Raw genomic sequence first — 125303 nt, 5'->3', positions numbered from 1 at the left:
TTTCCCTGAGCATCTACAGCAACCGGAAAAGCCTGGAGAAAACGGCCCAGGCCTCCTGGGTCCTCTCTTTTGACTTGATGCCAAAGGTCTTCCTGGAATGTCCCAGGGGACGTCTGGACCCATTGCAGACAGCTACATAGCTGATGGCAGGGTCTCTGGTGGGCATGATAATCTGGCGGGTCGGGAGGTAGAGCCGTAGGTCTTATACGGGGTGGCCCTGGGATCCCGTACTCGCTTTCATTGACCCATTTACTCTGAGAAATCCTGCGTTGCAGCTCATTTATGGCCTCAGAGTAGGGCCCTCTCAACTGCGTGTGTGTGACTTCCCCTCTTTCGGTGGTGTCTGCATCCGCCATTTTGTATACTTCTCCTTCCTCCCCCTCATTATCTGACGAGTCTGGGTTGGGTGGGGTCACCTCGCCTGCGGCACTGGACTCACGAGATTGCTCACGGGAGGATTTTGCCTGATGGTAATCAAGCGCCATGGCGCCAGCCCTTATATAGTCACGACAAGAGGTGTCTGCAAGGCAGCTTCTCACTAAGGCCCAAAGGGGTCTGACTCCTGGCTCCAGGAGGCCATTTTCTGCTGCAAAGTCAAGATCTCTCCCTAATTTATCCCAGCTGGGGATGGTAACAGACCCCGTGGGACCAAACCAAGGTGCTACCTTATCGACCTGATCGAGGAAGTTTTGAATTTGTTCTCGTTTCATTTGTAATCCCTTTTCTCTCAGTAAGTCACTTAAGGCGACTGACAGTGGCTGAGTAGCCGTGTTACCCATGTTAACCAGAATTTCAAGAGTTTCTTTTTATTTATTTTATTTTTTCTTTTTCCTTTTTTTTTTTTTTTTTTTTAAACAGGGACAGCTTAGTCCCCGCGCCCCTTTACGGCGCCCCCAAAACCTGCCTCTTTACGGCACCGGGAACTCTCTTTACGAGTTCCTCGACCCTTGCGACGCGTCCGCCCAAGGTTGCCCGATAGCCCCCCGCTATCCGGCCCTGTTGCGTAGCACCCGCTACCAACGTTGAGCAGTTTAACCTGTCAGCCCCCGCCCGCCAAGTAGCCCCCGCTATTGGCGCTTGACGGTTTTACCTGTTGACGTCTCTGTTCCGTTGGAGAGAGAGGTTCGTTCCCCGTACTGTCGGAGAGAGGGTCTCAGCATTCCGGGCTCCCCGTACGGGCCACCAGTTGACCGGCGCAGCCCCAATGAAACAGGAGACAGGAGACGCTTTTGTGGACGACAGTTAACTGCTAGTTTATTTACGCGGGCTCTGGTTTATATATTTGGCCGTGACCAATCACAGGCTGCCACAAGGAAGCAGGGCGGGAATGGGATGCAGGCTCTGGCTACTATATCCAGCTGTGGCCAATCAGGAGTTGCCACAGAGTACGAAGTGAGCGCGGGGTGCGCACAGGTTGGCTAATTTAAAGAGGGACGTAGCGCATTGCGGAAGCTGGCGTGGTCCTTAGTCCCGGGTGGGGTATGGTATGTTGAGCGTCTGCGCCCAACAATACCTTCACATACAATAATATCACACATAACAAAATAGTATAAAACCATTCAAGAGAATGAAAGTATTACAGGGCACTCAGAACCAAAAATCAGAAAATGAACAATGGCTACTATAATATCTCATTTTCCATAAAAATTTGTTTATACTATCACACATATTAAAATCCAGTAAGACACAACATGATAGAACCAATAGCATTGTAGGACTTCAAAGTAAGATGATATTAAATCAGCAATGGCTGCCATAATGTCTTGTCTTTTTTTTTTTTTTTTTTTTGTCTTTTTCGTTTTTATTGGTACCAGGGATCAAACTCACGACTGCCTGCTTGGAATAGCTGGGTTAAATCGGACTTCCAATCCCAGCGTTTTTTGAGGAATCTCCACGCTGACCTCCACAGTGGTTACACCAGTCTACACTCCCACCAACAGTGCAGAAGAGTTCCTTTTCCCCAACAGCCTCTCCAGGATTTGTTGTTGGTAGTTTTCTTGATCCTGGCCATTCTTTCTGGAATGAGATGGAATCTCAGTGTTGTTTTAATTTCCATTTCTCTAATGACTACTGATGATGAACATTTTTTCATGTATTTATTTGCCATTTGTATTTCTTCATCTGAGAACTGTGTATTCATCTCAGATGCCCATTTTTGGATTGGGTCTTTGAATTTTGGGGGTCTGATTTTTAAAAACTCTTTATATGTTCTGGACCCAAGTCTTTTATCTGAGGGACAGTTTACTAAGATTTTTTTTCCCAGTTTGTGGGTTTTCTTTTCACTATGCTGGAAATTTCTTTCAGCATACAGAAACTGTTTAATAAAATATGATCCCAGTTATTGATTCTAAGAAGTATTTCCTGTACAGTTTGATTCTTGTTCATGAATTCTCTACCTACACCTATGTTTTCAAGATTTTTACCTACTTTGTCTTCCAACAGATTTAGTACTTCTTTTTTAATATTCAGATCTTTGATCCATTTAGATTTTAGTTTAATACATGGTGATAGGCATGGGTCTAGTTTTAGTTTTCGGCATATGGAGAGCCACTTTTTCCAGTACCATTTATTAAAGAGACTTTCTTCCAGTGAACATGTTTGACCCCTTTATCAAAGATAAGGTGATTGAGTGTATTTGTATCTTCTAATCTATTAAATTGATCTTCAGATCTGTTTTTATTCCAGTACCATGTTGATTTTTATTACAGTAGCTTTGTAGTATAAATTCAAGTTAGGGATTGTGATGCCTCCTGCCTTGCCTTTGATGCTTAGAATTGCCTTTGCTATTCTAGGTCTCTTCTGGTTTTAAGAATTTTAGAAGAGATTTTAGGAGTGATTTCTATAGATCTATGAGGTATGCTAGTGGTATTTTGATTGGGATCGCATTGAATCTGTATAACAATTTTGGGAGAATGGCCATTTTCATAATATTTATTCTTCCTATCCATGAACAAGGGATAAGGGATGTCTTTCCATTTTCTGAGGTCCTCTTTGATTTCTTTTTTCAGAGTATTATAATTTTCCCTGTATAGATCTTTTATTTCTTTCATTAGATTAATTTCTAAGTATTTCATTTTTTTGGATGCTAGTATAAAGGGTGTGGGTTCTCTTATTTCTCTCTCAGTGATTTTATTGTTAGTATATAGGAGTGCTATTCATTTTTGAGTATTGACTTTATATCCAACTACATTGTTGAATTTATTTATTATATCTAGGAGTCTTTCAATGGAGTTTTGGGGGTCTTTTATGAAGAGCATCATGTCGTCTGCAAATGATAATTTAACTTCCTGTTTTCCTATCTTTACCCCTTTTATTTCTCTCTCTTGCCTAATTGCTCTGGCTAGTATTTCCAATACTATGTTGAATAGGAGTGGTGATACAGGACAACCTTGTGCCTGATTTTAAGGTAAAAGCTTTCAGTTTTTGCCCATTTAATATGATGCTGACTGTTGGTTTGTCGTAGATGGCCTTTATCATATTGAGGTAAAGACCATCTATTCCAATTCTCTATAAAGTTCTTATCATGAATGAGTGTTGGAACTTATCAAAAGTTTTTTTTTTTGCATCTATAGAAATGATCATGTGATTCTTAGTTTTGGCTCTATTGATGTGGTAGATTACATTTATTGATTAATGTATGTTGAACCATCCCTGCATACCTGGGATGAATTCCTCTTGGTAATGGTATATAATCTTCTTGATGATTTGCTGCATCCTGTTTGCCAATATTTTATTGAGAATTTTTGCATCTATGTTCATTAGGGAGGTTGGCATGTAGTTTTCTTTTCTAGTTGGGTCTTTCTCAGGTTTTGGTACTAGAGTAATATTTGCTTCCAGGAATGATTTAGGAAGGATTGCTTCCCTTTCAATTTCATTGAAAAGTTTGAGGAGTGTTGGCATTAAATCTTCTTTGTATTTCTTGTAGAATTCCACAGTGAATCCCTCTGGGCGTAGGCTCTTCTTTGTTGGTAAGGACTTTATTACATTTTCAATTTCATTAATAGAAATTGGGTTATTCAACATTTTTACATCTTCTTGACCCTGTGGTAGTTCATATATTTTTAGGAATCTGTCCATTTCTTCTGTGTTATCAAAACTATGAGAGTAGAGGTTTTTGAAATAGGTGTTGATGATCTCCTATATTTCCACAGAGTCTGTAGTGATTTCACCCTTTTCATTCCTTATTGCATGAATATGAGTTTTTTTCTTTCCTTTTTTTGATAAGGTTGACTAGGGGCTTATCAGTTTTATTTATTCTTTCAAAGAACCAACTCTTTGATTCATTGATTCTTTGGATTGTTTTCTTAGTCTCTATTGCATTAGTTTCTGCTCTCTTTGATCCATTGATTCTTTGGATTGTTTTCTTAGTCTCTATTGCATTAATTTCTGCTCTGATCCTTATAATTTCATCCCTTATTTTGGCTTTTGGCTTGACTTGCTCTTCTTTTTCTAGATGTTTGAGGTATAGCATCAGGTTGTTTATTTGTGTTCATTCTGTTTTTCTGATGTGGGAACTCAGTGCATTAAATTTTCCTCTGAGGACCATTTTCATTGCAACCCACAGATTCTGGTAAGTTGTATTTGTATTTTTGTTTGCTTGTTGATATTTAATTTCTTCTTTAATTTTCTCTGCAACCCACTAATTGCTCAAAAGTGTATTATTAAATTTCCACGTGTTTGTGAGGTTTTGCAGTTTCTTTTATCATTAGTTTCTAGTTTCATGGTGGTATGGTCCAGTAACATGCACGAGATAATTTCAATTCTTTTGCATTTACTTAAATATGTTCTGTGGGCTAGTATATGGTCTATTTTAGAGAATGTCCCATGTATTTCTGAGAAGAATGTATATTCTGATGTTGTTGGATGGAACACTCTGTATACGTCTATCAAGTCCATTTATTCATAGGTGTGATTCAGTTCTGCTATTTCTTTGCTGATTTTCTGTCTGGTTGATCTGTCCCTTTGTGACAATGGTGTGTTAAGGTCACACCTTGTTGTAATTGTATTATTGCTTATTTGATTTTTCATTTCTGTTAATACTTGCTTTGTATAGCTGGGTGCTCTGGCTTTTGGTGAATATATATTTAAAAGTTTTATCTCTTCTTTTTGAAGTTTTCCCCTAATTAGTATGTAGTGACCCTTTTTATCTCTTCAGATCATTCTTGGTTTGAAGTTCACATTGTCTGTAAACAGAATAGCTACCCCTGCTCTTTTGGGGATTCCTGTTGCATGAAGTATTGTTTTCCATCCTTTGACTTTCAGTCTATGAGTTTCCTTTTGGGTTAGATGGGTTTCTTGTAGACAGCATATGGTTGAATGTTGTTTCCTGATCCATTCTGCCAGTCTGTTTCTTTTAATTGGTGCATTGAGACCATTTACATTAATGGTTATAACTGTTATAAGTTGGTTTATTGTTGACATGTAATCTTTCTGCCGTTGTATCTTTACCTTTCCATTTTGTTTAATTGTCGCCTTGCTTAGTGGTTTTTTCCTATGTGTATCTAGAATGTTTTTCAGTATTCTTTGCAGGGTTGGTTTAGTGATCATGAAGTTCTTCAGCTGTTCTTTGTCATGGAAGCATCTTATTTCTCCATCCATTTTGAAGGACAGTTTTCAGGGTACATCAGCCTGGGTTGCAAGTCATTTTCCTTTAGGATCTAAAATACTTCACTCCATGCTTTTTTTTACTTCATTGTTTGTGTTGAGAAGTCTGCTGTGATTCTGATAGGTTTTCCTTTATAGGTGATCTGTCTTTTCTCATAGCTTTTAATATTCTGTTCTTATGTTGGATTTCTGGGATGGTGATTATTATATGTCTCTGTGTAGTTTTATTTTGGTTATGGCTATTTGGAGTTGTACATGCTTCACTAATCTGAATGTCAGTTTCCATTTTCATGTTTGGGAAATTTTCAGCTATTATTTCTGTAAATTGCCTCTTGATATCATTTGTGTTGTCCTCTTCTTTTTCATTTATCCCTATCAATCTTATGTTGTTTTTCTTTGCATCATCTTGCAGCTGTTGAATTGTTATTTTCTGATTCCTTGTTATGTTTAAAAGATCTTTCCTTTCCTGTTCACTAGTTGCAATCTTGTCTTCGAGGTCTGAAATTCTACTTCACTTTCGTTGAGGTGGTTTTGGCAACTTTCAATGGAATTTTTTATTTCCTGTATATCTCTTTGAATCTGCTTCATGCATTCTGTTTGTTTCTTATACTGTTCATTCAAGGAGTCTATCTTTTTGCATTGTTGCTCTAATTTTTTAACTGTATCTTCCTTTTTTTTTTTTTTTTTTTTTTTTGTCTTTTTGAGTCAGGGTCTCTCTATACAGTTCAGGCTGGCCTTGAGCTCATTTTGTAGCCTAGGCTGGCCTCAAACTCGCAATGATCCTTCTGCCTCAGCCTCCCAAATACTGGGAGCCACTATGTCCAGTAATGTCTTCTTTAGATATGTTCAGCATTGCTTTCATTACTTTTATCATTTCTTCTTTTACCTGGGAGATTATTTCTGATTTGAAGTCCTTTATAGCTTACTGGAATTGCTTCTTTATTACAGTTGATATTATTTCAGGCATTCAGGTGTATGGCTTGTATTTTCTTCTATATACATGGCTCCTAGGCTTTCTTGGGATGGGCTGGAGGTTTGAGATTGCATTTTGGTCTTTTGTCTTGTCATTTTCCTGTATTTCCGTGTTTTGAGCAATGTTCCAAAGCTTCCCCTGATCATGTTGGAAATTACTTCCTGTGCCCTCAGCTCCTGGGACTGAATGGAGGTTGCTGAGCATGGCTCAGTCAGGCCTGCAGGATCTCCTGCGCCACCTCTGGTGTTCCAGTTAGCTGGTTGGGTTCCTAACCACTGGGGGTGATGGTCCAAAGCTCTCCCTCGGCTAGCGCCGATGCGCTGGAAGTCACCTCAAGTGCCCTCAGCTCCCTGGATTGAAAGGTTACTGGATGTGGTCTAGTCAGGCCCTCAAAACCTCTGGAGTCTAGTGTTTCAGAAAGTTGGATGGGCACTTAACTGCTCAGAGCAATGATCTTAAACTCTCCCTGGGCTAGTGCTGGCACGCTGGAATTCACCTCGTGCGGCCTCAGCTCCACAGATCCTGAATTTTTTTTTTTTTTTTTTTTTGGTCTGTTTGAGATAGGGTCTCTCTATGCAGTTCAGGCTGGCCTTTAGCTCACTTTGTAGCCCACACTGGTCTTGAACTGGCAAGGATCCCCCTGCCTCAGCCTCCAGAGGGTTGGGATTAGAGGCCAGGCTTGTTTTTTTTTTTTCCCCCCTGTCTTTTTCATTTTTATCTGTACCGGGGATCGAACTCACAACCGCCTGCTTGCAAGGCAGATGCTTAAGCCGCTGAGCTAAATCCCTAGCCCTGCCCCCAGGCTTGTTTTTGAATTAAATCTTTCTTTCTTTCTTCGACCTCTTCCTCCTCCTCCTCCTTCTTTTTTTTTTTTTTTTTTTTTTTTTTGGTATTGGGGATCAAACTCATGACCTTGTGCTTGCCAGGCAGGTGCTTAGGGCGCTAAGCTAAATCCTTGGCCCTGAATCAAATGTTTCTTTTGTGCAGCATATTGTTGGATTTTGCTTCTTGATCCATTCTCATAGTTTTGACTGGTAAATTGAGACCATTTATTAATTTATGGTTATAACTGATATGTATTGACTTATTCTTGTCATGTTATTTTCCTGTTGTTGGCTGTCCTCTTTTTTCCCTCTTTCTAATTGTTTACCTTCCCTGGTGGGTTCCTTCTGTTGGGGGTCGTGGAGCTTTAGTCCTTCTTATCTCTTTCTAGAATGTTCTTCAGAACATTTTGGAATGCTGGTCATAAATTTCCTCAGATGTTGTTTGTCATGGAAGTATCTTATTTCTCCATCAATTCTGAAAGATGGTTTTGTGGGGTACATCAATTTGGGTTGAAAGTTGTTATCCTTTAGAACTTGTAGTATTTGTACTCTTGTTGACTTGTAGTACTTGTAGTACTCTTGTTGACCTAAGAGTTTGTGCTGAGAAGTCAGCTATAATTCTGATGGGATTTCTTTTGTAGGTTATTTGGTTTTTTCTCTAACAGTTTTTAGGGTTCTATTCTTGTGTTGAATTTCTGGAATCTTAACTATGATACGCCTAGCTGAAGATTTTTTTTGATCATTGCTAGTTGAAGTTTAGATGCCTCATTTATCTGTATGTCAAGTTATTTTTCTCTACCAGGAAAGTTTTCTGTCATGATTTCACTGAACATTTCTTAAATGTCATTTGTGGTATCTCCTGCTTGTTCATTGACTCCAATTAATCTTAAGTTATTCTTTTTTTCTCATCTAGCAGCTACGGGATTGATTTCTCATGGTCCCTTGTTAGTTTTGAGAAATCTTTCTTTTTTTGGTCACTAACTGCAAGCCTGTCTTCGATATCTGAGATCCTACCCTCACACTGACCTCATCTTCTTTGAATACTTTCAATGGAGTTTTTATTCTCCTGGATATCTACTTGAATCTGCCTTATGGATTACATTTCTTTCCTATGCTGCACTTTTGTAATTTGCTTAAGCTCATCTATTTATTTTCTGTCTGTGTCTGCTCTAACATCGTTAAGCATGGTGTGTATTTTGGTAATCTCTGTAATTACCTGAGAAATTATTTCTGATTTCATTTTTCCCGGTTACTTTGTCATTTCTGCTTCAGAGCGACCTGGGGGTTTTTGGATTGTCCCACCTCATTGCCCCCTGGATTTGCCTTTGGTGAATTGAATATCTGAGGTTGCATTTTGCTTAAGTGTCCTCTCATTTTCTCTTTCTTTATTAGTTTAATTCCTGGGGTGATGCTTGTAAGTTGCCTATGGTGAGTTGCTTTATTGGTAGTATTTAGGATTCTTAGGTGATGATTACTCCTATGAGGAATCTTCCAAATGTAGCTGGGTTTTGGGTTTTGAGTCTGCTGGAAGATTTTACTTCTTCAATTTGTTGGTGATAAGAAGCTGTTGCTTGTTTGGCCCAGTTCTTGGATCTGTGGCACTGTGCCACCATATTTTCTGTGACCTTTAGTTAATCTCAGTCATGGATTATCAGGACCAACAGCATCAGAAAGTGTAGTCCTCCACATCCACCGCTGGCGCTACACTTCTGCATCTCTCTGCAGAAGCCTCTGGGTTTGCCAGTTGTCACTGTCACTGTCACCGTAACCATATATCCCCTCACCAGCTCACTTTAAAATTTTAGCCAGGCATGGTTCACATAAATCTGTAATCCCAGCACTTGAGAGGCTGAGGCAGGAGTATTGCCTTAAGTTTGAGGTCTCAAAAAACCAAAAACAAAACTGTGTAGAAGTCTGTACCAGCAAGTACATCAACACTACTGTGTGACCATCACCACTATCCATGTACAACATCCTTCCATCATCCCCAGTATCAACTCTGTACCCCTTCCCTCCTCTGGCTTCTGGAAACTGCTACTTCCTGTCTCTCTATGAATTTGCCTAGTTTAGTACTTCATATGAGTAGGCTCACATATTTGTCCTACTCCATTTGACTTGTTTCACTTAGCACAATATCCTCAAGGCTCACTGATGTAGCTTTTGTCAGAATTTTATTCCTTTTCTTTTTCTTTTTTTGTGCTGGGGTTTGAACTCATGACCTCATGCTTGCTAGGCAGGTGCTTATGCCGCTGAGCTAAACCTCTGGCTTCCTTTTATTTCTTTTTGGTTTTTTGAGACAGTTTCTTGCTATGCAGTTCAGGCTGGCCTTGAACTCACTATGTAGCACAGACTGGCCTCAAACTCATGGTGATCCTCCTGCATCAGCCTCCCAAGTAGTGGGGTTATAGGCATGGGCCACCATGACCTGTTTCTTTCCTTTTAAAGATGAAATAATACTCTCTGATATTCAAGGGCCACATTTTGTATAGCCATTTGCAAGGTTTTTGTTTTGTTTTGTTTTTGTACTGGGAATTGAACTTGGGACCTTGTGCTTGCCAGCTAGATGCTTGTGCTGCTGAGCCATATCCTGAGCCCTTTTTTTTTTTTTTGCCTTTTTAAGACAGGGTCTCTATGCAGTACATGCTGGCCATGAGCTCACTTTGTAACCTAGGCTGGTCTCAAACTCACAACGATCCTCCTGCCTCAGCCTCCTGAGTGCTAGGATTACAAGTGTGTGTGCACCATGCCTGGCTCCTATTTTTATTTGTATTAGTGCTGTACGTTTACAGTACATAATGATTGCATTCATTTTGGAGCACTGGTTAGTACACATAACACATCTGAACCCTTTTCACATCCCTCTCCTGTATATTCCGTGTATATTGGTCGGAGTCCTCCTGAGAAGCAGAACAGGAGGATACAAAGTGGGACCTGAAACCCTGGTTGGCACCAAACCTCTAGTTTCCCCTTGTGCCCTGCAGCCTGACCTCATCGCACCAGAGTTCATCTGTCCCTCCCTGCTCTGTTCCTGCCTGGGACCTCCTTTGCATCACTATTTTTGCACTTTCAGATCTGGAAATTAAGGCAGGGACAAAGGGACTAACTGGACGCAGGGTGATTCACATCCAGGGTAGATTTCTACTTAGAACATTATGCAACTGAAAGCTTGTGAGCTGATTCCTTCTGGAATCTTCCATTTTATATTTTCAGACCCTGGTTCACCATGGGTGGCTGAAGCAGTGAAAAGTAAGATCATGGGTAAGGGAGGACCACTGGGTAAAGATGGCCCCAACTTGTGATTTTTTTGAGATCATGATGACTTCAAATATGATTCTTGACTGGGCATGGTGGTGCATACCTGTAACCCCAGCACTTGGGAGGCTTAGGCAGAAAGACTGCTGTGAGTTCAAGGCCTGCCTGGGCTACATAGTGAATTCAGGACCAGCTTGAACTACACAATGTAAGACAAAATAGACCTTCCCTCCCCTAAGTTTGGGTGTTGGGTATTTTGTCTTAGCAATGAGAAAGTGACCAAGACAAAGGCTAAGAAGTCTCCCAATGTGCTACCAGCAAGCTGAAGTCTCCAGAACCTGGGTGACATGATTTTGTCTAGACTGAGTCCAAAGCCTGAGAATTTGAGGGAGAGGATACCTGAGAGCTGAAGATAGACATAATTCCAGCTCAAATAGGGAGAGATGCTGGGTGCAGTGGTGCTCACCTGTAATTCCAGCACTCTAGCAGGCTGAGGCAGGGGGATTATAAGTTCAAACCTAGTGTGGGCAATTTATCAATTTAGATTGTCTTTTTTTTTGTCTTTTTTGAGACAGGGTCTCACTATGCAATTCAGGCTGGCCTTCAGTTCACTTTGTAGCCCAGGCTGGTCTTGAACTTGCAATGATCCTCCCACCTCAGCCTCCCGAGTGCTGGGATTACAGGTGTGAGCCACCATGTCCGGCTAAAATTTAGACTTGAAATAAAAAATGAAGAAAGAGCTGGGAATATAGCTCAGTGCAAAGGCACTGTGTTAATCGCCAGTACACTGCAACCCCTCCTAAAAAAAGAAAGAATTCACCATCCTCACCTTTTTGTCCTATTTGGGTCCTTGGCAGATTAGATGACATCCCCATCCCACACATCTGTCCCAGAGAGGGCAGGTCCTTACTTAGTTTTCTGATTTGAATGCCAGTCTCTTTCAGGAAGACATCTGAAAGGTTCTTCCAGTTCCCTGGGCCCTTCGTTGGCTAGTTTGATATATGATATTAAACATCTTGTCATTTACTGTCATCAAGACACAGCTGGATTGTTTTCACTTCTGGCTCCTGTGAATAAGGTTGCTGTGAACACAGGAAAGGACATTCTGAACTTTGTGACTGATTGAAACCCATCAAATATGCCCAAATCTGTACATTAAGATAAAAAATATTGTCAGGTGTGGTGGCACATGCCTGCAATCCCAGCATGTAGGAGGCTGAAGCAAGAGGATCACCATGAGTTCAAGTCAGCCTGCACTAAGGAGTGAAATTCTGTCTCAGAAAACCAAAAAAAGATAAAAACTATATAAGTATCTATTCGAGTCCCTACTTTTAATTGTGCATATACCAACAAAGCAGAGCTGGGGGACCATGGGGTCATTTCATATTTATCTCTTTTTTTTCTCCACATCCTTACCAAGATCCTCTGTATTCTTGGTTTTCTGATAACATCACCCTGATGAGCATGAAGTGCTGTCTCGGTGTGGTTTTGTTGCCTGATAGCTAATGGTGTTGAACATCTTATCTTGTGGTATTGGCCACTTGTAAATCTCTTGGAGAAATGTCTTTCAAATTCTTTGTCCATTTTTAAAAATGATCTGGGTTTGGGGGAACTGGATTGTTGATCTTATTGAGCACTAGTTTTATATATGTTCTGGGTGTTGTCATCAGCTATGTGATTTGTAAATATATCTGTCAGGTGTATTTTTTACTTTATTGATAGTGTCCTTTTCTTACAAGTATAAAAAAAGTGCTTCTTACTTCACTTTTATGAAGTTCAATTTATTTATTTTCTTTATGTCATTTTCAAGAAACCATTGCCTTTGGGGGTGATGTACTAGTCTGTAATCCCAGCACTTAAGAGGCTGTGGCAGGAGCACTGCCTTGAGTTTAAGGCCATTCTGGACTACATAGTGAGTTCAAAGCAAACCTGAACTACATAGCGAGACCCTGTTTCAAATAATAACAAACCAAAAAAGTGGGCGTGGAGGAGGGAAGGGAAGAAAAATAAATCATTGCCAAATTCAAAGTCATAAAGTGTATGTGTGTGGGGGGGGGGGCTGGGGATTCAGCTCATCGACTTAAGCACTTGCTTGGCAAGCATGAGGTTGTTTTCAATCCTTGGTACCAAAAAAAAAAAAAAAAAAGTATGAGTGTGAGTGTGAGAAACTATACTCTCCAGCGATCTATCACTGACATGTAACCCATTCCTTTTTATTTCTGAGGTATTAATTTGCCAAGGCTGACCTTGAATTTGGATTCCTTTTGCCTCAGCCTCCTGGGTAGCTGAAATTACAGGCAGGTGCCATAATACCTGGCTTGTCAGAAAGCTTTTTATTTTTACTTTTTTGAGACAGGGTCTCCCTAGGTAGTCCAGGCTAGCCTGGAACTCATTATGTAGTTCAGGTTGGCCTCAAACTCGAAATGATCCTCCTGCCCCAGTTTCCTGAATACTGGGATTATAGGCATGCACCACCATACCTGACTTCCATAAAGGTTTTATCTAATGTTTTAAGAATTTTAGAAGTCATGGGCTAGGAGGAGAACCAAGAACCCATGCCCTCCCATGAGCCAATGGCAGTCATGCAGGCCAGGAGGACCAAGAAGTTAACCTACTGCTTTCAGTGAGCCAGAAGCAGGTATACAGGCTGGGAGAAGCCAAGCCATGCTCTCCTGTGAGCCAGTGGCAGCCATGTGTGCCTGAAGGAGAACCAAGAAGCCAAGCCGCATCTTCCCATGATCCAGCAGCAGTTGTGGGCTGGGAAGAGAACCAAGAAGCCAACCCATGCCCTCCTGTGAGCCAGCTGGTGAGTGGACCAGGAAACAAGAAGAGTGTTCCCTCACCTCCAAGCAATCTGCTAATTCAGAGGAACTCAGGCTGAGATGATAAGCAACTAAATTAAAAAGCAACTTAATGCTTGAATTGATTGATTGACTTTGCAGGCCTAAAGCTGGTAGTCTGAGCATCTATCTATTCACAGGATAACCATATGCAATACAGCAACTTTGGGGGATTTCCTTCTATCTTGCTTTTTTAAATCCAATATTGTTCTCACTGTTTTGTTTTGTTCCCTTTTATTATTTTACTCCCTTTAAAACAAATTTTAAAAATTTTAAAAAGTTTTATGGATTTAAGTTTTTTTTAAATTTTATTTTGAAAGTAGTAAAATACAACAGAACAAGACAGAATAAAGCTAACTAAGATCGTACAGTGAAATTGGTACAGAACTTCACAGCAGGTTACTGGGATAACAGTAATAGGTATCACAGTATATCACAGTATATTTTGTTATCTTTACAATAGTTGTTCTTCTTCTTCTTCTTTTTTTTTTTGTCTTTTTCATTTTTATCGGTACCAGGGATCGAACTCACAACTGCCTGCTTGCAACACAGGTGCTTATGCCGCTGAGCTAAATCCCCAGCCCCAATAGTTGTTCTTTTAATCACGTATATCAAAATAAAATGAAATACAGAACATTATAGAACTTATCAAAACAATATTGAATAGAGCAGTATCATTAATCAGAATAGAGCAAAACAGTAGTAAAAATATTTGCCTTCAAAGAGATGGTAGAAAGAAATCCCCCTTATTCGCTATGGTCCACCTCCCAAGAGATGCTCAGATTTCTGGTTCCCATTTGCTAACAGGGGGTACAGGAGAAGGCGGGGTGGGGAAGTGGGATGTTTGACTCTAGGCCATACACCAATAGGTTCACTATTGCTTAGCAGGAAGGCAGGCTGGTTGCTTGGTTACCCAGCTTCATAAGTTCCAACATGGTGTGGATCTCAGGAGACACTGGTGGTTCTCCCCCTGGAAGGGCCACAGTCTACCACATTGATGCCACTTACCAGGGAGGCAAGCTTCTTGCTTGGTTTCCCAGTGTCCTAAGTTCCAAGATGGCACAGATCTCAGAGGCTGCTGGTGATTCTCCCACTGGAAAGGCCGCAGTCAGCCACACTGCAGCCACTTACCAGGGAGGGGAGGTAGGATTTAGGTTTTATATCTTATATCTTTGATATGTTTTGAATTAATTTTGTATGTGATCTTAGGTAGTAGTTGACTTCATTTTTTTAAGATGAATAACCAATTTTCCTTGCATTGTTCGTGGAAAATCATTTGTCATGTATGTAAGAGGATTTTTCCTGGACTCTCTTCTATACCAGTGACCATATATCTGTCTTTATGCTAGCATAACACTGTTTAGATTACTGAAATTTTGTAGTAAATTTTAAAAATAGATAAGATTGTTTGGGATATCTAGTCTCTTGAGTTTCATATGAACATAAAGATGAATTTTTCTATTTTTTCAAAAAAATCAAGATTTTTTTCAATTTTTATATTATTGTAATACACAACAAATACATTCATTATGGGGAAATTGGTACATATCTATCTATATTTTTTTTGTCTTTTTCTTTGTTATTGGTACCAGGGATCAAACTCATGACCATACACTTGCAAGGCAGGCGCTTATGCCGCTGAGCTAAATCCCCAGCCCTGGTACATATCTATATTGCAAAGTCAAGGCTTTTGACTCAGGAGAGACACATTAAAAATCACTGAGGAGCCAAGGATATAGCTCACAGGCACACCACCTGTCTGGCAAGTGCAAGATCCTGAGTTTGATTCCCAGTACCCACACACAAACAAAGATTACTCAAAAATGATTACACTAAGCGTGGTAGTGTACACCAGCACACTCATAATACCAGAACTTGTTTGAGGCCAGCCTGGGTTCCACAGTGAGTTCAAGACCAGCCCTAATTACATAGTAAGGCCCTGGTGGAGGTGACTGAAGCTACTTTAAAATCCTGTTGACAACTGGGCAAATGAATATGCCTGTGATCTAGCACTCTGGGAGGCTGAGGCAGGAAAACTGCAAGTTCAAGCCCATTCTGGGCAATTTAACTGAGACTGTGTATCAAAATTTAAAAATGGAAAGAAAAAAAGAGTGGCAATGTGGCTCTGTGTTGCAGAAAAACCAATATCAAACTGAATGCAAGAGTCTTTGTATCAAGGAGTGAGAAGGCAACTTTTATTATGCTAGTGGGCTGGTGGGAATCAGTTCCATATTACCAGCCATGAGTCAGCTTAGGGTTCAATTTAAATACAGTTTGCAAGCAGGAAATACAAAGCTAATGGCAGGTTATTACATGATTGGTTACATGAATTAAGTTGTATGTTGTCAAGCAAGCTAGTTCTAAGTAGATTTCTGCGAAAGAGGGGAAAGGGTTTGAGTGAAGTAAGTAAAGTTAAATGTGTCCTTGACTGGGCCAGTTGGTCCCAAACATGAAGTCCCTGAAGCAAGTTGGAAACAATATATATTCTTCTGAGTAGGGAAGAACACAAGCATTGCAGCTGGACATGGTCAGCTGGACCTAGTGGATTATCACGGAGAAGCAGCTGGATGCACACAATCAAGGCTAACTGAATTTAGCTGGCTCTGGGACAGGCAGCATGAGTAGAGTCTCAGGCCACTAATTGATTTTTAACTCTCGCTATAGAATGTCTAAGTTTGCTATTCTATAACTTTGCCTTACATTTGAAGACCCTGGGTTCAATCAACAGTACTGAAAATAAGTAAACAGAACCCTGTAGTCCTCCTGGGTGTGATGATGCACACCTGTAATTCCAGCACTCAGGAGGCTGAGGGTTGCTGGGAGTCTGAGATCAGCCCAGGCTGCACAATGAATGGCCAGCATGAACTATATAGCAAGACCCTGTCTCCAAAATTAATCCAAAAATAGGCTGGAGACGTAGCTCAGCAGCATAGCACCTGTCTGGCAAGTATAAGGCCCTGAGTTCAATTCTTGGTACCAAAAAACAAAACAAAACCCCCAAATAAATAAGTAAATAAATAAATAAGGGCTGGGGATGTAGATAAGTGGTAAAGCATTTAGGGAAGAGAGGAGCTTAACAAGAACCATCACCTATTGTCTCTCCCACCCTGAATTATGGGGAGGAATTCCTGTAATAATGTGAGACATAAAACCAAGTCCTTCAGCTATTTGTGTCTAGGCCACATGGGCCATCCTTCTTGTCAAGTGTGGTTAAGCACAGGGACTGTGGCTCCTACTCAAGGTGCTAACCCCACCCTAAACAGGGCTGTAACCTAAATTTCAAGTCTGAGAGACAGATCCTTGACCTTGCTAGGAAAACACCTCAGTCTTCAAGACTGTGTTCTGTTGGGGCATTCTCTTCTCTGTGCTTGCTTTTGTGCTTATGCAACAATGAGCCAAAACAAATTATCATAAAATAATGAGAGAAATGACTTGTATTTGTACTCATTCCCCAATGTTGCATTTTCCCTTCAAAATCCATTCCTTGCCAGGCATGGTGGCACACATCAGTAATTCCAGCATTCAGAGAGCTGAGGCAGGAGGATTGAAAGTTTTGACTCAGACTGGCAATTTAGCAGCCAGGTGAGAGATCCTGTCTCAAAATTTTTAAAATATAAGAAGGGATGAAGGTGAGGCTCAACATAAAAACCTTGGATTCCATCCTCAGTATGGGGGGAAAAAAGTTCCTTTATAAATTGCTTTGCATGTGATTGAATTAAAACAAACCAGAACATTTTTTGAAGTCAAATGTAGCCTGAGGAGAAATTTCATTCTCCTCAGTATTGTCAACTTTTCGCTGTGTGATTTTTTTTTCTGGAGATTATATATTGCAAAAATATGGGCTAGAACCTAATAAAATCCTCATTTTGCTGAAACTAAAATGCTGAATAACTTTATCCTAAGGTGTGTAATTTGTATAGAGAAAATTAACAAATGCACCTTGAAAAAGTCACAATTCGTAGAAGACTGTTAACATGTTTGTGTCTTGTTGATATCCTCAGTTAATTTTGAATTTTAGAAAGTTTTCCTTTTTTTTTTTTTTTTTTGTACCAGGGATCCAATTCATCACCTTGTACTTGCTGGGCAGGTTTATGGGTTGTTATGTATTATAAATGCTCTATATGAGAAAAAATCATTTGGAGATGTGTGGGAGGAGATTAAAAAAGAAGGAAATGCTTTTTTCCTTTATTTTTTTGGGATTTTTACCGGTACCAGGGATCCAGCTCACGACCACAGACTTGCAAAGCAGGCGCTTATGCCACTGAGCTAAATCCCCAGCCCCCAGAAACGCTTTTTGATCACTTTTGGAGTAGGAAACAAATTCACTGTTATGAAATTTGAGAAGCGAAAATGCAAGATTTGAATAAATCACTTTTCAGTATACACCGAGAGAAAACCCTGGCTTATGTGTGTGAGAGGCCATTCACAGGAAACGTTCGTGGGAACATTTGTTTTGTTCCTAAGAACGTTTTGTTTCTAAGAACAAAAACCTGGAAATCTCAAACGCCATCCTCAGGAGACTCAATGGCTTGAAAAACAGGTGAGGGCACCTCAGTGAAATGGGAATTCAAAGGGAAGCTTAGTGATATTTTGAGTGAAAAAGCAAACGACAAGGGAAAACAAGTATCCTCAATAAAAGTTCAAAATTAAGCAAAACCAAACATGTTATAAATACATGTCTATGTAACTTCTTTTCTTTAAAACACAGAACTCTAAGCTGGCCTCATATAAGGGAGCATACCAGAAATTCCAGCACTCTGGGAAGCTGAGGCAGGAGGTTCACAAGTTGGAGTATAGGCTGGGCAACTCACTGACTTAGACCCGGTTTCCAAAATTTATAAAATAACAAAGGGCTGTGAATACAGCTCAATGCAAAAGCCCTGGGTTCAGTCCCTAGTACAGGGATTTGGGGAAAGAGGACACCAAAATCAAACCAAACCAGAATTCAGGAAGGCAGTCACCTGGACAATGTGTGGACCAGGTGGGTAGATGTCAGTGACAATGGCAGTCTATCCATCCTCTGGCATACTGTGGTTCATGATATTAAAGTGACATAAGTATGTGTGAATTTTAAAGGGCCACACTGAGGTCAATGATGTGTGTCATCAACCAGAGATTACAAACCATTCTGTGGACCCCATGTTGGCCTCTCCAAAACTGATTTTCTAATCAGTGCTAGCCCGACAGTAACTGAAGTGAGTGGGAGGGGTGTTAACTATTTTCACTTTTCTCTTCCTGTTTTCTCAGAGCCTGGGAAAGCAAGTCAGAATTTCCAAGCGTTTCCAATTCCCACATGATTTCCTAATTTAGAATGAAGTCAGAGAAACCAAGTCCTTCTCCATCTGGAGAAGCCTCGGCCGCTCACCGTGGAAGAGGAGGCCCTAGGTGAGGGTGCTGAAACCCTGGCTCCCACCCTCGGCGCTGCTGACAGGTACACCATGCAGCCTGGGATCCCGGACCGTTAAGCACTGCACTCGAAGTCTAAACTCGAGCGCCAATAAGGAGGACTTGAGGAGATGCGCAAGGGGTGAGATACCCCGGGGGCCTGGAACTTTGAGATCCAGGGCACAGAGGCAGAGATAAGCCCGCAGTTTACTCCAGGCACGTCCTGCACTCGTCATCGAGAGCCGCAGGGTGGCTGCTCCTTAAACTCGCGTTTCAGCGGGCAGGTGACAGCTCTCGCCATCCAGCCGGCCGCAGCTGAGGTGCGCTGGGGCCTATTGAAGTCCACCATCCACGCTCCCTCCTCTGGATGCGTCCAGACGGGGACAGACAGAGAATTAAAATGCGTCGCGGGGCACCAGAGGCACCCTGGCTCGGGAACCGCGTGGAGCTCACGTCGCCCGACTTCTGCGGGCGCAGTAGGCCAGGGCCTTTCCCCGTGCCGGGCGGGCGGCCGCAGCCCAGCAGCCCCGGCAGTGCTCCAGGCCCGCCCCAGGGTGACATCACCAAACTCCTCCGACCGGCGGCGGGAGGGGGCGGGGGACCCGAAATCCCCTAAAAACAGAGTGAGTAATCAGAGGGCCCGCCCTCCAGGCGGAGCCGGAGCTCAGGAGCCAGTCGAGCTCCCCATCGCGCTAGCCCCAAGAGCGATCTCCAGGCCAGCAGCCTCTGCGTCCAGGCTCGGCGTTCCCTTGCTCCGGGCCCCCGGGGGAAGCGACTCTGCCCGGCCGGCGACCTCTCCGTGCCCTGTGCGGCGCGCGTTTGCTCCGGATCCCCGCGCGCGGCAGCTCAGCGCGCAGGCGCGGCCGGATTCCGGGCAGTGACGCGGCCGCGGGCGGGCGCGCGCGTCGCATTTCCGCCTCTGGCGAATGGCTCCGCTGTAGCGCGCGCCGCGGGCACCGCTGCGACCCCGGCCCCGCCTCCGGGACCCCGGCCATGGACGGTGAGGGCGCCCTCTGACCCCGTACTGAGGCCGTGCCTACGTTTTTGGGGCCGCGGTGGGGGCCCCGCGCCGCTCTCCGCCCCCTTCCTGCGCCACCGGGTGCTGCGCAGGGAGCGGCCGGCCGGAGGGTGGCGCGGCGCGGCTCGGCGCTGCTCGGCGCGGGGCGGGGTGGGCAAAGCGGGGTCTGACTCAGTTTCCCCTTGGATGGAAGAGGGTCTGTGACTCAGCATCCTTCCTGGATAGAGGTGCGCAGTGAGCCGTGACTCAGTTTCTCCCAGGGTCTCTGGGGACAATACTGGCTGTTTCCGTGTAGGGGAGGATGCAGCTCACTGTTTTCCTCCGAGGAGGAGGGGTAGGGAGTGACCTCCCTCCGTGTCGCTATGAAGGTACAACAGGCCCTGACTCGGTTTCCCTTGGCAGGGGAAGAAGTCCATACTGTTTTCCCTTATATAACAGGTGCTGCTGTTCTTTACCCCTACTGCTTGGTTTCAGGGGAGGTTATAGGGAATAGTCCTGACTTAGTTTCCCTGGGAGGAAGCCTGGTTCCGTCAGGCCCTCCTGACTAGGGGGTTAGCTTGTGCTGATGCCTGTCTTCTCCCCTTTCAGACTTGTTTCCCCTCATCTTCCCCCCAGGTAAGTGGACCATCCTTCTTCAGTGGTAGGGGAGGGACTGCCTGGGTTTAGGAGCCTTGAGGCAGCAGCTAAGTGAGCTGCCATGGTCCCCGTAGAGCCAGTCCAGGCTTCTGGCCCCTATGTGGAGATCATCGAGCAGCCCAAGCAGCGGGGCATGAGGTTCCGCTACAAGTGCGAGGGCCGCTCCGCAGGCAGCATCCCAGGCGAAAGGAGCACAGATACCACCAAGACCCATCCCACTATCAAGGTCAGCAGCGACCCCCAGGGGTAGGGGAGGAAGTCACAGGTGTGGCAGAAGGGACTGTGTAGCCCTAGCAGACTTGGTTCCCGGTAGTTCCATATTGCTGGTCCTTTAGAGTACTCTGTACTTTGGATAGATCAATGGCTACACAGGACCAGGGACCGTTCGCATCTCCCTGGTCACCAAGGACCCCCCTCACCGGCCTCACCCTCATGAGCTCGTGGGGAAGGACTGCCGGGATGGCTTCTATGAGGCTGAGCTCTGTCCGGACCGCTGCATCCACAGGTGAGCTCCTCAAAGGCCAGGGGATGATGGGAGAGCTGGGGAAACTATTCCAGGGTTACTGTTTTCTGGACACTAAGCAGAATTTCTCATTCATTGCTCTGTCCCTAGCTTTACAAGGTGGCTTTTTTTTTTTTTTTAATCAGTACCAGGGATCGAACTCACGACTGCGTATTTGCAAGGCACGTGCTTAGATGCCGCTGAGCTAAATCCCCAGCCCTGACTTCTTTTATCTTGCAATTTTCTATTGATGTCTGCTCTGTGTAGCAGATGGGAGTCCATGGGGTAGAGATGGCTCTCTAATCACCTCAGAGCCCCTCACCCCTCTGGAAGGGAGAGATCCTCAGTGTCATGGCTCTTATGTGAGAAAGAAAACCATTAAACTGACAGACTGTCCTGGAGCTTGCTTATCCAACAACAGAGACAGGCCACAAATAATTTTGAAAGTAAACTACGGTTAGAGATTAATCATTTCAGTGGTGAGAATAAAACAGTGTGATAGGTTGGTAGGACCCAGGGCAGGCAGGAGAGTTGCTCTCATCTCTCTGGATTGGGAGGTCAGGCCATGCCACGCCTCTTTGAGCTGAGATTTGAATGGTGAGGAAACACAGAGCCCCACAGGAAGGCAATGCATGCAAGACAGACCCATGCACAGCCTTCAGGGGGGCAAGAGTACAAGATTTGGGGGATAGAAAAGAGGCCCCATGCCTGAGGGTGGGGAGCCACTAGCAGGGCTGGCATTGGCCAGGCTTCACCAAAGCACAGGGGGAGCCCCTGAAGGGCTGCGCAGAGCAGTGATGGGTGGTGGACTGACTGGCTGAGCAACAGGAGGGGCCAGGGTCCCTTGAGACAGCAAGCTGATGCCTGGGGGATGCTCAGCTTCCAGAACCTGGGGATTCAGTGTGTGAAGAAGCGAGACCTGGAACAGGCGATCAACCAGCGCATCCAGACCAACAACAATCCCTTCCAAGGTGAGGGGCGGGGGAAGACCTGGTCTGCCCAGGGTGCTCCCACGCTTTGTCCCCCTGGCTTGCGTCTCCTGCACTGGTCAAGACTCACAGGTACATGGAATCTTGTTGCCCATTTAGTGTCCACTTCCATTTTCTTCTCAGGGAAGTGGAGCCCTGAGAGGGCACGTGACATTCCAGGCCAGTGCAGAGTCAGTGATAGGTCTAGAACTTTGTCTCCCCCTTTACTCAAATTCGGCCCCCAGCCCAGAGCTCCCTACCTGTCCTCCTTCATCTCCTCTTGTGTCTGTCCCTGCCGACTTTCCTGACATCTCTTTTTCTGGCAGTTCCCATAGAAGAGCAGCGAGGGGACTACGACCTGAATGCTGTGCGGCTCTGCTTCCAGGTGACAGTGCGGGACCAGTCAGGCAGGCCCCTCCGCCTGCCACCTGTCCTCTCTCATCCCATCTTTGACAACCGTAAGTGACCAGGGAACTTTGAGAAGGGGAATGGAGTGAGCCTGGGTAAGAGGAAGGGGCGAGGGTGACCTGTGAGACGAGCTCTGGCTTCATTAGTCAAGTTTGTTCATCGGGGCTGGGGATTTAGCTCAGCGGCATAAGCGCCTGCCTTGCAAGCAGGCGGTTGTGAGTTTGATCCCTGGTACCGATTAAAAAAAAAGTTTAAAAAAAAAGTGTGTTCATCATCTTTTCCGTGTCTGGCTAAGCTGGCTGGGGAGAGGGCAGAGAAGACTCAGCTGCCCTCCAGGTTCAGCTTTCAGGCTGGCAGGGAGAATTGATTGCCAATGGGCATTTTCCATGTTGTGTTTGAGAGGGGGTGGTGCATTGGAAAGTGTGCTGGTGTCTCTAGGAAGTGAAGTCTCAGGAGAAGACAATGCTGGACAGTAATAACTCAATGGTATGATGGCAGTTTATAGGAGGCTCACAGATCAACTAGGCTGATGTTGATCAGTTGCAGTCTCTCTGTTTCGTTTTGTTTTTTTTAAAGGCAGTCTCTCTGTGCCGTTCAGGCCAGCCTTGAACTGACTATATAGCCCAGGATGGCCTCAAACTTGCCATATTCCTCCTGCCTCAGCCTCCTGAGTGCTAGGATTACAGGCGTGTGCCACCAGTATACAGCAGGACAAATAAAAGGGTTCTGGGCCCCCAAACCAGTATGAATTGGGAGTCAGGAGGTGTTGGTTGCCAAAGTGTGTGTGAACCTTACCTTGAAGACATACCAGGTCGGGAGGAGAAAGAGAAGCTGTGATCAGATCATTTCCCACTACACCTCTAGCCCTGTGAGAGCCGAGAGATGTAGATTGTGTGCTGTTTTACTCTCTTTTTGCCTCAACCCACCGGTCATAGCTATGGGAGGGGCTGGGCTGAGGGGCTGGTGAGAATTGTGGCCACAGAGGTGTGGGCAGCGAGCTCTGGGCAGCCTTGGTGCTCAACCCAGCTGGGCTGGCTGTCGGGGATGTTGTGTCTCCTGCAGGTCACCTTGGGGACCTCTGGTGGTTCAGAGCTTCCTTCCTTATTGTCACACCCTAGGCGCCCCCAACACAGCTGAGCTCAAGATCTGCAGAGTGAACCGGAACTCTGGGAGCTGCCTTGGTGGGGATGAGATCTTCCTGCTTTGCGACAAAGTGCAGAAAGGTACATGCCAGGGTCAGAGTGGACTTTCTGGATTGAGAGGTGAGGGCAGGGCAGAGCAGAGGTAGCAGTGCTGCCTCCTTGCTTTTTCACCCTCCCCCCAAGGTGACGTTCAGGAGATAAGCATCACCCACTGGGGGTGTTCTGGGTCTCGGTCATGCATACCTGTAATCCCAGCCTACTCTGTAGGTAGAAGCGGGAGGTTTGCAAGTTTGAACCCAGCCTGAGCAACTTGACAAGATGGTGTCTGAAAATAAAATATTATCTAAAGAAAGAAAATAGGCTTAGGGCATAGTGGTGCAGCACCTGTCCAGCATGCAGGAAGCCCTGGGTTTGGTCTGAAGTACCACAAAAGAAGCCGTGTAGTAGCATAGTACTGTGGCTGGGCTGACAGGCTGTGTGTGGCGGGGCGAGACACACTGACCCATGTTGTTGTCCGTCTCCTGCAGAGGACATCGAAGTGTATTTCACGGGCCCAGGCTGGGAGGCCAGGGGCTCATTCTCTCAAGCTGACGTGCACCGGCAAGTGGCCATTGTGTTCCGGACGCCTCCCTATGCTGACCCCAGCCTACAGGCCCCTGTGCGCGTCTCCATGCAGCTGCGGCGGCCCTCTGACCGGGAGCTCAGCGAACCCATGGAGTTCCAGTACCTTCCAGACACAGGTACGAAGCAGGAGGGTGACAGGCTCCCGCCATGAATATGGCCCAGGTTGGCTATCCAGCTGCAGCACCTGGGATTTATTCAGTACGGCCACTGCCGCAGGGATGGAGCTCAGATACAGTGGTGTTGCCTTGAGAGTCCACAGCCAGTTTAATTTGTATAAGTGCTTTTATACTCACACGGTGGTGAAACAACTGTCACTGTCATGAAGTGCTCAGTTGGAAGGAGGCGGGGAGGTGCTAGGAATTCAAGGCCAGTCTGAATTACAGAGTAAGAACCTGTCTCAAAAACAGGAAATGAATTCCGATGGTAGTCTCAGAATGACACACAGAACTGAGGAGCGTGCAAAGTCTGGGAGCACAGGTGTAGGAGCTGGAGATACACACACAGGAGGTGGCGTTTACCTTGGGCATAGACTAAGCGCATTCTCCAGGCGCTGGGCCAGCACCAGAAGGGAACAGGGCTGGTGGTGTGCACCTGCAGAGGGCCCTCTTGGCCCAGAGCTGGTGCAGGGCAGTGAGTGGGACTGGCAGAAGTGCCCTGGGAGGTGCCAGCCTCCTGCAGTGGAGAGCCACCCCAGGTGTCTGAGCAGAGAGCCACCTGGACGGTCTGGGAGCTCATGCTGGCTGCTGTGTGTAGAGGATCGGAGAGGGAGTGGCGCCACCCAGCAGACCGCCCCGTAGTCCTAGAAGAACAGTTTGAGGCATGAGCCTTGCAGAAGGGGAAAATCACGCCCCTGTCCCTGCTGTCTTCTGTTACCCTTCAGCCCCACAGCCATTTTGCTGTGATGTGCCAAACTGGGTCCCACCTTGGACCTGTGCCCTGGCCATTGCCCTGCCTAGAACATGCAGGCCCCTAGTGGTTGTGTGAGTGGCTCATGCCAGGCCTTCCCGAAGCTCCACACAGCCTCCCCGCTGTGCTGCCAAGCTGCTGCATCCTGGTTCACGCACACGAGCTTCCTTGAATCTCTTTCCCAGAACTTTGTAAGATCTTCTTTGTGCATATGCACAAAGAATATGGCTGTGTCCCTGTCTCTGTCAGTAAGATGTCACCCTTTTGGAAATGAGTCCTTTGCATGCTTGCTCAGTGCCATATCCCAGTGCTAAGAAGGAGGCTGGCACATAGTAGGTGCTCATAAATTTGTGTCCAGTTCAGTTAGTGACAGGTATGGCTGGGGATGTAACTCAGTGGCACAAGTGTCTGCCTGGCAAGCACAAGGTCCTGAGTTTGAGTCCTGGTACTGGGGGAAAAAAAATGGTGGGACAGTTAGTGACTGGTGGGAAGCAAGAGATACAGGTGTTAAGGGTGCTACCAGGGTTTCTAGTTTTGGTGACAGAGAGATGGTGGTTAAGGGGCATAAAGGATAAAAGACCAGGTTTTTGAGTAAAGATAATGAAGCTGGCTTTAGACTGAAGAAACTGAGGCAGGACAGCAGAGCTGTCTCAGAAAGCTGTGGGAGTCAAAACTGCTGGATGTTGCTCACACATTCCTTCTCACTGGTTGGGAGAGAGGATCTTGGGAAAGCCTGGCTCCTTGTCCTCCTCCTGAGGCGCCTCTGCAGAGGCAGCAAGCTCCAGTTTCCCTGTTCCTTCCCCAGATGATCGTCACCGGATTGAGGAGAAGCGCAAAAGGACATATGAGACCTTCAAGAGCATCATGAAGAAGAGTCCTTTCAATGGTGAGATGGGGACTAGGCAGAGCCCATGGACCAGGGCAGGGACACCCTGGGAGCTGAGGACTGATCCTGCCTTTCCTTGTAGGACCCACTGATCCCCGGCCTCCTCCTCGACGCATTGCTGTGCCTTCTCGCAGCTCAGCTGCTGTGTCCAAGCCAGGTAAAGATTTTCCTTCGCTCCACGGGGTGACACTTCCCAATCTGATTCAGGCTGGCAGTTGTGACACCTGGCAGGGAGAGGAGCGGAAGCAGGTGTCTTGATGCCTGCATTCTGTGGGGCTAGTGCTTTCCAGGACTGAGGCCTGCTGACCTCCATCAGCGTCATCTGGGGAGCATGCCCTGTGGCTTCTTGTGCCCCTTTATGACCTCTGAGTTGGTAGCTTTGGTGGGGTGGCACAGGCACCAGTGACTTCCCAGGGATGCTAATGTACATGGAAGTCTGTATAGAAGAATTTAAAACTTCTTTTGGATGCCTTGGGATATAGATGTTAAAATGGACATTCTCTGCTTCTGTCAATTAGGAGCAAAACAAAACCCACGCCCAAAGTAGTATGATGTATGTGCTGATGTGTGACTCAAAAGGGGGCAACAAGTGCCTACTCTAGGCCGCTGCTTGCTGGTTGCTCCATGGGCTCATCCTGTTCCATTGTTTTTTCATCTGTACAAGCAGAGGTGTTTAGGCTGCAGGAGTCTGAGAACTCCAGAGAGGAGAAGTGGCTAGAATTGGACTGGCAGACCAGGTTGGACTAGCACAGGGGGAGCTTAGATGTTGGCAGTGGCTTCTAGGGAGGGGTTGGGGTGGGAGCATGGGCTGAGTCTCCAGGGCTTGCTCTGACCCCTGCCTCTCTTTCTCTCCTCCAGCCCCCCAGACCTATACCTTTCCACCATCCCTCAGTACCATCAACTTCGAAGAGTTTCCCCCGATGGTCTTACCTTCCGGGCAGATCCCAAGCCAGGCTTCAGCCTTACCAGCCCCTGCCTCTGTCCTATCCCAGAACCTGGTCCCTGCCCCAGCCGTGGCACCAGCTCTGGCCCAGACCCCAACCCCTGTTCCAGTCTTACCCCCATGCCCTCCCCAGGCTGTGGCCCCATCTGCCCCAAAGACCACTCAGACCGGGGAGGGCACACTTTCAGAGGCCCTGCTGCACCTCCAGTTCGATGCCGATGAAGACCTGGGGGCCCTGCTTGGCAACAGTGCGGACCCTGCTGTGTTCACAGACCTGGCGTCCGTTGACAACTCGGAATTTCAGCAGCTGCTGAACCAAGGTGTATCCATGCCCCCCCCCACCACCGAGCCCATGCTGATGGAGTACCCTGAGGCCATAACTCGCCTGGTGACAGGGTCCCAGCGGCCCCCTGACCCAGCTCCCAGCTCCCTGGGGGCTTCAGGGCTCTCCAATGGCCTCTCGGTGGATGAAGACTTCTCTTCCATTGCGGACATGGACTTCTCAGCCCTTCTCAGTCAGATCAGCTCTTAAGTGGGCGACACCAGCCTTGCCCAGAGCATCAGGTTGCAAGGGATTGAATCTCTCTCAAAGCACTTATGGATTCTGAGTGGCACGCTCCAGCTGTCCCCAACTTCCTTGGGTGATGTTTTTCTGGGGAGCACATTTTACTCTTTCATTGGCAGTATCTATGTCTCTTTTTGGAGGTGCTTAAGCGAAGCATTAACTTCTCTGGAAGTGGGGAGCTGGGAGGACTCAGACTCTTCTATCCTGATGCTCAGCTCCCTTCTCTGTAGGGATCTCTGGGTGCCCTCATCCCCTTTCTCCAGCTTCTAGCACTCTAGAGAGAGGGACAGGCTGGAACCATGGCCTCTGAGGCCAAAGCCTTACTATCAAGTGTCTTCCTTCTGTCACAGGTTAACATATACCTTGATATAAATCATGACCCTATGGCCAACCCCTCCATGGTGCTGCCACCTGTCACAAGATCTCTGCCAGCTTGCTCTTTGCTCAGCTGTGGCTGAAGGGAAGGTGTGGAATCAAACTGGCCCTCTCCATTCACCTGAGGGAATTTGGCCTGAACTTCCCTGCTCCCCCTTTTCTCAAGTGCCTTAATAGTGGAGTGAGTAGGTGGGAGAGGGCAGGCTGGACGCTCTCCAATTAAGAGGCACAGTTTTCAAAAGAGCTTGACTCTTGCTCTTTCCACTCTGAACTAATAAATGTGTTACAATCTGGCCAGAGATTTGCCTTCTTTCAACAAACAACTGAGCATACTTTGCTCATCATGTCAGGCTGGATGTGTGTGTGATACTGAGTTGAATGAATATGCATGTGGCTGGGAACCTGTGGTCTGAAGAAGCTCCTAGGGCTACTAGATGGTAACTAGACCATCTAGAGGGTGTAAAGAGGCAGCTAAGGCGGAAGTGCCTGCACAGGAAGCCCAGCAGAGCCCACTACTTGTGGGGATGGAGCAATTTCAAGCATCTATATATTTTTTTGGTACCAGGGATCGAACTCACAACCGCGCACTTGCAGAGCAGGCGCTTATACTGCTGAGCTAAATCCCCAGCCCCAATTTCAAGCATCTTCATGGAGATACTTCCATTAGCTCCAGGTCTTAGATTAGCTGAGAATGGATTCCACAGAGGGCCTAGCCAGTGTTTGGGGACCTGCTGGGTAAGTCAGATGGATGTTGGGGTCAGGCTGTAAACAAGTTTGTGCTAAACAGTTTGGGTTTAATCTCTTGGTAACCAATGGAGAATTTTCCTCTGTTGGGGAAAGGGCAGTGTCTGGAAAAGGGCTCCGCCTGCCCCACCAATGGTTTGATACTCTGTTTTGGGAGAAGCGATGATTCTAACAATCGGTTTAGGAGGCCTAACAAAGGCCAGGCCACAGATCCTGAGCTAGAGAGAAGCTACTTCCGGTCTGGTGGCGCATGCGCAATAATGGTAACGTCCGGGTTCCTTGGATGCGCATGCGCACAGATAGCCAAACGCTGAAGGGGCCAGGTCCAGCGCTCGGCTAAACTTGCTGCCTGAGGTCCCCGACGTCTGTTTGGGGCTTTGTACCATCGCAGCGAGGTGATGCCAGGAGCACGCGGATCAACGTGGGACACGCTGCAAAAGTTAGCGAGTGCCTCACGTACAGACTCCAATGGACGGCGGCTGTGAGAGAAAATACTAGATGGACGCGGAAAGTTGATGACTCGGAGATGTCTGAGGTGTAGAATTTGAGCCGAGCAAGGAGACGCACGCCTGTGACCCGAGTACTCTGGGAGGTTGAGGCCGGATCGCAAATTCCAACCCAGCTTAGCAGTTTAGCACTTGAGGAGACTGTCTCAAAAAGAGTGCGGGGAAGTGAGACTGGGGGTGTAGCTCAGTGCAAAGGTCCTGGGTTCCATCCTCAATACCGACCACAAATCGCGTCTCAGAGTGAGGAGGCGGTGCCTGAAGCAAGGGTGAGCCATTCAGGGAGCAAGCTGAGGTGAACACCCGCGCTGGAGGCGGGGCCCGAGCTAGCGTTGGCCCGGGCCCGGGGTCAGGACCCGGGCGAACCCGTCGCGGAACGCGACGAGGCGGGGCTGGCAGGACCCGCGGCAGTGGGGCTGGCGCGGCAGGTGCAGAGGCTTCTGACCCTGCGAAGCCGCCTACGTGCTCCCGGCTGAGGTCCAGGGAAGCGAGTGAGTTGCGATGCACCCGTCTAGGCAGTGTCTGGCTCTTCTTGGCTGTCCCAGTGCCCTGCAGTGACCTCCGGAAGTCTCTCGAGGCCCTTCCCACACTCCCTAAGTGACCTCTACATGCTCACGGCTCATCAGTCTTTGGTTTTATTTTAGCCAGGGCCTCGACATGTAGTTCAGCCTGGCCTTAAACTCACTGTGTAGCTTAGACTGAACTCATATGCACAGCGATCTTTATGCCTCAGCCTCTTGAGTGCTGGAGCATGTGTCACGTCTCCCTGCAGGCTCGTGAGTCTTTGTCTGCCTTCAGACAAGCAGCCCATTGGCTTCTCAAACCCTGTTCCCAGGGCCCTCGACCATTCCCAACCCACCTCTCTTCTTCCTCCCTGTCTCGCCACCCTGCCCGCCCTCAAGGAGGAACTGATGGGCCTCACTTCTCCCGGTTGTCACCATTGTCATCACTGTGTGCAAACCACCACCGTCTCCTTCCAGGACTGCTGCCTCAGTTTCCTTTCTCCTGGCCTCACTGCAGCTGCAGGCCTGTGACACCAGCTGTCATGGGTCACTCTGTAAACATCTATCAATTACATGACCAGGCTCCAGTTTTCTGCAAATGCACCCCCAGAGTAACCAGGGGTTTCCCTACATAGTGTCCATGAGGGCTGTGACTAGGAAAAACTGGGTCACACTGCTGGGAATTGCTGATGCAGGATCCCTAGACCCCTTCACTACCCTTTCTGGCCCAGCCATAGCCTCCCTAGCCCTGGATTCCTGTATGTGCCTGACTCCACTTTAGTAAGCCCAGCAGGGTCCTGCCAGATAGTTCTCATATCTCTACCTGGTGAATCCCTTCCTCTTTAGCCTTCAAAACTCAGCCCTAAAGTTCTTTTCTCCATGAAGCCTTCCCCATTCCCCTTGCCACTCGGAGCCCAGCTCATCCTGCCAGAGTCACCCTAACAGACTCAAGATGTAGGTCTCAGCAGAGTAAGCGTCAAGCGGGGCTGGACAGGCATTGTGGTGCTGGGCAAGTCACTGTCCTCGCCAGGCCCCAGCTTAGGGAACAGGGTCCAACAGGGTCTAAATTAGAATGTGCTGATGCCACTCGGGATAAAGCCCAGCTTCTTGCAGAAGAGCGGGTCTCATGGGCTGGTGAGCAGAGAAGTGGGTTGAAGGCAAGAGTCTTCGAGACATAGGTCCAAGAAACTGCCACCCCTGGAACTGGGCCCTTGTAAGATGTGGCCAGGCAGCCAAAAGAGTGCCAGGCTTGGGGGCTCAGTAATGACAGAAAGGAGAGTAGGGCTGCTGGGAAACAGGCTTGCCCTGACCCCTGGGCTCCAGACTCAGCTGACTTCTTCCTGCCATCATCTGAGCCCCAAGATGTGATTTCAGGCCTGAGACCTGGGCAGAGCAGGTGTGGAATATACCCATCTGCTTCCCAACAGAACCAGACAAATGTTTGTGGGACAGAAGCCAAAGGACGGGCTAGCCTCAAAGACAAAAAGACTCCTCATGTCAGTCCAACCTGGTGCCAGTGTTCAAGGGCCCATAATTCAAACCTATCCAGGGAGCTTCGTGTGGCCTCTGAAAACACTCCACCACAGCATGTCTTGTACATATGTACAGACAAATACAATGGCTTCTCAGCTGGGTGTGGTGGCACATACCTGTAATTTCAGCACTTAGGAGGCTGAGGCAGGAGAATTCATGAGTTCAGGTTTCCAAAAAACCAACAACAAAAAATTTCTCCACAGAATATTTACAAACGGACAAGTGGGGGCACCTTTGCCACCAGATGGGTTGGGGAGTAGGAACAGTGCTAAGATGCGCCTTGGCATGGGGAAGATCCTGAGGAGGGTCCTGGGCCATGAGACCCAGGTACGCCCTAAAGGCCCAGGCAGTTCCAAGCAGGTCCATAGGCTGCTGAGGCTGGACCACATAGCCTTAGGCCAGGTCAGTGGCAGCTGAGCCCAGCTGCTTGGAGGCCAGGAGCAGGCGAGTGGCTGCACTCTCTGACTCGGCCAGCAGCCTCTGGTTGTTGTGCCGAAGACTCCGTACCTCCTCCTCCAGGGCTGCCTTGTCTGCTTTCTCCTGGGAAGGGAGGATGGCATCAGCAGCTGACCCTTTCCTCATGGGACTCCTCAAGGGCCCCAGGCCACCCCCTCACCTTCTTCAGGTCCTCCTGCAGCTTCCTGAGCATAGCCTCCAGGTGAGAGACCTTCTCAGACAGGCTCCCAGGTTCTGGCCTGAGGACATGGGGTAAGAACTCAGCAGGACCAGGGCAGGGGCAATACCACATGCTGACCCCTAAAGGTCCCTGAATGAAGGCCCCATCCCCCTGTTGTCTGAGACCAGTGTCTGTGGATGTTGGGCCAGGGTAATGCTTAACTCCAGTGGGTGAGGACCAAGGTTGGGTACACAGGCGTGGAGAGGGGCTATACAGGACAGGCAGCCTTACTCAGCATCGGACTTTGGAGTTCCCTTGGGGTCTCCGCTCTCTGGGATGGGCTGGCCTACAGGACAAAGGGACCATGAGGGCTGGCCTGAGAGGTAGCAGGAATCCCATCCTAACTCTAACTCCTTCTCCTGGGGTCCTGGTGGCCTCACCCTCCCGGGATAGTGACTCCAGAATGGTGTTGCAGGTGGAGGCAATCTCTGAGATGGACTGCCACTCATCCTCCAGCGTGTCGCTGCCAGCTTCTGACATGACTGTGGGCAGCAGAAGGCAAGCTCAGCAGGGGAGCCCCAGGAACCCCTCTAACCCCCCTGGCTCCACACTCACTCTTGCTGATGGAGTTCCGAAGAGACAAAGTCCGTGGCAGGAAGGAGGCCCTCAGTTCTGGGGCCAGGTTGCCCTTGTCTTTGTGGTCACTGGGGCTGCCTGGCCGTTCCTGGGAGGCAAAAATGAAATGTCAGTGCAGTGACACCCACTGTCACCTCTGTCCTGTTGCACTCTGCAGCCTTGTTTCTGCTCACCTGGGAAGAAGGTGTCTCCCTGCCAGCACCAGGTGCTGCTGGCTTGGCCGTGGCGGCCAGGAGGAGATCCGGGGTGGTATTGGGCAGGACAGGGGCCTCATCAGACAGGGAGCTGGGGACAGCAGGGCTGGCTCAGAACCGGAAGCTGCTTTCTCTGGACCTTCCCTGTCCAGGCCCCACTGAGCTGGCTGGGGAAGGAAGATCAGGAGGGTGCACCTGTGGGGTGATGGTAGTGAGTTCTGGCTGTGCAGGAATTCAGTCCTCTCCTCAGCCAAATCCCCGGGCCCTGGAGGGCTGGCTCCATCTTGCAGGCACAGGCGCAGCAGCTGCCTTGTGATGGGTTGCAGGACCACCTCCTGGGTCTCATCCTGCACTGGCTCTGGGGGCCCCCGCCGGCTGGGCTCCTGCAGAGACCGCCTGTACAGCTCTGAAAAGCTCCTGGGAGAAGGCAGGGAAAGTGTCAGCAGGGCTCCCCAACCTGTATCCTGTGTCACCAGCCCCACCCCCAGCTGCTGCCAGAAGAACAATGCCAGGATGACAGCTCTCCCGCACACCCTGACAGCAGGGAAGAACGTGGGTCCGAAAACCAGGTTTTCAGACCTGGGTTCAAATCCAAGTATTGTCCTATATATTCTGGACAAATGACTGAAAGCTGACCTCATAGCAGGCTAGAAGAGCTCAAGCAAGAGATGAAATTAAGTCACTTGGCATCCAGAATCTCCTTGGAACAAAACCCAGCCTTTGTCTTTTCTTTATTTGTTTTGAGCATTTGTGCCTGTTTTTGTAACTCTTGCGAGCCAAGAATGGTCTTTAGATGTTTAAATAGTTGAAAGAAATAGTCAACTGAGTATTTCATGACTAGTGACAATTATATACAGTCCATCCAGACAGCATAGTTCTATTTGCAATTTTTGGACCTTAGCATGGTTTTATCATTAGTAACCTGTTCATCAAGTAGGGGATAAATACATATATGGACTGAACTGAGGCCTTCATACTGAGCTGCATCTTCAGTCCTATTTTTTTTATTTTTGAATTTTATATTTTTTATTTTGAGGCAGGGTCTCACTATGCAGTTCATGCTGGCCTTGAACTCACAGAAATCCTCCTGCCTCAGTCTCCTGAGTTCTGGGAATACAAGTGTGGGCCACTATGCCCAGCTAATTTTTTATTTTGAGACATTGTCTCATTAAATTGATATATTACCCAGGCTGGCCTCAAACTTGTTCTCCTCCTGCCTCAGCCTTCTAGAATGCTAGGATTACAAGCCTGCATCACCACACCTGGCTGAGGAACATCTATATTAAATCCAAATATTCCAATGTTGCTGGGGATATAGCTGAGTGACACAAGCATCTAACTGGCAAACATAAGATCCTAAGTTCAATTGCTAGTACCAAAAAGAAAGAAAACCCAAATATTCCAGTGTCTATAAAATTTTAGTAAAATTCAACCACACTCAATTCATTTACCTACAGCAAGAGCTGAGTAGCTGTAGCAGAGATAAGATAGCCTAAAATAGCCACTGTCTGGCCTTTACAAAGTTTGCTTATATCTGGCTTAGCACAGTAACTAATCAATGGTATGTGTGTTAATATTTTAAAAGTGAGGGTTAGCAGGGCAAGGTGGCATATGCTTGTAATCCTAGCACTTCAGAAGCTGAGGCAGGAGGATTGCTGCAAGTTGGAGGTCAGCCTGTGCTACATAGTGAATTCAAGGCCAGCCTGGACTACATAGCAAGACCCTGTCTCAAAAATAAGTAAATAAAAAAGTGGAGGATTATGTTTGTCTTAATCAGTAAGAATATTCTTTTAAAAAAATCTTAACTTTATAGATCTACATATACATATGTTGTTTGTTTCAGCTTCTCACACTAGTGAGACAAATCGACGAGAACAACATTCTTATCCAGTTCCACTCTATGAATGCAGTGCAGTTCAGAGAGGTCACGACAGAATTGTGAAAAGAGAAAAGGCATCTACACATGCAAATCTTGGCAGTTTACTGAAGGAGACCTGTGAGGCACAGGGCCCTCCTACGCCCCAGCCCCAGTCCCCGGCGCCCTGACCTGCGGGGTCGGCCGCTCTCCTCGGGGGGCAGGACGGTAATGCAGACCTTGGGTGCCAAGCGCAGCAGCTGGGCAGCGGCCTCAGGGCCGAGGCTGGGCAGTGTCCGACCGCACACGCGCAGCAGGCGTGCCCCAGGCCGCAGCCCCGCCTTCTCGGCGAAAGTGAAGCGCTCCACGTCTGTGATGAAGCCCTCGGCGTCCACTTCAAAGCCCAGGCGGCCCTGACCATCTCTGGGCGGCGCCAGCTCGCGGGTCTCGCAGCCCCGACTCACCAACTACCGGGCAGCAAGGGGGCGGGGCGTGGGTGAGGCCGGCCCAGCGCCACCCTCTGGGCAGCTCTCCGACAGGTCCAGCGACTGACCCAAACCCCGCGGGGGGACAAGAGGTCATTTGCCCGAGGCCCTGTGCCAAGGCTGGCTCCGCGGCCCCCATCCCACCCGAAACGCGGCGCACTGTTGCGGAGGTGGTGGCTGCAGCGCGGGCTCCGCCTCCGGTACACCAAGAGACCGCGGATGCCTTCGTCCACCCGGGCTCACCTGCAGGCGTGTGACAACCTCGCCCACCGCTTGGCCAGGCGCCCCGTCGAACCGCAGTGTGATCGCCTCCCCGCGACCGTGGTACAAGTCGAGTTGCTGCTCCGAGAAGGTCCAAGCCAGCACGTCGCGACAAGCACAATTGAAGACTACGCGGCCATCGCGCGGCGCCACCAGTACCAGTGTCTCTGCAGAGATGCCCAGCAGACAGGGCACCTCGGCACCCTCGGGGCCTCCCGCTTCGGCTCCCGCTGCGACCCGAGTCCCCGGGGCCGCGCGCACGCCCCAGGTCAGCGCACCCGCCGCCTGCAGCTCACAGCCCGGGCCCCGAGGGGTCGCCCGGCGCCTGCCGCCCAGGGAGGGCAGGCCAAAGCGCGAGGCAGAGTCCAGCGACGTGGTGGTCACTTCGTTAGTGGCTAGGTCCTGTAAGTACTGCTGGCGTGTGCGCGTGGCCATGGCATGGAACTGGCGTGCGTGCCCGGCTGCCTGCTCGCCGTTGAGCGCCTTGGCCAGCAGGAAGGCGCGGAAGTCAGCATTGGCTGCGAAGGGGCCTCCTCCGGGGGGCAGGGCTGGCCCGAAGGCCGGAGTGTCCTGAGTGCGGCTCACGGCCACCCTGCGTGGAAGAAGGCTGCATGAGGGACGGCAGGGCAGGTCAAGGACTCGGTGCCCACAGGAGACCTAGGGCTACCCTGGCCCTCACCTGTATGAGGTGTGCGGGGTGCAGGGTGCGTGGGCCCGCACCACTATGAATATGTGCTGGAAGTGGGAGCGGATGGTGGTGGGGCAGAAGGGCTTGCTGCCGGGCTCCTGGAACACGATGGTCACAATGTCATTGCCGATGTGGCGCTTCCTCAGGAGCTGCGGATTAGATGGTAAGGAGTGTTAGAGGGGCCGCGTGATCTCCCCAAATCCTCATTTGGGCAAGGGAAAACCTTGGCACCAGTGGCTTCCCCACCTGCCCCTGTAAAGCCCTGAGATGTTTGTCTTTGAGAAGCTGCCACAGGCCTGTTGGGGTCAGCAGACTAAGGTTCAAAGATTGCCACCCTTGCAGCACCCTCCAGGGGTCCCCAGAAGGCCTTGGCCATTCCCCAGCCCTGTCCTAGACCCCGAATACCTGCTGCTGGTTATTTGGGGTATAAGGCAGCATCGTGGAGACGTGAAACATGATCTCGTGGTCCTGGTAGGTGGTGTAGAGGGAGTGTGTACCTGTGGAATCCGCTGTGGCCAGCAAGTTGGGGACACAGAGAGACAGCTAAGGGAATCTTGAATCACCTGTCCCTGTTCCCACTCGGCAGCATCTGTGGCCCCACCAGCAGGTAGATGACCCCTTCATATTACCAGCCAAGGCCTAGGCCACCAAGTCCAAGCCTCAGCCTCTGCTGCTTAGGAGTGGGGACGTGGTAAGAATGGGCTCAGAGGAAGGCAGGAAGTAGGTGTCCCAGGGAAGGATGGGTGTTGGCATGAGCATGTGGGGCACACTGACAAGTGGAAGGCAGCTAGGTACTCTGGGGCCTAACATCCAGGGAGGCAGGGACACCTGCCCAGAGGCCAGGCTTCTGGAATGTGTCAGATTTAGGGGCTGTGCCCCTAAACACCCTGGCCACAGCTCAGGCAGTAGAACACCAGGTTCTTGGGGGACAATCCCAGTCCCACCACCAGGGTGCCTACCCAAAGAGCTCTCTAGCATTCAGCCCCAGCCTTTGGCCAATATGGACAAAGAAGTGTCAAAGTGGTTCATTTGCCCCTCACACGGGACTGCCCCCAACCCTCCAGTGCCCTGCACCTCACTTTTGGTGTCCAGCTGGGCCCGATAGCTGTCAAAGCCCTTGAGCCGCACCACGTCACCCAGCAAGGTGAGAAACTGCGTGAAGGCCACTCCCGCCTCCTCGTTGTTGTACATCTCCTCCTCCGTGCCCTGGCCTGAGCGACAGTACAGGATGCCCACCTTGCGCTGGAAGCTCAGCTGCGGGAAGGTCACAGACACCTCAGGCTTAGTCTCCCCTAGCCCCACCTCCACCGAGTCATGGGGAAACAGTCAGGACACTGGCCAACAGGTGGGCTGCCTCTGTGTGTCTCCCCAGCCACCTCGGAGTCCTTGACGATCACATGGGTACAGTCTGCCCTGCTCCCAGTGCTCAGGGGCCACTAGAGGAGTCACCAGAGGGACGGAATGGGGGGAGGTTAGTTTTCCAGTGACAATAGATGAAGGGAGTTGTAGAAAGAACCCCACACAGTGCATATGGTCTCAATAAATGTCCACGTTGGCATCCTCAGCTGGCGGCCACACTGTTGGCCGGGGCCTTCAAATTCTAGGTAGTTCTCCCTCACCTCCTGAGGGCTTGAGCCATCTCAGCCCCGCCCCGCTCCCTGTCTCTGCACACTGCTCTGGCCCCTTCTCCTCTGCACTGATCCCATTAAAGCTCTGATCCCATGGTCCCCCCACCTCCCATGTTCAGAAGCTTGGCAATGGGGCACTTGGCGGGCATGTGTGAGACCCTGAGTTCCAGCACCTGCACCACAAAATAAATAAATTTATGACAGGGGTAATGGTGCATGCCTGTCATTCCAGTACTCTGGGAAATTGAGGCAGGAAGATCAAAAGTTTGGGTCCCGCTAGACTAGAAAAAAAAAAAAAAAAAAAAAAAAGCCAGGGCTGTAACTCCGCACAAAGGCCCAGGGTTCACACCTCTGTACCACAGAAAATAACAACAACCTGACCACACAGGACAGCCCATGGCTGCTGCCTTCCTGGTCACAGTTTTTGGCACTGGGGCCAACTGGAACCTGACCTTGCCTGGATGGCTTCTCCCCCAAGTTTGTGCCCTCCATGGCTGCAGCAGCCACTTCTAGGGGACAACATTCTTGTCTCTGCCTGCAGCCCAGACCCTCCTCCCAGACTCCAGGCCCATTTCCCCAACCGCCTTGATGCCCTTCCAGCTCTGAAGCGTCTCACTGCCTTGCTGGGCTTCCCTGTCCCCCTGCCTCCTCCTAAGGTCCTTGGCCCCATAAAAACACACTGCCCTGGGCCATGAAGCCAGGGACACCAGCCGGGGATATAGTTCAGTGGCACAGTGCCTGCCCGGCAAGAGCAAGGTCCTGAGTTCCAGTACCAAGAAAAAAGAAGCCAAGGTCTCCGGAGTTCAGTCATTCCAAAGGGATATTCACTCTAGCCCTGGACTGTCACCTCTCTGTCACTACCATGTCTATCCGAGACAACAGCAACAGCCTTCAGTCTGGTCTCTGCCCCTCCAGCCTGGTCCATGCACTGTAGTCAGATGTGCTCAATCTTTCCGGGGCTCCCCAGGGCCCACAGGACCAAAAGCAGGCCTCTCCCCATCCCCTCCACTCCCTGAGGTACACGTGACATGCATCGTCTCCAGACTATCACACCAGCTGCTGCTTCAGCCAGAAAGGCTTGCTCAACCCTGTCCGCCCAGAAAACATGTTCTCATCCTGGCTTACGGAGCGCTTGCATTTCCTCCATGGGGTGAAACCTTCACCCAGGAAGGGCTGTCAGCACCACCTCTGGGCCCTACAAAGCCTTCACATCCCCTTCCTCTGCTCTCCTGGTCCTGTTTCCTCAGCTCTCCATGGATTCCCGTCCCACACCCAGCTGTGAGACATTCCACAAAACTTCTTGGTCTGCATTTGTCCCCAGAATCCAGTTAGGGCACTGCCACCAGGAGGATACGAGACATGTTTGTTGAATGACTGATGGATTGAGTGCCACAGAAGAGAGTCAAAGGCAGCAGGTGACTTTGGGAAGGAGTGAGCACCCCACGTTGAGAGGAGATGAAGCAAACTGGCGAGGAATGAGGGAACTGCGGAAGAGCTGGAATCAGTCAGACCTGGGCTTCGGGGTTGTGAGCTATATGGCAAAACTTCAGGGCCTTTAAAACGCAGCTCTGATTCAGTGGGTGGGCTGGAGCCTCAGCACGTGCATTTCTAGCAAACCTTCAGATGCTGTGGCCTGCAGACCTTGCTTCTGATGCTTGGCCTGAAACACTCTCTGAGACCACTCCCCTGGCCAGTGTCAGGACAGGGCTGGGGGCCCAGGTGCTGCTGCCAGGTTGAGTCCACACCACTCTTCCCTCCTGCCCACTTACCACTTGTTCATCCAGCGTAAGCAGCGTGCGTGGCACCTTGGGGGATGCTGAGCCCAGACGCAGGCATGACGGGCTCAGCCTGGGAGCCACATGTTCCAGGAGCTTCCTTGGCGACAGGCCACGGGTGGGTCCTGTGGGCAATGCGTCCTCTGAGATGGTGCCACGGAGGGTCCGGAGCTGAGGGAGAGGTGGAGCGGCACTTGGGATCCGTATGGTGTTCAGAGGAGGGAACCCCAGCCTCATCCTCAAGCCCTTGGCCCACCTGCGTGGTCCGTACGATGACACGGTAGCTGTGCAAGGTGCCCCCTCCGCTGCCCTCCTTCTCCTCCCTCTGCAGGCTCACTGCCACTGGGCCCAGTTCCTCATCTACCCCGAAGAAGTTCTGGTGTTCTGGGGAAGGCAGAGAGCTGGCTGTCAGCCTCAGTAGAGACCCCAGCTAAGTCCCATCCCTGCCGCCCCAGCCCAAGCACTTGCCCCAGGCCCAGGAGGCCAAGGAGGGAAGCTGCTGTCAAGCTTCGATGTTACCCAACCCTGCCGCACTAAGCACTGGTCCCATTCCAAGGCCCCAGGCCCTCTTCACTGTGATGGTGAGAACAAGATTTCTGAACACAGGGCTTTTGGGCCTGAGTTTTCACCTCTAGACAGGAAATCTTCTGTCTATGAGGATAAGCCATGAAGGAGGCAAGATGCCCAGTCCTGGCTGGGGGGAGCAGCCTGGGCTTGACCTTTAAGAGGGGGGGAGAGAGGGGGCCGGCAGTGCCCTGGCTCAGCTTCTTCCTATAGCTGGGGACCTTACAGGAAAAGGACAGCTTGTGGACTCTACTGTGTGCCCCACACGTGACAGGGACCTCTTCCCTGACCCCTTTTTGCCTCTCACCTTTGCCGTAGAAGTACTTGCGGTAGTAGCCGGCACCCAGGTCTGCGTGCTCCAGGCTGTAGGCTGCAGTCCGGGTCTGCGGCTCTTCCAGGATGGACACAGCCGCATTGGGAAGTGCAGGGGGCACAGGTGGGGACATGGGTCCCCCCAAGCCTAGCTCACCCTCACCCCCAAGCTCACTCACAAAGCCAGGCGCCCCAAGCAGCAGATCTGAGCTGGCAGCCTGGTCCTCAGCTGAGGTTGGAGTTGCAGGGCTGGCTTCTGTGTGTCCCCGAGTCCCCCGTGGTGGAGCCCAATCGAAGAGCAAGCTCTGCACGTCATAGTGAGCAAACCAGCGGGGCTCCAGCACTGGTGGGAAAGTAGGCTCGGGCTCCTCCGCAGGTAGCCCCAACAAAGCCAGGGGGTCGGTGAAGAGTCGGGTGGGGGCTGCAGCAGGACGGCTGGCATCCTCGTGGCTGTGGGCTCGGGCTCGGGGACTGGCTGGGGTGGGGGGCCGCGCCTCCCCTGCATCACTGCCACTTCGAAGAAGTGGGCTCCGGGCTGGCCTTGGCTCAAAGGTGTGTGGTGTCAGCGGGGGTCGGGCTGGCTGGCGCAGTTTACGGGCGAAGAGGTCATCGGTGGGCGCAGGGGCCATGCCCCGCCGCGGGCTCCCCACACCACCAGCCCACATGGGCACGCTCTGTGGGCCTGGCTCTCTGGAGGCCGGGCCGCATTGGCAGACACAGGTGTTTGGTGAGCAGCCGGCAGGCTGAGGTTGTGGCAGTGGTTCCTGCCCTGAAGGAGGAGGGGGCTGCTCAGAGGGACCTGAGGAGAAAACAGGAACCCAGGCCCCCAGCCTGGTCCTCCGCCACCCCGGTTGGCTTCCGGCCTCCTCTGAGACCATCAAAGCTGCTTCCGCTTTCCTGGCCACTTCCTTGTCTGCCTAGGGCTGAGGTTTCCAGCCCCTTCCCCGGCTTGGTTTCAGCAGGGTTAGGGCCTGAAGGTCATAGAGCCTGAGAAGCCCTGGGCCTGCCAGGATCCTCCAGGTCCCATTCTGACACCTCGGGCAAGTTTTGGGCCCAGAATGAGGGTCTTCACCAAAGCCTGGTCCAATCTTGCAGACAATTCTTTCTGGCTGCAATGGGAAACCTCTGGGACCACTGTTGTCTGGGTCCTGCCCCATTGACAAAGGGAGGACGTCCTGTCCCCAGAGACCTTCCTCCCTGCACTTCCCACTTCCTTCTGGGTCCCAGAGGAGCTGAGCACCCAGAGGCCTGCTGGCAACGCCCTGGGCTCCTATAGCTCCAATGTCACAGGCACACAGAGGCTCTCGGGGAGGCTGAGGGCAGTAGGAATGGAAAGAAGACTTCCTTTAACACAGGAAATGGCCCCAACTTGGCCCAGCCACCAGCCTAGCCCCCACATCCTGAGGTAGATGCTGGGGTCACAGGAACTCAGTCATGGGACCCAAGTCACCTGAGGCCTGAGGACAGACCTTGACCCCCCACTTGCAGGTTGCTATGCCAGGTCTGGGGAAGAAAGGGGGTTACGCTGACTGAGTCCCTCTGTTGGAACTGAGACCCATGGGGACTTCTGTCTACCTGGTCTCACTGATTTAAACAGAGACTACTGAACCCCTCATGACAGAAGGTCAGAGTGAGGTCCTAAAAGGTGAAGCTTTGGGCTGAAGGGATTCCACGTTAGAATTCCATGCTCTGAACCTGGTTCCATCAATCTCCAGGGCCTTAACAGAGCTGTGCACCTGCTCACTCTTGTCCCTGGCCACCCAGGGTGCGGAGGTGTGAGGGTGGCAGGGGGATGGGCTGAGGTTCCCCAACTCACAGGATGTAAGTCTCAGACACCCAAAGCCCCGGGGACCTGCTGAGTGCAGAAATGTGGCAAGACCAAGGGCAGGTGTAAAAGGTGGTGTGAGAACATGAGGGAGAATTACCCCAGGTGCCCCTCCACAGAGGTGGCAGAAAGGGCAGAGGCCTGGGAACGGTCCCTGGGGTGCAGGCAGCCACTGGTGGGTCTTGGCACATAGTGTGGGAGGAGGGGCTCCACACAGCCCTCAGCTGCGCTTCAGGAACCAAACAAGGGCATGCCTCCAAAGCTCAGGGGCCTCCTGTGTTGGTTCCTCCTAGGACGAGGTCTGACGTTGACCTTGAGCCTCTGTTTTCTCATCGCTAAAAAGGGATCACTCTAGTCTCCTTCCAGGGGTGCTGGGAGACTGAAGCTGACCATCTACGTACTATGTACATGGCACACATGGGCTTTCGGTGCCATGTTGTGGGCTTGCTCATGGGAGGGGCTGGGCTGGGGTTTGGGGGTAAGAGGAGGCAGGACGGAGGGACCCTGATCCACGTGGGCCAAACTCTGTATATGCATGAATGTGTGCCACCCAGCACATGGGCTCTGGCTGAGTGCCTGGCTCTGCGGTGGGGAGGCGTTCTTAGGCTCTGCCCCCCATTCCACAGCTTCACACAGGGTCCATTGAGGCCGGGACATTCCTTGCAGCCTATGTCACTGAGGGGGAAGGGGTGGCCCCGCCTTCACAGATCCGGAAGGCCTGGCTGCCCCAAGAGGAGGTGCTGGATGCTTCCCAGCACATCTGGAGGTCACGACCCTATTTCTGCTGCCAGGGGGCGCGACAGATGTTTCCTCCCAGTCCAGGCCTGAGACTGGGGGACGGTGTGCAAAGGCTGGGGAGGAGGCTGCCAGCGAAGAGGAACCCGGAATAGGGGGAGCCTATGCACTGGGCAGCAGGGGTACTTGCCAGAGCTAATGCGAGAGACTGGGAGCCCCCCCCCCCCACCTCGAGTCCACTCACTGGCTCGCAGGCCGGGGAGGCCGTCATGCAGAGGGAGTGGCAGGCATCACTACCACTCCTGGAGACAGAGAACTGGTCACGCTGACTCCCGGCTGAGCAGCAGCCCGAGGAAGACGAGTGTGCAGCAAGGCGCCAAGAAGTTCGTGCCCCCACCCACCTAGCCACCGTCCACGGCCAGGCCCCTTGTACCCTGTCTGTCCCACCCTGTGCCTCCCGTCCTCCGAACCCGCTAATACCTCGGGGGCTCCTGCCCAGCCGCTGCTGCCTCTTGTGCCCTCCGGTCCAGGTCGGCTGCCTGCTCTCCAGCCACCACTCCGGCGTCAGAGCCTCCTGGGGAGGGGCCGGCAAGGGGGCGGAGCAAGGCAGGACTTGGGGCGGGGCCGGCCAGGAGCAGTGGCGGCAACGGCGGCAAGCGAGCAGGCGGGAATCCCGGGCGGGCTGGCGGAGGTCAGCCCCGCAGCAGCTGGAGGGTAGACCCAGCCTGGATTCGCTGTCCTAGCTTCAGCCGCTCTTCTGACTCAGCCCACATGCGCGCTGAGTAATGGGAACACGCATCTCTGCCTTCCAGACAAACCAGGGGCACTACCGGAGGCCACCTAGTGTCCGGCTCCTGCTGGCGCACACCAGGTGCTCAGCACCCAGGACTGTATCACTGAGCCCTCCTTAAGCAGTAGGCCCTGGGAAATTGCGCTACACTTTTTTTTTAAAACTAGGAATTAAACCCAGAGCCCTCACACTGACGTATAGACAGGGGTCTTGTTAAGTCGCTGAGTTGCCCAGACTGGGCTCCAACTTCAGATCCTTCTGCCTCAGAGTGCTGGGGTTAGAGGCTTGTGCCGCTGAAACCAGCAATGAGACCTAACATAGGGCGCAAACTTCATTCACTTCTAGAACACCCCACATAGGTGTCATTGCCTTTTTAAGGCTTGGAGCGACTGAAGTTCAGAGAAAGGCTGAGCCAGACCAAAGATGATAAATGCAGGGATCTCTAGGGCTGAAAATTCTGAACCAGTGTTGGCAAACCCATAGCCCTTGTGCCACTGTGGCTGTTTGTATCATGGTGAGTCCTAAAAGGTTCTGAACTGTACATGTAGGAGTGGGAAACAGTGCTCCAACCCCCACACCCAGTTCTGACAAGGGGACAGACTTATAGGGAAGGGGCCCGCCCTTGATCTGATCTCTGCCCCACATCCTTCAACCTCATCACCACCTCACGCTCACCCATGCTGCTTGGCCACCTCCACTACCCTGTCACTCCCAGACAAAAGAAGCAACTGCCAACCAAAATCAAAAATAGTGTTATTAATTCTGGTGTCTTTGAAGCACAAAAGAAAAAAAAAAAAAGGAAGATAAAGAAAAGAAACAACCCTCACCACATTTTGAGCCCCAGGTCCAGGCCTGGGGACCAGCTCTGCAGGCAGTGCAGACCCAGGGGCTGAGTCAGTCCTGGCCACAGGCTCAAAGTGGGACCAGCCCATGGGATGGCTCTTAGGGCCTGGTTGGGAGGCTACCTGCCTCACTTTGGGGCACCCAGGCCATGTATCAGGAGTGAGAGACAAGGGATCAAGATCAGAGATGTGGGCCATTCAGTTCCGGTACTATGGCTGAGGCAGCCAGAAGTCAGGGTTCGCATAAGGAAGCCAAAGCCACTCAGGTCCACGGTCCAACAGAGGGCGAGAGGCAACCAGAGGGGTCCAAGTTACTGATCCTAAGGTGGAATTCAGGGGGCACCAGGCTGCTCAGTACTGGTGCTCCAACAAGGGCTGGGCAGCTGGGCTTTCTCGTTCCTCCACAGGGACAGGCCAGTCACCAGGAGCCCCCGCTGGCGTGCCACTCTCGGCAGCACTGCTGTCCAAGCAAGGAATGTCTTGGACTGTTCTGGGGGGTGAGGCCTCAGAGCTGCCATCGGGGCTGAGGCTGAGGTCTAGAGGCGCCTGAGGAGGACAGAGAGGTTTGCAGGCAAGCAGCCCCGAGCCGCCTGGGGCCCGACTTTCCCATAGGTGCCTTACCTGAGATTTAGGGGTGCCTCCTTTGGGACTCCCTGAGGCTGGCTCTCCATCATATCCTCCCAGCCCCTTTCGACCCCCCAGACTCCACTTCCCACTTGGCCCCTCCGAACTCAGAAGACCGGGGCCTGGGGTCCGGGAGGGCCTAGGGCCCTCCGTGGGAGCAGGTGAAGCAGGGGGTGGTCCTGGGAGCCGAGGGGGAGGCCACTGCAGCAGAGGAGGCGGCCGCCCATCACCAGAGCTGCTCAAGGAAGGTCGTGGCCCCCAGCCAGGGCCTGGTGGGAGAGGCTGGTCGCCACTGCCTGTAAAAGACAGATAAGACAGCAGAGATCTCAGCTAGGCTGTTGTCCCCACTAAGTCTGCTCTGCCTTGCCCACTCACCTGCTGTGTTTTCAGGCGTGGGGTGTGCCAACGGGGGGTTATTGCTGAGGGAGCTCAGGCCACCAGCCCCACCGCAGTCCGAGTCATCCACATTCCCGCCACTATTGCAGCCAGCGCCACAGCCCTTATGAAGCCTGGGGTAAGAAGGTGGAGAAGGGGTGCAGGTGTGGAGACAAGGCTGAGGATGTAGGCCTAATGGTCACAAGTTCCCAGGACAAGTTACTCAGCACCTCCGAGATCCAGGGTCCTCATCCCTAAGACATTTTGCCATCAATTGTGCTTAAAGACTAAAGGCCACTGTCAGCTCCAAGGCAAAAGGGGATACCTCTAGGGGCAGTCAGCTCTGGGAGAGACTCATCTCTCAGGGTTTGAGGCCAGTTTCCTCTCTTGCACCCCGGGGCTCCCTCTGGGAGCTCAGGATACTTGATGGGGCGTCTCCTGGCTAGAGTGGGCTTACCTCTCCCAGCTGCGCAGAAGCCAGTGGGCGATGGCACCCAGACTGACGGGGCCACCCCACAGCGCCCGCAGCTGGGGGTGGCTGCCAGCCAGTGAGGTGGTGAGCGGCGACACGTAGATGGGGTAGCCCAGAGGCTGGTCGCAGGAGGAGTTGATCATGTTGCGGAGTGCCTGCTTGGCGTTCTGGATGCTGCCGCGCTCAGGGTTGCGGTTGCGGAGGAAAACGAGCTCCTGCTGCTGCCCCGCCCACAGGCCGCGCACGCACTCACGGTTCACCTGCAGGGGGCGGCACTGAGGTCAGGGGCCAGCGCCGCAGGGGAGAGGTGCGGGCTGGAAGGCAGGCGGGGTGGTGGGGGCCGCTCCCTTTCTCACCTTGATGACGCGGAAGCTAAGGTGGCGCCGGTTGAGCATGATGACCTTGTACTCGTCGGAGGCATCATCCATGACGTGCCGCAGCGCCAGCAGCGAAGGTGTGTTGCTGAGGATGGCGCTCCGCCAGGCGGGGTCGCCCTCATGAGAAATGACAAGCCGCTCCTCGTTGGCTGCGATGGCGTCATACAGGGCTGCTGGTTCCTCATACTCATCTGGGGATGTGAAGTGGTCCTGGTGGGGAGATGGAAGAAGACAGGAGGGTTAGAGGCGCCCGCCCCACCCCAGGAAAAGGCTTCATGCCCACCTATGCACAGAGCCGGGCACACCACTCCCCACCTGGTGAAGCTTGAGGGCCATTCGAACCCCAGGTGCCACTACGTGGTGCAGCAGGTCCATGTCGGCAAAGACCCACTCGTCACGTGGGGATGTAATGCGGAAGTCCCCCTTGAAAAGGGCGTGCAGGCCGTAGAGGAAGGGCTCCAGGCTGGGCGGGAGGCAGCACAAGGCAGGTGAGCAAGGAGCCAGGGGTCTCAGGTCTCGGGACCCTTCCCCATGCTGGGCTCAGTCTCCTCCTCATGCCAAGGGGTCCAAGTCCCTCAGAGGAGTAAGGAACAGAATTGGGAAAGGTTTGTGCATAGTCACAGCATCAGAAAAACTAGATGCAATTCCTGACACACAGAGCTCTCCATGGTAGGGGAGATGGTGGGCGAGTGGGGAGCACACCCCCAGCAGGATGTGGGCACTCACCTGGCAGACATGCTGTGTGAGGCTGTCCCCAGGGCCCGGCGGCCTAGCACACACAGGCCAAAACATAGTGTGACCAGCGGCGAGTTCCAATCCTGATCCACGGGCTGTGGCACAAGGACCCCCATCCCCAGAGCCCAGTTCAGACCTAGGACTGGGAACCTGGGGTGGGATCAAGGGCCAGGCCATGAAAGTCTCAGGATAAGGGGATGGGGTGAAGAAAATAAGCCCATGTCCCTGGAACCCTGGTAGGGCGGCCCCAAGGCAGTGGTGGCCCAACCTGGCTGCGCCGAGAGGCACAGTACTGGATCCACTCAAGGTGCACGGCACAGAAGGAAGGCAGCGAAAGGCCCGAGAGGCGAAGGTCATAATCCTCATCCACACTCAGGGAGAAGGTAGGGTCTGAGTCAGCATAGCCGGGGGCCCGCACAGAGCGCAGAGCAGCCGCGATGCCTTCGTGGTTCAGCCAGGCCTCCAGCTTGGGAGAGCGGCTCACATAGTAGATGATGCTCTGGGAGAGGAGGGGCTGGTGTTGGGTACAGGGGAGCCAGCCTGCCCTGGCCCTTGGCACTGGGGCAGAAGGCAGCAGTGTCCCAACCTAAGGAGACCTATGAGAGCCACCTCTTGCAACTCAGCTCAGCTCCCAAGGCCAAATGGGCAGGTGGACTTCCCTCTCCTAAGCCAGAGAGGAGGAGTGAGACCCGGCAGGAAGGGCCCCCCTTACAGAGGAGCCCTGGAGAGTCCTGAACCTGCAGCTGGCAGGTGCTTGCAGGTAGCATCTGCCTGCTTCCTCCTGATGGCCTGGGAATCCGCCCCAGTTGTATGGGAAACAGATGACAGCTCTGCTTGACATCACACAGCAGGGTGTTCTGAGGTGAAGTCTCAGTGGGATCCAGATCGCAGGACCTGGGCAGTCAGGCTGAGGCAGAGGGGCAGCCTCTTACAGGTCAGGGGCCCTACATTCCCCTTAGGCAGTCAAAAGTCACAGTCTGAACAAAGCCAGCGGCACAACACCTTGTGCCCAAAGCAGGGGTCTCCTGCACCCCTTGTTAAGAGGTCTTGTTGCCCTCTAAGCAGGGCTTGAGCAAATGGAGAGTAGTGTTTGGAAGGCCAGGTAGCACAGCTGGGATAAAGTATAAAGTGAGGATGGCAGCCAGGGAGGTTTCGGGGATCCTCACACTACCCTGAGATGGGCAGACAGGTTCAGACCAGGTACAGGACTGGAAAGTGTGCACTGGGGAGAAAGAAGGATGCAGCTGGTGGAAAACCACGAAGATGTGTAAGTTCCAGCCCAGCTTGGGCAGTTTAGTGACTTAGAGAGACCCTACATTTTTCTTAAAAAGAGCTGGAAATGCAGCTCAGTACAAAGATCCCAGGTTTACCCCAAAGTTACACAAAAAAGAAGAAAATAAAGGCTGGGGAGACTGATGCTAGCACTGTCCTACCCTCCCATACACCCCAGCCCTTCCAAGCTTCACCCTGCACTCTACAATTTTTTTCTTTTTCTTTTTCTTTTTTTTTTTTTTTTTGAGACAGGGTGTCATGATATAGTCCAGGCGAGGCTTGAAACCCCTGTGTAACTGAGGTTAAGAAACTCACAATGCTCCTGCCTCGGCCTCATTGTGATTAGAGGTGTGCACCATCACTTCAGGGTCCTGCACATCTTAGCACAGCTTCCGTAAGCATCTCTGTCCAGCTTCTGGGCTGTGGTAAGTCAGCCTTGCTTTGCAGGGCTAGGTGCACCCCTGCCTGCTAGTCCATGCAGCCACCATGAGCAGGAGGCCACACATGATTTTGAGTGGGTTTTGTGGGAGACAGAACAGGAACCTGGACAAGGACACCACTCATGTGACGGCACAGGAAGGAGGACAGAACCTTGACCCCTGGACCTGGGACTGTTCCTGTCTGGACTTGACCTCCTCATGGATGAAAGTGGCAGGGAGCCTCAAAACTTCCCAGAAGAGTGGAAGGACAGAAGAAATGACAGAAAATCTCCAGTGTGTAACAGATGAGATGCTGATGGTAGGGGCAAAAGGACAGCTGGAATGCAAGGCCTGCACCAGAGGTTAACCTCAGGTGGGCAGTGTCACCTGGGCTCCAAGGCTCCCCATGGGCATGTAGTGACTATGGACCCACTCAATTCCCACTGTCTTTTTCATTTTTATCCGTACCAGGGATTGAACTCACGACCGCCTGCTTGCAAGGCAGGTGCTTATGCTGCTGAGCTAAATCCTCAGCCCCAATTCCCAGTGTCTTTAACCAACCACGAAGTCACATCACTCACAGGTCTGCAGTTCCACCCTTCCCTCAAGAGGTAAAGTAAGACAGTGCAAAGGAAGTAACATTTTAGGCTGCCGAGTACCCCTAGAACACCCCAAGAACCCCTAGAGCCCACCCCTCTGTTAAGTAGCACCTCTCGGTGGCCTCCCGAGTACCACTAGGACCATTGTTGCAGCCAGGTGGGCTCCAGGGCTGGTGATCTTAAGGGCAGACCTCAGCAGTGACCTCTACCAGCCCAGTACCCTGGAGATGAGATCCATAAATGTAATGCCCACCTGGCCACACACCCACAGCCCAAGGCTGGCCTTTCTGGGGGGACAGTAGGAAGCTCCCTGGCTAGACATCGTCAACAGCAGAGACACTGGGGCCTGCAGGGCCTGCTGTGGGAGGTGGCACTGTGGGGGAAGCTTGAATCTCGAGGCCTCCCTTCGTCAGAACAAGCTCCCTGCACCCAGCACACGGCACGCAGGGCCACTCTGGCTCAGTAAGTATTACCCAGCAGGGATCCTGCTGCCCAGCTGGGTGCCCCGGCCACTGTACCTTGACGTAGTAGGTGATGAGGATCTTGCGGAGGTCAAAGACCTGCAGCATGGAGGCGGCGTTGTTGTCACTGATGCTGTAACCCTCCAGTACGTACTTACTGGCAGTCACCTCCCAGGCCAGCCAGCGCTGCCCAAAGGCAGCATTGAAGGACAGCACTCGTGGCAGGTGGCCGGGCTCACAGCAGCAGCATCCCTCATCCTCCTCCACACCTTCGGTGATGGCCTCCACCTCACGCTGCTGGCAGTATGTACCTGCCGGGAGGGGGCCCAGTCAGCAGCCACCAAGATGAGCCATGCCTGCCTGCCTCCCTCCTCCGAGTGCCCGCAGGACACTTAAGGCCTGCTTCGACTCCCTCTACTGCAAGAGTGAAAGCTGCAGCACAGATGAGTACCAAGTAAGCCCCTGACTCCCAGCAGTGAGGGAAGGAGGAAGTACGGAAGTCAGGGTTTGGGTCCCTCATTCATACAGGCAAAGACAAACTCAGAGGAGAAGCAACTTGCTCAAGGAGGTGGCACTCGTGACTTTTGCTTAGAACCCTTTTTTGTTCTTATTTTTTAAGATAGGGTCTCACTGTGTGGTTCAGGCTGGCCTCAAACTCCTGGTGATCTTCCTGACTCAGCCTCCCAAGTGCTGGAACTACAGGCATGCACCACCATATCTGCCATCCCCCCTGCACCTTTGGGGCCTTCTCTGAAGCTGGCATCCAACACAGACATCAAGGGCAAGGAGCTGGCTCACTGACTACGGCTGTACATGGTGCTGCCTCAGCCTTGACCTGAGACAACAGACAGCTTGGGTGAGCTGGCAGGAGCCAGAGCTTCAGGCCCAGCTTGCATCACAGAGGTCTGGTCAGTTGCTGTGGACCCAAAGTCAAGGCAGAAACAAGGCCGGACCAGAAGAAACCCAACACCTCATAGCAATGAGCTGATGCCATCCATGACAACCTCACTGGGAAACACCAGGCTGAGAAGACTGCCTCAGCTGAGAATACCCAGCCAGGGGGGCTGTGCTAAACTGGGATGGAGCCCCATGCACTATCAAACAGAGTACCCGCCCCCAGCTCTGACTCACCCCGGAACTCAAGGCCACGCAGCTGGAAAGTGACAAGGCCATTGCCAACCTCGATAAGGTGCACCAGCGCATTGAGGTAGTCAGAGGCCAAGACGAAACAGTCGCCAGGGCCATAGTTGCCCCAGCGGCCCAGCACCAGGTCCCCACACAGTGTGTGCTGCAGTGAGCGTGTCAAGTGCTCGTAGAAAATGGAGTTGAGGTTGTTGTCATCAGCTCCTGGAACCCAGAGCAGAAAGATAAAGGGACAAAGTGACAGGAAAGAAGGCTCCCTCGGGAGGGCCCTACCCAACGCCCCTGGATGTCTGGGTACACACCAGGATTCCGGTCCAACTGTGTTACCAAGCGGGTGTTAGAATGATCCACACGTCTAGTGCTGCAAAGAGAGAATCAGCAGGGGTGAAGCTCACTGGGGACAGCTTCCTCCTCCCACCAGCATGTCCTCCTATCCAGGCATGAGTCCCCACTAAGCCCCCATCCCTAAGCTCTGAGTGAGTGGCTGCCACCCTTGAGGGCTCTACTGAGACTGTCAGAGCGGAGAAGACTGAGGCTCCGGGGACTCACCCACAATCATACCACTCACAGTGTCCCACCCAGAACTAATGGCTGGTTCTGCCCTCATCAATCTAGCACCTCAAGTGCCCCCTGGTACCCACACTCTCACGCCGCCTGCTGTTGGGTGTCATGCAGCCTGAACGCCAAGCCCTCCCCTCCTTCCTCCTGGGCACCTGCTGGCCCTCCCGTGACACTCACTTGTAGTCACGCTCCCAGAACTTGAGGGGCCTTGCGTATGACATGATGAAGACTGCACTTCCCAGCAGGGGGTTGAGTGGTGTTGAGAAAAGCCCCGAGAGAAGGGCCTGCACAAACAGCATGGCTGAATCTGGACATGAGTCAAGGAGGTGGTGGCAGGCACATGGAGCCTCCCAGCCTCCCTCTCCTGGTCCTGCAGCCCAGGCTGCAGCCCTCCCACCCAAACAGCAGGCGGCAGATACGGGGCACGGCAAAAGGCTGGGCAAAGGCGTGGAAGGCAGAGCCCCAGGTGATCTGCCAGGGCGCGATGTAGGTCAGCACAAAACGCAGCTTGTACAGCAGATCCCACAGCTGGCAGAGGAGCCAAGGGCAGATAAAAAACACTGGGTTACTCATGAAAGCAGGACCCACCATGACGCCAGCAGCAGGCCTCCTCCAGGGCCTCGGGGCCGCCCACTGGCAGCTCCATATTACTGCCAGCCTTCTCTCTCTGGACTCAGCTTGAGGCACCTGACATAACTGACTGAGCACAAGGTGGGATCAGCCACTGAATTCACATGACAACCCCAGCGCTTTCTACTGCAGTCTGCATTTCTCAGATGTTTGAGGCTGAAAGAAGGCAGAGATGGTGGCGACTTGCTCAGTTCATGCTACTGTCATGGCCTTGGACTAGTACTGAGTGGCACATGGTGTCCGAGGCCACCAACCTAGGCCAGGCCCCAAACAAGAATCAAATACACACTCAAGTCAGAAAACACAAATCAGAAAGGGGCTAAAGCCTGCACAGGGTCCCAGCCACCACACCAGGCTTCCAGTACAGTACTTCAGATGGCTCTTTATGCAAAGTGACCTGTCCCCAGCCCTGAAAGGGAATCCCACAGCTTGGTAGAGCACCTGCATACCCAGAACCCAGGGCTTCTGAAACTCAGCTCTGATCCAATCTCCCAGGCTGTGCCCGGCAGGGAGGCAGCGCTCGGAGAGTGGCTCTCATGCAGATGACAAGGCCAGATCCAAACTACACCAAATACTTCAGAGGAAGCTGACTGTGGGACAGGCCAGACTTGGGGTGACATGCTGGCTGACCACCAGTTCTCTGAAGGCTCTGAGCACTGGTGACTCCACCTCTTAAAGCCTCAGCTTCCTGTTTACAAGGGTAGGGCAGAGGTGACCCTTTTCTGCAGCCATCCCTGCAAAGGCCCATGGCCTTTTTCTCACCCAGGCAGAGGAGTGCTGGGTCACAGCCAAGGGCTCACCTTGCTGCAGAGCAGAGACATGATGAAGTAGTCGAGCAGGAAGCCCTGGGAGAGGCGCGGATAGTCGAAGTGGAAGAGTAGGACGGTGAAGGCCAAGGTCAGGTATTGCTGGGGTGGGCAGCAGAAGGCCGAGCGCAGCAGCTTCAGCCCAGCCACAGTCATCAGCAGTGCCCGACAGCTGTAGGTGGGGGCAGGCATCCAGTGCCCGACAGAGGCTCAGGGGCCATGGGCAGAGGGGCCCAACCCTCACCCACCCTGGGCCTCAGCTGTCTGCTGGCACAGCCCATTTAAAGGCAGGTATGGGGGGCACATCTGCTTCAGTGGGTAATGCTGGGGCTATGCGAGGCGCCTTAGATACCAGCCTTTTCCTCTATGGGCCTCAATTTCCCCAATGGGAATCAAACAGGAATATAGACAGGGGTCTGATGAGCAAGGCGGTCCTCACTAGAGGCAGAACTTGTCCGGGTGACTGACGACAGTGTGGGCGTCCACTGTGAGAGCATTGAGCACCACGGCGGGGTAGATGAGGTACTTCTCAACACACTGCAGGCCAGCGTACAGCTTCTCGAACCACATCACTTGGGCAGCACCTGTGACAAGAAGGTCGCCTGTTAGCCTGTAGATGCCCTAACTTCATTGGAGCCTAAAACACTGGGCACTGCAAGTACAGCAAGAACCTTGGGGGGTGACAAGCCAGGGACTGTGCTGGCTTGGGTCTGCAGAGACTCTGGCAGAGACTAATCTTCAGCAGCAAAAATGTAGGCTTAGGTTAGGTTTATTTTACTGTCTACCTTATTTTACTGTCTGTGGAAATAAGGCTGACAAGAAACTCTCAGATGTCTACTGAGAACAAGTAGAAATCCCTACAGACCAATGGTGGGGTGGATCCTAATCCACGGGCCCTTCTGAGATGCAAGACTCCTTGGCTCAAACCGCTAGAAGCCAAGCCGCAGTGGAATGTAATCCCAGCGCTCAGGGGGCTGAGGCAGGAAAACTACCTGGACTCCACAGAGAGTTTGAGCCTAGGCTGAACTACACATCAAGACTCTGCCTCAAAAAAACTTATAGCTGGGCATGGTGGCACAGATCTGTAATCCCAGCACTTGGGAGGTGGAGACAGCAGGAGGACTGCTTAGAGTTCAAGGCCAGCCTGAACTACATATTGAGAAAAACAGAAAAACTTTTAAAAAGCCACTGGTGACTAGCCTGCAATTCTGACTCCTTTAGCCCCCTAGAATTCTACTTTCAATTCCTCAGATATCAGAAAGAGGGTAAAGGAAGGTGGCATATACAGGAAATAAACTGGGCAGTGAGAAAGCGGTACACATAGAGCAGGAAAGGAGTAGAGGGCCAAAGCCAGCACAGAGGATAGTGTGGGCAGAGGCTGCCCCCTGCTGGCACCCTAGGCCAGAAAACCTCAGTTCTTGCCCACAGATGCCTAGGCTGGCAGTCCCAGGGCACTCACCCCGCACTTCGTACTGGCTGTACTCCAGCGGCTTCAGCACGGGCTGTGAGAGGCAGAACCACGGTAGCTGCTTGCGGAGCTGCGGCAGCAGGTAATGTGTGAAGAAGCCCACGACTCCAGCCAGTGCATACAGCACAAAGCCCAGCACCGACTGTGAGAGGGAGAGGCCAGCCGCTCAGTTCACCGAGTTGAGCAGGAGCCCTCGGGTCTAGCAGGCTCCCGCAGAGACAGAGAGAAGGGCGCCCTGTGCTGCACAAACCTTCAGGGCGATGAAGACAGTGCTGGCACTGATGGCAAAGGTGAGCACAGCAATCACCACACACATCACCAGGTCGGAATGGAGGACCTCACGCTGCAGGGCCAGAAAAATAGCTCACTACTTGTTGCCCTGGACCACATTCCCCTTCTGCCCCTGGACCTGCCACCACCTCCTCACTAGCGCCCACACTCATGCCTGCTCACCACTGACTGGCGCATCTTCTCTGGCAGCGGGTCTGGGGGCTCAGCACGGGCTGTTTCCAGGCTCCGCTCCTCCAGCTCAGGGAAGAACTTGCTCCGGACCAGAGACCTAGAGAAGGGAGAGTTGGGGGCCAGGGCTGAGTAGGCACCCCACTTTGCCTGGCCCCAGGACCACAGAAGGCCAGGGTCCATTTGTCATAGCCACATGCACTGACCCACAGGCCCTTGAACCCCTGTTGTGCAGACACAAACACACACACACAAGTGTGCACACAGACAGGAACATACAACACCTACCAGAGCACAGTGGGATCGCTGCTCTGTCGGCTCAGGTGGTAGGACAGTGCCACCAGGAGACCACAGAAGACAGAGAAGAGGACAGGGACATGCTGCTCCGGCCAAGGAGCCTGGGGGACAACACACGCTGGTCAGAGGATGTGTAAGGGCAAGGGTGTCCCCATGTAAGAAGCCACTGCTGAGCCCAATTCACAGCCCTGTCCCAGGCCTCTGCATGCTCCCACCCGGCAGGCCACACTCCTACCTTGATGGCCCCGAGGCAGAAGCCGTAAAGCAGGGCAGCAGCCAGTAGGCTGCGGGTGAGACTGAAGACTGCAGTAAGTGGGCTGGTGGCAGCTGTGTGGCAGGGAGGAGTAGGTAAAGGCCAGCTCTCACCTGCGGCATCCCTCACTCCTGCCCCCCATCTTCCAGAAGATGACTTCCTGGGACCCTGTTCCTGTTCTTTGCTCCCCTAGCCCAGAGGCCTTCAGCAACTTTGCCAGAGAAGGGGAGAGGCAAAGACAGGTTCCTGTGTCCATGACTTAGATGCAGAATAAGGCTCCACAAGGGCTGGGGACACAGACCTAATCCATGGGTCCTACTGGACCCTGTGCTCTCCTACACCCCTGGGCCACCAAGAGGCATCATACCTGTGCCCCCAAAGCCATGCATGTCTATTTGCTCCAGCAGGTACATGAGGCAGGTGTTGACCTGGGGCAGGAGGCCCAGCAGGAAGACAAATGGGAAGCACAAGGTGAACACTGGCCAGGAGGAGAAAAAAGGCCCCATCAGCCACTGGCCCCGCCTTGACCACCCACGGGCCACCCCCACCCTGCCCAGTCTTACCAGTGGCCACATCTCGGGCACAGAAGAAAAAAGAGGCAGAGAAGAGTGTGAGGCCATAAAGGGACACAGGTGGGAAGGGCTGAGCCGAGCCCAGGGTATCCAGCAGCCAGATGAGCAGACAGCAGATGCAGAAGTAGACAGGCCGGCTGTAGGCGATCACCCAGTTGTGGCCCTGCAGAGTCAGCCTGTGAGCAGCTGGGCTTTCCCTGCTGCCCACTTCACAGGTACAGGTATGTGCCTAACCCCACACAGCTCAGGCCTGGCCCTGGCTCCAAGCTAAAGAACTGGGCAGGGTGGGAGCAACTGTTGGGGGTTGAGGGAGCCCTGCCCTTTCCTTGCTGAGATCTCCTCCCATCTGTTCTCAGGGCCCCGGGGCCTCCTGGGTACTCACATGCATGGGAGATGCTGCATCAGGCTGCACACTCTGGAGGAGAAAGAGCTATGCTAGCAACAAGAGCCAGAGCCCACGGGCGCAGGAGGCCCAGGGACCTGCTCCGCACCAGCCCCAGCAGTGACGAGTGAGTGGCCAGGACAGGACTTTGAACTGTGTGGGCCTTGAAGCTCTCACCTGTCACATGGTACCTTAAGCACCTCATCTGCTTCCCAGCTCCCCCTCCCCCTGTAGTAGTGGGAAGGTGAAGGTCTGAAGGAGAAGGTGAGCTTTGGAAGGTGACCAGGAGCAAGGCCTGACCTTGAGAAGGGAGTATTGGCAGGAGGCAATGACCAGGCAGAACTGGAAAACCCAGATGTCAGTGAAGAAGCCCTTGAGCAGCAGCAGGTAGCCCAGGAAAGCAACCAGGCTGCTCAGGCCAACTCCAAAGATGTTCTCCATCACTCCTCGAGTCCTGTGGAGACAAGTACGTCACAGCATGGCCCTCCTGCCTCATCTCCTGATAGAAAGTGGAGAGACAGGGTTCTGTCCTCAAATACCACCTCCAGGCCTCTTCCCACACCAGTCTCTTGGCTTCTGAAGGGTACAACCTCAAAGGAGAGGTTGCACCTGCTCCAGGAGGCTCCAGGGTTCCTACCCTGCACCCCAATCTCTGGCCCCTCTGGGTGCTGCAGCTTGAGGTACTGTCACTTGTATGAATTGCCCATCTCCAGCTCATGGGGACACATGGTCACAATCAATATAGCACACCAGGGATGCCACAAAACAGACACAGGCAGAACCCAACCGGCACACAGCCATGTGCCATTAGAGAGCCTGCTGGACAGGAAGCCCAGATGTGGGTTTAGGTCCTGTTCTCTACATTAAACAATGAACATTACTTCACTTTTCTACCTGACTTTCTGAGTCTTGGTTTCCCTCTAAGAAATGGGAAAGTTGAGGAAAATAGTTTGTGTGCTTTCCCAGGTCAGAACACTCAATTTTAAAGTCAAACCAAACACAAAAGCAATAACAAATAAGCTAAGTAGGAAGTGTTTGTCTTGAGCAGGGCTTTCAGAGAGTTGAGGATACTATAGCACTCTGGGACTTGGGTCACCCCTTGCACCTCAGAGGAAGCTAAAAAAATGCCACTGCCACTGAGGCATGGTCAGGTTTTCTGACACCTTACTGTCTCCACAGGTCCAGAAAGTCCAGAAGGCCAAGGTTCCAAGACTCCCTGAGGACAGGAGCCAGGGCAGGTGGGCACTCACCGGTCCAGCAGGGCCAGCAGGGCAAGACGTTCATAGCGCACAGAGGTCCAACGGCCAGGAAGAAGCCAGTATTTGTAGCTGTGTTGTGCACGGGGTGGTGCCTCCTCCATCAGGGTCTGCTCCTGGGATTCGTGCAGGGAGTCCTGGTCCAGTAGGTCAAACTGCAGTCCCCACAGCCGCAGCTGTCAGCCCACCACCCCCATGATCAACTGCCATCCCTAGCCCCAGCACACTGGCTTGGTTGACCATTTCCCTCAGCATGGGAAGTCCCTATCATCTAGTGGCCCCACAGCCTGTCCTGGCCTTATCCCCAGGGCCTGCTCCTCATGCTGGGCTCCATGACATGGCTTACTACCACATCCATCTTCTGCAACAGGATGCATCCACTGCCTTGCCCTAGGTTCAGTAAAATCCACCCTGTCCTTTAGAATCTGGCACAAATGCTACCTCCTTCTCCCAGATGAAGTTACTACTGTCACCATCCCACCCAGGACCACAGACTTCCCAGTCCTGAGGACAAGGCTGCCACTGAGGCCTGTGGGAACTGCACTGACTCTTTAGGCTTGCCGCACACCACGTTTAAGAAGCATTCACAGTGCTGGATGCAGCAGTGCACAACTGGAATCCCAGCACTCTGGGAAGCTGAGGCGGGAAGATCACAAGTTTTAAACTAGCCTGGGTAATTTAGAAACTTACTGAGACCCTGTCTCAAAATAAAAAGTAATTTTAAGAGAGGAGGTCGGGGGTGTAGCTCAATGCAAAGGCCCTGGGTTTGAGTTCAATTCCACTTCCATTCTCATCTCCCTCAAAAGAGCATTCATGGGGGACAGCTATGGGCCCAGCCCTGTGGACAGGAGAGAGTGAGGAGAGACGAGGCTTCCCTGTACAGCCCCTGCCTCTGGAGGTGGCTGTCAGCTGGAGAGTGAGGATGATGCTAATCCCAGTGATGGCTACAAAGCATAAGCGACCAAGAAAAGCACATGGAGGCCTCCAGTGCCATCTGCAGTCTACCTGCAGGTGTTAGGTAAGTGGGGATGTTCCTTTTAGGAATGCTTTTATTTTTCTTTTGTGATAGTATTAGGAATTAAACCCAGGACCCTCACACTGAAGTACATTTTTTTTTTTTTGGTGTCCAGGGATTGAACTCATGACCTTGTGCTTGCCAGGCAGGTGCTTATGCCACTGAGCTAAATTCCCAGCCTTGAACTACATTTTTTTTATTATATGTGCTGTCAAACCAAGCACTGAGATAGTTTTTATGTGGTCTCTCTTAAGTTGCTAAGTTGCCCAGACTGGGCTTAAACTTGGGATCCTTTTAACTCAGCCTTCCAGAGTGCTGGGATTACTGATACACACACTACCATGCCCAGCATTTAGAAAACTATTCTGTTATTCTTTTTTTGGTACTGGAGTTTGGGCTCGCAACCTTGCACTTGCCAAGCAGATGCTTATGCCGCTAAGTGAAATCCCCAGGCCCCTTAGAGAATTACTCTTTAAACTCTGAGATCATTTGTTTGTTTGTGCTGGAGTCTTGCTGTGTTGCCCAAACCAGCCTTGAACTCCTTATCCCAAGTGATCCTCTTGCCTCCGGCACTCATGCAGCTGGGACTACAGACAAGACTGTAGTGCTTTTATGCACTCTTAGTACTTACGGTGTTCCTAGACTGCCTATGCAGCCTACAGTCCAAACTGAGGTTTTTTAGAAATAAAAGAAGACACTGCTCAGTGGGGCATGGTGGCCCATACCTGTGATCCCAACACTCAAGAGATTGAAACAAGAGGAATGCATGAATTCAAGACCAGCCTGGGCTACTGAGCAAGACCCTTTCTCAACAACACTACCAGTAACTATGCTGAGACAAGAAGCACTAACAGAAAGAAAACTCCTAGCATGGGGAACACGGTACTGATGACAAACTGAATCCCTACTTCTGAAAGTACTGTCACAAACACTGTTTGCAGCTGTTAACTGAGCCATTAAATGAGAAAAAGCCCTGTGCCACCACCCCTAGCATGGCAGCACAGCCCTTAGGGAAGAACACCTAGACAGGAAAAGACCTGCAGTCAGCTCTGTTCTACTACAGCCCTTCCGGATTAGGAAGATGCTCCAGACACGGCTGCAGAGTAAGCAGATACACCTTCCTGAGCCACTTAGTGTCCAGGCCTGTGCGCCTTCAGGCAGCTCTCAAAAAAGTCAGGACAAACACAGCCCTCCCTTGGGGTGGCTGTCCATCGAAGGCCGGCCTCAGTGAGCTGCTCACCACCTGTCTTGCTTTCCACACATCCTCCTCCAGCTGCTCACCTCTGGGATCTCCAGGGGCACCCGGCGCACCTGCATGCCCTGCAAAACCACAGGCCTTGGCTGTAGCAGGTTCAGGCCTCCTGTGGCCTCGGGGACATCAGCAGAGTGGAAGCTGGAGGAATGTGAGTGGCGGTCCCTGTGAGAACAGCAATCATGAATGAAGCTCAAGGTCATGGGCAAGTCCTAGGATGAGGTAGAGCTGAGGCAAGGGCCAGGCTGTGACTGGGGGCCCAAGAAAAGCTATGGTGAGGAAGCAGGGAGCAGAAGCACCTGTCCCAGCCTGTGCTCCCTTCTCCTCCCGGGGAAGCAGGCCCTGGGTTTCCTGGAAGCGTCAGAGAACCAGGGTTCCCTCAGCATCCACCCAAGTCTGCCCTTTACTGCTCCCCATCTTCCTTTCCTCCCAGGATGGAGCTGCCCCAGCCTGGCAGAAGAAGAGAAAGAATGCCTGGCTTGGGGTGCTCCCTGGCAGTGCAACACACCAGACCTGTCTACAGAAGGCTTGGCCTGAGCACTCACCACGCCCCATTGGCTGCCTGCTCCCCTTGCTGTCCCACGGGGTTCTCATAGCCACCTCCAGCCAGGCCAAAGGTATAGGAGCGCCGCACACCTGAGATGGGTGTGAGAGAGACAAGGCAGCATGTCAGGGACAGGCATGCTAAGACCGCATGCCCGTGGGCATCAGCACCACTGAGGAAGAAGCCTGGCATGGCAACCCAGCCCCTGGGGACCAAGACCTGGATAGAAGAGCCTGCAGGTCAAGGGCCTGGCCCCCGTGGTCAGCAGGCTCTGGGTCTGGCTCTCTCTCCCACCACTGGCTCAGCCTGTGACTTCAGGTGTGTCTTGGCTCCCTCATCAGCAGAGTGAAGACGACGGGACACCTATATTTCCGGTGGTGCTGGGCTGGCCGGGAAGGGGCTCACCGCTCTCATCGTAGAAATAGTGCACGGCACCCTCAGAGGTGTCGTCAAAGGTGCAGGCCTCATGCACGTTGGCACCGGCCCGGGTGAGCAGCAGCGAAGAGGCGAAGTGCAGGGCAGAGGGTAGAGTCAGCGCCCTAGAGTGGGAGGCAGCCCGGCCCCGCTGGGCCTCCTGCAGGCTGCTGGGAAAGGATAGCCTTGGGTCAGCAGCTGGTGCAGCCAGCTCACCCCTCCCCTGCCCTGCAGTCTGAGGGAGATGCTTACCTGGGCGGGGAGCCCATGACAGAGGCTGGAGGGGTGGGGTTGCTGCCTGCATTGTGGCGTCTCCGTATGGCCTGGGTCCGCCTCACATTGCTTGTGCATTCCCGCTTGCCTGTCTCCTCAGCTGCTGCCAGCGAGAGGCCCCAAGTGTAAGTGATAGAGTCCTGATAAGAGCTGACAAGGCGAGTTGGGGGCAAGTACTACAGTATGGAGCCAAAGGTCACACTCAGTTCAACAATGCTCACAGCCCAGCCAGGTCACCTAGCCACTCATGGCCCAGTCTATCCCTCTGGAGCTAATGGAGACACTGGTCTGCCCTGCCCCACTGTGGCTGGAGGATGAACATGGATGACCAGAGTCCTCAGGGACCAGAGGCTCCAGTGCTAATCCCAGGACTAAGGGCAGGTGGCTGGGTCCTCCCAACCCAACATGCTTGGCATACAGTGTGACTTGATCACACAGTCTGCATCCATCTGATGCTGGAGACAGAGGCCAAGCTGACACTGACCAGGTCCACTCCAGACCACCCTTTGTCCAAACTCGTGCCCCTCACCCACTCCATCCCAGCAGCCCACGCTCACCTCCTCCCACGGCGCCTTCCTCCTGTAGCTCCCCACGCCAGCCAGGTTGGTTGGCAGCAGGTCCCCGGCGGGCCTCAGCAGGCAGTGCAGCTGGCTCACCAGCAGCAGCAGCCAGCTCCACCCCCACCTGGGCCTCCAGCTGAGCCTTGGAGCCAGCCAGGGGAGCCCTCAGGACATCACCCCCGGCCCCATCCATGCTCAGCACACGGGCGTGTGTTTTGGCGCTGGCAGTACTGGGCGTCCGCTGGGCCCCATAGGGCCGTTTAGGGGGCACAGCAGTCCCCTCCTCAGCCCCATGAGGAGCTCGCCGCTTCCGAGGCCCACCTGCTGCACCCCGGGAGCTCTCAGGGGAGTAGCAGGAGGTAGACGAGGAGCTGTCAGTACTGTAGCAGCGCTGTGACCGGAGACTGGAGGCTGGGCTCAGTTCACTGCCCTCACTGGTGTCCTCATCCTCAAAGAAGGCTGCACCCTCCAGAAGTGGCCTTCGAGGGGCATGACCAGGCGGAGAGTGTCTTCGCATAGGCGGCCGCCGTTTGCCAGGCCGCAGCAAGGCCAGGTCCTTGGGCCGCACAACCAGAAGAGGCTCGGCAGGGCCCGGTGGTGTCCCAACTCCAATAACTGTGTCAAAGGAACGCAAAGTGTCATCCGAAGGGACCCCAGCATCTGGTGAGGCAGGCAGCTCAGCCTCAGAAGGGGGATCAGTGTCGCTGCCCTCAGGAGCCTGCCCACCAGGGGGGCTGTCCAGGTGTGTAGAGTTGGTCTTCTCACTCTTGAAGCTGCTCAGGGTTTCCCTGTCAGTGCCACTGAAGCAGGAATCCGAGGAGCCAGCTTTCTGAGGTGTGGGCTCACCCGAGCCCCGCCGGTCTAGGGGTTGGTAGCCACTGACTCCCCAGCATTGTTCCCGCCGACTGCTGGTTCTCACCAGGGCCCGGTCAGGCCGGGTTAGGGTCAGGAAGCTTTTGCTCAGCTCCTGGCTGAGGCTTCCCTTCAGCAAGGGGCTTAGGGGAGTGTCAGCCACACTGCTGCCACCCCATGGAGCTCCATCTCCAGCCAGGGGAGAACGCTCTGAAGAGTCCGTGCTAGGGAGACAGGGGTCTGGGATGGCTCCTGGGGGTGTCTGGGGAAGGTCTCCAACTGTCAGAGGAAAACAGAATGTCAGATGGGTGTTCTGCAAAGAAAACTAGTGTTTGCAGGGTCTCAGGTCTCTGCTGTGACAGTCCAGTCCTATCCACAAATACAGACACAGTGCCAGGAAGTTGGGGTGATTTTAGGACAGAACAGTTAGTCTTTCCTACAAGGGCTTGTCCTATCATGCCTACTTACTCAGTTTCTCTTGTGAGCTAAGTTTTAGCATCTCTCGGTCAGCAGAGGTGACAATCACATTGTTGCTGCCCTGCTCCCGTACCAGCTCCTTGATATCTACAACCATAGCACCAGGGGTGTCAACAGGATCGGTCTATTCTGCATTCCCACAACCCAACCCTGAGCGTGGCCACCTACCTCTGAGAGGCCCAGAGTCCTCTGTCCGGGGCAGCAACTCCTGAGCAAAGAAAGGAGTATAAAGGAGCAAACAGGACAGGCTTAGGACCCACCCATAACAGACTGGCTTCCAGAAGAGCAGTGTGAGAAACCGAGGGCCACGACTACTCACCGAGACCTGATTGAAGCCAAACACAGAATGCTGGGAACTGCAGCGTACCGGGGGTGTGGAACTCACTTTCCGAAAAACTGTCATCTCCACTCCAGAGTCCCTAGTAGAGGAAAGAGAAGCAGCTCTGAGCTAACCTCCTCCCTTTGTGTCACACTTCTTCCCAACTTCCTTACAGCTGCATTCACTCTCAAAAGATCCTTTACAGACTTGACTACAGAACACATGACAGAGCCAATGTTCCCACAGTCCTTCTCCACACTCCAAGGCTCCAGCCCTGGTGCTAAGAACCTTCAATCCTCCACATGGCCTCTGCCCAACCCACCTGGGCAGGCTGCTGTCCGCCTGGGCAGCATCCTCCTCCTGCTCTCCCATGGTAGAGTTGCGCTTCTCCACAATCTCCCCCTGGTCGAACATGGCATGTAGCCGATAGTTCACAGTCTTGATGGTAGCAAAGATGACAGCCACCACGAGGCAGTATACACCGGCCACCATCAAGCTGGGGGGCAGGACCTGAAAGTGGCAATGAATCAGCTTCTCACATAGCCCTACCCCTGGGAGGTACCTGCTGCCAGGCACATGGTTAGATTAGCCAAATATACGTGAAAGCTTCATCATCCCTCCATACAACCAGTACAAAGATCCCGTCAGAGGAATCTGCCTTCTGCTTGAAGATCTCAAGGTCACCTGACCCAGGAAAGGAAGAATTTGGCATCTCCACACACACCCCAAACTCCGCACCAATTCCTCTTTCCACAACTCAGCGTCCCAGGCACTCCTGCGAATCCCTGCCACACGGCCCACCCTCTATATTTGGTCCTCCTTTCTCCGACAGGAGTTACAGGTGGCAGCAGCGTCTCACCATGTACAGCAAGAATGGAAACGTGAGCAGGAAGATCCAGACATAAAGGTGGAAGCAGTTGGAGAAGGTGCTCTGATGCGGATCGAAGAACCAACCTCCGGTGAGTGAGGCCCATACCCCCTGGCGCAGGATCTGCAACACTTGAGACCCCATGACCCCGCCACTGCTGCGCGCGCCCCCCTCCAGGGACCCTCATGGGGGCGGCCCCCGGCCCATGCCCCGACTGGTGCCCGAGGGCCCCGGGGCCCCGCCTCGAGCTCACGCCATGGCCTCCCCCTGAGGGGGAGGGGACTGGCGGGGCGAGGGTGTGGGCAGGGGGCGGGGCCGGCCGGGGGTCAGCGGTGTGAGGCACTAGTGCAGTAGTGGGCCAGCATCAGGGGCGGGTTCCGGGCCCCCACCCCTGGCCTAGAGCAGCTCCTAAGGGCTGAACCAACAGGCAGGCGCGGGGCACGGGCCGGGCACCCGTCGGCGGCATCCAGAGGTGGGCGTGGGGGTGGGTGCTCCTAGAGTACAGGCAACGGCTTCCTTGGTTCCGGACCGGGTTAAGCCCTGGGACCCTGAGTTTCACTTCCGGGGTCTCAAGTCAATCGCTAAGGGTTTTGCGTTCGCCCCGCTTCTGTCGGTACCGGCCCCAAGGAGGAGGCCGGAAGAAGCCGCGAGCCTCCAGCCTGCAGTGGCGCATGCGCCCAATAAACCCAGTTAGGACCCGGAAAAGGAAAAAAACTAATAGCATGAACGCGCAAGCGCAGATGCAATGGAGCCGCGAGACATAGAAGGGTGCCCTTTGGGCGTGCGCAGTCCAGGTCCAAAGAAGTCCAGGAAAAAAAAAAAAAAAAAGCATTTGGGTGCATGCGCACATTCAGGCGGGGCCAATCTAGAGAAGAGCCCACAGCTAGGCGGAACGGAATGGATAGTTGAGTAGCCATTGGGTAGTGGCCGAGTAATTGACTCAAAGCTTTTCCAGTGAATTACTGAAGGCGGGGAAAATATGGAGGCGTGAACTTCCCAGAGCTACACTAAAATTTCGGCCTTCCAGGATCACACCTCTCTTGGGCCGCCCCTTTTATTGCTAGACCTCCTACGTCACGGGCGTCCCAGGCCCTCTGTGCCTTTACTTCCGGGTCACAACTCAGTCCTAGTGTGTAGAGAGCGACTCTGCGGAACAGGCAGGAATAGTCGAGTAGGATAGTGTCGTCTTTTTTAAAGTGACAGGCCTGAGGCAGTTGGTGTCAACATTACCCAGCAGTTGTGTGACTGAGCTATCCTAAATCCAATTTTGGGCATACTTCGGGACAGTAGTCTAAGGTTTCCGCCCACTGAAGAAAGGACATGAAGAAGCGGATTATTTCCCAGGTGAGGGAAGGAAATGTAGAAGAGTTCGTTCCAAAACAGCTTGGAGGTGCAGCCAGTTCCGACTGTCTGCCGGCCTTCCCCACCTCCAGTCCACTGGCTTTACAAAGCAGCGCAACTTGTTCCTATTTCAAATACTAAAAGAGTGAAGCTGAGAGAAAATACATCACACAGTACAACAACTTCGTAGCCAAGACCAGACTTGGGCTTGCCGCCTTCCCAAGCTTCGTTCAATATCCTCTTTTGCAGATGAATTCAGATGCGGAGGATATGGCTGTCCTTGGACAGCAGACCACCTCCCCCCTCCCCCGGGTGGGGGGTTCTTCCTAGGTCTCAAAGCCTGCTGTGATGGGGGTTCTGGGTATCCTTGTACTCCTGTCTCTCCTGGCCCGCCTCCCTGGGAACTCCCCAGCCCAGCCGCTGGAGCCTCCTCCAGGAGGGAGCGTTGCAAGCCTCCCGCGTCATCTGATGCTGTTTCCTGCTGGAGGGAGAAGAGCGGAAAAAAGTGAAACTCCACCCTCCACCTCTGCCTCCCGCCCCCGGGGCCAAAGTACAAAGGGAGGAGGAAGAAGAGAGCGGGGTCGGAGTTGTAGGGCCAAAGCACCGGGGCCAGGAAGAGACAGCTTCAGCCTAACTGGAGACACTCTGCACACTCTGGATAAAGACCCACAGGAATCCAGGCACTATCCTTGGCAGCCCCACCTTACACTTGATTGGTGCCACGGCCAGCCTCCTAGGACTTACTTCGGGACCCAGGGACGCTTGGGCCCCTCTAATGCAGCCATGGTGAGACGCAGAAGGCCCCAGGGCCCCACCCCTCCAGCCTGACCGCACTGCTGTGTGCTGTGCTCTAGAAGCGCGAGATGCGGGGGGCCGGGAGGCGACACTCCTGGCTCCCCAGAGAGGCGTGGGTCTGGGGCTGAGGACCAGAGCCCGGATGCCCAGGTTTTGGAACTAAGGCTTCAGCAGCCATCAGGGGTGGAGACCACGGGCATCCAGAGAAGACCCCCCACCCCCGACATTCCAACGCCAGCTCATGGCCATGGAGCCCTTGAAGAACCTCTTTCTGAAGAGCCCTCTGGGGTCATGGAACGGCAGTGGCAGTGGGGGAACTGGGGGAGGTGTCGGAGTCCGGCCAGAGGGGTCCCCAAAGGCAGCTGCTTACGCCAACCCTGTGTGGACAGCCCTGTTTGACTACGAGCCCAGTGGGCAGGATGAGCTGGCCCTGCGGAAGGGTGACCGTGTCGAAGTGCTGTCTCGGGATGCAGCCATCTCAGGAGATGAGGGCTGGTGGGCGGGCCAGGTGGGTGGCCAGGTGGGCATCTTTCCATCCAACTATGTGTCTCGGGGTGGTGGCCCACCCCCCTGCGAGGTAGCCAGCTTCCAGGAGTTGCGACTGGAGGAGGTGATTGGCATCGGTGGCTTCGGCAAGGTCTACCGTGGCAGCTGGAGAGGGGAACTGGTGGCTGTGAAGGCAGCTCGCCAGGACCCTGATGAGGATATCAGTGTGACAGCTGAGAGCGTTCGCCAGGAAGCCCGGCTTTTTGCCATGCTGGCACATCCTAACATCATTGCCCTCAAAGCTGTGTGTTTGGAGGAGCCAAATCTATGCCTGGTGATGGAGTATGCAGCTGGGGGGCCACTCAGCAGAGCCCTGGCTGGACGCCGTGTGCCCCCACATGTGCTGGTCAACTGGGCCGTGCAGATCGCCCGTGGGATGCACTACCTGCACTGTGAGGCCCTGGTGCCTGTCATTCACCGTGACCTCAAGTCCAACAACAGTGAGTTTCCAGGGGCATGGCTGGAGGGTGGCATGGCCCAGGTGTGCACCTTTTTTCACCCCTTGTCTGCCTTTAGCAAGGAATCGGCCTAAGATCAGAGTTCCTGCCCAGGGGAATCCAGCTGACTAGGGGTACCTCTGGCTTTATACTAGCACCAAAGCGGGAATCCCAGCCACTTGGCAGAGTGCTGGGAGAGGCTCCCAGCCCCTGAAGGAGTCTTGATCCCAGCTTAAACCTGCAATTTGGGCACATTACAAAACTCAGATCTCTCAGGTGGGCCATCAGCATCTTGCCTAACTATGGCCACCATCTCAAGAAAGTCCCCTGGAGGCCCATCGTCCTTATCTTCTTCCCTGAGGTTCACCACACGCATGGTATTGCTGCTGTATTCTCCCCTTCCCTCATAGTGAGCAGCTCCTCCGGGGAAATAGATCTTGGGAAAACCCCCACTTCTCATTAAGGTGAAGGCTCTTTAAAGATTGAAATGCTGGCCCCACTCCCTGGCTGTATGGCCTCTAGCTGATTATTTCAACTCAAAGCCCCAATTTCAGCCTTTGAAAAGGGAGTGACCTGGAGGCTGAAAAGGCTTTAAAGCCTGGACAAGCCCTTATACGCCATGCCTGACAAACAGTGGGTCATCAGCTATGGACGTGGGTATTAGAGGGGACATGGACATAGGAGGGCAAGATGATCCCCAGGGTCCAATCTAGAATCAGCATTTCAGCTCCCCAATATGTTTGTCCATCCTGGGCCCAAAACACATAAAATAACAGGTTCAGGGGTCATCATGAGGCTGACAAGCTTTGTATAAGGCCAGAACAGGCGGCATTTAGAGAGCCATCTAGTTGAGTGTGTAGCAGAGTCTGACAAGAGCAAAGGCACTGAGGCCAAGTGGGATGGGGGGATGGGGATGGGGGCACTGGGATCAGGCCCTGCTGGAGCTCAAGGCTCAGGCTGGAGACAGTATGAAATGCAAGGATGGGGCGGAGGTGAGAGCAGGCTCAAGAGGGTCACTGGAGAGGCCCCAAGATTCTTGAAAGAGACTAGCATGTATGTTTTGAGTTTCCAGGCCTTGACTGACCATGGACAAGGGGAATGGGGAGAAGAACACCAGGACTTAGTGATACTCAAGTCATTGCCAAGATTGGAAGTTTCAGAAGAGACCTGCCAGCCACCCCCATTCATCTCTGCTGGAGACCAGTTCCCAGCTCTTTTCCTTACTCCTGGGCCCTATTAATTCTAGGGACCCTATACACACAGACAGTCCTTGCCCTAGCTTTAAGGGGATTCCCCAAAGGGCTATGGGGTGGGGGCTCTCATCTTCTGTTTTTCCTTCGTTTTCTTTCCAGAAAAAATGGAACAATAGTCCAGGCTCCTGCTCCCCACCCTCCCCACAGCTTCCTGTGTTTCCTGCTGCCCCTGGGCTGGCTTCCTGCCCCTGCTCCCTCCCTAGCCCAGCTGCCTGCAGAGGAGGAAAGAGCTGGGGTGGGGTGGGGGGGTTGCCAGAGAGGAAGGAGCCAGGGATTGCTCTTCTACTGTGCCCCCCTACGAGTCCCCCTGCTTCCCTCTCAGAGTCTCAGCCACTATGGTGAAAGGCAGGCAAGGTGCCCTCAGCCTTTCTGAGCCTGGCATCTAACCTCCCAGATCCCAGTCCTAGGCCTGAGTTTCTGTCTGCGGGATTGGGGTGGGGGGAGTCCCTGAGCTGGGGGGGCACTTGCAGGAAACAATGGCGTGATTTTCCTGGACAATGGGGGCCTTGTGAAGAAGCCTGGCGCAGAGAGGGGGGAATTCTCCAGGCCCACGAGTCACAGGACTGACCAGCCAGCCCAGCTTGGGCCTGACCTCCCCTAATTCTCCCCCAGAGGACCCCCTCCCAATTGGAGTCTTGGGCCAAGCTTTCCAAAAAGGAGAAGTAAGGGACCATGGTGGAGAAGAGGAAGAGGCATAAGTTGCCCAAGCCACTCCCAGCTCCCCCCAGAGGCCAGGTCCCTTTCAGGGGCCAGTGGGCCCTAAGGAGGGGCTGCAAGGTTTGCCCCAGCTATTGGCTCTCCAGTGGCCCTGACCACCCCCTCCATGTTCAGGGTCTCCATCAGACACAACAACAACTTAGGCTGGAGCAAGTTCAAGGCCCAAGCAGACAGCAGGACAGCTTGGAAGAGGAGCAGGAGATGTAGAGTTGAGATTGAAGCTTAGCAGTGTGGGAGTGGGGGTAGCAGAAAGACCACAATTACAAAGAAGTGCTGAGATTTGGGGTAAGTTGCTATTCCACTCTGGGTCTCAGGGGGCACTGGCCCCTCCTCAGGTGTGGTACAGGAAGTGCCTTGCCAGTCTGTGATGTTCCATGTGCAGCTAGACACCTGGCAGGAGGAGACAGCAAGGGCTGGTCCTCCAGAAGGGTGCCAGGCCCAGGCTCTTCTCTAGCCCTGGCATATTGTGGGTCCTCCTCAGATTAGCTTGTACTAGTGGGGCATGGTGGCACACACCTGTGGTCCCAGCCCTCAGGAGGCTGAGACAGGAGGCTCGTTGTGAATTTGAGACCAGTTTGGGCAACAAAGTGAGCTCAAGTCCAGCCTGAACTGCATAGTGAGACCCTTTCTCCAAAAGACAAAAAAAAAGCTTGTGCTGAGCCTCCTGTGGCCAGACCAGAGGCTGCAGAGAAGTAAGAGTGACTCATGGCAAAGGAGAGAGTGTGACAATGTGATCCAGGGCAACCAGCATGTCCAACCCCTCTGCCAGGTGTCAGACCCCCAGCAAAGGCTTTGAAAATTGCTAACTGGCTTGATATTTGTGTTGACCCTCTGAGATGGTTTCGTTGTCATCCTCAGTTTGGGATTGAGTCCCACACGGGGACTCAGTTCCAGGCTGGGTAAGAGGAGTAGGTGATTTTAGAGGCCATTCTCTCAATTCAGAGAAGTTGCAGAAAGTTTGCCAGCTCAGAGGCTTGATGGAGGCTGGTGAGAGTGGGTGGGCACCAGGAAATGGGCAACACGACCAGCTTCTGTCTGGCCTATAGCTCCAAGTGGAGAAGGTGCAGATGGAAGGAGAAGCTGGCATCTGAGAGGGGCCAGCTTGGGGACAGTGTTCAGAGGCCGAGGAAAGGCCAGGCTCTGAAGAGCGAAGGACAGTGGCAAGGGGTTGGGTGGCATTACCAGGTCTCACAGGAGATGTATAGGGCTTAGTCAGCAGGATCAAGGGTTACGGTTTTAGTCCCTCAAAGATGAACACCTGGTTGCCACCTCCTCTGAGACATCCTTCTGACTCACTTGCCTTTGTAGGTGACTTCCCCTAAGCCCCACCCTCAGTACCATTCTGCTCCTATCACAGCACTGATGCCCTTAGCAGGAGAGCCGAGAAGTACACCCCAGTGAGCAGAAACAGATGTCACTTCTCTAAAATGCCATTGTCAATAACAAGAAGTAGAGAAGCCCTTTGGACCTTTGATGAGTATCATTCCTCTTAAACTTCTCTCATTTGAACTGTTTTTGTCCTGCCAAGAGAGTTGCCAATTGCTGCTTCTGCTTCACCTCCCTGTACTGAGTATGGTGGCCCCATTTGGGTCAAAGCCCCTGCCAAGTTTAGCCCTCCACTCCTACATTTGCCCAAAGCTCCTCCTTCGTGGCCACAACTAATCACCCTTCCAGTTCTCTTCACACCCAGCTGCCTCTGCAGCTGTCCCGTGGAGCTCTTTGCTGAGAGTGGCTACACTGGCCACTACATGACATGGGTACCGGGCCCCATGGCATCTACTAGGCTTCTGCTCACCCAGGACCTCCCTTCTCTTCCCACCCGCAGGGGGATTTTGACTCACACTCCTGCCTCAGCAAAATGACAGAATACTCAAAAGATTTCTCCTGAAATCAGCCACAAACACCAAGAACATGCCTCATTGTCAGTTTTTATACAAGACAGTATTGGGGAAAGTTAGAGCAGCTGAATGAGATAGAGTGCACCTGTAACCTCTAATGCTCAGAAGGCTGAGTCAGGAGCATTTCAAGTCTAAGGCCAGCCTAGGCAATTTAGTGACACCCTGTCTCAAAATAAAATTGAAGAAGGGAAAACTAGCTTTGGAACCACACAGAGCAGTTTGAAGTTTGTTTTATTTGCTGGTTGACCTTGCTTCCATTATGACCTTGTAATTTCCCTGCTGTTTCCTTATCTGTAATATAGGAATACTATCTACCTCCTTTTTAGAAATAATCTCACTATGTAGTTCAAGCTGACCTCAAATTCATGGCAATCTGCCTGCCTCCCTCTCACTGAGGACTGAGATTATAGGCACCACCATACCTGGTGATTTTTTTTTTTTTTTAAATGCTAGAGCTAAGTGAAATATTTGGCCTCTAGGAGACCTTGGGTAAATGTGTCACATAGTTATTTTTGTCTTAACTTTCCCCACTCTCCCAAGATGTGAGGTCTCCAGGACAAGATCTAGGCTCTGTTTACCCAATACCTGGACATCTGGCAAATGATAGTTTGCTCCCAGCCCCTGTCCCTCACCATCTGGACGTGGGACGCTCACAGTCCTGCACCACTTCTTCCCCAGTTCTGCTGCTGCACCCTATTGAGGGTGATGACATGGAGCACAAAACCCTGAAGATCACCGACTTTGGCCTGGCCAGAGAGTGGCACAAAACCACACAAATGAGCGCCGCGGGCACCTATGCGTGGATGGCTCCTGAGGTTATCAAGGCCTCCACCTTTTCTAAGGGCAGCGATGTTTGGAGGTGCGGTTGTGTGGTGGCTGGGCAGGGCCTGCTGCAGGGCTGTAAAGGGCAGAGGTGGTCACCTAACCCCAGGAGTGGGCAGACAGGCTGAGCCCAAGGGAGGGGACCCACACTATTTAGTCCTGATCGCTTTAAGATGAAAGGGCAGAAAGTGGGCAGAGGGAGACACAATGGTCCTTTGTCTCCTGCACAGCTTTGGGGTGCTGCTGTGGGAACTGCTGACTGGCGAGGTCCCCTACCGTGGTATCGACTGTCTTGCTGTGGCCTACGGTGTGGCAGTTAACAAGCTCACACTGCCCATCCCATCCACCTGCCCCGAGCCCTTTGCACAGCTCATGGCAGGTAAGAGGCCAGTGTGGGTGAAGGAGGGGCAGAATTCCCTGGCCTAGGACACATCCAGCCACAGACCCTTATTCTGCCTCCCCTCCCCGCTGTGCCCCTAGACTGCTGGGCACAGGACCCCCACCGTAGGCCCGACTTCGCCTCCATCCTGCAGCAGCTGGAGGCGCTAGAGTCGCAGGTCCTGCGGGAAATGCCGCGGGACTCCTTCCACTCCATGCAAGAAGGCTGGAAACGTGAGATCCAAGACCTCTTCGACGAATTGCGAGCCAAGGAAAAGGTGGGACGAGTTGGGTTTACTGTTCCCACATTCTCCGCAGGGCCGAGGGTAAAAGTGGGCGTCGTGGGCAAAGCCGGGGTGACCATAATGTCTTCCCCTGTCCCTGTTGCAGGAACTACTGAGCCGCGAGGAGGAGCTGACACGCGCGGCGCGCGAGCAGCGATCACAGGCGGAGCAGCTGCGGCGGCGAGAGCATCTGCTGGCCCAGTGGGAACTGGAGGTGTTCGAGCGCGAGCTGACGCTGATGCTGCAACAGGTGGACAGAGAACGGCCGCACGTGCGCCGCCGCCGCGGCACCTTCAAGCGCAGCAAGCTCCGGGCTCGTGACGGCGGCGAGCGCATCAGCATGCCCCTTGGTAAACGGTGGGCCCGCTATTGGCTGGCAGGGCGGAGGGGTGGGGCCAGGCTTGTACTCTGGCCGCGCTGGGATTGGTTTAGGGTGCTTGGAGGTGGGGGCGTGGCTGACTGCCGGAAGGGGCGTGACAGGGAATGTGTTCTGTGGTTCTGGGCGGGTTCTGGCGAAAATATTTGCATGTCGTCCTGGGAGTGGCTACAACCGGGAAGGGGCGGGACTCATGAAAGTTCTGGGAAGGCCTAGAGGGCGGGACGAGGCGAGGCGGGACAGTTTCCTGCAGCGTCTGGGCTGGTCCCGCTGGTGGAGTTCTGCCTACGGGCTTTCTTTGCCCAAAGATTGGGGCCCAGGGGAAACAGTCAGTCTGCTCTGTCATGCAGTCACTGTGCCACTGCCCTTGTGGCCTAGGAGCCGGCCTCGGACCCGTGCGATTTGAGGACCTGGCTCTCCTTCACCACAAACCCACATCTGCTTCTTCCTCCTCCAAACCCAGACTTTAAGCACCGCATCACCGTGCAGGCCTCACCTGCCCTAGACCGGAGGAGAAACGTCTTCGAGGTTGGGGCTGGGGATTCGCCCACCTTTCCCCGGCTCCGAGCCATCCAGTGTAAGAAACTTGCCTCCCGATCCTTCCCCCAGCTCCCAGCCCTTCTGCCAAGCCCTATCCTCAAGGGACACCGTTTTCCTCCTTCGCCGTGCTCCCTACTCTTGCCCTTCTAGGCTGCTACCTCTAGTTCCCCAAGAAGCGTTTGATTTGCCTATTTTTTAGCATCAAACTTGTATAGATAAGTGAAAAAGGTGATTTGGCACACAGCTATAAGTGGCAGAGCTAGAATTTAAACCCACGTGGTTGGAGCGCAAACTCGAGCAGCCAACATCAGCTGAATGAGATGCCCCATCTCACTGCTGGCCCTGGGACCCAGAGCCACCTATCTTACACAGTGTCCATCTAGGGGGTGGGATGGGGCTTGGTCTGTGCCCATCTTCTAGAGTTGCCCCCAAAGCCTCCTTGTTATGACAGAGGAGGCCAAGGATCAGCTCATACTCCATTGGGTTCCTCCACAGTGGAGCCTGCAGAGCCAGGCCAGGCATGGGGCCGCCAGTCCCCTCGCCATCTGGAGGACTCAAGCAATGGAGAACGTCGAGCATGCTGGGCCTGGGGTCCCAGTTCTCCCAAGCCTGGGGAGGCCCAGAATGGGAGGTGAGTCACCCTAGTGCCCCCATCCCAGTATCATCTGCCTTCCCCCTTTCAGTCCTGAGATGCACCAAGCACTTCTCCCCTTCTCTTTCCTCTCCAGGAGAAGGTCCCGCATGGACGAAGCCACCTGGTACCTGGACTCAAATGACTCATCCCCTGTAGGCTCTCCTTCCACACCCCCAACACTCAACGGTGAGTGGCCTTGTCTCCCTAAAAGGACCTTGCAAAGCTCCTTCTGTGGGGACACCATGAGAAGCCAGCCTGCAGAGCAGGAATTCTAGAGACCAGGATACTGAGGCTGACACAGGACAGGCCCACTACTAGAACCCAAGTTTGATCTACAGGTCCACAGCTGAGCAGGGTACAGCATGGGCTGGGTCCTCCTGTTCAGGCTTGGCCTGCAAGAGGGCTCCTTCCTGGCCCTGTGGCAGCTCTGTGTTCTTAGTAGCTAGAAGAAAGAAAGAGGTAGGGAATGATACCCCCTCAACTGGTACCTCAGGGGAGCAGCATCCAGAGAGGAAAAGGAAACTGACAGGGAGCCACCACACTGTTTGCCAAGAGTCCCTCCAAGCAGGCAGGGATGTAAGAGCCATTTTCATTACATCTGGCGAAGTTTGAGGCTTTTCTGTTCTCCGTGGTTATCACAGCACCAGCTGTGTGCCAGACATGTGTCCAGCTGTGTAAAAGAGGTGCTATTATTATCCCCATTTTAGAGATAAAGAAACTGAGATTCTTTTTTTTTTTTTTGTCTTTTTCCTTTTTATCGGTACCGGGGATTGAACTCACGACTGCCTGCTTACAAGGCAGGCGCTTATGCCGCTGAGCTAAATCCCCAGCCCGAAACTGAGATTCTAAGAAGGAAAATAACCTACCAAAAACTCCCAGCTAAGGTTCTGATTCAAGGAACTCTGACACGCACACTCTCAGCCAGCTTCCTCAGAAGCTTGAAGAAGAAAAGTTTTCTCATCTATTCACCATGGGGGAACCAAGAGGGTCTACACAGAGCAGGGCTGATGAGGGTTCAGTTCAGCAGTACCTTGTCTTAGGGGCTAGACAGTTGTGGCCTCCCATGTCCGTGAGTCCTTGTACCAACACAGAGCTTCTTAGAAACTCCCAGCCTTCCCTGCTGCTCATAGCCAGGATGTTGGTTTGGTGTCTCTGAGACCAAAGTAATGTTCAGCAAGAATTTCGCTTCACAGATCCTGCTGTGTACTTCTCCTCAGTCCATCATCTCTACTGTTACCTGATTCAATAGTAATAATAGCTATTATTGATCTGGGGCAATTCTATGAAGTGAGTGTTATTATTAGCTCCACTTAACAGAACAGGAAATGGACACAGTAACGTAAGTGGTTTGTGTAGGGGACCCAGGAGAGCAGAGATTTGAACGCAGGTCGGTCTGACTTCAGAGGCAGGGCCTTGGATCTCCGTATTTTGCCCCAGCTGTTTCACTGCCCTAATCTGGCTGTGCTACTGGGACTGAATTGAAAACTAAAAGGCCAGGAGGGTTGGATTCACCTGTTCTAAAATGTGTGGGGCCAGTAAAGAACTTGGGGTCTTGTCAATCCAGGTATGTAAGTCAGAACAGTGCTTGGCCTTGTTCTGAAGAGCCAGCTGGGGAGCTTGCTTGCTCCCCCTGAGTCCTAGGGGCAGGGACATAGGGCCAAACCCCATTGTTCTGAGGCTTGTCATTGTACATGAAGGACAGCACCACCTGCCCCAGCATAGTTGCTGCTGAGCACTGGCTTTACCTACCCCGAGCCCACTCTGGCTGCCATCTGGGCCCTCAAGAGCACAGGCCCTTGATCTCCAGCTACCTCAGAGGCAGCAGCCTGGCTGTGAATCAAAGAATGGGGCCTCACAGAGGTGCCAGGTGTAAACCACCGTCAAGAATCCGCATCCCCACCAGGTACCCTGTCCCCAGCTGGAGGTCCTGCCCTCTGGGGACCTCCTTGCACTGCAGTGCACACTGACTGAGGGCAAGGATTATAAGTGAGTGCCACTACACCTCTTGGCCAAGTGTGGTAGTACATGTCTATAATCCCAGCTACTCGGGAGACTTGGGCAAGAGGATTGCAAGTGCCAATCCAGCTTGAGCAATTTAGCAACTTATCAAGACCCTTCTCAAAGTAAAAGATAAGACAAGGGCTGGGGACGCAGCTCGGTGCAAAGGCCTTAAATTCAAGGCCCAATACCTGAAAAAAAGTGGGTGGGGGTTGGGGATTGATAATGTAGTTTAAGTAGTTAGGCACCACTGGGTTTGATTCCCACTACAGTAAAAATAAACAAAAGTTATGCCTCTCACCGTTTTTTTTTTTTTTTGTTTTGTTTTTGTTTTTGAGCATGTCACTCTATAGTGCAAGATTGGCCTTGAACTCACTATGTAGCCCAAGCTGACCTTAAACTCATGGTGATCCTCCTGCCTCAGCCTCCTGAGCACTAAGATTATAGGCATATGCCACCATGCCTGGCCCCTGCCTTTTTAAACTTATATAAATGATCAGTTTCCTAGTGAAATGGAGCTTATCATAATGACCTCATGTTGTTGGTAAAAGGATTCCAAGAACAGTCTTCCCTAATACACATATCGATGCAATAGGAGCCAGTGATTGACATGGTAGGAAGCAACACTGCTGAGAGCTCAGGGATGTTCTCACCTAGCAGAGGAGACAAACTCACACTAAGCAAGTGCTGTAGAGATCAGTCACTACCCGGGGTAAGGGGGATAGAAAGCATAACACGGGCAGAGCCGAACAGGCTGGGGGATGCTGAGAAGACATCACAGAGGAAGTGCCAGCTCAGTGACAGGCATGGAGAGTCAGGCCGCTGAAAGCAGAAGTAGAAGGCTGCCCGTCAGAAGGAACAGTGCATGCACAGGCAGGGAGCTCCCCAGCCCCATGGAAAGGAAACCGGCTAAAGAGCCAGGGAACCAGTGAGGCCTGAGGCAGTAGGCAAAGGCATGAGGGTCAGCAAATGTTTGTTAAGTGAATACATGAACAAAGCTGGAAAAATAGGCAGCAGCCAGTTCAGAAATGGCCTGGAAATGATAGCATTGAGGAAGAGACCTAGTCAGCAGCTTTGCATTTTAGAGGGACTGCTGGGGCACTTGCATGGCCTTGGCCAAGGGCAAGAGGAGAGAAAAGAGGCAGAGAGATTGGGTGTGGATTGTGGCAAAGGACAGGGGAACCAAGTCCAGTCCTGCTCACAGTAGAGGTATTCGTTTCTTCCTCAGACCCTAGCCCTGAGCTCCACTCCAGGGAGACCCACTCTATTCTGGCCTGAGCAAGAGAGAAAGGACAAGGCCAGCCAGAACTTCTGTGGCCCAGCCCAGGAAGCGAGATTTTCTTCTAGTGGCCGTGGAGAGCTAAGGAAGGGTGTGACAAAGTCAAGGCTTGTGAGAAGCCACCCATCCTAGGTGCCCCTGTGCCCCCCACTTAAGGACAGATTTCCCAGCCCCACTCCTAGAATAGAGTCAGGCCAGCCCAAAGCCCTGAACTTTGGGATCGAGTTTGTTAGGGCAGCGGCGGTGCCGCAAGAGAGGCCTGCTCCACCCTGTGCCGGCTGTAAGGCCATGTACAAGGAAGGCTTCAGCCCCCCTGGGGCACAAAGGTCAGATAAAACAGAGCCTCTAATCATCCAACTGAGGCCTGGTCGGGAGGCAGGCACCATAAACTGCCTGCGACCTCAGGCAAAGCCCTAGCCCCTCTGTCTGTCCCTGGAATGTGTGCCCCTCGGGACTGTGGTGTACCTTGGAGTTGACCTGTATGCTGCTGCTAGAGAAGACGCTGCTGGGCAGGACTCAGGCTGCACAGCCAGGAAGAGCTGGTCCCATCAGTGGGGCAGCCCTGCCCTGGCCTAGAGCCTGCCCCTGGTTGGCCATGGGAGGAGGCTTCCACCTGCACTTAGACTCCTGTTGTGCCATGTCTGGGCACTAGAACGCCTGGCCACCTCCCAGGCTTTGCTCTTGCTGCTTCCTCCCCTGGACCTGCCCTATCCTAACCCCCCATGCCTGGTGAAAGGTAGGAACACCAGGGGCAGGTGCTGCTGGGTGGGGAGGAGCTGGGCTGGGGGGCAGGCAGGGGAGTTAAGGAAGATGTTGCTGGGATACTGCTCAAGCCCTGATCCAGGGCCACGGATGTGGCAGCTGCAGTCTAATCCATGTGACCCCTGCCCACAGGTAACCCCCATCGGCCAAGCCCTGAGCCTGAGGAGCCACGGAAGCCTGGACCCGCAGAGCGAGGCAGCAGCTCTGGGACCCCCAAGCTGATACAGCGGGCGCTGCTGCGTGGCACCGCCCTGCTCGCCTCACTGGGCCTGGGCCGTGATCTGCAGCCCCCTGGGGGCCTGGGCCGTGACCGTGGGGATCCCCCACAAGCCCCCCCCACACCAGCACCAGCACCATGCTCTGCCATCACAGAGCCAGCCCCGACCCCACTCATCCACCTCTCCCCCAAGATGCCTGACACCCGTGACCCGCCCAGTCCTGTGCCCCTGCTGCTGGACCTGGGCATTCCTGCAGGCCAGCCGTCCGCCAAGAGTCCCCGGCGGGAGGAGATGCGCGGTGAGTGGCTCTGAGATGGATAAAGAGGGAGCCACCAGGGAGGGAGGTGCTGCAGAAGACTGCAGGGAAGCCAGGATGGCTCATGTCTAGTGGTCCCCAAACTGAGCTCTGGGCCGCTAGGGACTCAGAGAGCTCAGGCCTAGTTCAGCTGTGCAGTGGGCAGGAGTGGGCTGGGCTGCCAAAGGCCTCCACACTGAGTTACTGCCTCAGCTCTTTTATATTCTTTAAGACAAGATCTTTGATTTGCTGGTTTTGAGTTTGTGATTGCTCTGCCTCAGCCTCCCGAGTGCTTTGGTTTTTGGAGATAGAGTTTCACTCTGTAATCCAGGTTGGCATTGAACTCACTGCTTAGCTCATGCAGGCCTCAAATTGTTGGCAGCCCTTCTGCCTCAGCCTCATGAGTTCTGGGATGTATAGGGATGTACCACTGTGCCCAGCTCTGATACCCATTTCTTTTGGATCAAGTATTAAAGAACAGAGATTTAGGGGCCCCAGGCTCCCACAACTTGTAAATGATAGGGCTGGAGTCTAGGCTCAAACCTTTCTGCTCCACTTACTGTGCTCTGAGCCACTTGTAATAAACAGAGGCATCAAGGAGCATAAAGAACCACAGAAGTTATGAGTCAGGCAATGTAGTTCACTGTGCAGATGGAAAAACTGAAGCTCGCCTCACCCTTGCCCTCCCGCACCCTTACAGGAGGCACTGTCTCACCCCCACCAGGAATATCACGCTCCGCTCCTGGCACCCCAGGCACCCCACGCTCGCCACCTCTGGGCCTCATCAGCCGACCTCGGCCCTCTCCCCTCCGCAGCCGCATCGACCCCTGGAGCTTTGTGTCAGCTGGCCCACGGCCTTCACCCCTGCCCTCACCACAGCCTGCGCCCAGACGGGCACCCTGGACATTGTTCCCAGATTCAGATCCCTTCTGGGACTCCCCACCTCCCAACCCCTTCCGGGAAAGCCCCCAGGACTACAGGGCGCAGACCAAAGACATGGGTGCCCAGGCCCCGTGGGCGCCAGAGGCGGGACCTTGAGTGGGCCAGGCCACTCTTCTATGCTCCAGCTGCCTTCGAGGAGCCACAACGTACACTGGAATGGGAGCCAGGCAGGCCTCTGCAGCTGCCTGTTTCCCCCAGGGACCCTGCCCCCCGGGGGTCAGGAACACTACACTGCACAGCAAGCCTTCACACTGGATGGGGGACCCTACTCCCTACACACACCTGTGACCTGAAGGTCCCCTTGACTTACCTGCCCCACTGGGGCCTGACACTGTACTCAGCTGGTTGAGAGGACCAGAGCCTGTCTCAGGGATTCACACCCCAGAGGTGGTGCAGGGAGGGAGGGAGGTGCAGGGGAGAGGGGCCGGCCTCAGCTGTCACCAGCACTTTTGACCATGTCCTGCTACTGTGGCCCCTACCCCAGGGCTCAGTGCCTGGACCCCCGCCCTTGGGGTCACAGGAGCCACGGCTCTCTGGGTGCCTTCCTGCTGTCCCAGCCAAGGTTGGGCCTTGGCCTTGGGATCCAATGAAGCCAAATAAACTTGTAAACTGTCTCCCCAAATGCAGCAGTTTGCCTGGAGGAAACCAGGAGACCCAGCCTGTCCTAAGACCCTGGTGTCCTCATTACCCTAATGTGGCAGACAGAGGGCCAGGGCCTGGGCTAGGATACCCCACATCACACCCCTTACCTAGGAACCCACCACTGACCTACTTGGTCATTCAGGACTGTTCTGTCTCCCGACATCCGCAGCTTGCGTCATCCCCCTCAGCCTGTGTCAGCGCCTGGCCACGTCACACCCTTCCACACACCACTGTCCCCACTGCGCTGACCATCCTTTGTCCTGGACCTCATTGGGCCTGACCAGAGCCATGTCTCCTTTCCTGGCCATGCTGCCTCAGCCATGGGCAGATCTCTGGACTCAGCCTATGGCCTGCTGGGTTGGTTTCACTTCATTCTCTTCCTGTGCTGTACCACCTTGGGCCCTACCATTCCTCACCCACCTCTGCCCATCCCACCCAGGACACCCATTATCCAGTCCCTTGTGGTATCCCTGAGCCACACTGGTCCTCAAAGGCCTGAGTCCTCAACCCAGCCCTCCCCACACCCTGCTTCTCTGCCCCAGCTGGTGGCCCTCCCACAGGATGCTCCCATTCCCTGGGCGTGTCCTGCTCAGAACCTATGACAAGGTGCAGATGTCATGTCTCGGCTAATGGCTTTCTTGGGTGGGCACCGTGAGGGAGGGGACCTGGGTCTGAGTGAAATGGGGTGTGCGCAGTGGATCCTGACGGAAGAGGTATGAGGCTCACTCTGGGCCTGGGCTTCTCACCCTGCCCTCATCCATACCACAGTGCCTTCCCCTGCTCCCCAGGCCCACTGCTGTGAAGGAGGTAGCAAGGTCTTGCCCCTGGAAACTGGGAGGAGTGCTGCAGCTCACCTCCCTGCATATGTGATCACCCCAGCCCTGCAGCAGCCACCCACACAGCACCTTCCCCCAGCCCCGCCCTGCAGGCCTCTCCCAAAGTGCCAGCAGTTCCCACAGCGCCTCAAACCCCGCACTGCACTATGTGGTTTCTGAGGCCCTGGACCCGGTATATGCTCTTGGTCATGGCCCACGTGTTGGCCATGGGGCTGGGGGCTGTGGTGCTCCAGGCCCTGGAGGGTCCTCCCGCACTCCGGCACCAGGCTGAGCTCAAGGCTGCACTGGCTGCCTTCCAGGCAGAGTTTGGGGCCTGCCTGCCACAGGGAGCCCTGGAGGAGCTGCTGGGCACGGCCCTGAGGACACAGGCCCACGGAGTCTCTGGCCTGGGCAACCACTCAGAGACCAGCAACTGGGACCTGCCCTCAGCCCTGCTTTTCACTGTCAGCCTCCTCACCACTACAGGTAAGGCCAGCAGGCAGCCCAAGAGGAAGAGGCTCTTGGGGCCATAGGTCCCTGAGGTAGGTCCCTGGGAATGCAGTCCTATCCCCGGCCCCAAAGCACCAGGCCCTGTCAGTCCGACATCACAGCTGGGACTCCCCACACCAACACATCCCAAGTGGTGCCTCCACTTCAGCTGCCAGGTGGGGTGTGGCCTCCATGGATGCATCTCTAGGAACCCTTTGAGACCTAGAAGAGATGCCCAGACCTTCCACAAGCCTCGAGCAAGGCAGGAACACAGGGGGATGGAGGGGGAGGGGAGGAGGCAGACCAAGACCACCAGCTCAGGAGGGGCATAAAGGAGTCCTGATGAGTTGTTGGCCAAGGCAAGGGGGCACCCAGCTAAGGGTTGAAGCATTTCCCAATAAAGACATCAACATATGCTTAGGCCCCCAAAAATAGAGCAGGGGACACAGCCCTGGATTTTGGGGAGCTTTGTTTGTCCTGCAAATTAATTATTTATTTATTAAGTTATTGTGGTACTGGGGATCAAATCCAGGGTCTTGCTCCTAATTTCTTTTGAAAATTCAAGAAACCACGCAGAGTCTGAATCCCCACAAGGCAACATCCTGGCTGGGGCGAAACAGGACCTGCCTCTAGGCAGACAAGAGCACAGCCTCCAGCCCCACCACTCCTTCTAATCTCTCATCAGCCTCCTCTGACCGCAGAGTCTGCAACCTCTGGACCAGCTGGTCCTGTTCTCCGGGCATGCCCTGCTCTCCCATCTTTCCTAACCGTGTGCCTATACTTCCCTGTCCTCAGATGCCTCTCCTGCTGCTGCCTCTTTGCAGCCCTACCGGTCAACACTTCCTGCTCATCCCACTTGCTGTCCCCACCCCCACCCAAATTCCAAGCCCACTCCGACTCAGATTCCAGCACCAGGCCAGGCACCTAGGAAGATAGGATGCACCTTTTGGGAGTGAAAAGTGGGTGACGTATCACCAGCCATGGATTACAAAGTGTCAGATAACAGTGGAGCTTAAGAATCTCTCTGGCTGAGGGTGCAGCTCAGTGGTAAAGCACTTACCAATGATGCCTGTACTTGCCTATCGTGCAGGAGGTCCTAGATGCGATCCCCACCACTGTGAAAAAGGAAACAGAAAGCCGGGTCTCTCTGGGGGCAGGACAGCAGTCCTCTGAATTGTCCTGAGGGACTGTCTTCATTCATTTCATTTCTTGGAAGTATCTGGGAGAGGTAAAGGGACTTGCCCCAGGATCCACAGTAAAGAAGCTGAGCCTGGAGGCTATGCAACTTTGGCCACCAGAGGGCAGCGTTCCCCTGGTGGCCATGGAGAACGTGGGGGAAGCCCCACCTGTAGGAATCCTACTGAGGAGCTCACTGCCAGCTCCCTCTCTTCTGCAGGTTATGGCCACATGGCCCCACTCTCCACAGGCGGAAAGGTCTTCTGTATGGTCTATGCAGCCCTAGGAGTGCCAGCTTCCCTAGCACTTGTGGCTGTCCTGCGCCACTGCCTGCTGCCTGTGCTCAGCTGTCCAGGTGCCTGGGTAGCCAGTCGCTGGCAGCTGGCACCGACCAGGGCTGCACTGTTGCAGGCAGCAGGGCTGGGCCTTCTGGTAGCTGGCATCTTTGTGCTGCTGCCAGCACTGGTGCTGTGGGGTCTACAGGGTGACCGCACCCTGCTGGAGGCCATCTACTTCTGCTTTGGGTCGCTCAGCACCATTGGCCTGGGAGACCTGCTGCCAGGCAATGGCCAAAGCCTGCATCCGGTGATTTACCAGCTTGGCCAGTTTGCACTTCTTGGTAAGTAGGAGCCTCGACTATGAGCCCCATGAGCCCCAGGGAGCTGCATATCACAGGGATGAGATCCTCCCTCAAACACTGTTTGGAAATTGTAGTCTAAAGGATCGGAGGCAGAGCACCTGGGGCCAGTGTGGTCACCATGCTGGGAGGTAGGTGGTGAGCATCATGGGCACCACAAGAGCTGCCCTAGCACTTTCCTTCCCAGGTTACTTGCTCCTAGGGCTCCTGGCCATGCTGCTGGCAGTGGAGACCTTCATGGAGCTGCCACAGGTCTGTGCCATGGTGAAGTTCTTTGGGGCCAGTATTCCCGTGACCACTGAGGACCAAGATGGCATTGTAAGCCAGGATGAGCTGGCTTTGAACAACTTGCCTCCTGCCACCCCTGCATCCGAACAAGCCCTGGCTTGCAGACAGGTGTCAGATGACTCTGTGTAGCTTCTCTGAGGTAGCAGATCCTGAGGAGGAAGCAGCCATGAGTCCTTGGGGAAGAATCTGGAGATGGCAAGATGATGGTGCTGAAGATTTTAGGGAATGATGCATTAATTTTTTAAAAAGGCAACAACTCAACTTTGTTTTTGTGTCTTGTTTTTTTCAGTACTGGGGACTGAGACACAGTTTGGTTAGGCTGGACTAGAACTTGGTGGTCTTCCTGCCTCAGCCTCTCACAGAGCTGAGATTTCACGTGTCCACCACCACACCCAGCTACACGTCTTCCTTTGAAATGAGACTCCACTCAGGCAATCATCCTTAGAAGGCCCAGGTCCTTCCTCAGGAGGCATCTGGGAACCATCAATCCCCCAAGGCTGCCCAGGTCTAGAGTAGCAGTGACCTCCTAATCCATTATCAGCCTAAGCCCCACCCTCTTCTGTCTACTGAAGCCCAAGCCATCCTGAGAATGGGCCAGTGCTGCTGTGCCCTTGTCCAACTTTATGGCTGGTGAGGAACAGGAAGGGGAGGAGGCACAGGTGCCTTCCCCACACTGTCCCTCTCCCCAGGCAGCCAGCCAGGCTCCGAGCTGGGAAAGGGTCCTGCTCAGCGCACTGCAAATACACAGACACGCGTGCACGCGCACGGCACACACTCATACAGATGAATAAATACGGGCAACCCAGGGAGGGCGTCCCCAGGCCAGGCCAGGGCAGGCCGAGGCAGGCTCAGCTCAGTACGCATCGTTCGCGCCGGCTCAGCTGCCGGCTCAGCTTGCGGCGCCGCTGCTCCAGACCGCGCGCCAGGCGCTCATCCTCCTCCAGGGCGCTGCGGGGAAGGAGGGAGAGCACGTCAGCCCCAGTGTCTACTGCCGCCAGGGCTCCAGACCCAGCACTCCCAGCTCAGATGAGCCCCCACTTACATCCGCTCCTTTTGGTCCAGGTCCCGGACCAGCTCATCACGCTGGTTCACCAGTGACACCAGCTCCTCCAGCAGTAGCTGTTCTCGGTGTTGCTGTGTGGCTGTTTTCTGCCAATCTGAGACCCCAAGAGCCCAAGTCAGGTGGCGCTGGGCCAGGTCGTCCTACCTTTGCCCCTCTGTCCCTGTCTCCCACCTTCGATGGCCAGCATGGCACGCAGCTCCCGGCTCAGCAGCTCGAACTTACGCTCCAAATCCTGCTCCTCGATGCTGTGAGGCAAGGGGACCAGGTCAGGGGAGGGGAGCGCAGGGCTCTAACCACTCCCACCCCAGCCCACCTCCGGTCCTCCCCATAGAGGGCAGGGCTGAGCACAGAACCCTACCTGCTTTACCCTTTAGAATTCTTTGTTCCAACTGGCCTCTGATTACTAATGCTTATGTTGCTTCCCTGCCCCCTCTCATAAAATAAAAAACAAACTATTTAAATAGAAGCAACAGGCTACAATCATCCTGGAACAGTGCAAATGTGGATAGGCAAGGCTGTCTCTATCAAGTGGCTGACCTGAGCAGATCTCTAAGACCTGCTTTCCCTATTGCAGGGTCATACTGGAGGGCTTAGCCCTGACCTGCCAAGGGCACTCTGTTCTTAGCCTCAGTTTTCTCATCAATAAAGATAGTACTCCTTGGTGCATGAGATATGGGTGACTGAACCCAAGGCTTTCGTACTGTGCCACATCCAACCATTTATTTTGAGACAGGGGCTAAGTTGCCCAGACTGCCTCAAACTTGCAATTCTCCTGCCTCGGCCTCCCAGAGGACTGGGATTATAGGTACGCACCCCTACGCCTGGCAAGACAGTACCAGTTTAGGAAGTATACAGGTTGCATAGAAAATAGGCAGGAGAAAAATTACTAAGGTGGCTGAACAATAATTTGTTTTCCATTTTTTTTTTCTGAACAATAATTTTAAAAAGATCTTTGCAGAAAGAAGAGAACAGGGGCTGGGGATTTAGCTTAGCGGCATAAGCGCCTGCCTTGCAAGCCCATGGTCTTAAGTTTGACCCCCGGTACCGATAAAAAAGAAAGAGAAAGAAGAGAACAGTAAACAGCAGTTCTAACCGAAGTACCTTAGCTGACTCCCTGTCCTCCGAACTCTACCCACAGTGACGGAGCTCTGGCTAAGGGCCCCAGTGGGGCCTGAGTAGGTGAGGCAGGGCCTTGGAAGGGCGTGACCGAGATGTGGGGTGGGGTGGGGACGGGGCGGGGCAGCACTCACAGCAGCTGCAGCTGGTCCTGCCTCCGGATGAGAGCATTCTTCTTGTTGACCAGTGTGAACCATTCCTGGATCAGAACCTCCTCCTGCAGCCGGTTGGTACCTGACAAGCCACAGTAGGCCCGCTCAGAGCAGGGTGGGCGAGGCCTGGGGGAGGGGACCTCCCCCAGGGATGCTTGTCCTATCCTTGAGGCCGATGCTGTATCTCCAGGAGGCTGCTTCCCCATGTACCCACCATAAAACGCCTTCCAGTTCCCTTTCCTCCCAGGTCCGCCCCAGGCCTGACAGAGCCTCGGGGCTGGGCGGACATGGTGTCGGGAAGGAGTGGGCCCCAGGTACCCACCCACCTGACTCCATGAGGCTCCTCAGCTGCGTCTCCACCTCGGCAGCCCGTCTGTCTATCTGCCTCTGCTCCTGTTCCAGGGCCTGCAGTTCTGCACACACGTACTGACTTGTGTCCTGGAACCGTTGCTGGGGATGATGGGGGTGGGGGTAGGGGACAGATGGGTTCAGCAGGCTCTGCCTAGGAAGTGCACAACCTCAGCCTCCCCATTTTAGCCCTCCTTACCAATCCAACCTCCTCCGCTGGACTTGAAGGTGGCTCTTCCAATGTGGGGCTTCCACCTGCAGGCAAAGACCAAGCTAAGGTACCCTAGTGAACAAGCACCCCTAGGTACCAGGTAGGTCCCAATCCAGGATTTTGGAGAGGCCTGCGCTAAGCCACACCTCCTCCCAAAGTACTCACCCTGAGGCTGCTGTGGGGCTGGGGCTGTGGGTGGGCCAGGGGCAGGGCTGGGGTCCGGACTCTGGGCTTCCTGTGGAAAAATGGGGCCAATGAGGAGGGCTGGGAGGGGGGACCCCAACAGCCCAGCCAGAGCCTCTCACACACAAGGGAGGCAAGCTCCTTGATCCTAGACACCCCACCATCCCCCTCCACCATCCCCACCCCGCCAGCCACTTCTCCATCTTGCGGGCCACCTCCACACACTTTTCGAGCAAAGGCCAGCCCTTCACTTCCCAGCCCGTGGTCTTGGGCCTGTACATGGCCATCCCCTTAACCTCAAAGTCCTCATTCTTGGAACTGGGCTGATAACCCTGACCCCCCAGAATGACAGTCAATGCTGCAAATCTGGGAAGCGCCCAGCAGGGGTGTCCTCTGTCCTCCTCCATGCAGCCCCCTCAGGTCACCTGTGACTCCTGTCACTTCACGCTGGCATCTCCATCGCTGCCGGGGGCCCTCTGAGGTAACACTGAGGGGCCTCAATACAGCCTCATCTCTCAACCTAGGGTGTCCTAAACTGGCACTGCCATCTCCCAACCAAAAGAGGGCGCCCTCCCACCATATTGGTTCCCATATTTAGAACCCGTTACGGCCCTAGGGAATCACTCAGATCCAGATAGGTTGGTTGGACCTACAGTGGTACCCTCCTGTGGCCCATTCCTCTGGTGACTTGTGGAAACTGTCAGTGCTGGGGGCCTCCAGCTTTGAGCTGTCATCTTGGTTCAAAGCTGACAGACTGGCCCCCTTGATGAGCTGCTCTAGCCATCCTTCTGGGTTGCAGGATGGGGAGAAGAGGCTGACAGCCCATACCTGCCTCTACCCATACCCTCTGAGAGGCAACCCTGGCCCTACGTGCCCTCCTTTCCAGTCAGTGGTGGCCTCCTCACTGACTGCAGCCATCCCCTGCCTGCAGCTCTGCCCTCAAGCCACAACTCTGAGAGGTCTGAAACTCTCTCCCAGTGGTGTAGTTCTGCACCCCTTCTTGGCCCTTGGCCTCACTGCCAAGGCCTTGGGCAGCTCCAGTCTCAACTCCCCAAGCCCCGCCTAGATGCCCCGCTCTGACCACAGTGCTGGACTTTCAGTTTCAGTGCTGAACTGAGTCAGGGCTCCCCCAGAGGCCCCCACATCTCTCAGTCTCCTTCCTGACCCTCAAGCCTCCTAAAGCCTGGACTGGCCCATGCTGACCCCAGGGCCACCTCCAGGGAAGCTGGGAGCCAGCCACCTCCTGGTGCCAGTTGATTTCACAGGGCCCCCTGACCAGAGGGAGCCTCTTTAGAGTTCCCCAGTGTGCTGATTAATAATGGCTAGTGTTGGGGGGGATTTAGCTCAGTGGCATAAGCGCCTGCCTTGCAAGCGTGTGGTCGTGAGTTTGATCCCCCGTACCGATAAAAAAAAAAAAAAATAATGGCTAGTATCAGGCTGGGGATTTAACTGAGCACCACAGCACCGACTAGCAAGCCCAAGGTCCTGAGTGTAATTCCTCGTACCCACCAGGGGAAAAAAAGGCTAATGCCACTTAAGCATCTACACAGCATGTACACACATCGATTCATTTCCATCCGCTGTTTTCCCACAACCACCCTGTCAGGCAGGCTTGTTCCCTCTCCCACTTTACAGACAGGAAACTGATGCTCAGAGATGAAGCTCATGCAGAATATGGCCACACGGGGTTGTCTAACCCTCTAGCCCCCTAATTTTTATTTTTATTTACTACTTTTTGGCAATCCTGGGGATCTGGACGCTGGGCCTTTGAAACAGGGTTTCACTAACCCAAAATTTGTTCCTCACTGGGCTTGTGTCCTGATATGCAAAATAGGTCAAAACCTCAGCACTGTGTTGACTGAGGAGTTACAGTACCCTAGAAAGGCATCTGGAGAAACACACACAGCTCTCGGCCCTTTCTGACAACATCTGCAGTCTTGCCCTCTGGGCACCTTGCAAAGGGGGTTGTTCCTCCCCCTCCTCTTGCGGAGAGGGCCCCAAAAATTGAAAGCCTTGCCCTGGGGTCACACAGCCAGGCAACAGTGCTAGGCCCAACAAGAGGGCACTATTTAAGAACTCAGGTGCTCCTGGGCCTGTAATGCCAGCACTCTGGGAGACTGAGGCAGGGAATTAGAAACTTCCACCCTAGCAAAGGCAATTCACTAATTTAGTAAATCCTGCTCTCAAAAATACAAAACACAAAATAAAGGTCTGAAGAAGTCAGACGTAGTGGGGCATGCCTATAATCCAGCATTTGGGAGGCTGATGCAGGAGGATCATAAGTACAAACCTATCAGGGCAATTTAGCAAGATCCTGTCTTTAAAAAAAAGGGCTAGATCATCAGATGTGGTGCCCACTCCTGTAATCCTAACATTCAAGAGGCTGAGGCAGGAGAGGCACTGAGTTTGGAAGCCAGCATGGAGTACAGAGTGAGTTCAAGTCCAGCCTGAAATATATAGTGAGACCCTATCTCAAAAAACAACAAAAAAGGCCAGGCATGTTGGCTCACTCTGCAATGCCAGCACTTGGGAGGCTGAGGCAGGAGGATTATCAAGGTTAAGACCAGCCTGGACTACATAGGGATACCCTGTCTCAAACACCACCATCACCCCCACCACCACCACCACCACCACCACTCACAGAAAAAAAGAAAGAAAGGTGCTGAGGGTATAGCTCTGTATTACAGGCTTGGGTTCAATTCCTAGTCTGTCTGGGGGTGGCCCCCCCCCCCGGTCACACACACACACACACAAAACAGACTTAAAACCAGTAGTTCTTCACTTGGACCTAAAGACAAGATGCCTAATAGGTATCTAATAGCAGAACAAAGCTTTACCTTTTCTGTTTGTTTGTTTTAGTTTTTGGAGACAGGGTCTCACTATGTAGTTCAGACTGGCCTTGAACTTAAAGCAATCCTCCTGCCTCAGCCTCCTGAGTACTGAGATTACAGACATGTGCCACCACATCTGGCTTGGCTTTCATTTCTATCTCCTTTATTACCTTAAATCTTTGGGTTAGATCCTTGTTCAGTTCTGGATATAGGTACATGTTCATTTAGGGAGTATCTGTCTGAAAGCTGGCAAAACAAAGTTGATTATCTCTAAATGTATATAAATTATCTCACCTGCCATCAAAACTAAAGACACCAACATAAGAGATTCACAGAGACATCTGCTATGCCCAGAAGCCTCCAGTCCTAAACCTGTGGTCACCTGGGATTGCAGCAGAACCTCACAACCCTGTGAGCGCCCCACACAGAAAGTCACCTCCTGGAGACAAGACTGCCCCCTTGAGCAAAAAGAATGCACCCTAGAGCCATCACACAAAAGCAGAACTGAGATCAAAATCCCCAAAGCCTGGCGCACACCAGTGAATCTCCACTACTAAGCCCAGTCAGAGCTTCCTCATCGTCTGAGTGTCCCATTCAGTCCCCTCTGGTCTCTTACAGACCAGTCAAAGCTTTGGCTTGTGACATTCATGCTGACCACCTGGGCTTTAATTGCCAGCATCACTGAAGCAAGGACCCATGCTAGCTGCTGACATTCCCACCGATCAAATGGGGTGCCTGCTCCTCCCCAGAAAAGGCACTGAGGGACATTGAGCGGTCAAGGGGACAAGGCCAGCCAGAAGAAAAGGGCTCAGCGACAGGGCCAGCGGAGGCAGGCAGGGAGAAAGCCAACCTCAGCAGCAATCGCGTTTACTCACACCAGCCCTGATGGGAATTCTAATGCTGCTTCCTCTCAGCTGACCCAGATTCCTCTTTCTGTGCCCGAGTGTTCGGGCCCCTCCTTAGGGAGCCTTGCTGGCCCACAGCACAAGCACCCTGCTCTTCTCAGGGGTGTTACTTCAGCCCCACCCAGCTCCGAGGCGCCTGATCGCACCCTATTCCAGGCCTCTAGAAGCTCAGAAGAGTGAGGCCTGACAGAACCATCCTGCCACACGAATGTAAAAGGAACGGGAAGAACACAGCCAGTGAGGAGGAGTCTCCTCCATCCAGCCCCATGCATCAGATATCTCCGCTGGGGCAAGGCCTGGAGGAGAGCCAGGCTTGGAAAGACCAGATGCTGGGACTTGAGCCCAGAAGAGTGTAGGTTGGAGTCTCCCTTTTAAGATTTAAAGAGCTACTAACACCCGTCAACCAGCCAAGCTACAGGAAGCTGTGTTCCACTGATTCCTGCCTCCTGCATCCCCATTAGGTGGCCCCAGTGCACTCTGGGTCTCTCTCATTCCCAGGCTCAGCTCTGCGCCTCTGACCAGACACTCTAGGGTCTGGCTCTCAGCCTGACCCACACCACCCAGGCACCTTTCAGGAGTTCTTTCTGGCAGTTCTCTAAATGGGCCCTGAGCTTCCCAAGGCCATATATTGCTGGTGTAGGTTCCTCCACTTGAGAATGACCTTATGTCTTTCAACTGGGAAAACCCAGCCCCCTTAAACTAGCCTGAAGGCCATTGCTTCCTCTAGAAAACCTTCCCCAATTTATGCCTTCCCTCCCTCCAAACGGAAGGGTCATCGCTGGGCAGGTGCCAGTGCAGTGGCCTGACCAGGCCACTTCTGCTGCCCCAGAACACAGCTGGAAAGCCCCTGGCATTGCCTGTTTTGTTGTGTTTTTTGACACAGGGTCTTATGGGAAGCTCAGGGCAGCCTCAAGCTCACCATATAGCCCCAGGTGCCCTCTAATGGCCCTCCAGCCTCAGTCTTCAAGTGCTGCATGACAGACATACACCATCACAACTGCCTGGCCTGGACATCAGTGCTGTGAGGCCTTGAGTCAGTCCCTGTTCTCTCCAGGGCCATCTCCCTTTCAGCATAGTGACAAAAGGCCCTGGAAGACTGACCTGAGACCTCAAAGGAACAGGGATGGGGACGTAGGCCTCCGCAGAGTCTCCCACCTCCAATCTCCCATTATAGGAAAAGGAGAAGCTGGCTGTGATGGCACAGCCTTTAACCCCAGCACCCTGAGAGATGAGACAGAAGGATCCAGCCTAGCCTGGGGCAACTTAGAGAACAGGGAAACCCTGTCTCAAAATAAAAAACTAGAAAGGACTGAGGATACACCTGGATCCAATTCCCTATACAACGAAGGAAAGAAGGAAGGAAGAAAGGGGAAGAAAGAAAGGAAGAGAGAGAAGGGGAGGTCAGGCATGGAGGCTCATGCCTATAATCCTAGTACTCAGGAGGCTGAGGCAGGAGGAAAACCTCTAGCAAATCCCATGCTGGCAGCAGAGACCCGGTCTTTCTTGGGCCACCTGGTGGTTGTTGGCTAGACCACCTGTGCCAGGCTTTCTGTCCACAGTACCTGGGTCCTGCTGAGCCAAAAGTACCTCTCTGTGTCCAGCTATGCCCCCCTGCTCTTAAGCTGCCAGCCCCATCCTTGGGGACACTCTGCCAAGCTCCCCACCACCCAGCCCTGCAGCTGTAAGGGGTACTCACCACTGCTGTGGCCGTGCTTCCTGCAGCTCCCGCATCCGGCTCATCTACCGAGAAGGAGTTGCTGTTGCGCAGCCTGGAGCGCCGCTTCTTCAGCAGATCGGCGTCGCGCACGTGGGAGAAGGACCCATGAGCACGAGGTGGTGGCACCGGGCCAGCCTCCCCGCTGACTGACGGCTGTCGCAGTCTGACACCTCCAGTGCCTGCGGTCTCTCCGGCCCCATTTACCAGCCCCTCCGCTGGGGGAACTGGGGCTGCGGGGACGTCAGCGGCGGGGACCCCTGGGGGACTCGCTTTCCTAACTGCCTTGTCCGCGTAGTCACTGTCCTTAGGGGCGCAGCCTGCATCACTGCCTGCGGCCTCCGTGATGGAGTCCTCCGCGCGGCTCGCTGCCTCCTTGGGCTGCTTGGGCGCCTCAGCCCCGCGCTCGCGCAGCCGCTGGGCCAGGTTGCCGGCGTCCAGTCCGTCGGGCAGGCTTGGTGTGGCGCTGCCCACACGGTACGTGCCGCTGCCATCACCGCCCTTCAGCTGCACAAGCTGCAGCTCCTGGCCGGTGCAGAACGCACGGATCTGACACAGGTACGTCATGACGATAAGTTTGTCGGGGACCGACAGCAGCACCATATCCGCGGGCTCCAGCAGCCGCGACACGCCCAGGGCTGCGAAGGCATCGAAGGCCTAGGAAAGGTGGGCACACTGTCAGCGGCTGCGGAGGCGGGCCCTGCGTCACTCAGCAACGCAGGGGTCTCAAGGACAAGCACCCCAGGGTTTGCCTAGCGACGCTCTGAGCCCCTTCCCTCCACCCCCCGGCAGAGGGACTCCTGGCAACAGCTTCCGCCCTCCTGTTACCTAGCAACAGCACACCACCCACTCCCATTACCAAACAGTCCCGTTTTGGAAAAACCATCTAGGAGAATGAGGCTTTTTTAAAAAAAATGTCAAAAACAAAACTAAGGAAAAACAAACTATTTAATGTTAAAAAACAGTAGAACATGTCCAAAAACCACTGCTAGGGCCTGGCAGCCCACAGCTTCCCGTCCTTCGCCTGCAGCCTCTTTCCAGCCCTGGCTCCCTCCCTCCTCACCTGCTTGTTGTTCTGCTTGATGTTGAGTGGGTCGAGGGAGGCGTAGTCACTGCAGAGAGGGCACTCATCAGAAGCTGGACCCACAATGCCCTCCGCCCAACTCCCCATTTAACCCACCACACCGGCAGCTCACATCTTGTCAGGATAGAATCGGTGCAGGATGGCACAGAAGGCCAGGCCATTGCGCCAGGATGTGGTGAAATTGGTGATTCGGACACCACGGTAGCCAGTGGTGACCTCCTGGCACCACTCCAATAGGGACTGGCTGGAATTGACCAGGGCAGGTGGTGCCTAGTGACACAGGATCAGTTTAGAGGGTATGTTCCCAGGATCAGAGCCCAGCTACCCCTTGGGGAGGCTCTGTCAACCAAACAGTCTCAGCTGAGAGTTTTCAGAGGTCATCAGAGACCACTGGACAGAGCTAAGGGTTTCCAGCTCAAGAGGGATCTGCCAAAGTCATGTAAAAGGTCAGTGGACCCAAGCAAGATCAGAGGATACCAGCAGTCACACCTCAAGGTCAGTCCAGAAAATCAGCTTAGGGGTATCCAGCTCCATGCATCCCGGCCCAGGGAAGTCAAAGTGGGAAAGCCAGGGCATCCTGAGGAAGCAGGGTTGAGGGGCTCCTTGCAGCTGAGCCCCCCACTTCATGCCATCTCAGTCTCAGGTGGGTCCACGTAGAGATGCTGTTAGCGTGGCCCCAAGTTAGCAGAAAGAAGCAGGCGGGGCCCTCAGCGGCCCCCATCCCTACCTGGCTGCCCGGCAGCCTCCTGTCCTCTTCAGGCTCCTCTGGGGAAGAGGCACCTGAGGGCCTGGGCACCCCAGCCCCTGCCCCACTGGCCACCTGTGCCTCAGTCAGGCCAGCCTCTGGGATGCCTCCCTTGGCTTCTTTCCCCTTCTCGGTTCCCAAGACCCCAGCCTCTGTTTCCTGGGCCTCAAAAATACCAGATTTAGTCTCTGTAGACTCCAAAACTGCTATTTCTGATTTCTGGATCCCCAAAACCCTAGATTTGGCCTCTGACACCCCCAAAGTCCTATCTTCTGCTCCCTGGACTCTCAGAGCTTTAGTCTCCGCTCCATGTATTCCTGGAACCTCTGCCTCCACTTCCTGGAATCTTAAAACTCTTTGCTTTGTGATTGGGACCTTTAAAGCCTCATCATTGAGAGACCCCTCAACTCCAGCCTCTGCTTTCTGGACCCCCAGAGTCTCAACTTTTACCTCCTCAGCCTCCAAAACTGTAGTTTCTGCCCTTTGGGTCCAAACTACCTCAGCCTCTGGCCCTGAGCCCTCTGAACTCTTAGCTGCTATATCCTGGGGCCTCAGCATTTCAGTTTGTGCCATCCTGGTCTCCATCTTTGCCTTCTGGGGCTCTGATTTCTCCAACTCTGCTTTCTCAGCTTCTATCCCTGGGACCCCTAAACCCCCTACTATCTCCTGAGTCCCCAGTATCTCACTTTCTGCTATTTCTGCTTCCATCACTGAAACCTCTGAAGTTTCTACCTCTGTCTCCAGGGTCTCAGACTCCTCAGCTTCTGTTGTTCCAATCTCTACCCCTGGGGTCCCCAAAACCCCAACCTTTCTCTTGTGGCTCCCCAGTGTCTCAGACTCGGACACCAGAGCTTCTATCCCCAGCACCCCTGAGCACTTAGTTGCTATCTCCTCTGTCTCTAACATGTCAGCCTCTTCCTCCTCAATCCTTGGATCTGGTACCCTAGAACCTCCCACTTCTATACTCTGGGCCTCCACTATCTCAGCTTCTATCTTCAGGACTGTGGAGCCCTCAGATACCCCCGGAGTTCCCCGTATCTCAGACTCTAACATCCCAGTCTTAGTGCCCAGAACTTTCAGATCTTCACCGTCAACTCTCTTGATCTCCAATACTTCAGACTCTGCCATTCCATTCTCTGTCCCTGGCATCCCTGAAACCCCTACCTCTGTTTCCTGGGCCCCCAAAATCTCAGACTCTGCCATCTCAGCTTCTAGCCCTGGAACCCCTGATCCCTCGGCTGCTGTGTCCTGGGTCTCCAGGATTTCAGCCTTTGTCTCCCCACCCTCCATCTCTGGTTCCTCAGAATCTCCCACCTCTTTCTCCTCAACCCCCAATATCTCAGGCTCTTCCACCCCAGTCTTTGTTCTCAGAACTGCTGAACCCCCAGTCTCTATTTTCTGAGTCCCCAATACTTCAGAGCCTGCTATCTCAGACTCTTTTCCCACCATTCCTGGAGCCCCTGTCTCCTGGGCCCCCAGTACCTCCAACTCCTCTGGCCCAGCAGCCTCTGACTCCAAGACCTCTGATCTTGCTGTCTCTGTCCCCTGGACCCCCAATATCTCAGTATCTGCTGGCCTAGTCTCTATCTCTGAAAACCCTGATCCCCCTGCTTCTGTCTCCTGGTTACCCAACACCTCCCACTCCACCTGTCCAGCTTCTGCTTCCAGGACTCTTGACTCCTCAGCTTCTGCCTCCCAGATCTTCAGATCCTTAGGTCTTGCCCCCAGCTCCGCTGAGGATGGCAGCCCCTGAAACCTGCTCACCTGGGGCCTGGTGCTTGCTGATCCAGCAGAAGGGCCCTGCTCCAGACCTGTCCTCTCAACACCAGAGGCTATGTCCCTTATCTCCACATCCTTTCTCTTCTGGCCTGCAGCGTCCCTAGCCCCTCTTTGATCACCCAGATACCCAGAATACCCTGCAGGCTCTCCTGGAAATGAGCTCAGCCCTGTGGGAGTCTCTTCCTGCACCCTGACCCCCATCTTCCCTTGAGAGCCCCTTGGAGGTGCCTCAGGAGTCACCCTGAATCTTGCCTCAGGCATAAGCCCCGCAGCCTCTGGTCCTGTATCTGCCACAGGGCTCACCACTTGTCCCTGCTCGGTCTCAAAGCCACTCCGTGCTGGACTCCCCTGAGTCTTCTCAGCTGTGCGCCCTGACCTCTTGGTCCTCAGCTCTCCTCCTGCCCCTCGCTCACTGTCTGCCCCACCAACCTCTGACCTGTCCCCAGTCGCCCTCTCTTCAGCTTTGGGTCTCAGCCCTCCCAAGGTGTCTTTGGAGTCCATATGTGCAGTGTCCAAGCTAGGCCTGGCTCCCTGGGCTTCTGTCCCTTCCTGGGGGCTTGTCCCAGTCTGGGTCTCCCCAGGAGAACCTACTCCTGCTGGGGGAGCCTCTGAGGCAATGGCATTGGGGACCTCGTTTCCCTCTTGGAGGACTGGGGACTGAGGGGCATCTGAGCCTTTCCGGAGCCGAGGGGCCGGGGTGGGGGCCATGTCCTGGCTTGGCTGCCTCGAGGACCTAAGGAGAGAGCAGGAGAGAATATTGGAGGAGGACTCCTGTGCACCTCAATCACAGCTCCACTCCTCTTCTTCAGATTTCTGGGGCACTGAAAAGGCAGCCAGAGGAACAGCACCTAATAGCAACAGGGCTGGGGCTGGTTCCAGATCTCACCTTGCCTCTGCTGGGGTTCCTGGGGGCCCCACCTGGCCCCCGGCTATTATAGCTGGTTCTGATCCCTGGCTCCGGGAGGCCCTGGCCGGGGGCACAGGGCCACTCACAGGGGTTGAGCTGGAGTCCTCAGTTTTAGTAGGGCTGGCATCTGGGGAGGAAGAGATAGAGATAGGGCGCTGAGGCCTGGGCCCTGTGACCTCAGGTCTGGTCCCCATCCAGAACCCCACTCCAGACCTCACCTGCCTGCCTTGGGTGTACTTGGCCCTCATCCTCCTCACAAAGTGTCTTCAGCTCTTGAGAGGGATCTGCAGGGGGGGTAGGGAGGTGTTATGGAGGGCAGCATCAGCTCTGAACAGGGCCCTGCAGATCAGACCCCTCCTCCCAACTAGAGTTCCGGGCCTACCTGGGAAACGCCCCAGCCTCAGGGCACTGCCCAGACCTGCAGAAAGGACAGGCCCACAGTTGCAGATAGAAAGGAAGACAGACAGAGACGGAGACAGAGACAGAGACAGAGACAGAGACAGAGACAGAACATGAACATGAACATGAACATGAACATGAACATGAACATGAACATGAACAGAGAGAAAACCACAGGAACAGACAGGCAGAAAATCTTGATGAGTAGCTGGAAGGACCAGGCCATCAGTGGGGAGGGGAGAGAAGGTAAAGGGGAAACTGGACTGCAACTACCCTGGACTTTGGACTCAGCTTCTCAATTCGGGTTTAGGTCAGGCAGGCAACCACCAGGGGGTGGGAGGGCCAGGAGCACCGGGTGGTGCTAGGAACCCATCCTGCAGGATTCAGCCAAGCACTGAGTTCACCAGGACCACAGACAAAGCTGGGGTTGCCGGGGAGGTTGAGACCTCCGGGTAGGAATGCACTCCTACCACTGGGGGTGCAGAGTGAGCCTACAACCAGTGGTGTGTGGCCCATGTGCCTCCCACACCACCTTGGCCTTGGCAGCTTCAACCTGCAGCAGGCTTGGGCCCACCTGGCTGGGAGCCTCGAGCCCCGGCCTCAGGGACCCCTGAGCCATTGGCCTCGTCCTCGTCACTCTCAGCAAAGTCCTCCAAGTTTCCCACATCACTCGGCTTCACGCTCATGAGGCTGGCCAGACTCTGCATGTCATCATCCCTGGTGGTCAGAGGTCAGGGGTGAGGGCTGGGGTCGGAAATCACAGGGCAGGGCTAAGCAGGGCAGGGGGCACTCACGTAGCTCGGCCCTCCCGCAGCAGCACCCCTGAGAGGGTGAGGCTCAGCTCCGCCTGTACCACCTTCACTGACTTGGGCTTCAGCCGCAGCCGCAGCGGTACCTGGGCTGGCACAGGCCCTGCATGGCGGGCCAGGTCCACCTCGGCTGAGGCCAGCACCTTCCGCTGTCCCTTCGACTCCTGAGGGAGAGGGGGACACAGTGAGGGAGATGGGCACAGTTCTAAGTCCCCTGAGACCCCAGGCCCTGCCCACAATGGCACTCACACTCTCAATGATAAATGTCCACTCTTTGGCTTCATAGTGGTCCACATGGGGGTCCTGGGGGAAGAGGCCAGGTGAGCAGAGGGCAGTGCAGGGAGAAGGGCTGTGCTAGCAGGGAAGGTACCCCAGCTTCTCATCCCGGCTGCCTCCTCCAAGAAGCCTCCTGGACTGCTTATGCTGAGTACGCCTCCCCCACACTCTCAGCCCCATCCCTCTCTTCTTTCCTATTTGGATAAACAGTCTACCAGGACACCCTCTAGCTGCCCACAGCAATTGGCTGACCATTCCCCTGTGTGTCGGCGAGAAAGGGACTCACTCTGTACAGGGTCACCGAGATATCCACGTTCTCAGGCACCATCCACACCACAGTGCCCCGGTATGGGTTCTGGATGCCCGGCTGCCAGCTGTGGGCCTGCAACAGGTACCCTGAGTCCTCCTCCAAGGCTTAATCCCCCCTGTTCCCCCACTGCCTTATCTCCAACCTTGACACCATCTTCTTCTTCCCTGTGCATCGTCCCATCAGCCTTCCCTTGGCCCCCTTTGCTTGAATTGAGATCCAGGCCCCCAGTCGCCATCCTCCTTACCTTGGAGCAGATGCGTCTGTTCCGCCGGGTCCACACCACCACCAGCTTGTCTGGCTGCCTGGAGAGGGGCCAGGGTTGCTGCTCAGTCAGGCTCAACCAGCCTCCCCATCCCCTCTGCACCTTCTTCCTTCCCCAACTTCCACAGGGTCTTCCTTCTGACCCTGTCCTCCTCTCTCTGGGAGGTCTCTTATCTGGGGCCACAGGGTGAAGGTGGGGCTGCTGAGGCAGGGTGGAGCTGAGGCAAAGGGCAAAGGCCCAGAGAACATGGGCCAGCAGGGACAGCGAAGGAACACACCTAGGGCTGGAGACAAGACAGAGGAACACAGACTCGGACACAGGAGGCAGCAGAGCCTCTGAATTATTTGTGAGCCTGTCCACTATAAAACCAGCCCAGTTTGGGGGACAGAACAGAGAAAAAAGAAAGGCAGCACCCTTCTGGAGCTGAGGGCAAGGGAGCCAGGGTGACAGGGCCTGGTGGGGGAAAAAAAAGCAAATGCTCACGCTAACCCCAGGGGCTTGTGAGGGACACTCTCGGGTCTCCGTGAGAAACCAGGATGAGTATCAGGGCAGAGGCACAGTGGCTGAGGGACAGGTCACAGAAGAATCTGCAGAAAGTGGGCTCCAGGCAGAGGGAAGGGCAAGTGCAAGGCTCTGTGACTGGAGGAAGGGCAGGGACAGCAAGGGGCAGAAGATGGGCATACAACACAGCAAGACAGGGCCGGCTCATCCCCGGATTCCCTTTGCTTGCCTCACAGGTCCCAAGCAGTGTCAACCAGAATCCAGAGTCATGGACCAGGCTTTGCAGGGAGATGATGATTATAATAATAGAGCCTAGAGGAGGCCAGGGAGGACTTCTAGGTGGTAGGTGACATCTAAACTGAGCAGCATATGCAAGGCCGATTGTGAGGAAAGGCAGGCATGCGCAGAGGCAGAGACAAAGTAAGAGGAGACAGCAGGCTGCATAGGGCCTACTCCCCAACAGAGGTGATGTGGCTGGCTCCAGAGAAAAGGAACCCTTTGGGTTAGTTCCCAACCTCCCCACTGGAGGATGGGAATGGATAATCGGAGAGCCAGGCAAAAGGGACTCGGTGATCCTCCTCACCTGTTCCTAGCCCCCTGCCAGGATACTCAGGTATACCCACCCCCTTGAGAGCCAAGGTAACTGGCTCTCCTGTTAACCCTGGAGGACCCTGAGCTCCAGAGAGACACCAAGGTGGGTTGCATAGCTGAGCCTTGAGCCTCCCAACGCAGAGCTAAGCTCCCTCCCCCAACCCCAAACTGCAGGCCAGGGCTAAGCAAGGAAAGCCAAGGGGCCTTCCCAGAAAGAGGAAGCACACAAGGGTTGCCTTCAGAGGGTGGGGCTGGCCGGGCTGCCTGACTCAGGCCAGACACGCCCTCCAGGAGAGCGGTGACATGGGCAGGGACAGCTTCCTAACTTGGGCTCCAGGATAAGAAGCCAGAAGGCCCTATCCCACTGCCTGTGACTCAGCTGCACTAACACTGTCTGCACCCTAGGCCTGCTCTCCAGGACCCTGCCAGCGCCCCCTAGCCTCTCCCAGAGGCCAGGTTTCAAGCACCAGCTCTGTCAGCCCAGCTAGTCCCTGTCCTCTCTGGGCCTCAGCCACCTGAAGGCACAGTGGCAGGCTTAGCATGAGCAAGATCAGGGGCACAGCCACAGCTCTAGAGGCCCCACCTCTGCTCACTCTCCTCCCTGCAGACCCCAGGCTCCCTTCTTACCCCAACCCTTCCCCTAGGGAACCTAAATTTAGGCCTGCCTGGTGGTTGAGGTCCCCACAGCTGTCCCCTAATCCACCAGGGGAAGCTGACACCGGTGAGCACGTATATTTAGCATGTGACGCAGGTGCCCGGCAGCTGCGCAGGGGGCATGTGAACCAGATGCCTCCAGGCTCTCTGGCACTCCAGAGCAGAGCCTGCACCCTCTCATATGTCACCCCCTCAGGTCTCTGCATGGCCCTCAGCAGGCCCTGTTCTCCTGGACCCACAACCTCCTAGGTCCTCGGGCCCCTTTAAATTGCTCCCCCCTCCCTCCTCATTCCTCCAAGTGCTCAGTTTCCCCTTTTAAGGACATGGTGGAGACATTTCCAGCCTCCTAGCCCTGGCTCTGGTTAAGGGAGGGGGTTGTCCTCTGGCTCAACAAGCAGGCAGGGGAAACCGGAAACATCTTTGTCCGAAGGTGGGCTAAGGCCCATGAAGTTCCTGCTCCAGCCCAGGCCACCTGGAGACCTCAGAACTTGCTACCTTTTCCAGTGCCACCCTGCAACCATCTCTCTGGCTCAAGACATTCAGGCTCCCTCCCCAACCCTGACCACAGCTGAAAAAAATGTGGGTACAGGCAGATTCTCAAGCCCAAAAGCCCTAACCTCTAACCCCCACTCCGGAAGCCTCCAGACACCCCAGCTCCCGGGGCCCTGAAAGTTAGAACTTCTGAGTCCCTCTGCGTGGGACACATGGCCCAAGCTGGGGCAAGCAGTGGGGACCTTGACCATATGTCTGTGGTGTGAGGGTGTTTCTCGGGCTGAGAAGGTAGGATGGGGTCCCTGTTAACTTGGAGGGGTCCCCTCCTGCCTTCCTCCACTTACCATTTCTTGGTGCACTCCAACACCAGCTCGTGGTAACAGGCCACGAACTGGAACTTAGCAGCTCGCTTGCCCACGCGCTGCAGGCGCTTCCACACGGAGGTCATGGCCCCCACTGCTCCCGCGGTCCCCTCCTCAGGCCCGCGGCTCCCGTTAGCCAGCGACAACTGGCCTGGCCCGGGTCCCCATGGCCTTGGGGGCTTCTATCCGCGGCGCCCGCCCCGTCCTTTCGGAGATGCCTGGGTCCCCGACCTGAGGTCGCGATCGCCCGATACCGCCGTTGGGGCTATCTAGCTGATCTGGCGGAGATCTCAGAGTCGTCCCAGGCACACGTCGGGCTGCCCGGAGCGCAGAGCGGCGAGCGCGCCGTTTCCTGGAGCCGCACCCCCGTCCGAAGACGGGCGGGGCCGCGGCGCGAGGCGGGGCAGGGGCGGGAGCGCGGGGGCGGGGCCGCCGGGCTTCCGGGCCCTTGGGCTGTGAGTGGCGTCCTGAGGCCAGCTCCGTGTGCCCCGCAGGCCAGTGGGTGCTCCAGGCGGGGGCGGGACTCGTAGGCCGGGAGAGCGGGCAACTGGTAGCCTGGCGCCGCCCTGGAGAGCACTGCCCGGGCCACCTCCCTTCCTGTCCACGGCCCTTCCATACTCGTGACCCATTGCACAGGTTGAGACAAGAGAGACTACGGAGGGGGAAGGGACTGGCTGAGGGTCCTCCTGAGCATCTGCCTCAGAGCCAAGAATCCTCAACAAGGGCAGCGGACTTCTGCTGCTACCCGCGTCGAAATCAGAGCAGAAAGAGGTAGTCAGGGACCACCTCGCGTGGCCCTGCCTGTGTGGCGACATCCATCCATCCCCCGCGCTTTTAGAATTTTGACTCAGCTGTCCAGAGGGAAGACAGACCCAAATCCTGACCTTCAGTCATGTGTGTTCTGAGCCTTAGTTTTACATTCTGTAAAATGGGAATAAGTATAGCCGGTCCTTTATTGAGAGAAAGCTCAAGTCCAACTGATTTTGCTGGTCTCCATATATGGAGTCCCTTAAAGCCTGCACACTTGTCTGTTTACTCTCGTGCACCGGGAGGCCTGTCTGGGTGGGTGTTGGCTGCTGTGTTAAGGCCTTAGATTAGGGCCTTTAGCGGCCTTATCACCTACCCCTCTGCCTGCACAGTGTAGTAAACCACTACTGGTGTCACGCCCAGAGTCAGCTACCCCGGGGGCAACGTTTCAGCGGGTCCCCTTCCCACCTGCACTCTGCATTGTCAATAGACCATAATCTGGTGCTTGGAAAGTACCTGTACTGGATTTGAACGGGATCTCTGGTTTGCCAGGAGTGCCAGCTGGGTGACATCTCCAGGAGACAGGTGACTACTGCAGGGCAGGGCAGGGCAGGGCAGGGCAGAGCAAATGCTGCCAGTGTGCCTGAGTGTGCAGCTTCATGAGCATCTTCTGGCAGTCCTGACACCCAGCTTGCCTCCCAGTCCCAGTGGTGTGGTCCTTGGAAACGTCTCCTCTGTGGAAGGAAACCCCTTACATACAATCTACGTGGGTGGGGAGCGAGTGGCAGGGGTGGCCAGGCAGTTGGCATGAGGCTAAGTGTGCAATGTGGGTGTCTGGGACCTCAATCGCTCAATCCCTCTTCACCGCGGAGTCTCTTTCGCCTAAGCTTGGGCCATCCACCAGCTCCCTTCCCAGGCGAGACTGCCCTCTGAGGAGGTCACAACTGCATCCCTTCTGCCCCGCAGCTCTCCCCTTCCATCCCTAGGCCCTAGTTCCCCAGCCCTTCCTGAAGGCGCCTCCCCCTCTCCCGCCGAGGGCCCCCCGCTCCCCCCCCCTCCCCGGCCTGCCTGCCTGCCTGCCAGCTCCGGCCCACCCATTTCCTGTGCCGCCCCAACTCCGCCCCTACTCGAGGTGGAAAGTTTCGCTCCTCAAGAAGGGAGGCTGCATCTCCTTCCTCCCGGCGGGCCAGAAAAGCCCAAAGTGAGTGGGAAGGGGGCTGGGCTCCCAGGCCGCCAGCCCGAGAGGGGAAGTAACTGACTGCAGCTACACAGCTAAGGAGCCAGGCTCAACCAGCCGTTATCTTTGCCAATCCCGCCCCGGGGCGACAGAATTCTCACCCCGCCCTGGCTCAAGGCTTTTATTCGGGGTCTCGGGCGCCACCTGCCGGCGGAACGCGGCCCGCACTTGCCAGAAACCGCTATACAGTATTCCCGCCCCCGGAGTAAGGCAGTCACAACACTTGAATGCCAAGAGAGCATTTATTGACGCGCCCAGAAGGCTGGCCCCTAAATTTAAATATCCAGCTTGGGGCCCTAGCCTTTTACTGCCATGGCTGGATGCAAGGGTGGGTCCTGGAGTCCTTATCCAGGACTCTGAAATCCAGGGGCAGAGGTGGGATGCTCCTGGCCAGGAGCTGCCAAGAGCAGCAAAAGATGAAAAACAAATGGGAGCCAGGCACTCATCCCAGTCCCAGAGACCAAGGGAACTGCAAGATGCTGTGGGCCCCACTGCCAGACTAAGGGTTGGCCGAGCTGGGGGCGCACACGTGTGGCAGAAGTGGAGGCCCAGTGCCATGGCACAGGCTGCAACCTAGGAGCCCACCCAATGCCGGCTAAGCAGGAGGGGGCTGCCAGTTTTGCCTGAGGAGCACATGCCTTGCCCTCCTGAGAGGTAAGGTGAGGTGGTACCAGTGGAATAGCAGGCACTGTCATCTGAGGATTGCTGAAAGGGTGAGTTTTGAGCCTTTTGTTTGGGTGCGTGCCCACTGACCCCAGATCTTCAGAGGCTGATGTGGAAGGCGTCCTGCAGCCACTGGTCACGGGCATTGTGGGTCTGGGGCACAGTGAGGGGTGGTGGGTCAGGGGGCAGGCTGGCATCTGGCGGCTCATCGTCGTCAGACAGGCCGGCGTCGGGTGGGTAAGAGCTGTCCGAGTGCAGGGAGGATGACAGGTCCTGGCATAAGCTCAGGTCTTGGCACAGATGCTTGTAGTCCTGGATTGACTCGTACAAGCCCCACAACTGGCACAGCAGGGACATGTCCAGCTGCCGCAGACCCACCTGCAGACAACTGACAGTGGGCTGGAGTTGGGGTCCAGGCTGCCCCCAACCCACCCTTCTGGAATCGCGGCCCCCAACCCAGGCCACAACCCCAGCAGGTTATCCTGCACCTTCCTAAGTGAAAGTTTTGGAGACAACGGTTAACAGCTGCAAGATGTGAAACTTTACTCACTGAGCCTTTCTCACCTGTAAAATGGGATAACACACCCACCCAAGTAGGATGAGATGAACGTGAATAAAACATAAACATGCATGTTAACTCCTGCCATGAGCTGCTGTTTCTAACCGCTGGAACAAGCTTCTGTGACACTCAAGTGCCTGCAGGCTTTGGCTCCCATCCCGGGCCCCTGCCTCTCGCGGAAGCCCCCCCAGCCACTCACCATCTCCTTGCGCAGCGCGGCCAGAGCAGAGTCGAGGTTGACCGGCCGGCGCGGGCCAGCGGCTGGCCCGGAGTTGGCCGCACCAGCGGCGTGGCGGGGCCCGTCCGGGGCGCGCGCGGCGCGGCTCAGCTCGTCGTGGATACGGCTGCGCTGGCTGTAGACGCGCTCCAGCTCCCGCCACGAGCCCCCACTCGCGTTCAGGAGGCCGCTGAGGCCGCGCGGCAGCGGCGGGAGCCCAGCCAGGGCGCAGTCCACACCGCCTGGCGCTTCGGCGGAGGGCAGTCCGTTCATGGCCCGGCCGGCGTGGGGGCAACGTCACCTCCCTCTTTGCGACACTCCGCCCGGGCCTCCGCCCGGGCCACTGCCCGCAAGGCCCCACCGCCACCCGCAGGCCGCGCTTTGTTCTTTCCCCAGCTCCTCGGACCCGCCTTGGCCCCGCCTCCCAGTGTGGGCGTGGCCTCCTTTTAAACGGCCACCGCGGTGGGGCTGCAACGCCCACAACTGAAAGAGATACCAGGGGTACCCATAGAAGGGAAGCTGGAAGAAGGGTGAAAGGGCCCAAAAAGGCAGACATGGTTCCTTGGCGGTTCTTTTTACTGTCCCATCCCATACACAATCTTTGTTCAATTACCCTCCCGAAGGATATAAAAGTAGGTGACAGGAGACTGAGGCAAGTCGACACTTGGCTCTTAACATGCAATGTTTAGGGTCCACACAGCCAGGCAGCATAGGAATACCTGGGGTGGGGCATGAAGTGGGATGGGTAACAGAATGCTCAGGGGAGGGAGGAGCAACGGTCAGAACAAGTAATTGGAGGGTAGTACAACACAAAGCTACTGTCCAGCCCTGTTCTGCCTGAGGAGGCTATGGCCTCTTCCCCAGAAAAAAGAGTATATGGTCCTCTACCTACCCCCCCCCATTCTGATGGCCCAAACTGAGGAGAAATAAACACACTTCATCTTTTAGGACATCAGAAAGATCTTGGAAAGGTGAAAAAGCCAAATTAGGAAGAAGGTAAGTGAAGTGGGGGCCGGCATGTACATTCAGAACCAAGAATAAAATCACACAAAGGAATAGCAGTTTTTCTACAGGATCTTTTTTGGGGGGAGTGAGGACAGGGTTAGTGTTGCAGCTGCTTCAGGCTGTGTAGGGCCTCAGCACAGGCCCGGATAAGGCCACACAGCTGGATGCTAGTCTCCAGGGAGGCACTAGAGCCCAGCTCAGCTGAGGCCCAGGTCAGCTTCTGCAGGAGGGCTGTCTGTGTGCAAGCCACCGCGTCTGCATCTGGAGGCACAGTAGGAGGGGGTGGCCCCTGGGCTGCCTTTAACCCTGCTGCAGCTCCCTCACAGTGCTCTGGCCGAGGCACTGGGGGCTGGGCTGTGAGTCGAGAGCCTGAGGGTGGCTCTGTGGCAGAGGCAAGCTGGTGCTCCCGAGCTTGGGAGAGAGCAGCCTGGGCATTCAGTGCTATAAGGAGAAAACAGGTGCAATAGTGAGGATGCGTGACACCCCTTAGCCCTGAGCCACCTCCTCTTTATCTCTTTGCTTTCTGGGCCCCTTTGTAAGGCAGTCATCCAGTTTCTACCTTTCTTTTGCAGAGCTGGGGATGGAATTTTCAGGGTCTAACTAATTGTAGGCAAGAAGCCAGTCACTGAGCTACCCTCCCAGCCCCAATCCACTTTCTTCTGTATCCTACGTCTATTTGTGTGTTAACTTTATCTTCTCATCAAGACTCCCTGACAGACCTCAGACTGTCCCACAGTGTAGGGGACAGTAGGTTTTTAGTTGTCTTAAGAAAACATCTTACTCCGGGTCCGACCTACACCCTCCACTGACACTTCTCAGGCCTAAGGTCCCTGGTCATTCATTCGACCACACTCCTCTTCCAGTGGGCAAACTCAGCCCCTCACCTGGATTATCTTTATCCACGTCTGAATCAAGCTCCTGACAAGCCACGCAGTAGATTTTCCGCTGTTTGTCTTGGAGGAGGATTGTCTGGGGATCAGAACGACACAGGGCATGGATGAGACGCAGGGTGAACGGTTCGGAAGGGAGAACTGAGAAAGCCTGTGCTGCCTGGCCCACGACCCATCCCCAGCCACTCGCTTGAGTCCTCACCCCGCACTCCGCACACGTCTCGCCCAGCATGCGGTAACCGCGCAGCAGATAATCGCCCATGAGCCGGGAGATGCGATCCTGCCGCTCTCGTCGCGCCTGCAGCACCTTCGTCTCCGCCTCAGTCGGAGGCTCCCAGGAGAAATCGTCGACTTCTGGGGAAAAGAGGAAGAAGGGACCAATGTTTTGGCGGAGCAAGCTGCCTCCCATGCCCCGCAGCCACACATCCTAGCAGCCCAATCCCTCACCAGCGCCATTCAAGGCCATGTTGCCGTTGTTGCTGATGGGTTCTCCGGAAGTGACGAAGAGACAGCGTGCCTTCGCTGCAATTCAGCCCCTCCCATCTGGGCCCATGATGAGGGCGGAAGTGACGTCTATTGAGACCTCAGACTGACTTGCCCCGAGTGGGGCGTGTCTACTAGAGGCTGGACCCAACCCAGGAGGGGTAGGGGGTTGCCACAGTCTATTGAAAGGCCAATTTGCAGTGGAGAGCGTTTCCCCATTTAACTCCTCTACTGGGCTCTCAGGACTTGGAAGTAGCTTAGCCAGGCCCCGCTCCTGGCCGCCGCGGATGGAAGGAACCACTTGATTAGAGAAGTCCCACTGGCCACCTCCAGCCCTGGGATTTCCCTTTCTGCACAGGCTGAGTCCAGGGGCAGAAGGAGCCGAGGCGTCACTACAACCATAGTAACAGATGGCCCTTTGGGGTCGTGGAGCCTTTTTAGGCCACATTTTCGCTTGGACCAGCAAGACAAGCCAGGCAGAGGTTATTGTCATTCTGAACATTTTAAGATCCTCCCCTTCTGTAGATCCTGTAGCCCAGTCTGTCCATCCTCCCACCAGGAACATTTCGTTTCCTTTTGGGTTTTGTTTTGTTACTTGTTTTTTTGCTTTGAGACAGGGTCTAACTATGTAGCTCAGGCTGATTTCAGATTCACAGCGATCCTCCCGCCTCAGCCTCCCGAGGGCTGGGATTAACCAACGTGTGTCCCCACATCAGGCAGTGGTGGCTTCAGTTGCTGCTTCTGCTTCTGCCTTTCTTTTGTTCTTTTATTTATTTATTTTTTTAGTTGTTTAAGCCCTGACTGAAGTCAGGACCCCAGTGTCCTCTTGGCTACTGTCTTTAAATGGGCAGGACTTTCTTTTTTAAATTATGTGTATTGGTACGTTTTAGATACACGTAATCACATTCATCATAGGGAGTTTGTACCTGTATGTGATAATCTTTTCCCTATCTTCTACCCTCCCTTCAATGCCTCCTCTCTCCTTATTTACAAAAGGTTTGTTTCCTTTTTTTTTTTTTTTTGGTCTTTTTCATTTTTATCGGTATCGGGGATTGAACTCACGACGCGTGCTTGCAAGGCAGGTGCTTATACCGCTGAGCTAAATCCCCAGCCCCTTGTTTCCTTTTTTCATTTTCTTTTCTCTTCCTTTCTTCCTACTCTCTCTCCAGTACCCCTTCCCATTTGAATATTTTCTAAATATTTCATACTACCCATTGTATTTTTTTGTTGCAGGGTCTCACTATGCAGTGCAGACTGGCTGTGAACTCACTTATGTAGCCCAGGCTGGCCTTGAACTCATGGCAATCCTCCTGCCTTAATCTCCTAAGTGCTGGGATAGACAAGTGTGTGCCACCACATGCAGCTTCTGTTACACATTTTGGTTTCTTTTTTTTTTTTTTTTACACTGTTTTCTTGCACCAGAGTAATAATACAGTATTTACACATGTTCTGATTTATTTCATGTAAGAGCATGGTCTCAGGGCTGGGGATTTAGCTCAGCAGCATAAGCACATGCCTTGCAAGCAGTCGGTCATGAGTTCAATCCCTGGTACCAATAAAAAGGAAAAAAAAAAAAGAGTATGGTCTTGCCAGGCGTGGTGGCTCACACCTGTAATCCTAGCACTTGGAAGGCTGAGGTGGGAGGATCCTTGAGTTCGAGACCAGCATGGGCTACAAAGTGAGCTCACCCTGAACTGCATAGCGAGACCCCGACTCAAAAAAGACCAAAAAAAAAGGAGTATGGTCTCATCCATTTAGCTAGAAATGTCTCATTTATCCTTCTTTATAGCTCAGTAGTACTCCATTGTCTAAGAAAAAAAACCCATCTTTATCCCTTCATTGGTTGACTTGCATCAGCACTGCATCCAAGATTTATCTGTTATAAACTGTGCTTCTATAAACATGGATGTACATGCATTGATGGAGTATGATGCTTTTAATTCTTTGCAGAAGATACCAAAAAGGGGAGTAGCTGGGTTCAGTGGAACCTCTAGTTGTGTGCTGCATCTGGCACAGGTCTTGAAAGTCCAGAATGGGGATGGTGCAGGATGAAATTAAAAACCAGAGTGAAGATGCAGAAAACTGAAGTCAGGTAGAGCCTCCTGGAGGGGAAGAGCTCCCCATGGCCTGCAGTGTACTTATTTATGCGCTTGGGAGGTTATTGTCAGTTGAAACCTCCCTGCCTAGCAACTTGTCTGCTTGGTTCACCTCAGGTGTCTCCTGTTCTCAGAGTTGGAACAGCTTGTTCATGTCACTCACCTTGGGCACTTCCTGTTCTCAGGACTGGCCTTGCTTAGTCTCTCACATGTGATTGATCGCCAGCTTCAGCATCTCCCCACATCTCCCCCTTTTCTGTTTTGTAGTTGCAAGTAATGGGTGGTCAGTTGAAGTTCGGAGGACTGCAGAAGACCCTATGTTTGAACCTTTCCATTATGAGTGAACTCACTTGTTTAGGCTAAAGATTCCCAGTTCATGGATTTTAGGTCCCTGCGTTCAGTAATTTAATCCTATGCAACCCATTAACCCATAATATTAGTCTATTACCAATGTAGCTGGCAATTGTAAGGTGTTAGTGATTTGAGTTTTGTAGCTAACATACTATGGCACTGTGGTTATACTTTTCTGCTGGATGTTTGTCATGGTTTATGTTGGTGGCCCCCAGGCCTCATGCATTTGTATTATGCATTTGTGGTTGGTTCATTGTCTAGAGCTTGGAGTGACGGTGTCAGTGCTACACCCACATAGGGGTGGAGCCAGCATACAAAGTAATGGCAGGAAGAAGTTGTGTCTCTCTCTCTCTCTCTCTTTCTGGTTTCTGCCTTGCTGTTTGCAGCCACCATGAACTGCGGCCCAGCCATGCCACCCTGCCTTAGAACCAACTGAGTATGGACAGAAACCTCCAAAAACTGTACGAAATAAACCTTTCAAAAAAAAAAAAAAAAGAAAGAAAGAAACCTTTCCTTTCCCAACTTGGGGCATCAGGTATTTTTGTCTCAGCAATGAGTAAAAAGTAACTAAGACAATGTTCAAGCCCAAGTTGAGGTGAGACCTGTTTTTAAATTTAATTTCTTGCTATCTTTCAAGGTCAGTTATATTGTCTCAGGATTTGCTTAGAACCATGTATAGCACCTCTTAGTTCTTCTGTCAGTGTCAGCTGTCTGGATGACCACTGCTTAACCAAGTTGCTTTCTGTTTTGTTTTATTTTGTTTTGTTTTTATGGTACTGGGGATCGAACTCATGACCTCATGCTTGCCAGACAAATGCTTATGCCACTGAGCTAAATTCCCAGATAACCAAGTTGCTTTCTATGAAAGCTTGGGAGACTTTTCTCTCCTAGTGACTCTCTTTAGGCATGTTATACACCATTGATCTTCCTGTGTGGCCCAGCAATCTCCTTGGTCAGAAGGCCAGGGATTCACTAAGTTATAGGTTCTCTTAACGTCCTGTGTCCTCACTGACCTCAGAGGGTCAAGGCCAAAATATTTGCTGTCCTCTTAGCTCATCTATCTTTCTATTTTTTGGTCTCCAAATCTCAGCTCTTGAACATCCAGAAGAGAAGGTTAATGACATTACATTGTGATGGGAGCGGTGAACTTAATATTATAATATTACCTGAATATCAAGCACCTTTAAATACGTATAGGACCATTATTTCCTATCAACCATGGATATTCTAGTAGTTAAATCACTGTACAATGTTAATAGACAACGGTTATATAGTTTTACACAGAAAATTTGAAATCAAAAGCCATACATAAGGGCTGAGGGTTTGTTTTTCTTTTTTTGTCTTTTTTGTTTTTATCGGTACCAGGGATTGAACTCACGACTGCCTGCTTGCAAGGTAGGCGCTTATGCCACTGAGCTAAATCCCCAGGGCTGAGGGTTTAGCTTAGTGGCATAAGGAACTTAGGCTCCTGCCTTGCCAAGCGTGAGCTCGTGAGTTCAATTCCTGGTACCAATAAATAAATAAATAAATAAAAAGCCATACATAATATTGTATGATGATAATCATCATGATTTTTTTGACACACCTAAATTTCCATTTTGACATAAAATAGCCTTCTTAGTCAGTCATTTCTGTCTAGTACATAAGAAATTTTTACATAACTTGTTGACCTATAATGGGGTTTGTCTTGGTTACTTTTCTCTTGTTGCTAAGACAAAATGCTCGATACCCAAAATGAAGGAAGGAAAGTTTATTTAGCTTACAGTTTTTGAAGAGTTTAGTCCATATTCAGCTGGCTCGAAGGCAGAGTGGCATGGCCAAGGGGAAGCCATTCAAGGTGGCTGCAAGCAATAAGGGCAAAAGGGGAGGAGCACGGAGAGAAACTCTTCCTGTCCCTTCTAGTGTATATGGGCCACACCCACTTAGGGATGGCACTCACACCCATAATCCCAGCACTGGACCAAGAAACATTCACAGACTCTAGAAGCCTGTCTCCATGACTGCATGAGGCTTTGGGGGACATCAGACTCAAACTGTAACGGGATGTCATTGAAGAAATTTGTGACATTGTGTGGACTGCTTAATGTCTAGGCATCTCTTTAAGTAGGGCAGCACATACATAACATATACATCACATAAGTTTTTGTTAAAGGCAGATGTCTCAGACTGACAACCACCTGCCTTATAAGGCAGGTGCTTATGTCGCAAATCCCCAGCCCCTCCAGAGCATCTTTAAATCAAAATGTTATTGTCTTATTTTTAGAAAACTTAATCTCTTGATGATGACAATATCACAGTAATATATTTTAATAACATTTGTTGGGCATCTCCCATAAGGCTGTGAAGATTATTGAGGCCTCCCACTAATGAACAAGAACTGGATAATTATTATTCTAGGCAACTGTTTTCTTGTTTATCAATTGGCGTTCTGTCCAATAATCTCCCTTTACTATAAGGGATTTTTAATTATCTTAACAATCTTTTGATGACCAATAAGAAAATCAAATTTGATAATATTTTGACCAGCTGGCAACCTGGTGGAAGCATGCTTTTTAAAACTATAAACCAAATTAAATTATGAACAAATGATCCAAAAATATAAAAGAAAATAGAAAAAAATGGTTGAGCTCAAATTTTTTTTAAAAAAAACTATTGTTCATAGACAGGACACACAAACCAGCACACAGACAATCTGCTTACAATATCAGAGTGCATTCAAATATATATATTTGGCCAAATTGAATTATAATAACTCTTTTATAATTTTAGAAGTTTGTAATTATAAATAGACTAGACAATTATTTGTAGGTGATTAGCAGAGATATAAGAAGAATTTGGAAGGAATAAAACATTTTATCTATAAATTATAGAATATAATTATTATTTTTCTGGTGCGGTACCAGGGATCGAACTCACGACCATGCGCTTAAAGGTAGGCACTTATGCCACTGAGCTAAATCCCAGCCCCTATATTATTCTGTTTTAAGAATACTGGCAAATTTTGTTTTCTTCTTTCATGTAGCTTCCAGCTCAGTTATCTCCACACACTTCATCACCTGCCCAGACCTTTTATTCCTGATTTTGGTTACCATCTCCTAGGCATTCCTGGACAATTTCTTGGCCCCAGATCAGCTCTGGCCCCATCCTTGTCTGTCAGCTGTGGCACAGTCTCCAAGACTTAGTTGCCACAGGACTGAGTATCAGCTTCTTGAAAGGTGTAACCTCTTGAAAAGGTGTAACCTCTTCTTGAAAGGTGTAACCTCTCTTCGTGCTATTGGCCAAAAAAAAAAAGAAAGGTGTAACCAACTCCTTTTTCAGGTCTGGGTCCATGATACAACCAGACAGCACACTCTGGAACCCAGACAGGCCATTCAGCATTCTCTGGAAACACACACACACATATCCTCAGAGCCTTATGAACACTGGGCTGGGTCTCTTCCATTGTCCAATACGAAGATCTTTCCGACCCTTCCTAGCTTTTTTCTTTTATCTGATTGAATCTTCTTTCTGCTACTATAGTCCCAGCCCTAGTAGGATTTAAAAAGTTAATAGTATATACCGCCTAGTGAGGTGTGAATTTTTGTAGGGAAGGATTCCTCTTTTTGTTTCTGTAATTGAGTTTTGAGCAAACGATTAATACATTTAGCATTTAATAATTATTTGATCTTGAGGGTGTAAGGAATTCCCATGGTTATGGAAATGTGAAAAGTTTTACAAAATGTTTGGAAGGCAGCACTCATATAAGTCAGGTCATTGTAAGTCTTAAGTGCCTGTGGGGGACCAGGGATATTGCTCAGCAGCATAAGCACTTGCCTGGCAAGTGTGAGGTCCTGAGTTCGATTCCCTGTACCAAAAAAAAAAAAAACCTAAAGTACCCGTGGGCAGCCTAGGGCAGCCTCTTTCACCATGTATTTGCATTTTCAAGGGCCAATTGTTGAATGATTAACTTGCTAGTCTCTCTGTTGCTGACAGTCCTTCCACTAGCCTGTAACAAGTACAGCACAAAATCCTGAAAAGGTTTATCAGAACCCTGGAAAATGGAGGTTAAATCAAGGGATGTTTCACCCTTTGAAGGAAGTTCCCTCCAAGCCCTTGTGATAGCTATTGTAATTTGTTCATAAATTTGAAAGTCAAAAGTAAGTTGATTATTTGTGGCAACAAAGGCACCTTCTCCAGTTAACAAGGTTTTTTTTCTTTGGTACTGGCCACGTTGTGAGTGGCTTTGTGAGCAGCCTGATCCATGCACAATTCAAAAAAAATTTCCTTTCCACAATAAATAATTCCCCAGAGTTAAACATGCATTAGCTATTCTTTTCCAATTATTTGGGGGCCATCACCCACCATCCTATGAGCTCCACAGAACCCAAGGCAAAAAGGGTACAGCTTATCCCAGACTACCAGGATCTGGAGTTCAGCAACAGGGCAGGCATGCTGGACCCCACCCCTCAGGGGTTTTGCCACCCCACCCGCCTGGCTCCTTTTAGCACAAATTACAAGGGAGAAAGAGAGGATTGACTCCATTCTACAAAGGGTGGAAATCTCAGCCTTCCATGCAGCAAAATTTTTCTGAACTGGGAAATTCGAAGTAGCTGTTTGTGATGCAGTTAAGGTCATTGGTTTGACTTGGGGCAGTTGTAAAATGGAATTCACAACAAAACACTCCCTTAGTGGGGAAGGGTCTTTTTGGCTCCCCACAGCTCCTTCCTTATCTGACTGAACAAAGCTGGAAGTTCAAGCTCTATGATGTGGGGGGCAGTTGCTCTATTACCCTTTTTCTGCCTGGGGCTTAGTTTTAAGGTAGTGCTCCCACAAATCATCTGCGGTTGTCTTAACAGACACACAATCATGGAGACATTCCCTGCTCCAGGCCCATAACAAAAAGGTAAATATGGAAATCAATAATACAACAAGCATTTCTCTATATATCTGTCACTCTAATGAGCCTGTTTTTGTCCCATGATTTACACCTGATGAAATCGATATTGAAAATATCAATACACCTATCTCCCCTATGCTTCTCATGTGCTAGGTATGCTTTTTAGCTCTCATGTTTTGCTGATGGGTGCCCTCAGGGGAGTCTTCTCACCTGCTGTCTTAATTTCTTAGTGCTCTGAATCCTTGTTTCAGGAGCCCATTGCTGCATCTGGCACAGGTCCTGAAAGTTCAGAGTAGGGACAGTGGAAAATGAAGAAAAGCCAGAGTCAAGATGTAGAAAGCTGAAGTCAGGTGGAGCCTCCCCTCCTGGTGGGGAAGAGCTGCCCAAGGCCTGCAGTGTGTTTATTTATACGCTCTGGAGGTTATTGTCAGTTGAAACCCTCTGCCTAGCAACTGTCTGCTTGGCTCACCTCAGGCGTCTCCTGCTCTCAGAGCTGAAACAGCTTGCCCAGTTCGCTCGCCTGGGGTGCTCCCTGTTCTCAGGACTGGTGTGATCAATCTCCAGCTTCTGTTGCTCCCCACCATTGTAGTTTTTTGAGGAATCTCCGCACTAATTTCTACAGTGGTTTCACCAGTCTACACTCCCACCAACAGTGAAGAAGAGTTTCTTTTTCCTTGCAGCCTTGGCAGTGTTTGTTATTAGTTGATTGTTTCTTTTGGTTGTTTTGTTTGCCTGGGTTTTTGTTTTGTTTTGTTTTGTGTTTTGGAGACAGTATCTTGCTATGTACTTCAGGCTGGATTGGAACTCATTATATAGCCCAGGCTGGCCTCAAACTTGTAGCAATCATCCTGCCCCAGCCTCCTGAGTGCCAGAATTACAGGCATGCACCACCATCCTCAGAATTAATTGATCTCTTGTTAACAGCCATTCTTTCTGGAGCGAGATGGAATATCAGCATTGTCAGAATGTGCTTTCTAATGCCCACTTTGCCCCATCTTCCTCCTCCCAGACCACTGAGAGCTGCCAGTTTCTCATCCTTTCTCATCCTTGCTGCCTCTGCTCTCTGAATCACCAGTAGTTTCTTGAGCAGCAGTGTGCCCAACTCAGAGGCCATATCCCAAGTCAGTTGTTTTTTTGTTTTTTTTGGGGGGGGGCAAGACAGGGTTGCACTGTGTGATTCAGGCTGGCCTCAAACTTGTGGTGATCCTCCTCTCTCAGCCTCCTGAGTGATGGGACGATAAGGGTGGGCCAGCTAACTCCAGGTCATTTCTGCCAGACCAACTGGAGGGGTTATCCCAGAAGCATCTCTTGGACTGCAATCTGGGCGCATAGACCTTCCCGGTCATTACTGTCTCCAGCCCCATGCCCTTTCCTGAATCCCTCTGTGCACCGCACAGCCAGTGCCCACTCACGGCCCCCTCTGCCGGGCACCAGCAAAGGCCCTCATATGCACCCTCCCCACTTAGTGCCTTCATTTATTCCTCAAGCAAATTACCAGATGGGTCGGGGGTTTGGCTCAGTGGCATAAGTACTTACCAGGTACCCAGTTTGACCTCCTGGTACCAAAAAAAATAAACAATTAAGCGTTCTGAGACCATGATGGGACAAATGCTACTATTATCATCAGGAAAGTCAGTCATTCTTTTAAAACATAGATCCGGTAACTTTTGCTCAAAACCATCAGGCAGCTAGTTGTGGTGGTGCATACCTGTGACCCCTGTAAAGCAGAGGCTTATCAAGAGTCCAAGACCAGGCTGAGCTACATAGTGAGTTCAAATCCAGCCTAGACCGCACAGCAAGACACTGTCTCAATAAACCAACTCGAAACCCAAAGTCCTTATCATGGTCTCCAAGGTCCTACAAATCTGATCCCCATCTCCTCTCATTCTCCCTGCATTCTTCCTCTTGCTATGCAAAGCAAATCTATCACCATTCTCTTCTCGGGGGCTCTTCCCGCCTCAAGACCCCCGGCCAGGCCCGAGCTTGATCCCAGATCTGTTGCTTACTGACTCTGTCACAAGGACTGATTTACTTCTCCGTTCTGAACTGTGATTCCTCCCCCCGTGAACAGTGCCAGCTATAGCTGTGACAAGGCTGCTGCAAGGAGTGTGAGGAGAGGGACAGGAAGAGACAGTTCTCCACCATCACTCACACAGGTCTTGTGCGCAGGGACACAGGGCGGGCACCTTCAGTCTGGGTGGTGATGATGATGATGGCGATCACGGTACTGGGGATCAAACCCAGGGGGGCACTAAGCGACATTTGCAGATTTTATCTTTGAGACAGGGTCTTCCTGTGTAGTCCAGGCTGGCCTGGAGTTCACTATGTACTCCGGCCAGACTCACTTTGATCCTCCTGCCTCGCTTTCCCAGCTGCTGGGATTACAAGTATGCAGCACCATGCTCAGCTATTTTTATTTTTATTTTTTTTTACTTTGACACAAAGTCTTGCTAAACTGCCCTGGCTGGCACCCAGTTTATACTCCTCCTGCCTCAGCCTCCCAAAAAGCTGGGATTAAAGGGATGTGTCACCACATCTGACTTGGATTATATTTTCTTTTTCTTTTCTCTTATTTATTTTATAATGGTAGCAAAGTTTTATTAAAGGTAGAAAAATCTGGGCATTGTGGTGCTTGCCTGTAATCCCAGCACTTGGGAGGCTGAGACAGTAGGATTACCTTGGGTTTGAGACCAGTCTAGGCTACATAGTGAGTTCATGAACAGCCTGGCTACACAGTGAGATTTTATCTCAAAAAACAAGGAGCTGGGCATGATGGTGCATGCCTGTAATCCCAGCACTTGGAAGGCTGAGGCAAGAGAATCACTGCAAGTTCAAGACCAGCCTGAGGCTGGTCCGATGGCAGCGGGTTAGCAGAACTTATTAACATTAGTGTCACTAAAGTTAGTATACCACCTCCCCACTGCTAAATTTGACTGGCTTTAAAGAAAAAAAAAAAAAAAAGGCCAGCCTGAATGGCATAGTGAAATCCTGTCTCAAAAAGACAAAATAAAAAAGGAAGAAAAAAAAAAAAAAAAAAGAGGAAGGACGGAAGGAAGGGAGGAAACAAAGAAAAGAGGCTCTGGGCCGGGGACATAGCTCAGCAGCATAAGCACCTGCGTGGCAAGGGCAAGATCCTCAGCTCGATTCCAAGTAGCAAAAGAAAAAGAAAAAAGAAGCTCCACAGAGTGAATTTGGGCCAAGTAAAACTAAGAAAAGAAGTGTACCCTACAGTGTGAGAGTGGGCCACTATGCCAGACTGAATGTGACGGTCCTTACTTATTTTTGGTTCTAGAGATTTGAACCCAGGCTTTACACATGCTAATTCTGCACTTGACCACTGCACGACATCCCCAACCTTTTTAATTTTATTTTAAATTGTCCAAATTGATCTCAAGGGGCTGGGGATTTAGCTCAGCGGCATAAGCACCTGCCTTGTAAGCAGGCAGTTGTGAGTTCGATCCCTGGTACCGATAAAAAGGAAAAAGACCAAAAAAAAAAAAAACAAAAACAAAAACAAAAAAACAAATTGATCTCAAATTTATACACCTTCAGCCTCAGGCTCTGAGTAGTTGAGATTACAGGCATGTACCACCCTGCCTGGTCCTGAACTACCTTTTCCAGGATGTTTGTGTAGTGAACAACCTTGGACTGCAGAAGATACTTCCCTCTAGAGCAAAGGACAGGCATCCTTATCGCCCATTGTAGAAGATTTGGATTCAACAGGGCATAGAGCCCAGGCAGCTGAATGAAACCCTGTTCCAAAAAAAGCAAAAGTGCTAGGGATGTAGCTTAGTGCAAAGGACTGGCTTCAGTCTCCAGTGTCACACACAAAGGTTTGCTCTCCTGTCCTGTGATCCAGCTGGCCGTGTGTGTGGGCATGGATGTGGGTCCATGTGTGTCACCGTCAGTAGACTTCAAGGGAAGAAGAAGCGACATAGGTACACTCATTGCCATGTTGCTTACTGTGCTATAAAAATGTTCCTTATCTCTGACCCAGAAGTTTTGTGCCTTTTGCCAGCATCTATAAACTTCTGTCAGTCTGTCTTGTTTGTTAAAAGTAAGGCCAAAGGGTCAGAGGTGGAGCACATATTTAACAAGCCCGAGGCCCTGGGTTTAATCCATGGCACCACAAAAACGTAGAGTGAAATTTTAGGCCCTTCACAATTTTGAGTTTTGGCACGAGGGTGGTATGTTGACAGAGACCTGTCTTTTCTTTTACTTTGTGTTTGTTTGTTTTGGTGGTGGTGATGGTACCAGAGTACCAAGGATTGAACCAGGGTATCACCAGTTCTAGGCAAGTACTCTACCTGCCACTAAGCTCCAATTCCAGCCCTCGATGCATTTTTTGGTAAGAAAAAGGATGAAGATTTCATGAGCTGATTAACAGGTTTGAAGAGAAGCCAGGGAATTGGGAGCACACACACTGGCCAGATAATATGACCAGCCAGGCAAGAAACAGTTTTCAGCTTTATTTGTGTTAATAAGGAGGAATTAAGAAGGTGCCTGCAGGCCAAGTATGAAAACTGGGTTCAAAGTAAACTGCCAGGGTCTGGGGATTTAGCTCAGCGGCATAAGCGCCTGCCTTGCAAGCAGGCAGTTGTGAGTTTGATCCCCAGTACCGATAAAAAGGAAAAAGACGAAAAAAAAAAAAAAAAAGACAAAACAAGCGAAAACAGAAAAAAGTTTTCGCAGCCGTGTCAAATTCGGGGTCCGCCTTGCATGGCAGGCACCGGCGCTCAGTGTGTGGAGCAGGGGAGGGGAGTTCTCAGGCTGCCTCAGTGTAAGGTTTATGCTGAGACTCACCTCGAAAGTACAGATGCTCACACAGCCCGTTCAGACATCACTGACACACACGTGTACACAAACACACACACACACACACACACACACACACACACACAGAGGGAGGAAATTCACTACCACCATGGGTAGAAACTAGATCAAGAAAGGTATAGTGGTGCATACCTATAATCCCACCACTTGGGGGGCTGAAGCAGGAGTATCACAGTGTGTTCAAGGCCATCCTGAGCTACATAGTGAGTTCAAGGCAAGCCTGGACTACAGAGCAAGACCTTGTCTCAAAAAACAACACCTAAGGGACTGGGGATTTAGCTCAGTGGCATAAGCACCTGTCTTGCAAGCAAGCGGTCGTGAGTTCAATCCCTGGTACCGATAAAAAGTTAAAGTTAAAAAAAAAAGAATAAAAAACAACAGCTACAACAACAACAAAGAGAAAGAAATAAAAGAGGAAACAAACAAACTAGATCACACGTAACAAAATACAAGCTGAAGGAAGGACACAATAAAGACTGGAGTGGAAACAGAATAGAAAAGTGACAAAAGAAATCAACTAGCCCAAAAATTAGTTTTTTTTAAAAACATCAACAAAATGGGGGCTGGGGATTTAGCTCAGCAGGATAAGCGCCTGCCTTGCAAGCAGGCAGTCGTGAGTTCGATCCCCCCCCCCCCCCGTACCGACAAAAAAAAAGATCAACAAAATGGACAGGCCTTTAGTTAGATACTGACCTAGGTTAGCCCACTCAGCGTAAGGGTAAAAAGCTCACCCTGCAAGTGGAAAACCACGTGGGCTGTGGCTGCTGTTGTGAAGTCTCTCAAATGTGGAATAGCTGAGGTCAGTAATAAGAAGAGCCCTATCAAACAACACTGGGACAGCAGAGCTAACTGGGAATAAATCACAGCTGAGCAAACTGGCTCCGTCAAGCACCTTCAGCTCCAGGTACCAATCCTTGCTCCCTTATTTTGTGCTTGCTTCCTGTTGGCTCCGCCCTCGCCTTTCTCAGCTCAGCAGGTGCATTAGAGTCCCTTAGGAGTGTGAACCCGGGCTGTGAATTGTACCAGCTGGAAGGGAACTGGGTTCAGCTCCTAACAGCTCCAAACCATCATCCCCCACCCGCACCCACCAGTGATCGGAGCCCCAACTCCGATCACTGGAAAAGCTGTCTTCCATGAAACCAATTCTTGGTGCCAAAATAATTTGGGAGCACTGTCTACACGGCTCCCAAAGGCTGTGTGAAAGCCCGCCGGCGCTGAGACTGACTGGACTCCAGCTGCTGATCTTGCTTTGCTGCTGCGCTGCCTGCATTTCTGCCTGGACCCACTATGGCGCCAGACATGTCAACACAGCCACCATCAACACAGGCACAAAGGAAAAGACGCTGTGCTTCTGGTGCACAGGCTGCCACTCCCTGTGATTCCTGCCCAGAAATCCATCTTTTTGTCCTACACTGAAGGAGCCATCGGATATGTAGCACTGCCCCTCAACTTTCTCTGCTGGTGACACTCAGACTTTCAGGCCAAAGTACTGATCATTCAGGCTTTCAGCCAACTCTGCCATGCTGTGGTCTTGAGATGAGTCTGCTGTCTGGACCATCTGAAATGGGGCACCTTGTACCCCGAAAGCCACTCAACAAATGAGCCAATAGTCAAGGGTTCAGTAAACCATTTCAGGCCAGGGATTTAGCTCAGGCTGATTGTTCTTTTTTTTTTTTTTTTTTTTTTTTTTGGTCTTTTTCCTTCTTATCGGTACCAGGGATTGAACTCACGACTGCCTGCTTGCAAGGCAGGTGCTTATGCCGCTGAGCTAAATCCTCAGCCCCCGCTCAGGCTGATTTTGAACTCACAATGATCTTCCTGCCTCAGCCTCCTAAGGGCTGGGGCTACAGGCAGGTGCCACTGCATCCAGTGCGGAATTTGTGGTCTTCCTGCCTCAACTTTTCCTGGTGTCTTTGTAATGCTAGCACTTGGGAGCCTGAGGCAAGAAGATCGCTACAAATTCAAGGCTACATAGAGTTCAAGGCTAACTTGAAGTATATAGCAAGACCCTGGAGAGAGAAAAAGAGAGAGAGAGAGACATACAGACAGACAGAAGCTATTTCAGCTCACAACCTGCAGAGGTTTCAGCCTGCACTCAGCTGGCTCTAAGGCAGGCCAGCATGACAGAGGGCATCACAGAGGAGAAACAGCCCGTGGTAAGGCAGGCAGAAAAAAGCAGAAAAGCAGCAAGCAGCAGCAGGTGCTGAGCAGCCTCTTTCCCTTTTATTCCCTCCAGACTGAAAGGCTCTTGGGTGGTGCCAGCCACACCCAGGGTGGAGTTTCCCGTTATCCACACCCAAACTATGATAAACGCATTAGTGGACTCATTCCAGTATCACACACTTTTTTTTTTTTTTTTAATCCGTACAGGGGATGGAACTCAAGACCACAGGCTTGCAAGGCAGGCGCTTATGCAGCTAAGCTAAATCTCCAGCCCACACACTCTTTTCTTGTTTGTTGTGTTTGGAGGTACCAGGAATTGAACTCAGGACTTTGTACTTGTCAGGCAGGCGCTTATGCCTCTGAGCTAAATTCCTGGCTCTGTTTGTTTTTTGAGATATGGTCTTTTTATGGAGTCCAGGCTGGGACTTCCTATGGAGCCTGAGCTGGCCTTAAATTTGAGGCAATCCTCCTGCCTCAAGCTCTGAGGCCTGGGATTACATATGTGCACAACCACAGCCAGGCAGTACTCAACACTCTTTTTTTTTTTTTTTGTCTTTTTCCTTTTTATTGGTACCGGGGATCGAACTCATGACTGCCTGCTTGCAAGGCAGGTACTTATCCTGTTGAGCTAAATCCCCAGCCCCATACTCAACACTCTTAACCCCAGTACCACACAGATCCAGCTTCTGAAAAGCCCCACTTAGGAGTGCTTGAGGCTTTGCTTGAGGGACATCTGGACACAAGCCATGTCAGCTGGGATTTTAGGCAAGTGTCTTGAGGTTCCCTGTTCTCCATCAGAAGGCGCTGTGTGATTGTCCTCCCACTTGGCCTTCTCTAGAGATGGGAAACCTCAGGAGTGACCTCAGCTCTTGTACTGCCTCCATAAACATCAACACCTCCAGATGCTGTCCTACCCCAGTACATTGGTCCTCAGTCCTTCCATGGGGTGACAAATAGCTTCTCAGAGGCATGGATAAATCAGAGAGATTTTCTGATGCCTCTGTCAGTCCTTCCCAAAGCAAAGACTAGATTCACTTATTCAAACTGGGCTATGAGGAGCCACATTGGGGGCACTATCAATCCCTGTCCACTCACCTGATGCAGGTCCCACTGGCTTGGGGGAGCCCTATGTTTCCCCTTGAAGCATCATGTGCCTCCTGAGACTATCCTACATATGTGAAAGTCACACATTTCCTTGTCTTTCTCCTGAAAATAGAGAGACTTTGAATTTGTGCCTGGCTCTAGTCCATGTGACCACCATATTGGGTCATTTAGGTCAGCTTTGAGTCATGACCACGGTGGTTAGGAGAGGTAGACTCTCCTTGGACTTCTTTGGGGGCCAGAGAAGTTTATGCAAATGTCAATGTAGCCTGCAGCAGGTCAAGTTGGGAGGTCAAGAGGAAATTTACAGAGAAAGCTGCTGCCTGGATTTCTAAAGCAGATCTGAGCCGGGTGTGGTGGAACACACCTGTAATCCCAGTACTCAGGAGGCTGAGGCAAGAGGATCATTGAGAGTCTGAGGCCAGCCTAAGCAACATAGCAAATGCCTGTCTAAAAACAAATAAAAACAAACAAATAAAAAATAGGAGCAATAAATTAGATCTGATGTTTTATGGATTTTCTCACTTGGGAACCTGGGGCAATGACTGAGATTCATATTTTGACTTGGCCTCATCCTGGTACTTGGAGTCCTGTTCTGTTGCTAATACCCTGGATCAATGCTGTATATGACAATTTGAAAAGGTTTGGTTCAGATAAATAAGTTTTGCCAACAGAGTAATATGAGAAAACTCATCAAAAGCTAAAATGGTATTAAAATGAAAAGTTAGTAATAGCGGAAGACAAATTCTAGGAAGTTGTGCTGGGATCCCGCTCCTCCGGTTGATGTCAGGTCTAGGCTGTCCTGTCAGGCGCTCATCAGACCCCCGATGGATATCTGTGGGGCAAACAGTGGGGAATAAAGACAAGAGACAAATTTCAAGGCAGAAGGGGCCAAGAGGAACCTGCCTCTAGTGCGCAGGCTCAGTAATCTCCACAGCTGACCCACTTTGATTAGCAAGAGAGGAGCACAGCAGGAGGGGTAGTGAACTTTTCCTGGAATAGCAACCGTAGTAGTCAGGGACAATTTAATGGAGAATAAGTCCTTTTCCATAGCAGCATGTCCACATTCTTTAGAATGTCCTTAGCAGATGTTACCTTGATTTAGGAACACTGTTTGCCCTGCACGGCTGGAAAACATGCAGACTTTTGCACACTTTTTTGCTTCTAAAGCAAGTCACACCAGATTTGGAGCCATGGGCACAGTAAAATATTATTTCATGGGGGCTGGGGATTTAGCTCAGCAGCATAAGTGCCTTCCTTGCAAGTGTGTGGTCATGAGTTCGATCCCTGGTACCGATAAAAACGAAAAAGACAAAAAAAAAATTATTTCATATCCCCTGATCCCCAACACCATCCTATTAAAAAAAAATGTGGGGACTACTCTATGCATGTGTTTCAGGATCTTGTAATTAACAAGTCACACCGACTTCTCCATTCTTCTTTGTCATGCCCTAATTTCCTGTGTTGGGGACCAGGGGATGTGAAATAATATTTTACATGCTAGGGCCCGTCTACGTGACAGAGATCCCATGGTCTGAGGTCAGTGTGACTTGCACTGTCCTCAGGGACAGGATAGTTTGCAAATAGCTGCGTGCTCTCTGGCTTTGTTGGGAAAGCTCATAGTCACGACTTCCTGAGGCAAGGCAGTGTCTGATGAAAAGGGAATAAAAATGCGGGCCTCCAAGTACAGGGAAAGACCTTAACTTGTTCCCTTTCCAGTGCTAAACTCGATCCCTATTTTATTATCCCATTATTAACTACAGTCCCTATTCTGGAAAAGTGCCCCACCCCCAGTATTCTGGATGGCTAAGAAAAATGGGCTGACCACAGATAGTACAGCTAGTCCACTAGAGCTCCAGTCACCCTTGAACCCTGACGCTTTATCTTCTTTCTTTTATTCCCCTCACAGGCATCCAGGGGTCTGATCAGTTCTCAACACCTATGTCACTTGTGCTCATGCTGTTTGCACTGCCATAATAAAGTTCTCTGTTTCTTTTCCCTTTTTTTGTTACCAGGGATTGAATTTATGGCCTTGTACGTGTCAGGCAGGTACTTGTGCTGCTGAGCTAAATCCCCAGCCCCCAAGTCCTGTTTCTGATCCAGGAATCTAATATCTGGTTCCATGAACTAGTGCTATTAGAAATTCTCAAGGTAAAGCAAAAGAAAGATTCTTTGTAAGGAGGAGATAAGAAGGCAAGGCAAGGTTGTTCAATCTATACACCAGTGGATTGTTGCAGGATCATTCTTCACGCCAGCAACTGTTGCAGGATCATTCCCAAAGGCAACAGCACTGAGTTTACAAAGAGTGTAGTTCATATAGTATTTAGAAGTGGGAAATACAAAGCAAGTGACAAAATTGAATTACATAATTGATCACATGCATTGAATCATATTGACAGGCAGGCTAGTATTACACAGATTTGTTGAAACAAAGGAATTGTGATAATATAGAAACATTCTGGGAACAAGGGAGGTGCTCCTTACAGGGTGAGTGCAGTTAAATGTGTCCTTGACTTGCCCAGGGGGCCTTAAGGCATAGACAGTTACTCTGACTCAGTGGTAATCAGAGATGTTCAGCAGGGCTTTAGGTCAACTGAATTCAGCGGAAGCAGCAGAAACTTGATCAGAGACCTCTAATTACTCTAATTTATATAATGAAATACTTCTAAGTTTGCAGTTTTATAAATGTGTTCTTATATTATAATTGTGCCCCAACAGTGGCAGGCTAACTTCTTAGCTGGCAAATGGGAT

General features: G+C 52.5%; 8 protein-coding genes and 1 long non-coding RNA gene across 42 annotated transcripts; 4 read left to right on the top strand and 5 right to left on the bottom strand.

The window, feature by feature from the left end:
* The first annotated feature begins 18899 nt into the window (after positions 1 to 18899).
* On the top strand, positions 18900 to 28144 carry Rela (RELA proto-oncogene, NF-kB subunit). 4 transcript variants are annotated; one of them, XM_063227533.1, is made up of 11 exons: positions 18900 to 18924; positions 20485 to 20511; positions 20607 to 20758; positions 20889 to 21037; positions 21914 to 22005; positions 22329 to 22460; positions 23529 to 23633; positions 24080 to 24292; positions 25888 to 25968; positions 26051 to 26125; positions 26827 to 28144. In XM_063227533.1, the coding sequence occupies exons 3-11, from the start codon at positions 20666 to 20668 to the stop codon at positions 27441 to 27443; spliced, it is 1557 nt and encodes a 518-aa protein (XP_063083603.1). In that variant the 5' UTR covers positions 18900 to 18924; positions 20485 to 20511; positions 20607 to 20665; the 3' UTR covers positions 27444 to 28144. The 4 variants fall into 4 exon arrangements, with proteins under 4 accessions (XP_063083603.1, XP_003468122.1, XP_013006227.1 ...); XM_003468074.5 differs by lacking the exon at positions 18900 to 18924 and adding an exon at positions 19721 to 19878; XM_063227534.1 differs by lacking the exon at positions 18900 to 18924 and adding an exon at positions 19992 to 20123.
* Positions 28145 to 28887: 743 nt separating this feature from the next.
* LOC134470885 (uncharacterized) lies at positions 28888 to 37703 on the top strand. The gene is made up of 2 exons (XR_010040086.1): positions 28888 to 29367; positions 34424 to 37703. It is a non-coding gene; the product is annotated as an uncharacterized LOC134470885 (long non-coding RNA).
* Sipa1 (signal-induced proliferation-associated 1) lies at positions 31327 to 43334 on the bottom strand. Of its 3 annotated transcripts, XM_005002982.4 has the most exons (16): positions 43189 to 43334; positions 40144 to 40917; positions 39529 to 39656; positions 39267 to 39443; positions 36949 to 37123; positions 36275 to 36378; positions 35861 to 36018; positions 35164 to 35773; positions 34628 to 34902; positions 32776 to 32997; positions 32560 to 32671; positions 32366 to 32474; positions 32191 to 32292; positions 32042 to 32096; positions 31751 to 31829; positions 31327 to 31674 (listed from the first exon to the last, which is right to left on the bottom strand). In XM_005002982.4, exons 2-16 carry the CDS (start codon positions 40811 to 40813, stop codon positions 31528 to 31530), a joined length of 3123 nt encoding a protein of 1040 aa, XP_005003039.1. In that variant the 5' UTR covers positions 40814 to 40917; positions 43189 to 43334; the 3' UTR covers positions 31327 to 31527. The 3 variants fall into 3 exon arrangements, with proteins under 3 accessions (XP_005003039.1, XP_003468287.2, XP_005003038.1); XM_003468239.5 differs by lacking the exon at positions 43189 to 43334 and having other exon boundaries at positions 40144 to 42936; XM_005002981.4 differs by lacking the exons at positions 32042 to 32096; positions 43189 to 43334 and having other exon boundaries at positions 40144 to 42939.
* Positions 43335 to 44234: 900 nt separating this feature from the next.
* On the bottom strand, positions 44235 to 64850 carry Pcnx3 (pecanex 3). Of its 9 annotated transcripts, none has more exons than XM_005002980.4 (35): positions 64067 to 64777; positions 63530 to 63717; positions 63208 to 63307; positions 63057 to 63096; positions 62880 to 62975; positions 61557 to 62690; positions 60979 to 61102; positions 60718 to 60896; positions 60314 to 60404; positions 59798 to 59933; positions 57496 to 57656; positions 56546 to 56699; positions 56246 to 56278; positions 55855 to 56026; positions 55659 to 55769; positions 55274 to 55365; positions 55030 to 55139; positions 54736 to 54841; positions 54533 to 54625; positions 54274 to 54424; positions 53254 to 53398; positions 52809 to 52986; positions 51798 to 51906; positions 51556 to 51685; positions 51120 to 51178; positions 50806 to 51021; positions 49732 to 49985; positions 47192 to 47422; positions 46915 to 47018; positions 46504 to 46651; positions 46168 to 46398; positions 45797 to 46071; positions 45340 to 45473; positions 44962 to 45260; positions 44235 to 44886 (listed from the first exon to the last, which is right to left on the bottom strand). In XM_005002980.4, the coding sequence occupies exons 1-35, from the start codon at positions 64217 to 64219 to the stop codon at positions 44692 to 44694; spliced, it is 6132 nt and encodes a 2043-aa protein (XP_005003037.1). In that variant the 5' UTR covers positions 64220 to 64777; the 3' UTR covers positions 44235 to 44691. The 9 variants fall into 9 exon arrangements, 8 of the variants coding, with proteins under 8 accessions (XP_005003037.1, XP_003468286.1, XP_063083590.1 ...); XM_003468238.5 differs by having other exon boundaries at positions 57496 to 57617; positions 64067 to 64776; XM_063227520.1 differs by having other exon boundaries at positions 44235 to 45260; positions 60718 to 60893; positions 64067 to 64783.
* Positions 64851 to 65848: 998 nt separating this feature from the next.
* On the top strand, positions 65849 to 80212 carry Map3k11 (mitogen-activated protein kinase kinase kinase 11). Of its 3 annotated transcripts, none has more exons than XM_005002979.4 (10): positions 65849 to 67197; positions 71741 to 71921; positions 72115 to 72263; positions 72365 to 72540; positions 72653 to 72896; positions 73386 to 73499; positions 73958 to 74093; positions 74191 to 74282; positions 78268 to 78651; positions 79373 to 80212. In XM_005002979.4, exons 1-10 carry the CDS (start codon positions 66453 to 66455, stop codon positions 79684 to 79686), a joined length of 2535 nt encoding a protein of 844 aa, XP_005003036.1. In that variant the 5' UTR covers positions 65849 to 66452; the 3' UTR covers positions 79687 to 80212. The 3 variants fall into 3 exon arrangements, with proteins under 3 accessions (XP_005003036.1, XP_003468285.2, XP_063083602.1); XM_003468237.5 differs by having other exon boundaries at positions 65882 to 67197; positions 79349 to 80212; XM_063227532.1 differs by lacking the exon at positions 65849 to 67197 and adding an exon at positions 68949 to 69449 and having other exon boundaries at positions 79349 to 80212.
* Positions 80213 to 81214: 1002 nt separating this feature from the next.
* Positions 81215 to 83766, top strand: Kcnk7 (potassium two pore domain channel subfamily K member 7). Its single transcript, NM_001172762.1, is given in 5 exon segments — positions 81215 to 81533; positions 82933 to 83294; positions 83297 to 83303; positions 83305 to 83331; positions 83537 to 83766. Coding segments are annotated over 5 exon segments (945 nt in total).
* A 133-nt stretch (positions 83767 to 83899) lies between these two features.
* Ehbp1l1 (EH domain binding protein 1 like 1) lies at positions 83900 to 101662 on the bottom strand. Of its 18 annotated transcripts, none has more exons than XM_063227525.1 (21): positions 101314 to 101653; positions 98714 to 98771; positions 98446 to 98541; positions 98133 to 98186; positions 97869 to 98047; positions 97649 to 97791; positions 97058 to 97093; positions 96894 to 96959; positions 96655 to 96802; positions 95754 to 96501; positions 93972 to 94154; positions 93357 to 93514; positions 93224 to 93272; positions 92143 to 92817; positions 86693 to 86762; positions 86516 to 86571; positions 86295 to 86418; positions 85951 to 86050; positions 84872 to 84945; positions 84680 to 84794; positions 83900 to 84585 (listed from the first exon to the last, which is right to left on the bottom strand). In XM_063227525.1, exons 1-21 carry the CDS (start codon positions 101415 to 101417, stop codon positions 84486 to 84488), a joined length of 3336 nt encoding a protein of 1111 aa, XP_063083595.1. In that variant the 5' UTR covers positions 101418 to 101653; the 3' UTR covers positions 83900 to 84485. The 18 variants fall into 18 exon arrangements, with proteins under 18 accessions (XP_063083595.1, XP_063083596.1, XP_013006210.1 ...); XM_063227526.1 differs by having other exon boundaries at positions 93972 to 94148; XM_013150756.3 differs by having other exon boundaries at positions 96360 to 96501; positions 101314 to 101647.
* A 1876-nt stretch (positions 101663 to 103538) lies between these two features.
* On the bottom strand, positions 103539 to 105626 carry Fam89b (family with sequence similarity 89 member B). Of its 2 annotated transcripts, none has more exons than XM_003468233.5 (2): positions 104737 to 105626; positions 103539 to 104366 (listed from the first exon to the last, which is right to left on the bottom strand). In XM_003468233.5, exons 1-2 carry the CDS (start codon positions 105025 to 105027, stop codon positions 104193 to 104195), a joined length of 465 nt encoding a protein of 154 aa, XP_003468281.3. In that variant the 5' UTR covers positions 105028 to 105626; the 3' UTR covers positions 103539 to 104192. The 2 variants fall into 2 exon arrangements, with proteins under 2 accessions (XP_003468281.3, XP_005003034.2); XM_005002977.4 differs by having other exon boundaries at positions 103539 to 104356.
* Positions 105627 to 105810: 184 nt separating this feature from the next.
* On the bottom strand, positions 105811 to 107216 carry Znrd2 (zinc ribbon domain containing 2). Its single transcript, XM_003468232.5, has 4 exons — positions 107097 to 107216; positions 106852 to 107003; positions 106644 to 106728; positions 105811 to 106200 (listed from the first exon to the last, which is right to left on the bottom strand). Exons 1-4 carry the CDS (start codon positions 107113 to 107115, stop codon positions 105857 to 105859), a joined length of 600 nt encoding a protein of 199 aa, XP_003468280.1. The 5' UTR covers positions 107116 to 107216; the 3' UTR covers positions 105811 to 105856.
* Positions 107217 to 125303: the final 18087 nt, after the last annotated feature.

This window comes from Cavia porcellus, unplaced genomic scaffold (genome assembly GCF_034190915.1).
Source record: "Cavia porcellus strain 051 isolate PalLab524CR breed Dunkin Hartley unplaced genomic scaffold, mCavPor4.1 scaffold_17, whole genome shotgun sequence".
In the NCBI taxonomy this organism is placed as follows: domain Eukaryota; kingdom Metazoa; phylum Chordata; class Mammalia; order Rodentia; family Caviidae; genus Cavia; species Cavia porcellus.
This window is presented reverse-complemented; position numbering and strand designations above follow the sequence as displayed.

Bases quoted from the DNA above. Each gene is read 5' to 3' on its own strand.
- Rela (XM_003468074.5), top strand. The intron at 20,759-20,888 runs GTCAGCAGCGAC...TACTTTGGATAG, and splicing joins AGACCCATCCCACTATCAAG to ATCAATGGCTACACAGGACC. The intron at 26,126-26,826 runs GTAAAGATTTTC...TCTCTCCTCCAG, and splicing joins AGCTGCTGTGTCCAAGCCAG to CCCCCCAGACCTATACCTTT.
- Sipa1 (XM_003468239.5), bottom strand. From the start codon at position 41,026: ATGGTCTCAGAGGAGGCCGGAAGCCAACCGGGGTGGCGGAGGACCAGG. The intron at 36,379-36,948 runs GTGAGGTGCAGG...TGCTGGCCACAG, and splicing joins GGCCCAGCTGGACACCAAAA to CGGATTCCACAGGTACACAC. The intron at 34,903-35,163 runs GTGAGCCCGGGT...GCTGCCCGGTAG, and splicing joins AGGTTGTCACACGCCTGCAG to TTGGTGAGTCGGGGCTGCGA.
- Pcnx3 (XM_063227518.1), bottom strand. From the start codon at position 64,219: ATGGGGTCTCAAGTGTTGCAGATCCTGCGCCAGGGGGTATGGGCCTCA. The intron at 51,022-51,119 runs GTGTGTACCCAG...TCTGGGTTCCAG, and splicing joins ACAGTTGGACCGGAATCCTG to GAGCTGATGACAACAACCTC. The intron at 45,474-45,796 runs GTAAGCCCACTC...TTCTTACCCCAG, and splicing joins CTTCTGCGCAGCTGGGAGAG to GCTTCATAAGGGCTGTGGCG.
- Map3k11 (XM_003468237.5), top strand. From the start codon at position 66,453: ATGGCCATGGAGCCCTTGAAGAACCTCTTTCTGAAGAGCCCTCTGGGG. The intron at 72,264-72,364 runs GTAAGAGGCCAG...CTGTGCCCCTAG, and splicing joins CTTTGCACAGCTCATGGCAG to ACTGCTGGGCACAGGACCCC. The intron at 72,897-73,385 runs GTAAACGGTGGG...CTCCAAACCCAG, and splicing joins GCGCATCAGCATGCCCCTTG to ACTTTAAGCACCGCATCACC.
- Ehbp1l1 (XM_013150754.3), bottom strand. From the start codon at position 101,417: ATGACCTCCGTGTGGAAGCGCCTGCAGCGCGTGGGCAAGCGAGCTGCT. The intron at 98,048-98,132 runs GTGAGTGCCATT...CCTCTCCCTCAG, and splicing joins GGACATTTATCATTGAGAGT to GAGTCGAAGGGACAGCGGAA. The intron at 96,502-96,654 runs GTGAGATCTGGA...CTCTCTCCTTAG, and splicing joins GGAACCCCAGCAGAGGCAAG to GTCCTCGAGGCAGCCAAGCC.
- Fam89b (XM_005002977.4), bottom strand. From the start codon at position 105,027: ATGAACGGACTGCCCTCCGCCGAAGCGCCAGGCGGTGTGGACTGCGCC. The intron at 104,357-104,736 runs GTGAGTGGCTGG...AGTTGTCTGCAG, and splicing joins CCGCGCTGCGCAAGGAGATG to GTGGGTCTGCGGCAGCTGGA.
- Znrd2 (XM_003468232.5), bottom strand. The intron at 106,729-106,851 runs GTGAGGACTCAA...TCTGATCCCCAG, and splicing joins AGACGTGTGCGGAGTGCGGG to ACAATCCTCCTCCAAGACAA. The intron at 106,201-106,643 runs GTGAGGGGCTGA...TTCTCCTTATAG, and splicing joins CGTGGATAAAGATAATCCAG to CACTGAATGCCCAGGCTGCT.